General features: G+C 34.9%; 3 protein-coding genes across 6 annotated transcripts; all 3 read left to right on the top strand.

Annotated features, from left to right (window-relative positions):
- The first annotated feature begins 4406 nt into the window (after positions 1 to 4406).
- LOC142240776 (uncharacterized) lies at positions 4407 to 30699 on the top strand. Of its 4 annotated transcripts, none has more exons than XM_075312497.1 (5): positions 4407 to 4518; positions 6145 to 6638; positions 16565 to 17001; positions 29211 to 29340; positions 29523 to 30699. In XM_075312497.1, exons 2-5 carry the CDS (start codon positions 6357 to 6359, stop codon positions 30045 to 30047), a joined length of 1374 nt encoding a protein of 457 aa, XP_075168612.1. In that variant the 5' UTR covers positions 4407 to 4518; positions 6145 to 6356; the 3' UTR covers positions 30048 to 30699. The 4 variants fall into 4 exon arrangements, with proteins under 4 accessions (XP_075168612.1, XP_075168613.1, XP_075168611.1 ...); XM_075312498.1 differs by having other exon boundaries at positions 4419 to 4553; positions 6099 to 6638; XM_075312496.1 differs by having other exon boundaries at positions 4419 to 4555.
- Positions 30700 to 41110: 10411 nt separating this feature from the next.
- On the top strand, positions 41111 to 44504 carry LOC142238994 (uncharacterized). The gene is made up of 3 exons (XM_075310757.1): positions 41111 to 41284; positions 41414 to 41592; positions 43847 to 44504. The coding sequence occupies exons 1-3, from the start codon at positions 41224 to 41226 to the stop codon at positions 44120 to 44122; spliced, it is 516 nt and encodes a 171-aa protein (XP_075166872.1). The 5' UTR covers positions 41111 to 41223; the 3' UTR covers positions 44123 to 44504.
- Positions 44505 to 50234: 5730 nt separating this feature from the next.
- LOC142241319 (uncharacterized) lies at positions 50235 to 53090 on the top strand. Its single transcript, XM_075313083.1, has 4 exons — positions 50235 to 51437; positions 51501 to 51784; positions 51836 to 52068; positions 52126 to 53090. The coding sequence occupies exons 1-4, from the start codon at positions 50252 to 50254 to the stop codon at positions 53024 to 53026; spliced, it is 2604 nt and encodes an 867-aa protein (XP_075169198.1). The 5' UTR covers positions 50235 to 50251; the 3' UTR covers positions 53027 to 53090.
- Positions 53091 to 121896: the final 68806 nt, after the last annotated feature.

Below are 121896 nucleotides of genomic sequence, written 5' to 3'. Positions count from 1 at the left end.
AATTCGGATTTGGAAAAGCGAAAGCCTAACTGAATATTTTTCCTGAATTTTATACTAATTGAACTTGAAAAAGAAATTTAATTTGATTTTTTAAATAAACGATTTCACCGATTTACACGCGTTTTCCCTTGACCAAATTTTGACCGTATCACCCTTTAATTGAGATAATGTGTGTTTCAAAGTTTCATATGCAGTACGACAGGCATTTCAGAAGCCTCAAAAGATTGGTTAGGTTAGGTATATTAGCAGTCCAATATTTCAGGCTCACTTGGACTATTCAGTCCAATGTGATACCACAGTGGTGAACTTCTCTCTTATCACTGAGTGCTGCCCGGTTCTATGTTAAGCTCAATGACAAGTGATCTCCTTTTTATAGCCGAGTCAGAACGGCATTCCACGTTGCAGTGAAACCACTTAGATAAGCTTTGAACCCTCAGAAATGTAACCATCATTACTGAGGTGGGATAATCCATCGCAGAAAAACTTTTTGGTGTTTGGTCGAAACTGGGTTTGAACCCACGACCTGTGTATGCAATGCGGGCATGTTAACCATTGCACCACGGTGGCTCCCCAGCAGGGATCCGGAGCGGTCCATTTTTTTCGCTCCGCTCCGCTCCCGCTCCGGAGAAAAAAAAACCGCTCCGCTCCTCTTCGAGAAAATTATAGTACAAACATTGTATTATTTGTTCAATTGAGTTTTATTTTATTTAGAAAAATCGGGCGGTACATATATGGGAGCTATAGCTAAATTTGAACCGATTTCGATGATTTATTGCACATATAGTTAGTGCTATAGAAGATTACATTTAGCCAACTTTGAGTAAGATCAGTTGATAAATAAGGGTTTTATGACCTAATTTGACAAAATCGGGCGATACATATATATGGGACCTATATCTAAATCTGAACCGATTTCGATTAAATTTTCAGACTTAAAGGGTGATACAGAAGATTATTTTGTGCTAAATTTGACGACGATCGGTTAGTAAAAAAAGTGCAACGTGACCCCATTTGTCGAAATCGGGCAATACATATATATGGGAGCTATATCTAAATTTGATCCGATTTCTTCCAAATTCAATAACGTTCGTCCTTGTGCCCAAAAAAAACTCCCTGTACCAAATTTCATCAAAAGCGGTTAATAATTGCGACCGAAATCCTGTGAACAACAAATACATGGACAGACGGACGGATGGACGGACGGACACCAAGCGCTAGATCGACTCAGGAGGTGATTCTGAGTCGATCGGTATATATTTTATGGGGTCTAAAATCAATATTTCTTGTAGGCACATTTTTTGGCAGATCAAACTTATTATACCCTAACCACTATGTGGTTTAGGGTATAATGACTTAAAAACAATGTGTTGAAATATTTTATTAATTTTGAAGATTTTTTTCAGAAATATTAAATCCATTTTGACTTCATTAAAACGAAATTTGCATTCATGTTAGGATACACATTTTTATGTCGAATCACTTAGACAAGGAAAAACTTTTTTTCAGAGAAATACGTCTTCTATTCTAAGCAAAATTCGTATTCGTATTTTAAGCATGTGAAATATTTGGCCTCCCGACAATATTCTTTGCGGTGCACCATCTACTATTTAATATGTGATAGAAACCAAATTTATGAAAATGGACCAAATTCTGTTTGGTCTGACCATCGGACCAAATTTAAAAATTAGAAATCTTTTTGACCAATTTTGGTCCGATCGGACCAAAACGGCAACGATGATTGGAATTGAAAGTCTATACACAGAGTAGAAGTAACTAGTCTCCGAAAGTTTTTTTTTTGTTTTGCAACAGACGTAGAGAAGAGGTTTTGTTATATTTGTAATGTGTGTGTATGTTTATGTTTGCAACAACCTCCATCGACATCAGTCCGTGGTATACCTACGAATATTCTTACTCAGATCTAGTGTTACCTAATTTCGCTTTTTTCCCCTTTATTGTATAATAAATGTATATGCGCACATTTTTCAACCAAAATTGAAACTATCCATAATTATAATTAAATTTTCGAGAACTAATATCAGAAATAAGAGAATGCTAGGATATAGTACAATATGAATGTCCTTACACTGAAAAAAAGCATGCCCGGTTCCAAAGATTTTGTCTTTACTTTAACAGTTTGGGTATTAATTCCGAGCCAAAGAAGCGGAGAATACAATTAAGGATACTTTAAAGACGTAATTCTCTTTTAAATTTGGGGGTTATGTAATTGCTTCTAGGAAGCAAATGTTAATTTTTCATTTTTTTAGATTTTTTTCGTCAGTTGTTATCAAAATCCTTTAAAAACGAGTTAACGAGTTATTTTTTTTTCATATTAAGACTCGACTTCCAGTAGAAATTATGCTATGTTTCAAGTAAAAAGCGTCTTTGAAATAAAGTGTTGAAAAACATGTCTTATTTTTTAACGATTTTTTGCTTTGTAGGCAAGATGCAAAAAGGAAACAAATTTAAAGACAATTTTATTAATTTTAAAGAATTTTTCTTAATTATTAAAGTCACGTTGACCTTACCTCAAAAATTTTATCTTTCATGTTATGATACACATTTTTAAGTAAAATCACTTAATTATAAGGACATTACAACTTCATTCAAAAGTTTATTGCCTTTTGGACAAGAAAGAAAAACTTTATTTTAGAGAAATGCGTCTTCCATGTTAAGCAAAATTTGCATTCTTATTCTAAGGACATGGAATCTTTGACTTCACGACAATATTTTTATCAGTGTAGAAAACTAAAAAATTAAATATAAATAAGATCGTTTAATTGCATTTATTTGACGGTCATTACAAACATCTTTGTAGTAATACGGGATGAAATTGATCGAAAGTACTGTTGTTACTGTTACAACACATACTAGAGATATATTTTGACATTTGCCGTTTTTGAAAACAATTACTAAAAAAACACTTTCTGTTTTCCCCAATGTACGTACGTACAAAAATACATATCGTACATTTTAAACGTTTACTCACACTACGCTAAGTACTAGCTAAATTTGAAATTACCTACACAGTGTAATTTCAAAGTTACACATTTCATTCAAGTAATATTTTATTCGGAGCGGAGCGGTTTTTCATTTGGAAACCGCTCCGCTCCGGATTTTAGAAATGCCGCTCCCGCTCCGGCAAAAAAAGGGCTTGCTCCGCTCCGCTCCACGCTCCGCTCCAGATCCCTGCTCCCCAGTCAGCCTCAGAAGATTGAAGGTCCGCATATTATTGTATTCATTTCTTCGAAATGTTCCTATATTAAATGATGACCCTCATATTGGCGGTGTGAAAATGAGCCCCAAAAGTAAAATAAAACAGCGCCACAAAAGTGGGATGACGCCTCATAATAAATATGGACCCCAACACAATGTATTTGAAGCATGAAAATGGACCTTAAAATAATATAAGGGCGTATTTTCACATTTCATTTAAAAGACCGTATTAAATAAACCCTAATTGATGGAAAAATAAAATAAATAAATATGTTTTACTAGGTACAAATATCATGGGAATCGGGTTCTGTCCACAGGAGAAAGTCTTAAGCCCCGGCCGAAGGACAGCCACGTAAAAAGTAGACCTAATGCGATACACTAATATTCGGAACAATAAAAACATGTGTGGTTTCTCACATCGTAAAATCCCAGATAGCGAAAATAGGCTCCACTTGAAAACGAAGAAAAATTGGGGTTAATTATACCATGCGCCACACTGTTGAACAGGGTATTAACAAAGGAAATTTTCGTTACAGGTGCATACCGGGCTTTACAAACAACCCAACACTTGTATGATAATTGTACAATGTGGCGTATGGCTCATCTAGCGGTTGACAATGTTACGTATACGAACGCACAAAGCTCAATTTATTAACAAATTGAGATTTGAACACATTAAACTTGTATGAAGAGCATAATGTTACTTCTTCACATGGAACATTTTGTGTCGCCAAACAGATAGATAATCTGTATAAACATGTTACATGTTTCCATAAAAAAGTATTTGGAACATTTTTTAGGTGATCATATTCCTTCTCTAGGTGTGCTTTCTAGAGTATCAAGATTTCCAAATACAATAATAAGAAATATCACAGACTACAAGACCACCTTAGTCGACCACTTCCTCTCTACTTGCAACAACAACAAAAATGAACATCCAACTTCAGCATCCTTTTTCGAGCTAATATTTTGTATGAATCATCCCCCCCACACAGAGAAACACACTAACGAAGATGCTAAGAGATTTTCTCCCCTCAACAACCAAACTACTACACATACACTGAGGCAGAACTAGAACGTTTTGTACTCTCGTTCACGTAAATGAGAACACACAATGGAGAGCCGAGTCGAGCCGAGTATAAAGTAAAGATTTAAGTGAAAATAATTGTCACACGCACAATATTCGATATTCAGGCAGGCAACGATTCAGTCGTCCTTAGGCCAGAGTGAACGTAACACACAACACAAAAAGCGCCACGGATATCGGGATAATAAAACGGAACGGACGGGCTCTGAACTTTGATTGTCAGTAGATAGCGAGACAAATCGTCCAAAGAGTCGTGTGTGATTTTTGGTCTAAAGGAATTTTTCTTGGGTTTTTGGATTTTGAGTGTTTTTGCATGTTTTGATATATGTGGGAGAGTGTTTGTGTGTGTGTGTGTGTGAGAACTTCGATAACGGCTTGACAGCGAAAGTAAAAGCAAAACCAACAAAAACAACAACAACGACAATGGCAATAATAATGTTACAGTGGGTGGATAAACATCAATGAGACCCATCTCAATGATGGTCGATGGAGGGCCGAGTGCGGAGGGGAGGGCATTTGAAAAATGACATCAAAGAGAAGGAGATTTATGAGTTTGAAATATTAAAAGTATCACAAATTTTACCTTGTCCACATTGTTGTTGTTGTTGTTGGCAATTCGGATGTTGTTGTTTTATGGGAATGAATGAATCTTTGTGTGTGTGTGTGCATATTTGATTTCCCCATGGTATTGATAACAAACAATTGGCCACAAAATAGAACATATGCTACGATTAAAGGGTCAACCACAACAAAATATGGTCAAGAGGATAACCGCTCCTCTCTGTTACGATGGCTTTGAAATGAAAACAAAAAAAAAACACAAAATTTTACGAATTTCCCATGGAATGTTGACAAAAGTTTGTTATGAAAACGACAACGTACACAAATTTTAAATTTATTTCTGTTATGCTTAAATGATTTCACTTACGGTGACGATGACAACGACGATAACAGCAGCAACATGGATGTCGTCAATTTTGGCCATACTCCGACGTCATCAAGTCTGTCATACCTCCTACTCTGTCAGCGACCAGAGTCAGAGAGAACGACAATATTTTTGTGTACTTGCCTCAATATAAAGATAAGCGGGTGTGTGTGTGTGTGCGCGCGCTTGTATGAATGAATCTATGCGTGTGTGGTTGTGTGTTTGTTTTGCCAATCTGGCGTCTGTCTTTCTGTCAGTTCTTTCGGTTGTTTGTTGGCCTGTCTGTCTATTGTTGGCCTATCTGTTTGCCAACATTCCACATTGCGAGTTAAAAGATTGTGATGGCCTTGTGAGCGCATTATCACCCAGCTCCATATGAATTTGCCTACAGTTTCTGCTTCCGTTGGCAATTTCTAACTATGCCTATTCCACTGTTCCCCTCATATCCACATCCCATAGCCTCTGGCTTGGCATTGGAGGAGGAAACTATAACAAGACGTTTGTGTTTTTTTTTATATTTTCGTTGTCTCTGTGTGTGTGTGTTTTGTTTTGTATCGTTCCCATAGACAATTCGTTAAAGGATCATAAAAAAGCAATTTTTGCCAATGGTAAATAAGACAAATCATCGAGAGTAACATCATCCTTTTACAACATCAATGAAAGAGAATGTATATGGGTGCATATCTATGTGTGTGTGTGTGTGTTTATGTGCATGTTTGCTTAGCAGAGTATAAGAGCTTTTGTGAATAAATCTTAGAATCCCTAGAGCGTTTTCTGGGAAAACGATTTTACGGTCCCTGCCCTAAAATCTTAAAACTCATACCTAATACCCAAGACACTGTGATTCAAGAACAAGAAAGTAATCCTTTACAGTTTGTTTATACCCCCATCAATCCCCTTTTTGTAACCCCTAATCTAGAGTTCGACATATTCCCAACATACAATGTGAACAAATGGAAAAAACCATAAATTACTTTCCTCTCGAATGAAATCAAACCAAGTCAAGTCAATGTGAAATCGGGCCAAGCCAGGCCAAACGGAAACGAGAACGCGAGAACAATACGCGAATAATCCACTTTTGTTTAAACAAAACCAGCAGCTGGCCATTGGCAGACCAAGACCAAACAAATAATGGCCAACACGGTTTTCAAATATCATCAGCAACCCCATCATCATCATCAGCATCAGCACCAACAGCAGCATCAGCCTCAACATTATCACCATCACTATACTCCACCGTATCCTCATAACCAACAACCGCATCTGCAACACAATCACAATTATCCACATCATGGCCATGGTAGCGGGAACAGCAACAACAATACCAGCAGTATAGCCACCATTGATGGCAACAACCACAATCAAAACAATAGCAATCAAAATTCAATATTCGTTTTAAATGCTGAAACAAAAGTAAGTTTTCCATTGCCACAATACCTAGTAGAGAGTAGAAAATATAGAGCATGTTTTTGTTTCCACGGGGATGGCTTGAGGAGGGGCTGAAACAATGGAGCACATCTGAACGCACACACGCACACACTCGAAGCAGTTAGACGGCTTCTCCATAGATAAATAAAAGCCAACAAATGAAAGGGTGAAAGGATAAATACGAGTGCTTGGCTCTGGTGGTGAATGAATGAATGCCAATTGAAATGGAAATTGTTAACCTTCAGCTGTTTTCCTTTTCTATACAAATTAGGGTTTGCATTATTCAAAAAGAGAAAAGAGGAATAATTAGATGGGATTACACAGAGAGAGAGAGAGAGAAAATTAGTAACTATTTTGAGAAATGAACTTGTGGTTATTATGATTAGTTAGGTTATGCATTTGGGATGCTGGATAGAAAAAAAGGTTTGATTCAATAACGAAAATAATTGATTCCATTAATTTTTTTAATAAAACTTCTTCATTCACGATAATAATAGTATCAATAATCAATTTGATGTAAAAAATATTAAAAAAAAAATAAATATTAAATAATTAATATATTTTTGTTGAAGGGTTTGACCTTTGAATTACAAATTTAATTGTTAATAATTAAATTCTAAAATAATTTTTCAAAATACCAAAATTAGTCGAATTAATTAATTTTCATTAGTTTTTTATTTTAATTTTTATTTATTTTGGTCGACCTTTTTGTTACAATAATAAATTCATGAAGAAACGATTCAATATCATAATTGCGAAATATAAATAAAATATTAAAAAAAAACTCGAGCTTGAAAAACATGAATTTGTTATATTAATTAATTTTCTTTTACATTCAATAGTAAGCTTGTGAGCGTACATACGATTCAGCGCTTTATTTTGTGGTTTTTGATATAGTTTTTAAACATTTTTGATTCTTCCTTGGATTTGCGTCAAAATTTAATGAGCCAATGAATAAATTAGTGTTATGTACACAGAGATTAATATCACCCAAATATTTTCATTTAAAAAGTTGATTGAACTTGAAATTTTAATCAATTAAAAGATTAATTTATCCAATTGACTTAATAATCAAATTAAATTATTTCAATTACCATTTTAATTAAAAAAAAAAAAACATATATCCAATTTAAAATTTAATTTGAATTTAAACGAGTTTGTTTGGAAATAATTAGTTCCTATATACATGATCATCATTGGTTCATTAAATTCATTTATAATTTAATCCGAAAATTTATAAGAAAATAGAAACTCCCAAAAATTTCCAATAAAATTTATTAAAATAGTTATGAATAAAAAAATGTAAAATGTAATTTCCATAAGAAATTAGCATATAAGACCCAAATTGAATCATCCCACCCAGCCAGATCTTGCTAGAGACTATGGAAATGTGGATTAGCCAACACTGAAACATATGTATAGTCAGGCTTGTAAGATGGGTATCTGGCATATTCTTTTCAATAGCATAACAATACCAATTCCTTAATCTTCATGTCCAATAAGCTCGCATTTAAAATTGTAATTAAAAAAATAATTAGTTTTTAATTTGATTTTTGATCGACGTTTTGGTTAGAATAATAAATTCATGTTTTTTCAAGCTCGTGGTCTTTTTTTTTAAATATTTTATTTATTTTTCCCAGTATTTCGCGATTACGATACTTGTAAAATGAGATTAAGATATGTCTGTCTGATTTTTGTACAATTATATTATTTTATAATATTACAACATTATTAACTAAAAGTAATTAATATTTAGATTTATTTAAATTATAAAATGTTTATTACTGTGATATTTATGAAGTGTTATTTCTTTAAATCAATTGTAGACCCCTGAGGAAGCGATTCGAAATATTGGGAAAAATAAATAAAACATTTAATAAAAAGACCTCTAGCTTGCAAAAACATGAATTTATTATTAATAAAAATATTAAATATTAAAAATAATATTAAAAATATTCCAAACAAGTGCGATTTTTAGCACTTTTTAGAAAATTTCTTCTATTTTTCGCATGACCATGTTTTGTGGTTGTTTGCAGTCTTCAGCAAAGATGTAGCCCTTGATTCGGTCAACAAAAATGCTGAATATATTAAGTCGGAAAAATTTCACATTCATGCTCAAAACCAAAAAATTGTCGAAAAATTACAAAATTTTTCACTGATTTTATTTACATACGCATTTGTTTTGTTGTTTAGTATATAAAACATGAAAAAACTAAAATTGCAAAACTGATTGTCAAAGAGTTCGTTTGGAATTGGTATGTACAAAAACTTGTTCATAATTGTATTCCTGTAGTTCAAGAGCTGTAGTCGAAAATCCGACAAAACGGTGAAAAAAATGGGTCATTTTATCACAGTGTAATTAATGTTGTATTATATTGTCAATTAGAAAACTACTTGAGATATGCGACCAAAATAAATTAAATTTTTAATTTAACAAATTAAAAAATTAATTGAAAGTGTCGAAGAAATAAATTGTTTGCTCAAGTGTTTATTTTTTATTTCTAATAATTTCGGCAATTGATCTAATACTTTCAGTTTCTGTTAAAAAAAAATTCTGTGCGGTTAAGCAATTGATTGAAAACTGTTCCTTTTTTTTAATAAAATATAAATTATTTCAATAAACATTTTAATAAAATTAAAAAAAAAAATTTTTTCAACTAACAAAATTTTGTTCGGAATGTATATTAGAACACTTTACTGCATTTAGTTTCACAACATTAGCTACTTTATTATTTGCTGCAGGCCACTGACAGCCAATCAGACAGATGGACAAAGCCAGCTTCGATATGGACGAAAAGCTAGCTTTCGATATAGAGTGGTTTGTAGCCACCCATCTGTTGGATATGTGGTTTGGGGATATAACATATAAAAGTAATGTCGTAGCTAAATTTAAATCTGAACCCAAACAGAAAGAAAATATTTCGTTCAGGACGTCATTTTAGAAATTTCCCTTTAATTATAATGCATTTTTCTTAAGAGCATATAAACCCCAAATTGTGATACGCAATACAACGTTTGTCTTTACTTTTTTTTATTGTTTTTTGTTCAGAAAATTTTGTGGCATCAAACGAATATTCCCAATTTCAAAAATTCAAATTCTTTCAGTGCATACACGCAAAACGTATTTCATAAATGGTTAGCTTTAATCATATTTGCAATAAAATTATCAAAAAATATAATAATAAAAACAAATGGAATAAAAATTACTACCTCTACTAGGGAACAACCATTAGACAGTCCTCCATTAACCCTAGGATAGGCGATAAGCTTTCGATCACTAAGCGCTCAAAGTCAAATTTGGTCTGGCCAGACCAAGTATTCTATCCTAGGGTTAAATAGATCATTCGTAGTTGACCAGTGCATCTAATGACAAATCTTGAGCCTTTGCCACATTTGGAATTAGAACTCTTATCACAAAAAAATGGAATAATAATTGCGGCCTCAAAGGAGGTCAGTCATTGCTTTTTCCTCTACAGAGGTGATCCGGATTCGACCACTGTATTTAATGAGGAATCCTAAATTTATTTCAGTTATGCTTAAATGATTTCACTTGTGGTGACGATAGCAACGACGATACGGATGTCGCCTATTTCGCCCATACACCGACATTATTAAGGCTGTCATACCTCCTACTTTGTCACGACCAGAGACATAGAAAATATATTTGTATACTTGTGGACTGTAGGAAGGACTGGAAGTCATGGCTATATCAACAAAGGAGGTGATTTGGATTTAATGAAGAATCTTGAGCCAGAATTTTTGGAGTCAGTAAATGTACACAGAAAAAAATATCACCAAAATATTTCCAATTAAAAAGTTAATTGAAGTTGAACATTTTTTCAATTAATAAATTAATTGATACAATTACTTTTTAATAATGATAGATACATTAAGTTAATTATGTCAATGATTGAAAATTTTAACATTTTTAATTAAAAAAATAATAAAAATAAATTTGCTTATGAAATCAATTAAATGTTTAATCAAGAATTTTTCTATACCCAATTAAAACTGTGATTGATACTATCATTTTCGTGATTGAACACATTTCAATGAAAAAATTAATTGGATCAATTAATTTCGTGATTGAATCAGAAAAAAAATTTTTGTGTGTACTCTACCCATATAGAGTACATACGTTTCTGTGCATCTTTCATGAGTAGAATAAATGCTTCCATATATTTGAGAGGATTCATATTAGTTTGGTATATTGGAATATAGGAATGTCATTCGCCTTTTAAATTTTCTATTTGTTGAAAAATAATCTTTATGACGATGTTGTGCACAATCCAAATTTTGGATAATTGGCTCAACTGAGGGTAAAATTTTCAGAAAATTTCGATTCATCCACTACTTTTTTCAAAAAATCGAAGTCAACTTTTGTTAATCTTTAAAGTCGGATAATGGACTTAATATATACTTCAAAGACTTATTCTAAATGAGTTATTGTCTTAGCAAAAAGCTATTAATAGATTTTTTATTTTGACCAAAGCGGCTTTTAATCCTAGAAAGCTTAACCTACTGAAAGTCACGGATAACATAAACATACGTCTGTAGGACGTATCTTAGTTTGCCATCACACTGAAAAAAAGCATGTCCGGTTCCAAAGATTTTGTCTTTACTTTAACAAATTTGGTATTGATTCCGAGCCAAAGAAGCGGAGAATACAAGTAAGGATACTTTTAAGACTCAATTCTCTTTTAAATTTGGGTTTTGTGTACTTGCTTCTAGGAAGCAAATTTTAATTTTTCGCTTTTTCAGCTTTTTTTCTTCATATGCTATTAAAGTCCTTTAAAAACGAGTTAACGACAACTTTATTTTCCAAATTAAGACTCGACTTCCACTAGAAATTATGCTATGTATCAAGTAAAAAACGTCTTTAAAATAAAGTTTTGAAAAACATGTCCTATATTTGAACGATTTTTTGCTTTGTACTCAAGATTCAAAAAGACAATAAATTTAATGACAATTTCATTATATTTAAAGAATTTTTCTGAATTATTTTAGTCAAGTTGACCTTAGCCCAAACATTTTTTCTTTCATGTTATGATACCCATTTTTAAGTGAAATAACTTAATTATAAGGATGATACGACTTCATTGAAAAGTTTATCGACTTTTGGACAAGGAAAAAAACTCTATATTGGAGAAATGCGTCTTCTATGCTAAGATAAATTTGCATTCGTATTTTAAAGACATGAAATCTTTGACCTCACGGCAATATTTTTTTCAGTGCATGTGGACAAAATTTGTGGATTTTTGTTTTATAACAAAAACATCACACATTTTCATGAGGGATAGCGAAAAACTAAAAAACGCATACGTCTCTCAGACGTTGATAAGCTGTCTAGGGTTAAATAAAAAATCAAAAAGTGGAATAAACAGGATTCAGGTTCTTATTAGAATCGAAAAATTCACTATTTCTATTTTTTGTAATTACGTAAATAATCGATTTTTGCGGTTAGGAATCATATTAGAAAAATAGTAATTAATAAAACTATCGACTTTTGCGGTTAAGTAAAAATATAGAAATCGATTTTCACTAATCTTCCAAATGTAACTAATCTACTTTTAATGTTTGCGATTCTTAGAGTTTTACTGCCTTGGATGTCAATTGGTGGATTATTACGAATATTAAATATTGCTTTTTTTTTTGCTAACATGAAAAGGCGAAACGACAGTTTTGAAAATCCTTCAACATCGGAGACATTGAAGACTTTTTCACATTTTGGTGAAAAATTCGAAATTTCGGTACTTAACAATTTTACCAATACAGTTTTACTTCAACCGCACTGAAAAAAATATTGTCGCGAGATCAAAGATTTCGTGTCTTTAAAATACGAATGCAAATTTTGCTTAGCATGGAAGACGCATTTCTCTAATATAAAGTTTTTTTCCTTGTCCAAAAGTCGATAAACTTTTCAGTGAAGTCGTATTGTCCTTATAATTAAGTGATTTGACTTAAAAATGGGTATCATAACATGAAAGAAAAAATGTTTGGGCTAAGGTCAACTTGACTTTAATAATTCAGAAAAATTCTTTAAATTTAATGAAATTGTCTTTAAATTTGTTGTCTTTTTGCATCCTTACTACAAAGCAAAAAATAGTTCAAATATAGGACATGTTTTTCAACACTTTATTTTAAAGAAGCTTTTTACTTGCAAAATAGCATAATTTCTACTGGAAGTCGAGTCTTAATTTGGAAAATAAAGTTGTCGTTAACTCGTTTTTAAAGGACTTTGATAGCATATGAAGAAAAAAAGCAGAGAAAGCGAAAAATTAAAATTTGCTTCCTAGAAGCAAGTACACAAAACCCAAATTTAAAAGAGAATTGTGTCTTAAAAGTATCTTTACTTGTATTCTCCGCTTCTTTGGCTCGGAATCAATACCAAATTTTTTAAAGTAAAGACAAAATCTTTGGAACCGGGCACGCTTTTTTTTCAGTGCGAATCGTTTTTCAAACCTCTCCAAATTTTTTCTTTATTTCAAATGAATTTTTTGCAATTGAAACAATTGAATTTTTATGCTGGCAAAATAGGGGTTTAAAGAAGTAATCGAAAGCTTTGAGTAGGAACGAGGAGGATCAGAAAAGTCCATATTTATTCCCTTCACCACTACTGTTGTACAGGGTATGTAACGCCAAGAAGGAAAAGTCTCAGACCCATCGTTTAGTATACCGATCGTCTTAGAATTACATTCTGAGTCGATTTAGCGATGTCCATCTGTCTGTCTGTCCGTCCGTCCGTCCGTCTGTCTGTATATGTAATTTTGTGTGTAAAATACAGCTCGCAGTTTATGTCCGATCGTCCTCAAATTTGGCACAGAGTTTTACTTTGGCTCAAAGACAATCGCTATTGATTTTGAAACGGTTCAGATTTAGATATAGCTGCCATATATATTTATCACCGATCTGATCATAATTGACGTATTTATCAACGTATTTTCTTAAAATTTCGTACAGCAAAATGGTTTACGGTTCTCGTAAAATGTGCAAAATATCAGCCAAATCGGTTCAGATTTAGATATAGCTCCCATATATATCTTTCGTCCGATTTGCACTTATATGGCCACAAAAGCCAGAGTTTTGCCCTGATTTGCTTAAAATTTTACACAAGGAGTATTTTTAATAGTATCGTTAATTGTGCCAAATTTAGTTGAAATCGGTTCAGATTTAGATTTAGCTCCCATATAGAGTTTTGTCCTGATTTGCTTCAAATTTTGCACAAGGAGTACGTTTAATAGTATTGTTAATTTTGCTAAATTTGGTTGAAATCGGTTCAGAGTTAGATATAGCTCCCATATATACCTTTCGTCCGATTTCGACTAATATGGCCTCAAAAGCCAGAGTTTTGCCCTGATTTGCTTAAAATTTTGCACAAGGAGTACGTTTAAGAGTATAATTCAGTGTGCTAAATTTGGTTAAAACCAGTTCAGATTTAGATATAGCTCCCATATATATCTTTCGCCCGATTTAGACTCGTATGGCCTCAAAAGCAAGAGGTTTGCCATGATTTGCTTCAAATTGTGCACAAGGAGTACGTATGAGTAATATCGTTAAGCGTGCTAATTTTGGTGGAATAGCTTCCATATATATCTTTCGGCCGATTTACACCCATATGACCACGGAGGCCAAAATTATTCACCCATTTATGTTTTTTGCTGAAATAGCAGGATTATTATTCTAACTATGCATGTCAAATTTGGTCAAAATCGGTTTATACTTAGATATAGCTCTCATATATATGTACACCAGAGTAGGGGAAATATGGTAGACTATTTCATATTTTAGACCCATTTTCAATGGGAGTTTCCTCCAATTGATTCAATAGTTTCCACATAGAATACATTTAATATGCTATTTAAGTGTGTCATCTTGATCTAATATGGTTTCCCTATATCGTAGTCATATCCTACACACTGTAATGCCAAACTTTCAACAGAATGGTCGAATTTTCAATAAACCGCCGACTTGTGGAAATATCGCCCGAATTGCCCAAATAATATATAACAACCCACAATTTACCACATATCTTGGCGAGATTTAACCAATATCCTTGTAAAATCGCAACTGCTGGGTAGCAAAAATTGTAAATATTACTCAAATTGTCCCATATCTCAAATACATATGTATCGCCCGATAAATCATAAATGCTATTTTGTACAATTGCATCAAAATTGCTCTAGCTTTATATTTCCCATATTTTTTTACTAACATTGTGTTTCATCCCAGGGTATTAGCCGATTTAATTTTTAATTCTAGCGATTTTGTAGTAGTACAAAAAATTGTCTCCAAATCTTTTAAGATAGAAATCAGATATGGTAACACAAATATTGGTCTACATAATTGTGAAGGGTATAATATAGTCGGCCCCGCCCGACTTTAGACTTTACTTACTTGTTTATTTTGGTAACATGAAAAGGCGAAACGCCAGTTTTGAAAATCCTTCAACATCGGAAGTTTTGGTGAAAAATTCCAAATTTCGGTACTTAACAATTTTACCAATACAGTTTCACTTCAACCGAATCGTTTTTCAAACCTATTCAAAATTTTTCTTTATTTCAAATGAAATTTTTCCAATTGAAACAAATGAATTTTTATGCTGGCAAAATAAGGTTTTAAAGAAGTAATCGAAAGTTTGAGTAGGAACGAGGAGGGTCAGAAAATTCCATATATTTTTTTTGGTTGTGACTAGACTAGTCTAAAGGCCGTAAAAAGCTTCGAGTTTTACGGCCTTAGAAATCAATTAGTAAATTTTGGCGAAGATGAAAATTGTTTTTTTTCTAACATGAAAAGTCCGAACGACAATTTTGAATTTTCCATATGAAATGAAACTTCTAATAATTTTTTAAATAAAATTTTGTATTTTTTTCTAATGTTGGTAGTTTTACCTGATACTGAATACTGCAATTCATTTCAACACTCTAAAATCCCACCTCAGTAATGCTGGTGACATTTCTGGGGGTTTCAAAGCTTCTCTCAGTGGTTTCACTGCAATGTGGAACGCCGTTCGGTCTCGGCTATAAAAAGGAGGTCCCTTGTCATTGAGCTTAACATGGAATCGGGCAGCACTCAGTGATAAGAGAGTAGTTCACCAATGTGGTATCACAATGGACTGAATAGTCTAAGTGAGCCTTAAATATCGGGCTGCCACCTAACCTAACACTACAACAATTTGAATGAAAAATAAAAAACATAAAAATTAAAAAAAAAAATAATAATAATTTTAATTCGTTTCGAAAATGGATTCTTGGCTTTGTAAGAGGTTTTATTTCGTTTAAAAAAGGTGTCATGTAAAATGTAAAAGGTCTTGCTTGAAGTGAAAATGACAGGTAAAATTCCTTTAATAAACATAGACCAATATTATAATACTCTACACCCAGTAGCGTAAATGGAAACCTGAAGAGACTGAGATCAAAGACTAGAAGCATTGTCACTGTTAAAAGCAAGAAGATAAATGTGATTATGAGCGAAATTTGTTACCAAAACCAAGTTGCCTGTGTAATAATTATTCTTGGTTTTGTGTCTATAATCAGTTTTTACAAAACCCACAGATTTTCTTTTTCACATTGTATTTATGTGATTTACATTTAGAATCATTTAAGCTGAAAATAATGGTAATTTGAGAAAAAATCTCTTATTTTTAATTCCAAGCAAAGGAAGTTACTTGGAAATGGAAACCCTAATTTTGCCTTCATTGTTTCGGCTTTATTAAGTTTACAGAACGTGTTTGTGTGTGTGTGTGTTAGCGTTTGTGCGAATTGTGCGAATTGTGGATGCTCGAAGGCATTTAAAGTCAGCCTGTGTACTAATATTTTCTTTGTGTCTCTTGTTTTTTTTTTGTTTCTTCTCGAATTCTTTTTCCCTACTCTGGCCCTCACTCTACGCTTTCTCTGGGGATTTTGGATTTGTAGATTTCACCAAATAGTTGTAGGAAATTCTATTTAGATTTTAACGATAACCCCATGGATGCATGCGCTGCTACCCTTACACAACAATCGGCCTTGATGGCCGCTGGTACCAATGGACTTAATGGCATCTCTGCCTCATCGGTTTGGTCATCGGCTTCATCCACCATGTGTTCACCTGCTGCCCATGCCATACAGAAGCTGTTCAACTGTAGCAGTGGTGGCGGAGGCGGCGGAGGTAATAGCGGTCATGGCAGCAGTTCCACATCGAAACATCATGGAAATTATAGCGCGGGAATTGATTCCAAGTCATCGTTTAAGACTTCATCCAAATCCGAGTTATTAAAAAAGAAATCAAAGTTCTGGCAATATCTGGAGGGTGAGACAGCGGCCTCAAATGGTTACGAGGGAATTGAGCAGAGCAGCAATAAGATGGGTAAAAGGTAATTATCATCATCCAGCTGTGAAGAGAGCCCTCGGGTTGGGGCTGAATAGCCTAAAAATTAAGCAAGCTGCTTTTATGGCCTTTTTGGGTTGTTGCGAAAGGGTATTACTGGGCTGTTTTTTTTTTTTTTGGCTTTTGTCAAAAGTAATTACCTTAACCTCCACCATCAGCATTTTTGGAATGTGCTCAAAGGTGTCCAGGGTTACGGCTATTCATTTAATCGCATTTACAGTTTCTATGCGCACAACAATACTCATTAACTATGCTCAAAATACGATTGGTTTAATTGCAAATTTATATTTAGAATTTTTAAATTGGCAATTTATATAATCCTTAATGGCAAGGTATTATTTCATTTTACATTTTGACATTTAATATGACTACGTGTTGTCCAATCCAATATAAACAAAATATGTAGGATGGATACACTAAACGAAATTTATAGTATTTTTTATTTAATTTTATATTTGTGGTTTTCTTTTAATTTATTTTTATTTAGTTTTTTTTTTACAATTAAAATAATTATTAAAGGAAAGCTTTTCAAATATTTTCTATATATTTCAATCTGAAAATTGTTTCTATTAAGTTAATGAAGAATTTATAAGCAAAAAAAAAAAAAATTAAATTGGAAATTCATCTTGTGATCCGGATATTGCGTAAAGTTGGATCATCTATGTATTTTATAGGGGCTTGTCATAAAACGGAAGTACCCTGTTTCTACTTCCGTTTTATTTATTTCTGAGCTATGTCATGAAATTGCATTTTAATGGAAGAATTATACATTTTTTTTAGCGAAATATTTTACAAGCAATTTGGCCAATCAATTTGTAACACACCGAAATATCGATTTCCGAGCCGATAATAAATAATATTTTCTTACATGCAAAACAAAAATGTTTAATTGGATCCAAAGATTTTTGCCTTCCCTGAAGTACTTGTGTATTCTAAGACAATTTTGATACAGCCCTTAATCGGAGAATTTAGTTAAAATTAGTTTTTGACTATCGGCAAATCAAGTTTGAATATGGACTAAGAGGGACCATTTTCTGGGATAGACCCAGATCTTCCGAATTGACTTTTTGAGAAATTCGATAGCATATTTTTAATCGGATTTGAGTATTTTTTAGAGTATCGGACCATAGAATGATCTCCCGATTTTAATACTGGAACACCTAAACATCGCAATTGCTTTGCCTGCTATTTACAATGTGGAATTATTTTGGTAAATAGAGGTTCAAAATATTTTGTGAAAGCCCATATTTCGATACTACTGTGTGCAAAAATTGTTTTATATTCGTGCGGAATTCATTCGTTGTATTTTGTTTGTTTACATTGCTATTACCATGACAATTTCGATTTGCCTGAATAAATAAAGAGCTTATTGGTTATATAAACCGTTCTTCAGACTTTCTTTCTTGAGTGAAAAAAAACGGAAATTTTCATTAAATTTGCTTTAGAGTAAAATGTGGTAGATTGTTGCGATCAATCTGAAACATTGAGCTACCAAAAATGAAGAATTTTTCTCATCTCCATGAATGCTGCCCGATTCGATACTAAGTCCAATGATAAGGGAGGTTTCCATTTATTGTAGCCTGAAAGACGTGTCACTCTTACAAAATGTCACCAGATTGTTTTCCAGGCGAAATACAAAGTGGGCATGTTAATTATTGGATCAAGGAGAATCTCTGCCTGATTCAATGTATTGTGTTTAATATGGTTCCTGATTTGATATAGCCCCCGTATATACCACTCTTCCAATATTATTGCATGAGAACATAGAAGGATTTTTTACATATTGTGAATCATTCGATTTGCCGGATTTTTGTTGTTGTAAGTTCCAAGAGGAATACGCCAAATATTCTGATGTTTGACAAATAAACCGATTTTCCTATGTATAGATTAAAATAGTAGCAATTTTCATCTTATGCACATGGTTTATATAGGTCCAGTTTTTTATAGACCCCAGACAGACCGATCTTCGATGTGACTACTCAGAAATATAAGGTTACTATTGTTCCATTTCCAATATTGTCATATAAAGGATAAAATGACTAACAGGAGAGATTTTTCATTAGACTTTTTAGAAGGCTTTGAAATTTAAAATTTCCTCTGGAATACAAACAAAAATGACCCAAGATCTAGATCTAATAGCCATCGTGGCGCCGTGGTTAGCATGCCCGCCTTGCATACACAAGGTTATGGGTTCGATTGCTGCTTCGACCGAACACCTACCTCAGTAATGCTGGTGGCATTTCTGAGTGTTTCAAAGCTTCTCTAAGTGGTTTCATTGCAATGTGGAACGCCGTTCGGACTCGGCTATAAAAAGGAGGTCCCTTGTCATAGAGCTTAACATGAAATCGGGCAGCACTCAGTGATAAAAGAGAAGTTCACCAATGTGGTATCACAATGGACTGAATAGTCTAAGTAAGCCTGATATATCGGGCTGCTACCTAACCTAACCTAACCAAACCTAACCAAAGGTATTGCCGTAGGGTGGTAATTTCAGATTTACTTTCGGCAGCCATACTAGGTTAGGTTAGGTTCGATTATGGAGAATGACACGAATCCGTGCTAAATTGATCCATTGCGGATCTTCAAGCTCCTTTTCTCATCATCTTCGTGTCTGTCCCACTCCCGCCGAGTTAATCTCGTGATATGAGAAAAAAAGTCCTTCAGATCTGCCTATGATCTCCACCCAGAAGCCTTGATGAAAGCGAGAATACTTCTCAGGTTGCATTCTCGTAAGTCGGTTATAGTCTGAAGGAAGTGAGAACCCAGTATCTTGTTTCTTCTGGAAGATAATACTGGACACTGGCACAGAAAATGGAATGAATCTTCCGTAGCCTCAGGGTCCAGACACCATCTACAAATATCATCATTCGCTAGACCGATCCTCATCATGTATTTTTTCCAGCGTATTGCGTCCTGTTATGATACTTATTAGCGACTTCATCTCCTCTCTTTGCACCGACATTCCAATTTCAGAGTTCCTACTATTTTTCTCGTCCCATATCAGTTTCGTTTGCTCGCAGACCTTAGAAGAGGCCCACCATAAGTCGTCCTAGTTGTCATTGATTATGTAAAACAATAAAGAAAGCGGAGGAAAAAAGTCCGAAATGACATTATTTGTGCCGCTTGCGGCTTCCTTAGCCAATACATCTGCCTCTTCATTTCCTGTTATGTTATAATGTCCAAGTACCCAGCACAGAGTTACAATATGCTGTTCTGTGAGAACCGTAAGCTCTTTGCGATAGCGCCTGACTACCTTGGACCTTATGTTTGTATTTCCCGGAGCCTTTATAACAGGTTGGCTGATAAGTCCCCGGTCTAACAAAGAAAAACACTTTTTTTGTCAAAATTCGTTTTTATTATTCAACATAGTTCCCTTCAAGAGCGATACAACGATTATAACGACCTTCCAATTTTTTGATACCATTTTGGTAGTACTCCTTCGGTTTTCCCTCAAAATAGGCCTCAGTTTCGGCGATCACCTCTTCAATGCAGCCAAATTTTTTCCCTGCGAGCATTCTTTTGAGGTCTGAGAACAAGAAAAAGTCGCTGGGGCCAGATCTGGAGAATATGGTGGGTGGGGAAGCAATTCGAAGCCCAATTCATGAATTGTTGCCATCGTTCTCAATGACTTGTGGCACGGTGCGTTGTCTTGGCGGAACAACACTTTTTTCTTCATATGGGGCCGTTTTGCCTACCTGTAGATGAAATGCTACGCATCTAAATAACGGCCTCATCGATAGAAATTCTGCAGATTTTGCAATAGTAAAAATCTCCGTCTGAATATGCTGCATTCCTCATCCAACTTAAAGGATTCCTTAATTTCAAACTCCATGCAGTATATTCCGCTGTCTGTACCCTCGGCCATAGGCATAGGCTATAAGTTCAGTATATCTGCCCATGTTCTCTACTGAGATCACGTCTGATTAGTATGACCTCCGCAGTTTTCCTAATATGCAGGTCCAGGGGGCATATCCCCTGATATCAATGCAGGCTGGTTTTAACATACGATGAATTTGGGAAGATTAATCTCGTATAGTATTTCTGGATCGCATATGAGTCATCACTCCCGTCAGATCTATAATAAGGACTATGGAAATTCGCCCTAGGCAGCGATGACACATGTTTACCTAGGATTGTGTAGAGTGGTATCTGTCATTTTTTTTTCAATAACTTAATAATACCAATTCCCTCATCTCCTTGGGCAAAAAAATCGCCTATAGATGTAATAATTTGTAGTAATTATTTTTCTCATTTCTATTCTATACTCTAGTGTGTACCACTGTCCTTAGGTCAATTGAATTACTAATGGTCAGTTGCAAATTTCTTCAGTAATAAATTCAAACTTTTCCATATCTTTTCAAATGAAAGGACAAAGTTTTACACAACAAATTGTCAAACATTACTCATACTTATTCTTTGCGTAGAAGAATCTTATTTCCGAATTTTTTGGCATTTCATTATCCTGCTTTAATTTTTAATTATCCTGTAATTTTGCTCTTTCGCCCCATCCTCGAATTTATTATCAAATTCTATAGAATAATTAACAAACAAAAGAAAAACGCAAATGGGAAAAAAAACGAGCATATTTCTTGGTGTTCATAATGTACACAAACGTTTCAATTTCAATTAAATCTGGCTAAATGTATTCAAAGGATTTGCAATTATAATTATGTGCATGAATAATTCATCAAATACCACTTGGTCGCATTAAATTGCAATGAAATATTTAAAAAGGTTTGGCCCATTCCACTACCCATTCTTTATGCCGCCATGGCTTAGCCATCAAATTTGAGATGGCTTTGGGAATCGGGATTGAAGAGATTTACACTAGGTCATCAAATACCAGACTGCAATGGGCCATTGGACCATTCATTCACATCAATCACAACCATTCAGAGATGATGGGAGAACAAATCGATTTATGATTCATATGACCCCCTATCCAGGGCTACTTGAGTGACTATTTAGCTTTGCTCTTCTGTGAAAACATTCATTTTGTTTGGAGTAGTTCTCATGTGAGTTTTTCCTCATTTTTTTGATTTTTTTTATCCTGGTATAAAAATTTGCCATACATATGTTGTATGCCAATTGGTTTTTCACAAAAGAATGATTTCTATAAATGGCACTTTACGACTTGTATTTACATCTCAATGAATGAAAGGCCACGGCAACGAGAATAAAAGCCTTTGCTTCCCATTTTTTGTTGTTGTTGTTTGCATAGCAAGGACATGGAGATAAAAACACATCAACTCTACCTCTCTGTCTCCCTCACTTACACAATCACCCATTCATCTACAGACCTTGTCTGTGTTTATATTTTGGGTAATCAAAAAAATCATTAACTTTATATCCAACGGAAAAATTAATTATGAGCATCCTCCTTCATCTTCTTGGAATATCGATGAGTAGTAGGGTAAAAATTTTGTGTCATTTTTTTACTCCTCAATTTTGTCTCCTTAAATAAATTAATTTTAGATGAGCGAACTCTTGCTGGATCATTCACTAATTATATATCCTGTTTAGTTAATCAAAAGAGCAGTGGAGATGTTTGAGGGGTAGAGAGTTTCTTCAATAACGAACGAATCTTATCAAAAAGTAATTTGGGGAATATCCTTTATTCATTTTGCGTTTTTTCGCCATTTTTTGTTTGTCGGTTTGTATGATGTACACAAAATGTTGCTTTCTTTTTATTTTGAAAATGACAAAACCACTCAGTGGCATTGAAGTCATCTAAGGATTTAATTACTCTTAAAAAGTCATGGCTGTTTATGCATGCAGAAAAGCATATTTCATGGTTTTCATTAAAGCCAACTAAAAAATGTGAATGTTGTTTTTTTTTTTTTGTGAAATGGAATGAAACCGATTATGTTTTGTTTCTCTACATTTCATTTTGACTGAAAATTATTCTGGGATTAGCGGGCACTTATGTGTGAAATATGTGTTCAAGCGAGTGTATCAAATATTAAATATGGAGAAATCATACAACAGCATTATAATGCAAATACGAAAATGATGGATGTGTAGCTTAAAGTCAAAATCAACAGAGCCCACGATTGTCCCTCAATGAAGCTTTTGGTATTTTTCATACACTTTTTAATTCAAAAATATCTCATTTAAAAAAATCCAAAAGAGGCATATGGCAAAGTCGACTTTTCCAAACTTTTAAAAAGTCAAAACATCATTTTTTCTGATTCTGACTATAACCAACCAAGCACTAACCCTCGTATTCGGGGAATAATTGTGCGATGTGGCGTATGATTCATATGACAATTGGTAGTGTTACGTATACGTACTCACGTACGAGTGCAAAGGAAGTACTGCATAGAAAACGGAGTTGCTTTTGAGGTAACACAGTTGCCACTCGTGCCAAAACTAAGCTACCAAAATTTGACGAAAATTTTACCAAAAACCTTCAAAATTTAAAAACAAAAATCTTATTTTGAAGTTGTTAATCATTTTTGTGGTTAGTATGAAAAATAAAATGTTTTTTCGAAAGAAATGTTTTATTTTTTATACCCTGCGCCACACTGTGGAACAGGGTATTATAAGTTAGTGCATATGTTTGCAACACCCAGAAGGAGACGAGATAGACACATGGTGTCTTTGGCAAAAATACTCAGGGTGGGCTCCTGAGTCGATATAGCGATGTCCGTCTGTCCGCGAACACATTTTTGTAATCAAAGTCTAGGTCGCCGTTTTAGTCCAATCGACTTCAAATTTGGCACAAGTATGTCTTTTGGCCCAGAATAGAACCATATAGATTTTGGAAGAAATCGGTTCAGATTTAGATATAGCTCCCATATATATATTTCGCCCGATATGGCCCCAGAAGCCGGAGTTTTACCCTAATTTGCTTAAAATTTTGCACAAGAAGAACAATTAGTACTATAGTCAAGTGTGCCAAATTTTATTGAAATCGGTTCAGATTTCGATATAGCTCGCATATATATCTTTCGCCCGATATGGACTAATACGGTCCCATAAGCCAGAGTTTTACCCCAATTTGGTTGAAATTTTGCACTACGAGTACAATTAGTAGTGTAGTCAAGTGTGCCAAGTTTTATTGAAATCGGTTCAGATTTGGATATAGCTTCCATATATATCGTTCGCCCGATTTACATATGGCCAATCTTTTACTCCGATTCTATTGAAATTTTGCACAGGGAGTAGAATTAGCATTGTAGATATGCGTGACAAATTTGCTTGAAATCGGTTGAGATTTAGATGTATCTCCCATATATAGCTTTCGCCCGATTTACACTCATATGACCACAGAGGCCAATTTTTAACTCCGATTTAGTTGAGATTTTTGCACAGGGAGTAGAATTAGCATTGTAGCTATGCGTGCCAAATTTGGTTGAAATCGGCTCAGATTTAGATATAGCTCCCATATATATGTTTCTTTGATTTCGACAAAAATGGTCAAAATACCAACATTTTCCTTGTGATATGGTATCGAAAATTTAGACCTACAAAGTGGGGCAGGGTATAATATTGTCGGCCCGCTCGACTTTAGACTTTCCTTACTTGTTTTTTTTTATTTTTTTTATAATATATTTTGACCTCTCTTCTCTTTCTGTAGAAGATTTCCTCAAAATTTTACTTCTATAGAATTTTTTTCTCATAATTTTATTTATGTATAAAACTTTTCTCAAAATTTTATTTCTACTTATTTCTCAAAATTTTATTTTTGTAAAAAACATTTCTTAAAATTTTATTTCTATAAAAAATTATCTCAAAATTTTATTTCTATAGAAAAATTTCTCAAAGTTTTATTTCTGTAGAAAACATTTCTCAAAATTTTATTTCTATAGAAAATTTTCTCAAAATTTTATTTCTGTAGAAAATTTTCTCAAAATTCTATTTCTGTAGAAAACTTTTCTTAAAATTTTATTTCTATATAACAATTTCTCAAAATTTTATTTTTATAGAAAATTTTCTGAAAATCTTATTTCTGTAGAAAAATTTCTCAAATTTTCATTTCTGTAGAAAATTTTCTCAAATTTCTGTTTCTATAGAAAATGTTCTCAAAATTTTATTTCTGTAGAAAACTTTTCTCAAAATTTTATTTCTGTAAAAAATTTTCTCAAAATTTTATTTCTATACAAAATTATCTCAAAATTTTATTATCTCAAACTAGTAAAAATTTTTTCAAAATTTATAGCAAATTTTCTCAAACTTTTATTTTTATAAGAAGAAATATTTATCATGTAGTTTGATCTCTCCATTGAATTTTGTAAAAATTTTATTTCTGTACAAGATTTCCTCAAAATTTTACTTCTATAGAAAATGTTGTCATAACTTTATTTCTGTAGAAAAGTTTTCTCAAAATTTTATTTCTATTTATTTCTCAAATTTTAGTTTTTGTAGAAAACTTTTCGTAAAATTTTATTTCTATCGAACAATTTCTCAAAATTTTATTTCTGTAGAAAACCTTTTTCAAAATTTTATTTCTGTAAAAAATGTTCTCAGATATTTATTACTATAAAAAATTTTCTCAAAATTTTATTTCTATAGAAAATTTTCTCAAAATTTTATTTGTATAGAAAATTTTCTCAAAATTTTATTTCTGTAAAAAAAAACTTTTCTCAAAATTTTATTTTTTTTTCGAAAATTTTCTTAAAATTTTTATATTTATAAGAATAAATGTTTTATTTTAGTTTTTTTTTGAATTTTTTATCACATATTTTGATCTCTCCATTGAAATTTGTAAAAATTTTGTTTCTGTAGAAGATTTCCTCAAAATTTTACTTCTATAGAATATTTTCTCAAATTTTTATTTCTGTAGAAAATATTTCTCTAAATTTTATATCTATAGAAAATTTTCTCAAAATTTTATTTTTATAGAAAAATTTCTCAAAATGTTATTTCTGTAGAAAACATTTCTCAAAATGTTATTTCTATAGAAAATTTTCTCAAATTTTTCTGTAGAAAATTTTCTCAAAATTTTATTTCTATAGAAAATTTTCTCAAATTTTTATTTCTGTAGAAAATTTTCCCCAAATTTTATTTCTATTATTTCGGTAGAAAAATTTCTCAAAATTTTATTTCTGTAGAAAAATTTCTAAAATTTTTATTTCTATACAAAATTTTATTTTTTTCTCGAAATTTTTCTCAAAAGTGTGTTTTATAGCAAGTTTTCTCAATATTTTATTTTTATAGAAAATTTTCTCAAAATTTTATTTTTATTTATTTTCTATAGAAAATGGAAGTACCTCTTAGTTTGAGAGGAATATTTTGCAAAATCTACCAAAACTTTAAGAATTCTAGCAATCTAGCAAACAGTAAAAAATCTAAAATTTTTGGTAGAATTGCACCAACTGTGGCAACCGTGTGAGGTACTCTGGCGTCATGCGGTGAGGCTAACCACCTTCGTATGTGGTATGCAATCGATGCAACCAATATTTTCGGTCACTCTTCCTCTGTTTTTCAACATTCAGATAAAATTTGATGTTTTTATATATTTTCTGATATTTTCCTCATATATCCTTCAATTCGGTATGCAACGATGTTTAAAGCCTTCCAAATAGTGTAGTTCGTTCATAGCCCATATAAACCGATCTAACAATTTTATATATGTAATGTTGTATGGTTCAAAGTTAAGGGTGATACGGTCAAAATTTGGTCAATATAAACGTGACGTATTTCTTTCAATTTTGCATTTAAACCTTAACACCCCTCATTTTGAAGGTGTGTGTGTGTGTGTAGAATGTTGCTCCTATTTTGATTTTGGAATTCACTCTTCAGTTGTCAAAATGCCGTCCAAGCAAGAAGAGCAGCGTATCAAAATTTTGCTCGCGCATCGCGAAAATCCGAGCTACTCGCACGCAAAGCTGGCAAAATCGCTAAAAGTTGCCAAATCAACCGTTACAAATGTAATTAAAGTGTTTGGGGAACGTTTGTCGACAGCCAGGAAGACTGGATAGGGGGGAAATCAAAAACCGGAAGCCGCTGAGACGACAAAGAGAGTTGTCGGTAGTTTCAAGCGAAACCCTAACCTCTCTCTCCGAGATGCCGAAAATAAGCTGGGTGTATCGTCTACAACCGTGCATCGAGCCAAAAAACGAGCCGGACTATCGACTTACAAGAAGGTAGTGACTCCAAATCGCGATGATAAACAAAATACGACGGCCAAAGCGTGATCCCGGAGGCTGTACATGACGATGCTGACGAAGTTTGATTGCGTGGTAATGGACGACGAAGCCTACGTCAAAGCCGACTACAAGCAGCTTCCGGGACCGGAGTTTTATACGGCAAAAGGAAGAGGAAAGGTAGCAGATATTTTCAAGCACATAAAACTGTCAAAGTTCGCAAAGAAATATCTGGTTTGGCAAGCCATCCGTACCTGTGGCTTGAAAAGCAGCATTTCCATAGCTTTCGGGACTGTCAACCAAGAAATTTACGTGAAAGAGTGTTTGAATAAACGTCTGCTGCCTTTCCTGAAGAAACACGGTTGTTCCGTACTGTTTTGGCCGGATTTGGAATCTTGCCATTATGGTAAAAAGGCCATGGAGTGGTAAGCCGCCAACAACGTGCAGGTGGTTCCCAAGGACAAGAACCCTCCCAACACGCCAGAGCTCCGCCCAATTGAGAAATACTGGGATATTGTCAAGCGGAACCTAAAGAAGACCAAAAAAAAACTTCTAAGGACGAGCAGCAGTTCAAGGCAAACTGGCTTTCTGCGGCGAAGAAGGTGGACAAGGTGGCTGTAGAAAATCTGATGGCAGGTGTCAAGCGTGAGGCCCGGCAATTCGGATTTGGAAAAGCGAAAGCCTAACTGAATATTTTTCCTGAATTTTATACTAATTGAACTTGAAAAAGAAATTTAATTTGATTTTTTAAATAAACGATTTCACCGATTTACACGCGTTTTCCCTTGGCCAAATTTTGACCGTATCACCCTTTATGGTTAATGTCGATACATCCCTCATATAGGACGATTATCGTGTTCCTTCCATGAGTGCATATGAGTTATTTTTTTAATTGGGAAAGCTAACATCTATAATGGATTTCCAATAGGATGGCAATATTTTGGTATTCAGAGAAAATATTCATTTTTTTAATTACCCAATATTTATAAGTAAGAAAAGGATAGACGTTAGTAATGAAAAACAATATCCACTAAATGATCCTCCCTACTGAAACAAATTCTTTTTATGAAATTTTGCTCAACGAAATTTTATTTTCTCTTTGCTGAGAAAATAAAATTTTTGCAGTAAAAATGTCCCACGTTCCAAAAATAACATTATGTTCTAGGAGGTGATCATATTCCTTTTCTGCGTATAAGAAATTTTAAATTACACATTTTGTTGGAAATATGCAAAATTTGACATAAATCAATATATTTTTTTATTTAGTCTCCATATAGACAATTCGCTTGATTTTTTTTTTCGTATGATCAAAAGAATATGTAAAAACTTGGGCATGTTGACTGGGAAAAATTTGGGCTAGATCGAGGGCACAGGGAATCAGAGTTCAATACTCTGACTCACCAATGTGTTATCACAATGGACTGAATAGTCTAAGTGAGCCTGATACAACGGGCTGCCACCTAACCTAACCTAACCTAATACTCTGACTCCTATTCACGGTTCGCCAGATTGTTCTTCAGGAGCAACTGGACGACGGTATTTTCACCCGACTTTCCTAAAGCTTAGGCAATTTGTCGTCCCCCTAAATTATAAGATTTTTAAAAAATTATATCTCGAGTGAACTCCCACATCTAGATTGATATTACTTACCTGTTGAGAGATATCAAAGTGTTTGGGGATAATAGCATTATAGATGAAGATGCCTTTGCTTGAAGGAATTAAATTTAAAATTTAATTTGATTTTATTTTCGCTTTTAGATTCTTTTATTTTCAACTCCCTTTCAGTTTCTTTTACTAATGCAAGGATATAAAATTTAAAAGAATTTTTTTTTGTCTACCTACACCAAATAGTTTTCACTGATCCCATTGTTCTGTACTGATTCGCTCAACTCAAAGAAAAAAAGGTCTTTAAAGCTTTACATATTTGCTTAATGCTGTAGGATATTGGACAAAGCATACCAAAAAAAGGGTACTCTTAGGCAAAATACTTGAACCGAAATTCCTAAACATTTCGATGCGTTGTGTCCTTTCATCTAAGAAAGTTTCATTGTAAATGTCTTATGTCTCTTCCCGTTTGCTATTTGAACTTCTTGCCGCATTACAGCCGGAAACATAAATCAAAATATTGGCCAAAATCCAATGCAAACGATAATCAAAACAGTCACAACGACTTATCCGAGTTACTGGAGTATTCGTGTAGTTTGTGCGACAACTGCCGCTGTATGGACTGCCAGGTAAGTTTGGGTCCTCACCATTTCTATTATAATAATTTGCCCATTATCATCCATCATTCGTTTCCTGTTTCCTTGATTTCATCTCAACCTTGCCTATGGCCATCCTCCATGTATCCCTTCTCCTCACCTGTGCTATTCTTTCTCCCTATACCTCTTCAATATTTTATTGGGATTTTTTGCAGATTGGCTATTTTGACTGTGACAATTCGGATGACAGTAACTCAGAATATTCGTTTCACATGAATGCCTATGACGAGGATGATGATGAGGAGGAATTGAAGGCGACCATAACAGCAAGCGAACTAACAGCCCAAGCAACAACGGCAGCAGGGGTCTCATCGACATCAACACCATCGTCACCATCATCAACACTCTGCGGAGATGGCGGTGGGGAGGGCTTTATCATCGACCAGTTTCCAATGCAAAATTCTTTAGGCTGCAATAAAATGGACAATAAAAATACCATCCAGCAATTAGAATTTGAGAACTCCAATAGCCGCAACAATGGAAATCATGCCATGGCCAAACATCTCGATGTCAACGAATGTTGTCATCAATGTTATGGCTTAGAGGTGGAGTCGCAACAAAAACAACAGCAACAGCAGCAACATCATTGTCTGGACTTTCATCAAATCTACACTGAGGCTCCTGATGATGGCGATGGAGGGGGAGGAGAAAGCGGCGAACAACGACATCATCACCACTAACAATCAAAGGATGGATGATGACATTATGTAGACCATGGTCGCGTAGGATATTTTGTGCTTAAATAAAATGAAGAGAAATCGAACAAAATAGAAATCTAAAAAAAAAAATAGAAAATCGTGCCAAAAATTTCAACATTTTTAAATGACTTAAACATAAAATGCTCAAAATAAACACAAAAACAAAGCTAAGGTTATACAAAATAAATTACTCTCTCTCTCTCCCTCTCTTTATCTCTCTCATACATTAAAGCCGAATCAAACCAAAAGGAAAAAACCAGAAGAAGAAGAAGAAGCAAAAATTTATTAAAAAGTCGATAATGCGATAACCAAATACAATATTTAAAGTATTCAACAAGTGCTATTAAATTCCCAAAAAAAAGTAAATAAATAAAAGAAGAGAATAAAGAAAACAAACAAACAAATATCTAAAATAATTGAAATTGTCATTGATTTTATTTAAGATGATAAAATCAATAATGATAGAAATAAACATAAAAAAATAAACGATTTGAGTTTATCCCCACATTGATGTTTGATTGATGTATAAAGGGGTGGGGGTGATATGGTAAATTGGCCCCCCTTTGAATGAATTTATTATTAAGATCTTAATGAAAGAATTTAGATTAAAATAAGTGACCCAGTCTAAAATGAATCATTAATATGTTATAAAAGTCTTTCTGTGTATGGTATAAGTGCTTCCAATGGACTTTTCAAACATTTCTTGGGCCAAAATTTACTTCAAAAATTAAAATTTATAAATTTAAAAAATGTATTTTTATGAAAAAAAAAAATAACAGGAATCGGGTTTAATATAAGGGGATTTGGTATTGGCTTGTTTTCCATTGTTAATGAACGTACTTGCATTTTGAGCAACAAATAATCCTTACTGGGCGGGGCCGACTATATTATACCCTGCACCACTTTGTATATCCACATTTTCGATACTATATCAAATCCGTCAAATGTGCTGGGTGCTATATATAGAAGTCCCAAATACATACATTTAAATCTCACTCCATCTGAACAAAATTTATAATCTATAGACTTAAAATTTAAGTCGGATAATGCCCTGGGATGGTACACTACGTATGTTAGTAAAAAAATATGGGATACATTTTCATCTGAACCAATTTTAAGGCAACTTCGCAACAGTGTATTTATGATTTATCGGTCGATAGATATGTATTAGAAATAAAGGAAAATTTCAGTCACTTTTACAAATTTTCGACTTAGCAGTGGCGATTTTATAAGACAAAGGTGGGTATTTTGGCCATTTATGCCCAAATCGGAAAAACGTATATATTGAAGCTATATAGAAATCTGAACCGATTTCAACTAAATTTGACATGCATACTTAATATTTTAATTCTATTCCCTCTGCAAAATTTCACGTAAATCGGACTACAAATTTGACCTCTGTGGTCATATGATGGAAAATCGGGCGAACGATATATATGGGAGCTATATCTAAATCTGAACCAATTTCAATAAAATTTTGCACACTTGACTACACTATTAATTGTACTCCTAGTGCAAAATTTCAACCAAATTGGGATAAAACTCTGGCTTCTGGGACCGTATTAGTCCATATCGGGCGAAAGATATATATGGGAGCTATATCTAAATCTGAACCGATTTCAATCAAATTTGGCACACCTGACTATAATACTTATTGTTCTCCTGGTCCAAAATTTCAAGCAAATTAGGGTAAAACTCTGGCTTCTGGGGCCATATAAGTTCAAATCGCGCGAAAGATATATATGGGAGCTATATCTAAATCTGAACCGATTTCAATCAAATTTTGCACACTTGACTATACGACCACGTGTTATGTTTGCGCAAAATTTCAAGCAAATCAGTGAAAAACTCTGGCTTCTAAATCCATATAAGTGCACATCGGACGAAAGATAACAGGTTGGCTGATAAGTCCCCGGTCTAACAAAGAAAAACACATTTTTTTTGTCAAAATTCGTTTTTATTATTCAAAATAGTTCCCTTCAAGAGCGATACAACGATTATAACGACCTTCCAATTTTTTGATACCATTTTGGTAGTACTCCTTCGGTTTTGCCTCAAAATAGGCCTAAGTTTCGGCGATCACCTCTTCATTGCAGCCAAATTTTTTCCCTGCGAGCATCCTTTTGAGGTCTGAGAACAAGAAAAAGTCGCTGGGTGCCAGATCTGGAGAATATGGTGGGTGGGAAAGCAATTCGAAGCCCAATTCATGAATTTTTGCAATCGTTCTCAATGACTTGTGGCACGGTGCGTTGTCTTGGTGGAACAACACTTTTTTCTTCTTCATATGGGGCCGTTTTACCGCGATTTCGACCTTCAAACGCACCAATAACGCCATATAATAGTCACTGTTGATGATGTTTCCCTCCTCAAGATAATCGATAAAAATTATTCCATGCGCATCCCAAAAAACAGAAGCCATTACTTTGCCAGCGGACTTTTGAGTCTTTCCACGCTTCGGAGACGGTTCACCGGTCGCTGTCCAATCAGCCGACTGTCGATTGGACTCAGGAGTGTAGTGATGGAGCCATGTTTCATCCATTGTCACATATCATCAACACGTTGTTATTTTTGGTCAAATGTGAGCTCGCGCGGCACCCATTTTGCACAGAGCTTCCGCATATCCAAATATTGATGAATGATATGACCAACACGTTCCTTTGATATCTTTAAGGCCTCTATCTCGATCAACTTCATTTTAGCATCTCGATCAACTTCATTTTACGGTCATTCAAAATCATTTTGTGGATTTTTTTGATGCTTTCGTCGGTAACAACCTCTTTCGGGCGTCCACTGCGTTCACCGTCCTCCGTGCTCATTTCACCACGCTTGAATTTTGCATACCAATCAATTATTGTTGATTTCCCTGGGGCAGAGTCCGGAAACTCATTATCAAGCCAAGTTTTTGCTTCCACCGTATTTTTCCACTTCAGAATTTTTTTTTTCACAATAACAAAAGTTGCTTCAGAAAAGACGCTCTATCTCACAAACTAATTGACTTACAGACGTCAAATTTTGAGACGAATCATTTGAAGGTTGGTACTATATAAAAATAATATGCATTTAATACTAGCGATGCCATCTATGTGTCAGACCGGGAACTTATCAGCCAACCTGTTATATATGGGAGCTATATCTAAAACTGAACTGAAATTAATAGGGTTCTTTCTGATCCAAAACAGGAACTTGTGCCAAATTTGAAGGCGATTGAATTTAAAATGCCACCTAGACTTTGATCACAAAAATGTGTTCACAGACAGACGGACATGACTAGATCGACTCAGGGACCCACCCTGAGCATTATTGCCAAAGACACCATGTGTCTATTTCGTCTCCTTCTGGGTGTTGCAAACATATGCACTAACTTATAATACCCTGTTCCACAGTGTGGCGCAGGGTATAATGATCGATTAGGAAGCGATATTTAATGCCACAAAATTAAATTAATATGCTGTAAAATGGGACGAATCTGACTTTAGGTTAGGTAAAGAGGCAGCCCGATGTGTTTGGCTCACTTATTTCATTTTCTATTTTGATACCACAGACGCTGACCTTCTCCCTTATCATTGTGTGCTGTCCGATTCTATGTTTAGTTCACTGACAAGAGATCTTCTTTTTGTAGGCAAGCCCGAACGGTGTGCCACACAAGACTATTCGACTATTTAAATGAGATTTGAAACACTCTGGAATGTCACCATATCTGATAAAAGATAAGCCACCACTGAAAAACTTTTTATTGTTCGGCCGAAACTTTGATTGAAACCACGATCTTTGTTTGCACGGCCAGCAAGCTAAGCACTGCACTAATATGGCTCTCTATACCCTCTGGCTATATCATACACTACTTTTGTCAATAATTATGTTTTCAAAACAGAACTTTTAAATGCTTGGTTAAGAGCTCGACCGAAGAATCGAATTCAGAATTTAGCCAAATAATATAATCGGCCATGAATAGGCCAGCACCATTGAATGATGATGGGCGTGTAATAAGTTTGTCATGCCGTTTATAACACATTGAAATATCGATTTCCGACTACATAAAATATATAGGGTATGTATATTCTTGATTAGCGAGAAATTCTAAGACGATATAGCCATGTCCGACTGGCTATCTGTCTGTCTGTTGTAATCATGCTATAGTTCAATAACGAAGCTATAGTGCTGAAATTTTGTATAAACTCATATTTTGTCTGCAGGCAGGTCAAGTTTAAAGATGGGCTATATCGGTCCAGATATTGCTAAAGCTCCCTTTTTGAGCCTCTAAACATCCCAATTTTTATCCAATTTGCCTGAATTTCAAAATCTATAGATATTTTGAATGCACAAATAAGTGTACCGAATATGGTGTGATTCGGTCCCTATTTTGATATAGCCCAAAGGTCTAAACAGTCTATGTGAGCCGGAAAAGGCAATTTTTATGCGATTTGTTGAAATTGAAAATCTAGTGGTATTGTAGTTCCACACATAAGTCATCCAAAAGATGGTGGTAACATTAGAACATGTTTTGGTATTTCCCTCATATAGACCGATCTACCGATTTAAACTATTGAGCGTCTAGACATCTCAATTTATAAAGGGTGATTCTTTTGAGGTTAGGATTTTCATGCGTTAGTATTTGACAGATCACGTGGGATTTCAGACATGGTGTCAAAGAGAAAGATGCTCAGTATGCTTTGACATTTCATCATGAATAGACTTACGATCTGCCACAACGTCGAATTTTCAGTGAATGGGCCCTAGAAAAGTTGGCAGAAAATCCGCTTTTTTATCGACAAATTTTGTTCAGCGATGAGGCTCATTTCTGGTTGAATGGCTACGTAAATAAGCGAAATTGCCGCATTTGGAGTGAAGAGCAACCAGAAGCCGTTCAAGAACTGCCCATGCATCCCGAAAAATGCACTGTTTGGTGTGGTTTGTACGCTGGTGGAATCATTGGACCGTATTTTTTCAAAGATGCTGTTGGACGCAACGTTACGGTGAATGGCGATCGCTATCGTTCGATGCTAACAAACTTTTTGTTGCCAAAAATGGAAGAACTGAACTTGGTTGACATGTGGTTTCATCAAGATGGCGCTACATGCCACACAGCTCGCGATTCTATGGCCATTTTGAGGGAAAACTTCGGAGAACAATTCATCTCAAGAAATGGACCGGTAAGTTGGCCACCAAGATCATGCGATTTGACGCCTTTAGACTATTTTTTGTGGGGCTACGTCAAGTCTAAAGTCTACAGAAATAAGCCAGCAACTATTCCAGCTTTGGAAGACAACATTTCCGAAGAAATTCGGGCTATTCCGGCCGAAATGCTCGAAAAAGTTGCCCAAAATTGGACTTTCCGAATGGACCACCTAAGACGCAGCCGCGGTCAACATTTAAATGAAATTATCTTCAAAAAGTAAATGTCATGGACCAATCTAACGTTTCAAATAAAGAACCGATGAGATTTTGCAAATTTTATGCGTTTTTTTTTTTTTAAAGTTATCAAGCTCTTAACAAATCACCCTTTATATGATTTGAATCAAATTCAAAATCTAGAGTTATTTCGGGTCCACATAGAGCTACGCCGAATATGAGGCGTATCTATTCATATTTTGATATACCTCCATACAAGGCCGTAGCCAGGATTTTAATTCGGGGGGTGGGTTCAACTTTAAAAAAATATTCATATAATCTCATGTGTAAAAAATTTTATTTATGCATAGGTATGTATACAATATTTTTATAATATTAAATTGAGCCGACGGGCTTTTTGGGCAGCAAATAAATCAATGACTTCTTCAGTCGGCACATTTATTCGGCGATGAACCGACATTAATGCCAATCCATTGAGTCTCCTCTCGCTAGTCGAATTTCTAAGATACGTCTTTAAACTCTTCATTGTTGAAAATGAACGTTCGGATTAGCACGTAGTAACTGCAGGGATGGAAAATGCAGTACTACAGTACTTTTTTCAATACTTTTTCACCCCGGTCAGTACCGTAGTACCCCCGCGAAGGATTTAGTACCTTTTGTGTAGACATTTTTGAGTCGATATCAGATTTATGGTACAATAGCTTTGACAAAATATTTTAATATTTTGAGAAAGTCTTTATCAACCTTATTTGCTAATAGTCTTTTACAAATATGGCAAAACAGACATGTTCATGTGGGAAGAAAATCTCGATTTTGTAAGACATAGTCAAAAACAGGATTTTATTGAACTTCAAGAATGTTTTAGTCGAAAAAAGAATGCGATTCTATATTATCGATTTTTTATTTCGGTAGAAAATGTAAAAATTTTATTTCTATATAGAATTTTTGCAAAATTTTGTTTTTATGGAAAATTTTGTCAAAATGTTATTTCAATTGAAAATTTTGTAAAAATTTTATTTCTTATTTTATTTTATTTTATTTCTATAGAAAAAATTTTGCAATTTTTTTTTTTTCTGTAGAATTTTTTTTGCAAAATTTTATTTATATAGAAAATGTTTGCAAAATTTTATTTATATAGAAAATTTTGTCAAAATTTTATTTTATTTAAAATTCAGTCTCTTGACAATAATCTTCCAGTAAATTTTTTGTTGAAATTTAGTAAAAAGTACCTTTCCGCTCAAAAAATACCGTTTTTGTACTTTCTTAAAAATTGTATTTTCCATCCCTGAGTAACTGGAAAAGTGACCAAAATTTTTAAAAGAATATGCACGTTTGGAAATATCTCTTTAAATAAATATCTCTTTATATCTCTTTAAAAACAATTTGTTTTTTTCGACCGTCGTTTGACGGACTTTTCAACTAGTATTCTATGAATTGTGCAAGAGAGAGAAGTGATGCAAATTTCATCCGATCCGGCTGAAATTTGGTACATAGTGTTAGTATATGGTCTCTAACAACCATGCAAAAATTCGTCCATATCGGTCCACTTTTACGTATAGCCCCCATATAAACGGACCCCCAAATTTGGCTTGCGATTGCTCTAAGAGAAGGAAATTTCATCCGATCCGGCTGAAATTTGGTACATGGTCTTAGTATATGGTCTCTAACAACCATGCAAAAATTGGTCCATATCAGTCCATAATCATATATAGCCCCCATATAAACCGATCCCTAAATTTGGTTTGGAGCCTCTTGGAGGAGCAAATTTCATCCGAGTCGGCTGAAATTTGGTACATTGTGCTAGTATGTTATATGGCCGTTAACAACCATGCCTAACTAGGTCCATATCGGTCTATAGTTATATATAGCCCTCAGATAAATAGACCCCAATCACACAAAAATTGGTCCATATCAAGTTCATAATTCTATACAGCCCCCATATAAACGACCCCCATATTTCAATTCTGGCTCTCTACGTACCGTGCAAAAGTCCATATCGATGAGTAATTATTTGTAGACTTACCTATAAATACCTTTTTTTGTCTAATATATAAAGGGTGATTTGTTAAGAGCTTGATAACTTTTTTTAAAAAAAAAACGCATAAAATTTGCAAAATCTCATCGGTTCTTTATTTGAAACGTTAGATTGGTCCATGACATTTACTTTTTGAAGATAATTTCATTTAAATGTTGACCGCGGCTGCGTCTTAGGTGGTCCATTCGGAAAGTCCAATTTTGGGCAACTTTTTCGAGCATTTCGGCCGGAATAGCCCGAATTTCTTCGGAAATGTTGTCTTCCAAAGCTGGAATAGTTGCTGGCTTATTTCTGTAGACTTTAGACTTGACGTAGCCCCACAAAAAATAGTCTAAAGGCGTCCAAATCGCATGATCTTGGTGGCCAACTTACCGGTCCATTTCTTGAGATGAATTGTTCTCCGAAGTTTTCCCTCAAAATGGCCATAGAATCGCGAGCTGTGTGGCATGTAGCGCCATCTTGTTGAAACCACATGTCAACCAAGTTCAGTTCTTCCATTTTTGGCAACAAAAAGTTTGTTAGCATCGAACGATAGCGATCGCCATTCACCGTAACGTTGCGTCCAACAGCATCTTTTAAAAAGTACGGTCCAATGATTCCACCAGCGTACAAACCACACCAAACAGTGCATTTTTCGGGATGCATGGGCAGTTCTTGAACGGCTTCTGGTTGCTCTTCACTCCAAATGCGGCAATTTTGCTTATTTACGTAGCCATTCAACCAGAAATTAGCCTCATCGCTGAACAAAATTTGTCGATAAAAAGCGGATTTTCTGCCAACTTTTCTAGGGCCCATTCACTGAAAATTCGACGTTGTGGCAGATCGTTCGGCTTCAGTTCTTGCACGAGCTGTATTTTATACGGTTTAACACCAAGATCTTTGCGTAAAATCTTCCATGTGGTCGGATAACACAAACCCAATTGCTGCGAACGGCGACGAATCGACATTTCACGGTCTTCAGCAACACTCTCAGAAACAGACGCAATATTCTCTTCTGTACGCACTGTACGCATTCGTGTGGTTGGTTTAATGTCCAATAAAGTAAACTGAGTGCGAAACTTGGTCACAATCGCATTAATTGTTTGCTCATTTGGTCGACTATGTAGACCATAAATCGGACGTAAAGCGCGAAACACATTTCGAACCGAACACTGATTTTGGTAATAAAATTCAATGATTTGCAAGCGTTGCTCGTTAGTAAGTCTATTCATGATGAAAATGTCAAAGCATACTGAGCATCTTTCTCTTTGACACCATGTCTGAAATCCCACGTGATCTGTCGAATACTAATGCATGAAAATTCTAACCTCAAAAGAATCACCCTTTATATATATATATATATATATATATATATATATATATATTATATATATATATATATATATATATATATATATATATATATATATATATATAATATTATATATATATATATAATATATATATATATATATATATATATATATATATATATATATATATATATATATATATATATATATATATATATGTATATATATGTATATATATATATATAATATATATATATATATATATATATATATATATATATATATATATATATATATATATATATATATATATATATATATATATATATATATATATATATATTATATATATATTATATATATATTTCTCTTATAAAAACTTTTTTCCTTTTCCAAATGCCGATAAAGACGTTTTGTCCTTATAGTTAAGTGATTCAATTTAAAAATGGGTATATTTACATGAACGAAGGCTAGGGTCAATTCTAAAAAAATCTTAAAATTGAAGAAAAAGTCTTTAAATTTGTGGAGTTTTTGTATGTTATCTTGATCACAAACCAAAAAAACGTTCAAAAATAGTAGATGTTTTCAACACTTTATTTTAAAAATGTATACATCGAATAATTTCTACTTGAAGTCGAGTCTGAATTTGGAAATTTTAAATTGTTGTTAGCGTTTTTAAAGCTCTTTGATAGCTCATGAAGAAAAAGCTGAAAAAACGAATAAATTCCAATTCGGAATCAATACCAAAATCATTAGTGTACAAAATCTTTGGAATCGGACATGCTTTTTTTCAATATATGTAAGAAAAAAATTGGGGCATTAGAGGGTTAATGGAATGGATTTACTTTTACGAAAATTGGAAACAATAGGTTTGTTTAGGTAATTTTCCAATAAAAGTTATTCAGTATAAACTTGCAAGATAGTAAGAATGGGTTTTATTATCTTGGGTAAAATTAGTAGAAGTGTACATGTTCATGAATTTATCATTAATTCAGCGGTTTTAAACCAATTAAATTGTCAGTGAGCTTAACATCGAATCGAGCAGCACTCAGTGATAAGAGAGAAGTTCACCAATGTGGTATCACAATGGACTGAATAGTCTAAGTGAGCCTGATACTTCGGGCTGCCACCTAACCTAACCTAACCTAAACCAATTAAAACGAAAGATATTTATATTTTCTAATTCTAGTGCAATTGGATTTGTTGATGATTAACCAGCTAATAATTGCAAGTTTTTACTGGGAAAAATGTTATTACTTTGAAATGAAGGACTACCAGTAAAAATTTGTGATAGTAATCAAAATGTATCGAGTACGCAAACAGAGCTAATATGATTTATATATTGTTATAGACTCACAGAAGTAGAATTAAAATGCATACAATTAAAATAGTATGTATTTTATGTGAAATATAGCCTTTAAGTTTGCTAAATTTACATCCAAAATGTAACTTTTGATCCAAAAAAATTAGCTTTTTTTTTAGAAATTTTTAGCTTTTTTAAGCTTTTTTGGGCTAATCTAGCGGTTTTTGGTGAAACAATTCTGGCAACGCTGGTACTATTGGACGTCCAATGTATATTGAATTCTATTTTTGGGGGTAATGCCTCTATTTTATTTGTGGAATTGAATATTCAACAAGTATTTTTAGGGCATTTAGATTTTTTATTTTATTTATTTATTTATTAAAAATTTAAAACTAACATAAATTATGATATTAAATGGGCGAAGCCCAAACAACAAAGGTATTCGACCTACATTTAAATTTTTAGTCGCCTTTATAGCACCCCAATAAACACAAGCATTGGAGAAATGCTTATATTCAATACGCATTCAAAAATTTTTTTCAAATAATTAGATTAGAATTCAATTTGAGAAATTGTTGAGAAAATCGCGTTCTCAACAAAAAACAGACATTACCCTCAACACTGGAATTCAAGACGTTGACAACATTTTCTCAAAATATTAGCAACAACTTTTCAAACTAAATTTCATTTTAATGCTTCAAACCTATTGGAAAATTTGTTGAAAGCAAGCAATGTGCAAGGCCATTTGAATTAATGTTGAAGATGGGATTCTCTATCAAATTGATATGAAAAATGCTCATCCTTGTGTTTGTTGGGACTATTTGTGTCATAGGATTTGGTAAATGTCTGTGCTATATTACCTAAAAAGTTTCTGAAAGTTTAGCAAAGCCAACATCTAAAGTTATTGATTTGCGTCTAAGCTACATAGGGTTGTGTCTATGCTAGAAACTATATTAAAGCTTTTCACCCCCTTTTTTTAATTTTAGCTTGACAACTTCCTTTTCAATTTCCTTATCACGTTTAGAGCGCATGTCCTCGCATCATTTCCTTTGGGATGACATTCATTGTACATAATGTGTTCCTTCGAAACAGATTCAAGCATTTCAACTAAAGCAATAACAAAAAAGTGAATTATTTTATTTTTTTACAATAAAAGTACTTTTGTTTTTTAGTTTTAAGATGTTCACTCACATTGTTCTACAGATTTTATGGATTTTGTTAAACTTTTACCAATGCACCAGTGAGTTAACATTGCCACCGTGACAGAGAAAACAAATCTTGACTCATTTCCCTATTTTGTGTATGTGTGTATGTCTTCCCTTTTCCTATATTGTGTGTACCCGGTGTGGATGGATGGATGGAATTTTAGTGGCAGGACAATCCCTAACCACTGCTATACATCGTACCCAAGCTGCCCAGGAACGTATCAATGACCTTAAATGCTATAAATGTGATACCATGGACGATGGTGACCTCTGTGTGGATGTGATCAATTCCAATGCTAGCAATTTCATACACAAATGTGAGGGTGAAGAGTTCATATGTATGGTAAGGATATAAATGGGATTGTGTACATACATACATATAGATATAGATATAGACTTACTCGTTCATTGATACATTAAGGTGGGGTGTAAACAAATACAATGTAGTTAATGCCTTCCTATAGGTGAGAGTGTGTATAAAAGCAAATTTAGAGCATAATGAAACTATTTGTGACAAAAAATTAAACAATTCTGGAATGTCTTCTTAAAACTCCATTTCTCAATCTTATCAAAAAGTCGTTCATATTAAAATTTTAAAAGTTTTGAAAATCGGAAGTCGGAAAATCTATATCCAAAATTTTCAATAAGTAAAATATTGTCCAAATTTGGAAAAAGTTCAAACCCCCAATGTTTTATGCTAAATACATAGTTCAACACCTAATTGATGGGTAGTAAATAGTATTTACACTATTTTCCTCCAGAGGTGCTATAGGTATTTTTTTGGAAGAAAATGTTAAGTCGATTCAAGCGAATTTTTTAAAAGTCTATTTTTTGGATTTTTTATACAACCCCTATTTGTTGGTATTTTCCTCTACAGATCTTCACCACTTACGTTAGGTGAGGTATAGTGACAATCTGTTAACAGGTTGGCTGATAAGTCCTCGGTCTATAAAAAGAAAAACATATTTTTTTTGTCAAAATTCGTTTTTATTATTCAACATAGTTCCCTTCAAGAGCGATACAACGATTATAACGACCTTCAAATTTTTTGATACAATTTTGGTAGTACTCCTCAAAATAGGCCTCAAAATAGGCCTCAAAATAGGCCTCAGTTTCGGAGATTACCTCTTCATTGCAGCCAATTTTTTTTCCCTGAGAGCATCCTTTTGAGGTCTGAGAACAAGAAAAAGTCGCTGGGGCCAGATCTGGAGAATACGGTGGGTGGGGAAGCAATTTGAAGCCCAATTCAAGAATTTTCGCCGTCGTTCTCAATAACTTGTGGCACCATGCGTAAGACAACGGTGGAACAACACGTTTTTCTTCTTCATATGGGGCCCTTTTGCCGCGATTTCGACCTTCAAACACTCCAATAACGCCATATAATATTCACCGTTCCCTTCTCAAGATAATCGATAAAAATTATTTCATGCACATCCCAAAAAAACAGAGGCCATTACTTTGCCAGCGGACTTTTGGGTCTTTCCACGCTTCGGAGACGGTTCACCGGTCGCTGTCCACTCAGCCGACTATCGATTGGATTCAGGAGTGTAGTGATGGAGCCATGTTTCATCCATTGTCACATATCGACGGAAAAACTCGAGTGTATTACGCGTTAACAGCTGCAAACACCGCTCAGAATCATCAACACGTTGTTGTTTTTGGTCAAATGTGAGCTCGCGTGGCACCCATTTTGCACAGAGCTTCCGCATTTCCAAATATTGATGAATGATATGATCAACACGTTCCTTTGATATCTGTAAGGCCTCTGCTATCTCGATCAACTTCATTTTACGGTCATTCAAAATCATTTTGTGGATTTTTTTTATGTTTTCGTCGGTAACCACCTCTTTCGGGCGTCCACTGCGTTCACCGTCCTCCGTGCTCATTTCACCACGCTTGAATTTTGCATACCAATCAATTATTGTTGATTTCCCTGGGGCAGAGTCCGGAAAATCATTATCAAGCCAAGTTTTTGCTTCCACCGTATTTTTTCCCTTCAGAAAACAGTATTTTATCAAAACACGAAATTCCTTGTTTTCCATTTTTTTTCACAATAACAAAAGTTGCTTCAAACTAATTGACTTACAGACGTCAAATTTTGACACGAATCATTTGAATGTTGGTACTATATAAAAATAATATGCATTTAATACTAGCGACGCCATCTATGTGTCAGACCGGGGACTTATCAGCCAACCTATTATTTCGGGCTCTTTTACTATTGTGATATTACAGTGGTGAACTTCTCTCTCTCTCTCTCTCTTGTCACTGAGTGCTACCCGACTCCGTGTTTAGCTCAATGACAAGAGTCTTCAAAATTGCGATTAAACCCGTCACCCTTGGTATGCAAGGCGGGCATGGTAGCCATGCTCCATCACTACTGCAATGTAGCTGTCCTTAAGCTGAGCTTAAGTAGCTGACTTAATACGCGGCGTCGACCCGTCGAAAACTCGTTGAGGTCGGCTTCCACTCTGGTTCTGGTGTATTTGTGCACTTGTATAAGTAGTAACGTTAATTTGTCATATCAACCATAACAAACTGCAAATCTCTCTATGAAAGAACCTTACTAATTTGTCTTATTTCCCTCTCATCTACAGGTCAAACGTTTCTCCTATACCACCAGTAATGAAAACTCCACCAGCTCCCCGAAAATGTGGTCTCTAGATCGACGTTGTGCAGTCACTTGTGAACCCGGTTGTATTGTCATCGGTGAGCGTACCAAACTTTATGCCTGCACCTCCTGTTGTGAGACTTCGATGTGTAACACAGGCAAAGGATCAGCCTCTTCTGTTCTTTATCGTCGGATCGAAACGGGTATTGGCACATTATTGGGTTTGACAATAGTCAAGTGCTTCCTCAGCTACATATCTTAAAGCATGAAGCCCAGCTTTTGGCTTTCCTTAGAGTGTAACAAATGAAAATTCCACCCGCTGAGAAGAGACCGCCCCCCCGCAAAAGACAAAAAGGAAAGAGGACCAGTGCCAAGATGATGTCTATTTTTTTTTCGAATCTATTTTACTCTTGAAAATCTCGTAGAATTTATTGAAGACTTCCCTCTATGTAGTTGACATTTATTGTAATAAATACTAATATTTATTGTTTAAATTGAAAACAAAGAAGAACTTAGCATAGCAATAGGACACTATCCCTCATATACAAAAGAAAAACCCAAAGAAAAGTCGACTTTTACCATAGAAATTCCTTCGATAAACTGGGAATAAATTATAGTGCATATGGGCGTATAAAGATAGTTGAGACACAGTAGTTTTTTTTACCACATTTATCTGCATTATGAAATATTTCGACTAATGCAGCCATTTTAAAGAAGCAAGTCTACTAGATGCACTCCACTCTTTCGACTGTTCCTTGAACTTCGATGTGTGCCAATAGTCCTACATTTGGTCAACTGTCAAGAAGGGTTGAAAATCACAAATAGATATCCAATATATGAAAAATTATTCCACATATACAGGAAATTACGCCCCAATATTTTTACACGCAAAAATAATTCTTTCCTCCCAAACGAAATTTTGGACAAACAAAGTTCGTTTCTCATTTGCTTTTCGCTGTAAGGGAGTGTATTTGGAAGAAAAGTATATACTTTTTGTGATAAACGTTTATTCTTTTCCAGGATGTAAAAACAATTTCATAAAGACTAACTAAAAAAAAAAACAATGTTTTCTTGCTAATTGCATTTTCCCTCATATCTTTCTCACATCCACGAGGTGTTTTAGTTCTTAACACCTTTTCCTGTAATACCAACAATGTAGAAGAAATACGATTTTATAAATTTTAAAATTTTTTTACCTTTCGCCTGGACGGAGAATCGAACCGCGGACCATGCAATTTGTAAGCCAACACACTATCCACTGAGCTATGTAGCCGTTATTGTCATCAATAGACAATTACCCATATAAGTTATATTTATATAGCATAGCTTGCGGCGCCCACGAACCGAATAAACAAAGTTTATTTAACAGAAACAAACATTTAGTATGGCACCGTGGAGCAGTGGTTGCTACGTCCGACTTGCATGCCAAGGGTCGTGGGTTCGATCCCTGTTTCGACCAAAGTTTTTATACCCTGCTCCACACTGTGGAACAGGGTATTATAAGTTAGTGCATATGTTTGCAACACCCAGAAGGAGACGAGATAGACACATGGTGTCTTTGGTAAAAATGCTCAGGGTGGGCTCGTGAGTCGATATAGCGATGTCCGTCTGTCCGTGAACACATTTTTGTAATCAAAGTCTAGGTCGCAGTTTTAGTCCAATCGACTTCAAATTTGGCACAAGTATGTGTTTTGGCTCAGAATAGATCCCTATTGATTTTGGAAGAAATCGGTTCAGATTTAGATATAGCTCCCATATATATATATTTCTCCCGATATGGACTTATATGGCCCCAGAAGCCAGAGTTTTACCCTAATTTGCTTAAAATTTTGCACAAGAAGAACAATTAGTACTATAGTCAAGGGTGAAAAATTTTATTGAAATCGGTTCAGATTTAGATATAGCTCCCATATATATCTTTCGCCCGATATGGACTAATACGGTCCCAGAAGCCAGAGTTTTACCCCAATTTAGTTGAAATTTTGCACGGGGAGTAGAATTAGCATTGTAGCTATGCGTGCCAAATTTGGTTGAAATCGGTTCAGATTTAGATATAGCTCCCATATATATCTTTCGCCCGATATGGACTAATACGGTCCCAGAAGCCAGAGTTTTACCCCAATTTAGTTGAAATTTTGCACGGGGAGTAGAATTAGCATTGTAGCTATGCGTGCCAAATTTGGTTGAAATCGGTTCAGATTTAGATATAGCTCCCATATATATCGTTCGCCCGATTTACACTCATATGACCACAGTGGCCGATCTTTTACTCCGATTTAATTGAAATTTTGCACAGGGAGTAGAATTAGCATTGTAGCTATGGGTGTCGAATTTGGTTGAAATCGGTTCAGATTTAGATATAGCTCCCATATATAGCTTTCGCCCGATTTACACTCATATGACCACAGAGGCCAATTTTTAACTCCGATTTAGTTGAAATTTTGCACAGGAAGTAGAATTAGCATTGTTGCTATGCGTGCCAAATTTGGTTGAAATCGGTTTAGATTTAGATATAGCTCCCATATACATGTTTTTCTGATTTCGACAAAAATGGTCAAAATACCAACATTTTCCTTGTAAAATCGCCACTGCTTAGTCGAAAAGTTGTAAAAATGAGTCTAATTTTCCTAAACTTCTAATACATATATATCGAGCGATAAATCATAAATAAACTTTTTCGAAGTTTCCTTAAAATTGCTTCTGATTTAAACGTTTCCCATAATTTATACCTTGCGCCACACTGTTTGGGACAAACCTTTATATATAGCCCCCATTTGACGGATGTGATATGATACCGAAAACTTAGATCTACAAAGTGGTGCAGGCTATAATATAGTCGGCCCCGCCCGACTTTCCTTACTTGTTTTTTGTTGTTTTTTTTTTACATATATTTCAGATATGTTTGGTAGATTCCGAAAAAATGTTCAACATTACATTGTACTATATTAAATTTTGAACTGTAAAATGTGTCTTATTAAAGAGCTAAAGTCAGAAAAGAACAGTGTTTGATATAAACGAAATGGACTGTGTTGTTGTTTCAAAAATAACTTTTTTTATTGAAAAAAATAAACATTTTGTAACAAACGAATTTTTTTTGGAGATAAAATTTTACAATTTTCGAAGCAATTCAAAAAACTCTAACAAAAGAAAAACGTTTTCGGTACACGTTTTCCAAACGTTTTTTTTTTCTTTGCGTGTAGTGGGAGCAGCGTAAAATTGTTGTAATTTTCTATTAATTGAAAATTTTAATGATGTTATTGCATTAAAAATTAGAATCTTTATTTTAAATATGAAAAGATACCCCAAAAATCTGACAAAATCCAAAAGTATGCTGTTTGTACTCCCTATATAAGCATTTGGGCCTTATTTAATTTCTCCTTTGGTGGGGATGTTATTTTATGGATCCATCGCACGAGCTATCAACTACCTGGCTATAAATCCCAGATTATTTTATCCTCAGTGGTTGCCGTTTTCGGGACGTTGTTCAAAAAAAAAAAGAAAAAACAAGTATATACGGCCGTAAGTTCGGCCAGGCCGAAGTTACGGTAACGCTTGCCGATGGCTAGGTATCTTAAAACTTCCTAACACAAAATTTTCTATAGAAATAACATTTTGACACAATTTTCTATAGAAATGAAATTTTGACAAAATTTTCCATAGAAATGACATTTTAACAAAATTTTCTATAGAAATAACATTTTGGTAGATTATTTTCGGCTCGAGTGGCAACCATGATTATGAACCGATGTGGACCAATTTTTTGTGATTGGAGATGGGCTATATATAACTATAGACCGATATGGACCACTTTTGGCATGGTTGTTCCAAATTTGAACCGGATCGATGAATTTTGCTCCTCCAAGAGGCTCCGGAGGTCAAATCTGGAGAACGGTTTATATGGGGGCTATATATAATTATGGACCGATATGGACCAATTCTGGCACGGTTGTTAGAGACTGTATACTAACACCATGATCCAAATTTCAACCGGATCGGATGAAATTTGCTTCTCTTAGAGGCTCCGCAAGCCAAATCTGAGGATCAGTTTATATGGGGGATTTATATAATTGTGAACCGACGTGGACCAATTTTTGCATGGATGTTAGAGACCTTATACCAAAAGCATGTACCAAATTTCAGCCGGATCGGGTGAAATTTGCTTCTCTTTGAGGCTCCGTAAGCCAAATCTGGGGATCGGTTTATATGGGGGCTATATATAATTATGGACCGATGTGGGCCAATTTTTGCATGGTTGTTAGAGACCATATACCAACACCTTGTACCAAATTTCAGGATCATCCGGATCGGATGAAATATGCTTCTCTTATAGGTTCTGCAAGCCAAATCTGAGGGTCCGTTTATATAGGGGCTATACGTAAAAGTGGTACGATATGACCCATTTGCAATACCATCCGACCTACATCAATAACAACTACTTGTGCCAAGTTTTAAGTCGATAGTTTGTTTCGTTCGGAAGTTAGCGTGATTTCAACAGACGGACGGACGGACGGGCATGCTTAGATCGACTCAGAATTTCCCCACGACCAAGAGCAATATTTCGATGTGTTACAAACGGAATGACAAAGTTAATATACCCCACATCCTATAGTGGAACCCCATTGACATGGTGGAACCCTCATTGAATAACTAAGTATTGAATGTAGTAAAAGAACCAAAGGCTGGATGCAGGATTTACTTTTTAAGACTAAAAATTTGCCGTTTTCATTCGGTTAATAAAGGAGGCCAACATTATTACCTTGGACAAATTCTACACCGAAAAAAAAGTGAACTGTTTTATAGAAAGAATGAACTACCACGCACGAAAATTGAACTAATTTTTACTCCACATTTTGAGATTTCCACAAAGCGTTGTTAAAACCAGGAAATTTTAATGCCCTGTTGTACTTTTTAACTGCAGCTCACGAAATTACATCATCTCATGGAAGAAAAAATTAACTAAAAGTAAAGAAGAAAATCATTGGCGCCAAATCATGGCCATTTTAACCATACTGTAGTTCATTCTTACTATTTTTGGGAATCGTACGAAAATTTCTATTTGTTTTAGTTCATATTGAACTTATGTATACGGTCATTGAACTTTATACTCACGTTTAGTTCATAAAATTTTTGAAAAATACTTAAAAAAAGCAAGATTTCATTAAGCTGTGGAAAATTTCGATAAAAATGATAAAATTTAACTACAAGCAAATAATTTTTTTGCCAATAAAAACAAGTTTAATTTAGTGTTAGTTTAACTACGGAAATTTTTTTCTGTGTATCGGGATCGGTCCATAACATCGATCTCTGTGTTATCAGACCCAAACCCATAATCAGAGCACAATTCACCCATAATCAGAGCACAATTCAATTCACAATTCACAATTCAGGAAGTAATTTTGAGTTGAAAGGAGATTATGGGCTCTAGAGCCCTTGAACCCTAAGATATCAAAAGTATGTAAGTCTTTTAATTTTAAGAGGGCAAGAAAACATGACTCAACTTGTTTCGGATATAAAATACGTTTAGATATCGATTTTCAGCTAAATAGGGTATGACACTTCGGTTTCTAGAAGCCCAAGAAGTCAAATCAGAAGATCTATCCACATGGGGACTATACCAAAACAGGGACTGATTGATATACACCATGTTGGGCACAACTATTTGTGGTCTGAAAATACCAGGATAGATATCCAGTTTCAGGCAAATCTGATAGTTAGCTTAGATATAGTTACGGCCCGATACTTAAGGCTCACTTAGACCATTCAGTCCATTGTGATATCACAGTGATGAACTTCTCTCTTATCTCTGAGCACTGCCTGATTCTATGTTTGGTTCAATGACAAGGGACCTTTTTTTTATAGCCGAGTCCACATTGCGGTGAAACCACTTAGAGAAGCTTTGAAACACTCAGAAATGTCACCAACATTGCTGAGAGGCGGTAATCCACCGCTGAAAAAGTTTGTGATGTTTGGTCGAAACGGGAAAATTGAACTCATGACGCTGTGTATGCAGGGCAGGCATGCTAACCATTGTACCACGGTGATTCCCAGCTAAATCTGATAAAAACTAAAACTTCAAACTTTCTCAACATGGACCGATAAAGCCCATCTGTCTGCAAACAAAAAACGAGTCAGTTCCTAACTTCATTACAACGATCTAACATCACTATTGAAGGCTGTAGCATGATTACAGCAGATAGACGGACATGGTTATATGGTCTTAGAATTTCTCATTGATCAATATCTCAGAATGATAAACTTTTTATACCCCCATCACCATTCCATGATGGTGGGTATAAAAATAATATTTTACCTTGGATCTCAATACCATCCCTCCGACTTTGCCTTTCATTTATAAGTCAAACTAATATCTATGAAAAATTCCCATCGAGAAATGTCTCGAAACGGTAAAAAGCTAATAGATATTTCCCAAAATAATTATGTGGATCGGCGAAAGTCAGAAAATGAGAACATTTCTGAATTGGCAGTACAACTGAAAAATATAGAGAGTATGCTTCTACTCTTAGATTCGGAAGAGGATACGGTATTGATCAACATTCTAAAACATCTTATGGACTTTGGACGAAAAAATAATGAAAATATCAAGCATCTACGGAAAACTAAACTATTGGACATAATACTAAGGAAGAAATGTTATCGCCTTTCTCCCAACGTAAATGTACGAAGATTCTCTCTTGGTCTAATGAGCGAAATGGTAGAGAGTATGGATATTTTGAAGGATTTGCAAACTGAAAAAACCTTAGAACTCTTGAATATGGTCTTGGAATGCTATGTGTCAGAGGAAGATGAAATTTGTATGGAGTACTTGAGTGTAATCATCAATAAGTGTTTGGATGATCCTCAGCTGGCGCGACGAACTATGGAGGCAGCTTTATTTAGAGAAAAACTCTTTCATATCATGGCTATATCAAGTGATCCAGATGTGATATTCAATTCTTTGGAGATATTGGAGAACATTTTAAAAATTCTGGCTACACAAGAATTACAGGAGATGCTTTCCTGCCCACTATTTCCCATGAGTAGGATAATATGCGAATTAACCTCTGAATATATGGAAATGAGCAGAGCGGCTTTAAAAGTTCTGCGTTTATTAGTATTGGATGTAAGCTCATCCAATCACCCAAGAATGGGACCACGAATACAAATTTACATGTGGGAGCAGTTGATGAAATTGTTTTGTGAAAGTCCTATGGAGAAAGAATCCAAACTGGTTGTGGATGTAATGTCAGCTGCTCTGCGTAATGAAGCCATGGCTCAAATATTTTTCCAGAAAAATCATTTCGAACGCTATTGGGAGCGCATGGCTGAAGTTCCTTCTGATCAGTATGATTTTTGCTATGCTCTGGCAGTTGTAAATGAAGCAGCAGCTTATGACAGATTTTTACCACTCTTGGTTGAGGCCAAGGTTACCCAGAAGTTGTTAAATTGTTTGCTGATCCCCAGCGAGGCTATACCAGCAACTCATATTCTGCAAGGGCTGAATAGAATGACAAAAAATTCTCAAGCTTTGAGACAAATGGTAGAAGCTTTTGAAGAAGGTTTTTTGGAAAAACTATTGGGTACATTTTGATCTTCTAACCTAAGGATAGGGTTTGATCATTCTCTTTTGTGTCTCTTTTCAGCCCTGTTCATGAATTCTGATATCAATATAGAAACTCGGGAACAAGGCGTAGATCTAGTGTTAAATCTATTGAAATATGCATTTCAAAAAACTGCCGCGATACTTAGGGATCTGAAAATATCTCGTGTGTTGGCTATGGTATATGGCCAAAATTCTAAATTCCAATCGACAGATTTACTTTTGTCGTTACTGAATTTAACAGAGTGTTTGGCTGTCAATGCAGATTATAGAGAAGAACTTTGCAAAGACGACTCCTTGATAAAAAATTTAGCAATATTACTGAGTGTAAGCAAGGACGATCACTAGAATTCTTATTATCAAATTTATTTTTTCCAGAATTCATTTTCTACGACCACTTTGGTGAACAATATTTTCTGTTGCCTATGCTCTTTGGTCGATGAAGAGTCGGCGCGTCAAGCTTTACTTCAATGCTACATATCGTCATCGATCAAACGAGCTTTGAAGTCTTCATCAATTCTTGTAAAAACATCAGTAACAAATTTCATTATGCAAACCACAAGATTTCCTGAATTCCTCGAGGAATATATTGACCGTGGGGTTTTGGAAGTGTAAGTCCACAGATGAACACTATCGAGCCGTAAACAATAGTCTATAATCCCTCGTAGGTTAATTTTTAATCAGAAATATGCATACACGGTACCAACTTGGAGTACAGCCATCGAAAGTGTGCTCTCCAAGAGTCCAACATTGAAGTTTTGTATTCGCAATCATTTGGACTTTACCGATACCACTGTGGGTCGCGATTTCTATGTCTCTAAAAAGAAATTTGAAGATTATCGCATATTTCAAGCTATCCTAAAAGAGGATGTATCTCCCTTGCATCCTGTATTGGTGGTTAATTTTGATCGAGCCATTGCCCCGGAAGAGAGTGTCATAAGGATTGCGGTTTCCGAAGATCATGGTCATACGACAGATTGCGAAGAATGGTGCTATTGTCGCACACCCGGTGATCCAACTTTACCGCTTTACTTGCGGGAAGTTAATGCCAAACTCCAGGAATGTGAGATGAGTTCATTGTCGAAGCAAAAACATCAATCAGTGGATTTCACCAATATAGCCAATCGTGTTAAGGTTATAGCTGAAGTTGTTGCTCGAGTCTTGGGAAAAGATTTGAAGTTGATAGATCTAAATTCCCCGGAAGAATGTTCACAACACATTGTCGAATGTCATCTCAAACAATTGGCCAAAGGATTGCATTGTACTTTTATCCCTTTGGGTCTCATCACCAGTGGTTGTCATTTTGAGAGATCTATTCTCTTCAAGGCTTTGGCCGATCAAGTTGGCTTGCCTTGTACTCTGCAGCGTAGTGTTGATGGTCGCCTATTATTCAATGAGGTTCCTTTACCCTTGGACATGAATACTGATGTCCACTGTGACCCTCATACTTTGAAATATATGCCCTGGCGTATGCTACGACCAACTCATATTGTGGATCTTATGTACGATGTGGGTGCATTGTATCCTTTACAAAGTCGCCAAGCCTTGCAATATATGCGATTGCTTTAGGGGATATTATGGCATTATTGAAGTTGTTACATTTGTTAATTAATAAATTTTATTATTTTTACTACTTCTGTTCACTTTTAATTTTATATCTCTTCGTGATGGCACACCCAAAGAAAAACTACTTTAGGTTAGGTGGTAGCCCGATGTATCAGGCTCACTTAGACTATGCAGTCCATTGTGATACCACATTGGTGAATTTCTCTCTTATCACTGAGTACTGCCCGATTCCATGTTAAGCTCAATGACAAGGGACCTCCTTTTTATAGCCGAGTCCGAACGACGTTCCACATTGCAGTGAAACCACTTAGATAAGCTTTGAAACCCTCAGAAATGTCTCCATTTTTCCTGGAGGTAACCTAGTATAAAATTGGTAAGTGATTACTTTTAAATGTCTTGATTACTGGCACAAGGAGGACCTAGGCGCATCCGAAGGACACATTATCATAGAATGGACTAATTCCGGCCGGAGCGAGACAGACACGAAGAGGTGTCTCCTCCATAACCTAACCTACTTTCACAAGGGCAGGTCCTATAAGGAAAGTACTTCAAGCCTTCATATGTCATTTAAACAATGGGATTTGGTTGGCTGTTCAATCCCTGAGGTTTTAAGTTAGGTTATAACTTAAATCCCAAAACAGCTACCGAACATGAGGCCACTAACGAATACACAGCTAATACTAAACTAAAAGTTATTGCCCTACACATCTTGGTGATGACTTCCAGTCTTCACTTGTAGTTTAAGCAATGAGCTTCGTTTGCCAGTTCAATGCCTGAGATGATAAGTTTGGGCATAATCTAAATCCCAAACAGGTACCGAGATTGAAGCCTATTTAGATATGTATCTGGAACAATGAGCAAATGTTTAAAATATAATAGAAAAGGAAAAAAATACTCTGATCATATAGTGTTTCGGATTTTGGAGCATATACGGAGACTGGTAGATCAACATCAGGTATTGTAGCTACTTATGCTGGATCTGCTATCTCAACTAATACATCCCACAAAACCACTGACGAATACACAGTTTCTAATAAAAGTGTATTACCATACACAGCTTCACGATGAACCAAAAGCAAGGTCCAGTTATCCCAAAAACTACTACAAAGAGTACAAACTGAAATATTTAGTATCTTCCATTGGGAGACTACCAATTGGAGGCGCTCAGGTTGGCTGATAAGTCCCCGGTCTAATAATGAAAAACACATTTTTTTGTTGTCAAAATTCGTTTTTATTATTCAACATAGTTCCCTTCAAGAGCGATGCAACGATTATAACGACCTTCCAATTTTTTGATACCATTTTGGTAGTACTCCTTCGGTTTTGCCTCAAAATAGGCCTCAGTTTCGGCGATCACCTCTTCATTGCAGTCAAATTTTTTCCCAGCGAGCATCCTTTTGAGGTCTGATAACAAGAAAAAGTCGATGGGGGCCAGATCTGGAGAATACGGTGGGTGGGGAAGCAATTTGAAGCCGAATTCATGAATTTTTGCCATCGTTCTCAATGACTTGTGGCACCATGCGTAAGACAACGGTGGAACAACACTTTTTTCTTCTTCATATGGGGCCCTTTTGCCGCGATTTCGACCTTCAAACACTCCACTAACGCCATATAATAGTCACCGTTGATGGTTTTTCCCTTCTCAAGATAATCGATAAAAATTATTCCATGCGCATCCCAAAAAACAGAGGCCATTACTTTGCCAGCGGGCTTTTGACTCTTTCCACGCTTCGGAGACGGTTCACCGGTCGCTGTCCACTCAGCCGACTGTCGATTGGACTCAGTAGTGTAGTGATGGAGCCATGTTTCATCCATTGTCACATATCGACGGTATCTTTAAGGCCTCTGCTATCTCGATCAACTTCATTTTACGGTCATTCAAAATCATATTGTGGATTTTTTTGATGTTTTCGTCGGTAACCACCTCTCTCGGGCGTCCACTGCGTTCACCGTCCTCCGTGCTCATTTCACCACGCTTGAATTTTGCATAACAATCAATTAGTGTTGTTTTCCCTGGGGCAGAGTCCGGAAACTCATTATCAAGCCAAGTTTTTGCTTCCATCGTATTTTTCCCCTTCAGAAAACAGTATTTTATCAAAACACGAAATTCCTTTTTTTCCACAAACTAATTGACTTACAGACGTCAAATTTTGACACGAATCATTTGAAGGTTGGTACTAAATAAAAATAATATGCATTTAATACTAGCGACGCCATCTATGTGACAGACCTGGGACTTAGCAGCCAACCTGTTATGATACCATAGGTAGTGAACTTCTTTCGTATCAATGGGTGCTGCCTGAATCTAAGTTTAGCTCAATGCCTAGGGGCCTTCTTTTTATAGCATGGTCACAACGACGTCTCACACTGTGAAGCTTTGAAACTCTACGAAATGGCACCAACATTATCACAATGGACTGAATAGTCTATGTGAGCCTAAAAATAAATCATGCTGCCACTTGAACCTCAACATTACTGAGAATAAATCACTGCTGAACTACTCAACAATTATCTATTTTTTACCCGAATTTTTGTAAAAAAGACATGACATATGTTTATAGGTACCATACACATTTATAGGTACTATACAATTTAAACAAAATATTTCTAAATAAATAATATGGAATTTTGATAAATCGCTCGGCCGAACCTACCTATATTGATTACCCCGAGATAAGAATACTATAACTAAAGAAACTACTGGGAGACAAGCTTTGATTCATTAAATTGGAGGTTGTATTCAAAGTCAATCGAATAACAAGAAGTGAAACTAATCTAATTTAAACCTAGAAATACTAGAATTTGGGTCAGATATTATAATGGCTACAGCTCAGCAAAAAATACTTCAGCAGTAAGAGTTTTTTTTGGTATACAATAAAGTAGGCAGTGCATCCACACTGCATGAATCGGTGGCCATAATGTAAACGAGTAATCAAATTCGTTTATGATCATTCGTTTACGTTATTGCAACTGTTTTCCTTCATGCTAACAATGCTACACTCAAGATTATCCCCCATGTTCTGGTTTACGAATTCGCAAAACGCAAAATTTTCCTTAACCTCTATTTTCCGAACTAAAAAGATATATAACACGAAATTTCAACACACTATTCTTATGGATAAGGAAATTTATTGGAAGAATTTTTTTTTGGCAAAATATGGAATGGTTCAGAAGTTATTGACAATCCAAAATTTTGCGTTTTGCGAATTCGTAAACCAGAACATAGGGGTATATATCACTTCTGAGCAATATTTCTATTAAAATGAGCAATTATGTTATATCCGCGCTATAGAGAAGCTGCTCTAAATCGGGACAACCCCCACAAAAATCAGCGCTGATTCGGTTGTTTTGTAAGCAGTTGGTACTGCCTCTCTCCCTTACAATCCTGCTGAAATAACATAGTGCTCCATTTTTTGCTGGGGGCAGTCGAAGGATATAAGTACGAGGCATTGAAAGAGAAGCTTATTTCCGCCTTCAGAGAATCAGTTCAGAAGAAACTTAGACGTTTTCTATTAGGAAATACCATTGGGGTTAATTACTTAACCAAACATCTCCCATGTTTTCCACAATTTTTATCTCCTACCATCACCATATGATTAGAGCCATTACCTGCACTTCATGAATATCATTCGAAAATCATTTGATACACTTGTTATGTGCTTAGTTCACTACTAAATTATCCGAAATAATTGAATAGAAACCAAAAACAAAAAAAACAAATATCGTAGGATATCAAGAGCAACAACCTTCTGATTCATCTCGTGACTGTCATTCACCTCTTGTATCGTTAATGGCTCTGATAACAACTCCTATGCATTTAATTTGTGAAAATATATATGTATGGATTCGTATAGTTGTGTGGGTGTGTATGTGTGATTATCTGAGGCAATCAATTTTGTTAACTATTTCCAAAAACTCATATGTGTATCCTTTTAACGAAAACAGTAGCAATTTACGCTCCCCTACAATAATAGCTGCAGCAACAATTGATTGTTTGAGGGCAATAGATTTGATGGCTAGCTGACTGAATGAATAGTGAATGGATGGATCCATGGATGGATAGATGGTTGGATGGTTATTAACAAATACTTTTGTGTGTGTGTATGTGTGTCTGTTTCGGAGGCAACAAATTTACATTGGTATGTCTTCATTAGTTTGACCCAAATCACTTTTCATTCTGCCATCAAGTTTCATTCGAATATTGGATCCCATGATTATAGAATAAACTCTACACTCACCGTTATTTTACACTGAAAAAAAATATTTTTTCTTTTGTTTCTATTTTCGTTATTCTACATGGAGCTGAAATATAGCTGCATTAAAACATGACTTGAAAAGTCGATTTAGAGAATCTGTCACAGACTCTCAGTCAAAGATACAACATTTGTGTTAGTTTTAATAGAGATTTTTCCCACTTAATTGATTTATATTTTCTTCTTTATAAACAAATTAATTTTAGAGTCACTACACTTTCAGTACAAATGTTAGCAATGAGAAAATTCTAATTTTGAATGGGGAACATGTCACACATGGTTGCGACTTTTAGAGTATACTGAAAATAATAATATTATAATGCGAGAACAATTCGGCTTCCGAAAGGAGCATTCTACAGTTCACCAGGTAAAACGGATCACAAATATTATTGACAAGAATAAAAGAAATAGGAGAAGTACGGGTGTAGTCCTTTTGGATATTGAGAAGGCTTTTGTTGCTATAAGGCACAATGGATTGATGTTCAAGCTAAATGAAGTAGGTTTACCACTCTATCTTCAAAGAATGATAAAAAGCCTTTTAAGTGAAAGCAAAATAGTCGTGGACATTGGGGGCGAAGATTCAAATGAAAGATTAGTACCAGCCGGTGTTCCCCAAGCATCGGTATTGTCACATGTATTGTATGCAATATTTGTATCAGATTTTAAAGTATTGTAGATTGTGATAAGGCCTTATACGCAGATGACACGGCAATTATTCCAAGTGGAAAATTGTCAAATGCAATCATAAAAAAATGAAAAAAAAAACTCTACTCCATGCGGAGAAATATTTTAATAAATGGAAAATTAAAGTCAATGAAGGCAAAACCCAATTCATCATCTTTCCATTCAATAATTCAATAAAAAGAAATCCAACAATACGCTTAGTCATCCAGGGACATGAAATCCCAATCTAAAATAGTGTCAAATACCTCGGAATAGTCTTGGACAAAAATGCTCATTTAAGGAACATATCAATGTTATATGCCTCAAAACAATACGATGTGGGAGCGCGCTCTATCCTCTATTATGCCGAAAATCTTCTTTAAATACATAAAACAAACTTTTATTATACAAATCATGTATCAGACCGATTATGACTGGACAAACTTCATAGTTTGCCAAACATTTTTATGAATTTTTATGACTTGCATATCTTGAATTGTTATGATTTTGAATTGTATAATAATGAATTTGATTATATTGTAATTATCGAGTTTTATGAATTTCTCTATTTTGAATTGCTATTACTAAAAAGTCGCTGAATTGATATCGATAACGCCTATTGTGAATATTAGCTTTATAAAATTTAGTACAATAAGCTATCCATTCCTTAAAATCCTTACTTTCTTTCACTTCTGCATCAACTACACAACGGTGAGCATCATACTTCTTCTCTTCTCTATCACCTTCCCTATAATTAATTATCTAATAAATAAAATATTAATTTTGTAAATTCAAAACTGAAACCTCCACTTTTTTATTTGTACTCCTTTTCCGGGTGGGTTTCACGTCATCAACATTTTGCTTATTATTTCTCATTATTTGGAGAAATAATAAAACAAAATACATATACAACCTTATACAGTCCACTCATCTCATACAGGGGATCCCATCTATCACATTGGTTCTCAACTGTCATTTTGCAATCCCCCCATGCACCTGTGCAATGACATACGGCCGCCAAATTTGGTACACAAAGGCCCACAACACTATTAAGAAAAAACTCCAGATTATACAAAATAAAAAATTGAAAAGAAGAAACCTTCCATAATGTAATCAGTCATCTTATAAAAAGCTTTGAAGATCGCAACAGATGATCAAATTACGAATTGATGAAGAATATACAGATGTAATAATCTTTCAAACCGTCTGGCAGAAGATGAAAAAAGTTATTCACAATCATCATCTCCTTAAAATATCTTTGGTTTTTACTATTTTTCCCCCCCTAAAACTGTAGCTTTCTCATAAACAAGGTTGGAATTCATTTGTTGCAATACTTATGTATGCAATGGTTGCTACAAACTTATTACAAGTTCACCGCCTTAAAATAAACTTTTTGCTCTTTGAGGTTATCATATTCCTTCTCTATGTGTAGTTAACCAATCAATCTTTCGTCTTAAAGCAATATTTTTTTACAGTGTGTATATATTGCTCCTTGATATTGATGTATCACTCATCAAATGTAGTTGTTTAACCACCTGTCTCCCTGGTTCTTACTACCAATTTGATTGGAGTATTGATTTCCAGAGGTTGATTGGGGGGAAGATTTTGTGGCCATAAATATATTTTGCCTGCCTCGAGAAAACTTATTTTTAAGATGTGTTAGAAAAGGTGAGATATCGTGTGGCCAAATTGTATTAACGAGGAAGGCGTTTGAAAGATGAATCGTAACATTTGCAAAACATGTGTTTTTGTGGTAATATTAGTCAAAATATCTGTCCACCCTTTTAAAACTGCAACATAAACCGATCTCTCGATGTTAATTATCGAGAGCATTTTATATAGTGATATTATGACAATGTCATCAATATTTTATAGCCAATTGCCATTTTCATTTTTGCTGACATTATCATAAAGGTTGAATTACTCACCATGCGTCAATCCGTGCGTTGATGGAAGGGTTGATTTTTTCGGTCTGCGGCAGACTATTCGAGCTTTTGATTTCAAAGAGAAATTTCAACTCTTCAATCATCGGACGCATTGTAAGCATTGAACGCATGGTATGTAATTCTACCATAGACCAAGAAAATATAGAGACATACCTTGATAATGCACCATGGTTTGTTTATTTGCAGTGCGCAGTCATTCCACACAATTGCGCAGTCAAGTGACCCAATTTCTTTTTGGAAAACGAGAATTACAGTACAAATCAGCCTATTTGTATTACGAAAAAGGTGTGGATGGATAGAATTTTATATGCTTTTTCAGTATTTGGTGTTTCCTCAAAAAAACAAAGGAAAGAAAACACAAATAAAGCCAAATTAAAAAATCACTCATTTGCAGACGAAAAAGAGCCACCTACGGTGTGCAGACAAACTACAGTGCTGTGAATTCACTTTCCTTGTCTATACCTTCCTTGGTCTATGATTTTACTTTAAGATTCACATTTTAATAGAATGGAAAACATATGTGATTGATAGCTTTGATATTTTGATCGAAAAACAATTGGTCCAACAAATTTTTAATGTTTAAATTTGGTCCATTGTCATCAAATTGGATAAGTTTTTCGATTTTTTTTTCTAGTATTTTACTTCTTTTATATTCATTAGTTTTGTCAAGGCTATATTTTGTGTTACTAATTTCAATCATCGACATGGAATATTTGAAAAATACTTAAATTCTCAGTGTCTTCACAGATTTAAAAAGTTTTTTCTTTCACAATACTCTGTCATGCTTTCTTGTCGTATTTTTATACCCAGCACCATTACTATGGTACAGTGTATAATGGTTAGGTTAGGTGGCAGCCCGATATATCAGGCTCACTTAGACTATTCAGTCCATTGTGATACCACATTGGTGAACTTCTCCCTTATCACTGAATATTCAAAAAAGGGGGGCCACCGTGGTGCAATGGTTAGCATGCCCGCCTTGCATACACAAGGTCGTGGGTTCGATTCCTGCTTCGACCGAACACCAAAAAAGTTTTTCAGCGGTGGATTATCCCACCTCAGTACTGCTGGTGACATTTCTGAGGGTTTCAAAGCTTCTCTAAGTGGTTTCACTGCAATGTGGAACGCCGTTCGGACTCGGCTATAAAAAGGAGGTCCCTTGTCATTGAGCTTAACATGGAATCGGGCAGCACTCATTGATAAGAGAGAAGTTCACCAATGTGGTATCACAATGGACAGAATAGTCTAAGTGAGCCTGATACATCGGGCTGCCACCTAACCTAACCTATCACTGAGTTCTGCCCGATTCCATGTTAAGCTCAATGACAAGGGACCTCCTTTTTATAGCCGAGTCCGAACGGCGTTCCACATTGCAGTGAAACCACTTAGAGAAGCTTTGAAACCCTCAGAAATGTCACCAGCAGTACTGAGGTGGGATAATCCACCGCTGAAAAACTTTTTTGGTGTTCGGTCGAAGCAGGAATCGAACCCACGACCTTGTGTATGCAAGGCGGGCATGCTAACCATTGCACCACGGTGGCTCCCTACAGTGTATAATGAGTTTATGCATTTGTATGTAACGCCAAAAAGGAGCAGTCTGAGACCCATCGTTTAGAATACCGATCGTCTTGGAATTAAATTTTAAGGCGATTTAGTGATGTCCGTCCGTCTGTCTGTCTGTCTATGTATTTAGTTTTGTGTGCAAAGTACAAGTCGCTGTTTAAGTCCGATTGTCCTCAAATTTGGCGTAGTATCTTTCTTCGGGTTAAAAACAATCGCTATTTGGCCAAATTTATAACTGATTTGATCATGATTGAAATGTTTATGAATCGATCTTCCTCATATTTTCTACATCTGAATATACCAAATTTGGTTGAAATCTTAAGAACACGTAGACCAAAGTTTTACTTTGATTTACGAGAAATGTTTTTTTTTTTTGGAATTGGAAAAATGGTCCGCTGCACAGTGGTTCCAAATTTCTTTTTTTTATACCCTGCTCCACACTGTGGTTGAAATCGGTTCAGATTTAGATATAGCTCCCATATATAGCTTTCGCCCGATTTACACTCATATGACCACAGAGGCCAATTTTTAAGTTGAAATTTTGCAAAGGGAGTAGAATTAGCATTGTTGCTATGCGTGCTAAATTTGGTTGAAATCGGTTCAGATTTAGATATAGCTCCCATATATATGTTTTTCTGATTTCGACAAAAATGGTCAAAATACCAACATTTTCCTTGTAAAATCGCCACTGCTTAGTCGAAAAGTTGTAAAAATGACTCTAATTTTCCTAAACTTCTGATACATATATATCGAGCGATAAATCATAAACTTTTTCGAAGTTTCCTTAAAATTGCTTCAGATTTAAACGTTTCCCATATTTTTTTTTACTAACATTGTGTTCCACCCTAGTTCATTAGCCGACTTAACCCTTCGTTGCCTGACATTGCATATATGCAATGTTAGTTTCTTGCCTGTCTAGCTCCTATTCTTTTACATATTTTACCATAATTTTTTTTTTGTTATTCACATTTTGGAAGCCGTAGATTATATTTGATAAGGATTTTGTCCAGTATCGTAACAATTTCATTTAAATAAAGCGAAATTAAAATAAGCATTTTGAGTACCTCGAAAAATTTAACTTATTTGTTTTAATATTATGAAACTTTCTTAAAATTTTTTTAAATGTAAATATAAAATGAAAAGTTTAATCTATTCTAAACGCTACGTATATAGTTTTATAATACAAATTATATTTACAAGTGCTCTACAATGAATGATATCATATCTGCAATTTCATGCGTTTGAGCCGATATGAACTGTCATATATATGCCATATAATTGCATATGTGCAATGTCATGCATTCAATCAATTTTTATTATTACCAGGACGAGTAGTTTGTTGATGATGGAGATTTAAACACCGAGTTTGATATAAATCGAGGTCGTAGAAGAAGATTCGAGTTGATCCTTGCCCTACATCGTTGGAGAATCATATAACATACAAGCTGCTGGGTTGTAATTGTTACACGTATATCATCGTGATAGATAGGTTAAATGGGTTCAACATTTTTTTGCGGTGGTCTATCCCCTGTCAATATGTTGGTGACAATTTTAGGTGTTTAAAAGCTTCCTCATGGTGGAAGACCGTTCGAACTCGGAACTATAGAGCTTAATATTGAATCGAACTACACTCAGTGATAAACAGAAGGTCAATATTGTGGTATCATAATTAACTGAAAAGTCGCCATTATATCTACCCTAAGTAAAAACGAGGGTCCAGATTTCCGTGTATCATATAAGCTGGTATATACCAAAACCAGTTTTCAGCATGTTACGCTCCAACTTTCGTCGCCCATCCGACCATTGCACGGTTCTACGTGGAACAGTGCAATGGTAAACGGCAAACGGTCTCGCATCTATGGGATTGCGTTCTCCAAGTTCACATCCCTTTGTGTTAAATGCAAAACTGGGGAATTCTGTGCATCAAAAAAGGCAGAAATTGTTTAGAATCCCAAGAGTTTAACTTTTAATATTGCACCCCGAGAAGGAATATGATAACCTCAAACATGTTTCAGAAGTAAAATGTTAGTTTTCGATGGGGAACATGTAACATGTTTGACGCAACCATGCTATCTGATTTTGGCAAACATTTTATGTTTGGCGAGAAAACAATTATTTTTTAGTAAAAATGTTCCATTTTCCCCATCCAGCAATAAAATTTTTCACTTAAAACATTTTTTATCTCATCACTTTTCTCCTCTACCTGTGATATATAGAGATAACAACGTGGACTAAAGAAATTGATTATCTGCATGAAATTGCATATATGCAATGTTACGTAACTTTTGCTTTAGTGATCAGAATCGAACGAAAATTGGTTTACGGTATCATAACTCCATATACAACAATTCTAACATACTAAATAATTTTTATCCTTGCTCAAATTAAATCATGCAACGAAGGGTTAAATTTTGAGTCTATAGATTTTGTAGAAGTCTATCAAATTCTTCCAGATCGAGTGATATTTAAATGTATGTATTTGGGAAAAATCTTTATATATAGCCCCCAACATATTTGACGGATGTGATATGGTATCGAAAATTTAGATCTACAAAGTGGTGCAGGGTATAATATAGTCGGCCCCGCCCGATTTTAGACTTTCCTTACTTGTTTTTAAATAATTCTGCAACTTGTGAACGGATAAAGATATCAAAAACATTTGTATGCAAGCTGAGGTGTTTTCCTCCTTACATCCTTGCAAATTTGTGGATCCCTGGTGGATGGGTCCACGGGCTAACCTGTAGGCGTTGAAAGTTGTCAACTCCGCAATTTTCAACCGATTTCGATGATTTTTTCTTTGCTTATAGAACTTGTAAAGTTCTCGTGCATGTGCGTTTAGATTTTACTGTTCGCAAGATATGGGCCCCACAATTTATTTTTGTGCAAAATTTTGGCAAAGTGGGGTCAGTATTTTGAATCTAGAAATTCCGTTTTTGTGTGGATTCCTAATTCCCTACAAAATTCTACCAATTTACGAAGAAAAAAATGTGTATATGTCGATATCTTTATCCGTTGCAGAATTATTTCCAAAAATGAGAATTGGAACCACTGTGCGATGGTGAACATTTTGGTCCTAATATAGAAAATGTTTGGTCCATAAAAAGGCGGTGCGGCATCGGTAGTGATATTGTTATATAGGGGGCTCTGTCAGATTTTTACTCTATCTTTATTTCTTTGTTTTTTTTTTTTAATGTGTCAATGCATAAAGGCCTTCAAGATAAAAATCCCATAGTATTACACTCTCTATGGTCTAGGTTGTTGTATGAGTTGTGTATGGGTATGTAGCATAGAAATCAGTTTCCAAGTAATGGATAACAATTACTTTGTGTTATTGTGGTGGTATCCAAGGTAGTCAAGCTGGCGATAAGAGTTCTCTGAGGCATGGCATGAATGTGAAGAGGGCGACCATTGCTGGGAGTGTGTTGTTATATGGAAATACCATCAATAGCACTGTTACAGGTACTTGTACTGTTGCTATCGTATCGTGTTGTTGTTGTTGTTGTTGTTGTTGCTGTTACTATTCACAATGTTGAGTAGATTGGCAAATATAGATTTGATTTTCGATTTCATATCATAAACATACGGCGCTTTGCAAAGTAAACTTCAGACCTCAGACGCACGAACATATACACTTGATTATACGTCCACACAAACACATACACAGCAAAGTTCATAACTCCAATATACCACCTTCGCACACACATATTAATTTGTAAACCTTTACACATACACTCAAAATCTATATAAACGAGAATGTTTACCACATGCCAAAATGAACATGGCTGTGTGAAGGGTGTTCGAAGAATGCTATGCGAGTGCATATGTGTGTGTAATTATTGTGCATATGGATGATTTATTTTGTAAATTTGCTTTGATTTCAAATTAACAGAGTTTTCCAGCTCTTTCAAATTTTTGATCAAAGTCACAACAACAGTCAAAAAAACCAATAGCAACAACAACAACAACATCATCACCATCATCTCTTTCATTATTTGTGAACAATTTGAAAACATTATAAATTGAGTTTATGGCATGCTTTCACATTCTTGTTTCGATTATCTAAAAAATCCATCAAAGGAAAAAAGCTACTCTAGTTGCTCTTTAAATAATTCAAAAATGAAAATTGTTTTATATAAGTGAGAATTCCAACTTATTTGTGGGATATTCTGTTTAAATTTTTGGCCAAATGGGGGAAGTAAGTTTTTAATTTTTTTTTTTTGAAGTACATAGTTTTAAAGTCTCATAAACATTTTTTTTAACTAAACACTTTGTTTGGAATGTTATGAATATAAAGGGCAAATTTCGTTTGCTCCATTATTATGAATAAAACTTAAATGTATAATTTCTATACGAAGTGAGTTCTTGAATTTTTAGATTAATGTGGGAAGTAAGAAAATATACTTCGATCAGTCTCTATGAAAGGGCATTAAAGTCGGTCACCGATGCCCTAAAATTTATACAAAAATACTTAAGTGAAGAGCAATATATTTGGATATAAATCAAAAAATGAAAAAAAATCCCATTAGATCAATATTATATTCTAAGTACAGAATCGCAAATAAGATGTTGGCTGCCTTATGGCGTTTTCTTTTCTTGTAAAAAATGTGCACTTTTTTGCATTTTGCCCGGAAAATGTACTTTTTAGGTTCTTTTCTAAAAAAAAAACAGGCAAAAGTGCGAAAAGGCTTCGAATTCTGTTGTGAAAATAGTGCCACGCATAGAGACAAATTACGGGCATTTTCAGCACTGCCAACAAACGAGAGTGCTGCGATTGCCCTGTTTCCTTCTTTGAATTCTTTTCTGCCCGCTGAAATGATAGCATTTTTTTTTGTAGGTTGCTGGTAACATTTTAAAAATGCGCATTCTGTACAGACAAAATGACGGCAAAGCACTTTTTTCAGAAAAGAAAACACCATTAGCTTCGTGTTTCCATTTTTTTTACCACAACTCTTAGTCTCAAAAATATATACGGTGAAACCTCTCAGAAGTGGACAGCCACGGACGTTTCAATTTTGTCCTCATTTGGGAGGTGTCCACATATGAAAGTTTAATTTTAATGTGATGATATAGCAAATTATCCACTTTTGCGAGGTGTCCGCATTTCAGAGTGTCCAAGTTTGATAGGTTTAATGGAAGCTTTAAAAGGTTTAGTAAACTTATATATAAAACCCGGCCCGCTTCGCTGCGCCTCCCAAAGTATACTTTCGTTAACTTAGTCGACTATATCCATCGATCTGAAAACAAATTCGAAAAGATTTGAACTCTTTTGAAGAGTAGGGTCAGAGGAAGTCTGGCACAAGGGAGCCACCGTGGTGCAATGGTTAGCATGTCCGCCTTGCATACACGAGGTCGTGGGTTCGATTCCTGCTACGACCGAACACCAAAAAGTTTTTCAGCGGTGGATTATCCCACCTCAGTAATGCTGGTGACATTTCTGAGGGTTTTCAAAGCTTCTCTAAGTGGTTTCACTGCAATGTGGAACGCCGTTTGGACTCGGCTATAAAAAGGAGGTCCCTTGTCATTGAGCTTAACATGGAATCGGGCAGCACTCAGTGATAAGAGAGAAGTTCACCACTGTGGTATCACAATGAACTGAATAGTCTAATTGAGCCTGATACATCGGGCTGCCAACTAACCTACCCTAACCTAAAAGTCCTTTAAAAATGTGTTAACGAAAACTTAAACTTCCAAACTCAGACTTAACTTTAAGTAGAATTTATGCTATGTTGAAATACGTGTCCTATTTATGGACGCTTTTTTGCTTTGTAGTGAAGATGAAAACAGAAAACAAATTTAAAGACAATTTAATTAATTTTGAAGAATTTTTCACAATTATTAAAGCCAAGTTGACCTTAGTCAACAAATTTTTGTACCCTGAGCCACACTGTGGAACAGGGTATTATAAGTTAGTGCATATGTTTGTAACACCCAGAAGGAGACGAGATAGACACATGGTGTCTTTGGCAATAATGCTCAGGATGGGTCCCTGAGTCGACCAACCATGTCTAACCATGTCTGTCCGTCCGTCTGTCTGTGAACACATTTTTGTGATCAAAGTCTAGCTCGCAATTTAAGTCCAATCGCCTTCAAATTTGGCACATGTTCCTAATTTGGGTCAGAATATAACCCTATTGATTTTGGAAGAAATCGGTTCAGATTTAGATATGCCTCCCATATATATATATTTCGCCCGATATGGACTAATACGGTCCTAGAAGCCAGAGTTTTACCCCAATTTGGTTGAAATTTAGCACAAGAAGAATAATTAGTACTATAGTCAAGTGTGCCAAATTTTATTGAAATCGGTTCAGATTTCGATATAGCTCCCATATATATCGTTCGCCCGATTTACACTCATATGACCACAGAGGCCAATTTTTACTCCGATTTAGTTGAAATTTTGCACAGGGAGTAGAATTAGCATTGTAGCTATGCGTGCCCAATTTGGTTGAAATCGGTTCAGATTTAGATATAGCTCCCATATATATGTTTTTCTGATTTCGACAAAAATGGTCAAAATACCAACATTTTCCCTTTTAAAATCGCTTCTGCTTAGTCGAAAACTTGTAAAAAGGACTGTAATTTTCCTTATCATCAAATACATATATATCGAGCGATAATCATAAAAAAACTTTTGCGAAGTTTTCTTAAAATTGCTTCAGATTTAAATGTTTCCCATATTTATACCCTGCGCCACACTGTGGAACAGGGCATTATAAGTTAGTGCATATGTTTGTAACACCCAAACATATGCACTAGATATATGGTGTCTTTGGCAATAATGCTCAGGGTTGTCGCAATATAAGTCCAATATCAATAATTAAGAGCATAAACAATAAATAGAAATAAAATGTTAATATTGTTTGATTTTATTCTTAATAATTAGTGAAATTTTGTTTATTGCCTAATTTATAAACCAAGTGTATAGATTTTATAGAAGTCTAGCAAATTTTGCCCAGATCGGAAAATGTGGATCTACAAGGTGGTGCAGGGTATAATATAATCGGTCCCGCCCGACTTTAGATTTTCCTTACTTGTTCTTTCATGTAAAAATAGCCATTTTTAGGTCGAATCACTTAATTGTAAGGAAAAAACCGGTTGATTGAAAAGTTTGCCGACTTTTGGCCACGGAAAAACACTTTAGTTCAAAGAAATGCGCCTTCTGTGGTAAGAAAAGTTCGCATTCGTATTTAAGGACATAAAATCTTTGGACTCAAGACAATATGTTGTTCAGTGTATAGTTTCTCGAATCCCCACGACTTTTGAAATAAAATTCGTCTGAAATTACCTGGGATCTCCGAAAATTCCTATTGATGCAAAACTTTTTGTTGGTATCAGTTGTAGTATACCCCGTCTGCATAAAAATGAAAGATTTGATATAACTAAAATTTCCTTATGGGCCTAAAACATTTAAATAAGACGTACACCGAAAAAAAGTGAACTGTTTTATAGGAAGAATGAACTACCTCGCACGAAAATTTAACTAAAATTTACTCCACATTTTGAGATTTCCACAAAGCGTTGTTAAACCCAGGGAATTTTAATGCCCTGTTGTACTTTTTAACTGCAGTTCACGAAACTACATCATCTCATAGAAGAAAAAATTAACTAAAAGTAAAGAAGAAAATCATTGGCGCCAAATCATTTTAACCATATAGTAGTTCATTCTTACTATTTTTGGGAATCGTACGAAAAATTTCTTTTGCTTTAGTTCATATTGGACTTATGTGTACGATCATTGAACTTTATACTCACGTTTAGTTCATACAATTTTTGAGACATTCTTTAAAAAAGTAAGATTTCATTAAGCTGTGGAAAATGTCGATAAAAATAATAAAATTTAACTACAAGCAAATAAATTTTTTCCGATAAAAACAAGTTAAATGTAGCGTTAGTTTAACTACGGATTTTTTTCTGTGTACCAATGATTGTTTTAAATAATTTTCAGTTTTCCATGAAATTTCATTTTGTTCCTCAATCACAATTTCTTTAATCACCAGTTGATACGATTAATTGTAATTGATTTAAGTTTTAGTTAAAAAAGTTAAATTTTAATTTAAAATATTTTTTTAAATATCATTTAAAATTTGGATTGGAAAATTGTGGTGATTTTTTCTGTTTGTCGAAAAGAAAATATTTGCTATGATGTACCAAAAAAATTAAGTTGAGTCATATCTTTTGGAGAATATTATCTATAAAAAAATATAATCATTGAGACCATTTCCAATTTAGTAAAACTCTTAGTTATTTCTATTTGTTTTCCTGTGATAACTCTATTGTCACATCTTTCAAATTATGAATCAACTTAATTTTCTTTTTCGATTGTTTACATTGATAAATTATTACTCAACAATGTTTGTATTGTCTCGTTTTGTGTCTGCATGTGTGTGTGTGTGCTGAAAGTCTATTAGATTTTTAACAAAATTGCCAAACAAAAGAGCAGTAACTGCATCTACTGAGTGAGTGTATTGAAGAAATGTCACACCCAATACACAATAACATTTTTGTGTTTACGGGGTTGTATTGCCTCAGTCCAGTCGTTTGTGCCATCATCTGACGATGGCGAACTCCTTGGCCTGCTCCATTTGTATGACATTGTGTGGCAAAATGCATAATTGGCACTTATGGGTTGTTTTCTTCATTTTTTTTAAAGAGGGGTTGTCTTCCTCTTTGTTGTTGTTGTATTCATTTTTTTGTTATCGAGTCTATGCAAAGGACAAAAATGTCTTGCATTACCCAGTGAATAATTTCGCTTGAGCCTTGTTGTTCCAAATGGTAGATGATCTTACATCAAAGACAAAATAGTTCGATTCAAAAGGGAAAACGTTGCGTCGTATATTCCAAAAAATGATCTGTTTACTTAAGCGAGCACATTTACTAGAATTTGAATCTACGACCGAGGTAATTTTGATGGAATGGTCAGATGGTTTGGAGTTGAGGTCTCGTAATAGTTACTTGTAAATGCTTAAAAATTCATGTTTCGATGGAATTTTATTTTTCAGTCATATTAGAAAACGAGCTAAGGATTAAGAAATATGCTCTCGATGCAGTGTAAATATCATTGTACCACTTTAATGGCAAATTTGCCAATGTTTTCATGCGTTGACACTTTTGTACCACTTTTTATTGTGCCATAAAATTGTGCCATAATGAATTCCATTTCTATAGCAATAGGGTTTGTTCTTCTTGATCTCCGATCAGTTTAAAATTATGGATGCGATCAGCGCCTTAAGGCCGTTATTAAGTTCGCATTATCACAAAAACAGCCCTTATTCACAGTTATTTTTTATACCCTGCGCCACACTGTGGAACAGGGTATTATAAGTTAGTGCATATGTTTGTAACACCCAGAAGGAGACGAGATAGACACATGGTGTCTTTGGCAATAATGCTCAGGGTGGGTCCTTGAGTCGATATAACCATGTCCGTCTGTCCGTCCGTCCGACTGTCTGTGAACACATTTTTGTGATCAAAGTCTAGGTCGCAATTTAAGTCCAATCGCCTTCAAATTTGGCACATGTTTCTAATTTGGGTCAGAATAGAACTCTATTAATTTTGGAAGAAAGCGGTTCAGATTTAGATATAGCTCCCATATATATCTTTCTCCCGATATGGACTAATATGAACCCAGCAGCCAGAGTTTTATACCGATTTGCTTTAAATTTTGTACAAACATAACACTTAGTCGTATAGTCAAGTGTGCAAAATTTGGTTGAAATCGGCTCAGATTTAGATATAGCTCCCACATATATCTTTCGCCCGATATGGACTTATATGGCCCTAGAAGCCAGATTTTTGGACGAATTTGGTTGAAATTTTGCACTAGGAGTACAATTAGTAGTATAGTCAAGTGTGCAAAATTTGATTGAAATCGGTTCAGATTTAGATATAGCTCCCATATATATCTTTCTCCCGATATGGACTAATATGGTCCTAAAAGCCAGTGTTTTGGCCCAATTTGGTTGAAATTTTGCACAGGGAGTAGATTTAGCATTGTAGCTATGCGTGCCAAATTTTGTTGAAATCGATTCAGATTTAGATATAGCTCCCATATATATCTTTCGCCCGATATGGACTAATATGGTCCTAAAAGCCAGAGTTTTGGCCCAATTTGGTTGAAATTTTCCACAGAGAGTAGATTTAGCATTGTAACTTTGCGTGCCAAATTTGGTTTAAATCGATTCAGATTTAGATATAGCTTACATATATATCTTTCGCCCGATTTACACCCATATGGACCCAGAAGCCAGAGTTTAATCCTGATTAGCTTGAAATTTTGTACAAGGAGTACAATTGGTAGTATAGTCATGTGTGCCAAATTTGATTGAAATCGGTTCAGATTTAGATATAGCTTCCAGATATATTTTTCTCCCGATATGGACTTATATGGCCTCAGAAGCCAGAGTTTTGGTCCAATTTGGTTGACATTTTGCACTAGGAGTACAATTAGTAATATAGTCATGTGTGCCAAATTTGATTGAAATCGGTTCAGATCTAGATATAGCTCCCATATATATGTTTTTCTGATTTCGACAAAAATGGTCAAAATACCAACATTTTCCTTTTTAAAATCGCCTCTACTTAGTCGAAAACTTGTAAAAAGGACTGTAATTTTCCTTATCATCAAATACATATATATCGAGCGATAATCATAAAAAAACTTTTGCGAAGTTTTCTTAAAATTGCTTCAGATTTAAATGTTTCCCATATTTTTTTTACTAAAATTGTGTTCCACCCTGATATTTAAATGTATGTATTTGAGACAAACCTTTATATATAGCACCCAACACATTTGACGGATGTGATATGGTATCGAAAATTTAAATCTACAAAGTGGTGCAGGGTATAATATAGTCGGCTCCGCCCGACTTTAGACTTTCCTTACTTGTTCTTGCATAATTTATTTTAAAGAAAATACAATTTTTGACTTGTTGCATTGAATTATTTCTAAAACTTGCCATAAAAGGTTGTAACTTTATCTTGGTTTTTTTATATTAGCGGCTAAACTTGAAAATTTTATTAAAATTGAGCGAATGAAATTTTTTCATTGACTTAACCCTCTAATGCCCCAATTTGTTTGCCAGCTGATTAACTGTTTAATGTTAACGACACAAAAGTAAGAAAACGAAACAAGAAAAATTAATGCGGTAAAATTCAATATATGCTGCAAAGCCTCTTGAACAGATTTTACTAAGTTTTCTTTTTATTTTACCCATTTTTGTTGTCTTAAGGTGGGTTTTACTAAAATCTTACTGATTTTACGAAGACCGCCTAAAGGCGGGATTGGGCATTAGAGGGTTAATGAAAAACGACGCCTGAAGATATGCAAATAAATTTGTCTGTGGTAGGTTAGTCGGATTCTCTCTGAACTGTTAATTTGATAGATTGATTTTGAATGATGTGGAAGTGAATATGATTGTTGGATTTATTTTGATTTAATTAAAAAAAGTAACTTAAATTTTGTAGAAAAAAAATTTAAAAAAAAAATCCATTGAATTCGTATTATTTCTGTGCGGAAATTTGTGTGCACTTTTTTTTTTATAGCAAGTGACACTTTCCAATTTTTTGAAAATCTCAACTATAACACTGCCTCGATATATTATCGAACGAGTTGTGAAATAAAGTTCCCTATCTATTCCACAGACATTGTAAATGAAGAATATATTCTTCCTCATTATACCACTATGTTGACTGGGATATCCTTTTACCCATACAAGTGTCATTATTCCCTTTATGTCCATCAGTGTGAATACTTTTATTTGTGCACTTATGGTGTTTTTCTCTTTTATTTTGGAATGGCTTCATGTCAGCGGTATGGGTATGAAAACCCTTACCTATATTGTGCATTCACTGAATATGGGGAAGGGGGGGTGGGTCGGCGTATAAATGAACTTTATTACATTTTTATTATCTCTTCCTGACAACACATCATTTGTCATATAAATTGTATGCAATCCGAGATAAGCTGTAATACAAACACCAACAACCACTCAATCTATTTCGTATATACACGCACTCGTTTACACTCTACAACACAGTCACATACTCACATACTCACACACACCATACGGCCATTCTCTCGTACTCAAAGCAAATTGCTTTCATTTACTGATGACTGTCGTCGTCTGTTGTCTCTCGATTGCATAGCATGAGAGGGATGAACGAGTGAACAAATGAATCCTTCCTAAATATGCTCGTGTCCTTTCTCATATCAATTGATTGGCAATATTTTTAATTTCTTTGTGTGCTCTTCTGTCTCGACAATTCATTTGGTTGGCCTGTGTGTTTGTGTTGCCATGAACAAATACTGTTTCATATGATATCGCTTGCATTGGATGATGTCCTTTTTTCTGTTTTTTTTTTTGTGCTTGGCTTACTCTTCCATTTGTATAAATCATAAAACAATTTCAAATATTTTAATAAAAAATCTTTCAGAGATATTATTTGCTTTTTGTCGAAAGAGGCATAAGGGAGTTTGGTTGATTATTTCATCCGTAATGCTAGAAGACCATATCCAAATAGACTTTTCCCAAGTCTTTTGTACTCACATTTAATACTTGGTATATATTTGCACGCAAAAAAAAAAGAGGAAAGAAAAGAAGACGAGTATTTTAATATTTTATTAGCATTTGTCTCGCTATACACTCAATGAAAGAGGTCTGTTTCAAAATTCTTAAGGAAGTCCTGAAATGGACGAGATGGAGATGAATATATGATTTGCCAAATCAATCAAAGCGAATTAGTTATCTTTTGTTATTTGGAGAGGTCTTAAATAAAGTCGTAGTCGTGCCAAATTATATCGATATACATAGATTTGAACATCATCCATGTGGTAATGGAGCCTTTGGGCACTAAAATATATCTCAAGCATCTTGGCCGATTACCATGCTACACAAACTACCATTCCAATTGAATTTACTCATTCGATAGTTGCGTGACGCGGGGTGTGAGCATGGTTGCCACCGTTAGTAGAATTCTACTAAAAAATGTTTACTGTTTGATAGACTGGTAGAATTCTTGATGTTTTGGTAGATTTTGCAAAATATTCCTCTCCAAACAAGAGGTACTTAAATTTTCTATAGAAATAAAATGTTGACCAAATTTTCTATATAAATAAAATTTTGAGAAAATTTTCTATAAAAATAAATTTTTGAGAAAATGTTATATAATAATAAAATTTTAAGAATATTTTCAATTAAAAAAATTGAGAAAATTTTATATAAAAATAATTTTTTTACCAAATTTTCTATAGATATAATATTTTGACCAAATTTTTAAAATTTTGAAAAAATTTTCTATAAACTAAATATCTCTTATTTCATAAAGAAAAAATTTTTGCTGTTCATTCGAAAAAAAAACATATTTTTCATACTAACCACAAAAATTTGATCGAAATTTTCAAAATAAGATTTTTTAAATTTGATAGATTTGTGTTAAAATTGTGTCCAAAGTTTGGTAGGTTATTTTTTGCGCGAGTGACAACCGTGGGTGTGAGACGTTTGGTTAGCGATAGCTACGGCCCAGAATTTCGGATTACGTCAAATAAGCACGCAGGGTAGAAACATGATTGTCACAATCATATTCGAAGAGCAAAATAATATGATAGGAGCTATTTTTGCGGCGACCATGTAACATGTTCAACCATGTTTGCACAGTGAACATGGTTCTAAGAAAAACAAGTAAGGAAAGTCTAAAGTCGGGCGGGACCGACTATATTATACCCTGCACCACTTTGTAGATCTAAATTTTCGATAACATATCACATCCGTCAAATGTGTTGGGTGCTATATATAAAGGTTTGTTCCAAATACATACATTTAAATATCACTCGATCTGGACAGAATTTGATAGACTTCTACAAAATCTATAGACTCAAAATTTTAGTCGGCTAATGCACTAGGGTAGGAAATATGGGAAACATTTAAATTTGAAGCAATTTTAAGGAAATTTCGCAAAAGTTTATTTATGATTTATCGCTCGATATATATGTATTAGAAGTTTAGGAAAATTAGAGTTAGTTTTATAACTTTTCTACCAAGCAGTGGCGATTTTACAAGGAAAATGTTGGTATTTTGACCATTTTTGTCGAAATCAGAAAAACATATATATGGGAGCTATATCTAAATCTGAACCGATTTGACACGCATAGTTACAATGCTAATTCTACTCTCTGTGCAAAATTTCAACTAAATCGGAGTTTCAAATTGGCCTCTGTGGTCATATGAGTGTAAATCGGGCGAAAGCTATATATGGGTGCTATATCTAAATCTGAACCGATTTGAATAAAATTTGGCACACTTGAGTACACTACCAATTGTACTCCTAGTAGTAATTTTCAACCAAATTGGGGTAAAACTCTGGCTTCTGGGACCGTATTAGTCCATATCGGGCGAAAGATATATATGGAAGATATATCTAAATCTGAACCGATTTAAATAAAATTTGACACACTTGACTATAGTACTAATTGTTCTTCTTGTGCAAACTTTTAAGTAAATTAGGGTAAAACTCTGGCTTCTGGGGCCATATAAGTCTATATCGGGCGAAATATATATATGGGAGCTATATCTAAATCTGAACTGATTTCTTCCAAAATCAATAGGGTTCTATTCTGAGCCAAAACACATACTTGTGCCAAATTTGAAGTCGATGGGACTAAAACTGCGACCTAGACTTTGATTAAAAAAATGTGTTCACGGATAGACGGACAGACGGACATGGCTATATCGACTCAGGAGCCCACCCTAAGCATTTTTGCCAAAGACACCATGTGTCTATCTCGTCTCCTTCTGGGAAACACATGCACTAACTTATAATACCCTGTTCCACAGTGTGGCTCAGGGTATAGTAAAATTGTACTCATCCAATCCGGCTGAAATTTGGTACATGGTGTTAGTATAGGGTCTATAACAACCAAGCTAAAATTGGTCCATATCGGTCCATAATTATATATAGCCCCCATATAAACCCATACCCAGATTTGACCACCGGAGCCTCTTGGAGGAACAAATTTCATCCGATTCAGTTGAAGTTTCGTGTAACTATATTAACACTAACAACCATGCAAAAATTAGTCCATATCGATCCACAATTATATATAGCCCCCACACCCAGAGAAGGAATATGATCACCTCAAACATGTTTTAAGAGCAAAATGTTATTTTTGGATGGCGACCATGTAACATGGTTTTCGCAACCATGTTATTTTCTCGGAAATCATGTATCTGATTTCGGCAAGCAGGTTATATTTGACGAGAAAATAACATTTTAGTGACAAACATGTTACATGGTCACCATACAAAAATAACATTTTGCTCTTGAAACATGTTTGAGGTGATCATATTCCTTCTCTGCGTGCATATAAACTGGTCTCTACATTTGACCTCCGGAGCCTTTTGGAGAAGCAAAATTTATCCGATCCGGTTGAAACTTGGTACGCGGTGTTAGTATATGGTCTTTAACAACCATGCCAAACTACGTCCATATATATGCCTCAGATAAATCGATGTCCAATCACACAAAAATTGGTCCATATCGGTTCATAATTGTATATAGCCCCCATGAAAAGCGACCCCCATATTTCAATTCTTGCTCTCTAATTACCGCGCAAAAGTCGATATCGATTCGTAATTATTTGTAGACTTACTTATATATCCCTTTTGTGTCCAATATATACCACGTATGAACTAACTTACAATTTAGAAGACGATGTTAAGAAGTTTTAAGATACCTTGCCATCGGTATTTCCACAACCCAAGTTATTCGATTGTGGATAACAGTCTTTCGTAGAAGTTTCTACGCAATCCATGGTGGAGGGTCAGAGTTGGCCTGTCACAAACTGTGACTTTTGCGACATACATTTGCGACGGTATAATACGTATGTCGCAAAAGTCGTAAACCTACTGTAGAAAACCTAATTTTGAATAGAAGAAATCCTGAACATTTTTTAATTTAGTTTGACAGCATTCGCCGTGAGTTTCTGCAGAAATTTGTGAAAGTTTTTCCACGGTCAAGCCTATTTTCGTAGGTGGAATCGAAATTCCCGTTTGTGGGTGTGCAAAATACTTTGGGGTTATATTGGACAGGAGACTGAACTTACTGCTAAGAAAGGACTGTACTCGTGCAAAATGAAATAGGGAAAATGTGGGGACTAAAACCGAAAATTGTGAACATTCCTAAAAATTGAAACTTCTCGCACATACCATCATCTTGGATATAATCGAATTCGCTGCCTAGCTGATGCGACTAAAGTATTTTGAGTTTGTGACTTTTGTTACTTTTTCTACATTTACGATGCGTATGTGACGTTTACGACGTTTACAACTTTGCGACAGTCGCGAACCTAAAAAACTTTGATACAGACCATCTCTGTGGAGGGTACATAAGATGCGGTCTGGCCGAACTTACGGCCGTATATACTTATTTTATAATTCATACTGTCTCAGGTGTCTCGCAAACCTTCAATTGGCGGTCTACCAATACAAGATAATGGATTTTTGTAAATTTATTCTCCTTGGTAGACGTCTTTGGGGAACCAGGGAATGGCTCGTCAAAAATCAATTCGTGATAAAATAAACTTCGCTAAAGCAATTTTTGTTGCGCGTCAGAATTAATCCACAAAGCATTTGATTTCTGAGCGAGACTGGTATTGATCTAGAATTCCCAGACTTTCCAGCTAAAACTACGATCAATTCTTAAATAGGAGTCCCATCTGTTGGGAACAGTTATTTAAGAAAATATATATTTTTTCCCTCGATTTCATTCCACTTGGGAATGAGAATATAGGGCATTTACAAGTAAAATTCCATTATCTTTTATTGTGAAGTCTGGTTCCTTGGGGCTTCCAATCCGGAGCTCTCCTTGAAATAATGCCGGTATATTTGCGTAGTGTGTCCTAAGCATTTCCATTTTCGTCTGGTTATCTATTTTTTTATGTGTTTTTCATGTGTTCTATTCCATAATTCCTCCGATTCACATTATTGAACGCTCCACTCAATACTATATAATCGTACATCGTCAGATAGTGAACCTTCAGTAAAGCTGACTAGTTCTTGTCATAAAGTTCAGAAGACCAGTTTTCATGCCGTTTTCAGAGTAATATTAACTCAATATTAGATCTACGAAAGATATCGCCGCAGAGTCATTGGTATATGGTGATCATAAATAACAATCGTGGAATTATTTAAAATTCGAAAGTGACAAATTCCGCGACAGTCTTCTTTGTAAAATTTTCAACTGTGGGCCCTCGTTTGTTGTGATTATATTAAGATTTAATGAAACACTGAATATTAATCCTATTTTGGGTCTTCTGTCTCTCCCTTGAATTTCTTTAAAATACACTTTAGAAAACCACCCCTAACCTTATTTATTTGGGGGAACGTACAATAAATTCTTGACTTATAAAACGACCCCATTTTTTGTGTAGTCCTGGGGCAATTAAAGCTAACTAAGTACCCGATGATATACAAGTCATTTCTCAGCAAAAACAAATCTATGCAAAGCGATAACCTCTCGAGTGTATAATTTCAATTCGTATTCCTTACGTTTTCCATCTTCGAATGCTAAATAGAATCACTTGATTCTTAATCTCATAAAATTTAATGCTTTTCTTCTTTGGTTAGACTATGGCGACGGCGATGATGATGATGTGTTGGTTCTTTTTTTTTGTTTTATCTTCAAAATCCTTGGTAGCTTGACTGTGTGTAACATAGAAAATCTCAGAGTTTCAAAGTCATACTGCCAGGACTTGAAAACCTCCACTTTACTTTTCACTCGACCGACGGCAGTCACAAAGGCTTGGGAATAAAATGCTTAAAAGCCAATAACATAAAAAAATGTTAAAGTACTCAGACACACAAACCGACTGGCAGACAGACAAACAATCCTTAATGTTTCCTTCCCCTGAAGGTGGCTGGCTGGCTGGCTGGGTGAAGACGGCATCATAGTTGAGGTAGTCCAGAATTTGCCAACACTGCTGGCATGCAGTTGGTGGCAGTAGCAGGGCTCAAGCGGAAAGAAACTTACATTTTTGCCATTTGACTTTCTGGTTGCCCTGAATGAAAGCAAACTAGCATTTAGGCCAATAGTCGTCATTTTTATTTGGGGAAAACAGTTGAAAAAGTGAACTTTAGCTGTTTTTTCGTTGTTCACTCACTAAACGAAAACAGCTTTAATTCGAATAACTCTTCTTCTCTTGATTCGCATAAAAAAGCATCGTCATCTTCAAACAGAGAAGCAAAAAAAAGCAAATTCCTTTTAGTTCAACTGCTACTGCTTAATTTAACCATATTTTCAGTGGGAGTATTGGCCATGGTGGATGGACTTTAAGGATCTTTGGCAATTGAGTTTATTATTCACAAAGTACCACGGGTATTAAATGGAAAATCAAATGGATCCAAATGGGGATAAAATACAGAAACAAACCAAGGAGCCTGCCCATAACAGAAACAGAAACAGCCAGCATAAGTTAACGATAACTGGGTAATCTGGCATTAGCGTCGAACAAATGAAATTGCTGAAGGGGAAAGGATTAAGGAAAGGAGCACCATTGTAATCGAGGAGACTACATAATAACCAAAAGAGGAAATCCCTTCAGAATGATGATATTCTCTTAAGACCAAGTGGATTGTTGTGACCTAATAAAATATGCCGCTTTGAATTGTATCTAATTCTCGTTTTCAAGTTGGATGATCTCATGACAATGTTTATGTTTCACGGAATTAAAAAAATGTTTTGTTTTGAGATGATGTCATATGGTTAGAGTTAAGTTGGCATATTCATTTCCGATAATTTTTACAAAAGAAGAAAAAACAACAGAAACGAAATGTAATAAGGATTTTGTAACGACCAGAAGGACATTTTTCTGCATAAGTATCTTCTGAAATGATCTCTGTTATAAATCGTTTTTATACCCTCCACCATAAGATGGGGGTATATTAACTTTGTCATTCCGTTTGTAACACATCGAAATATTGCTCTAAGATCCCATAAAGTATATATATTCTGGGTCGTGGTGAAATTCTGAGTCGATCTGAGGATGTCCGACCGTCCGTCAGTCTGTTGAAATCACGCTAACTTCCGAACGAAACAAGCTATCGACTTGAAACTTGGTACAAGTAGTTGTTATTGATGTAGGTCGGATGGTATTGCAAATGGGCCATATCGGTCCACTTTTACGTATAGCCCCCATATAAACGGACCCCCAAATTTGGCTTGCGATTGCTCTAAGAGAAGCAAATTTCATCCGATCCGGCTGAAATTTGGTACATGGTGTTAGTATATGGTCTCTAATAACCATGCAAAAATTGGTCCATATCGGTCCATAATTATATATAGCCCCCATATAAAACAACCATGCAAAAATTGGTCCATATCGGTCCATAATTTTATATAGCCCCCATATAAACCGATCCCCACATTTAAACTCCGGAGCCTCTTAGAGGAGCAAAATTCATCCGATCCGAATGAAATTTGGTACGTGGTGTTAGTATATGGTCTCTAACAACCATGCAAAAATTGGTCCATATCGGTCCATAATTATATATAGCCCCCATATAAACCGATTCCCAGATTTGGTTTGCGGATCCTCTAAGAGAAGCAAATTTCATCCGATCCGGCTGAAATTTGGTACACGGTATTAGTATATAGTCTCTAAGAGCCATTCAAAAATTGGTCCATATCAGTCTATAATTATATATAGCCCCTATATAAACCGATCCCCAGATTTGAGCTCCGGAGCCACTTGGACGAGCAAAATTCATCCGATCCGGTTGAAATTTGCAACGTGGTGTTAATATATGGCCAAAATTTTATTTCTACAGAAAATTTTATTCCTATAGAAAATTTTGTCTAATTTTATTTCTATAGAAAATTTTGGCAAAATTTTATTTCTATAGAAAATGTTGTCAAAATTTATTTCTATAGAGAATGTAGTCAAAATTTTAAATCTTTTGAAAATTTTGTAAAAATTTTATTTCTATAGAAAATTTTGTCAAAATTTTATTTCTATAGAAAATTTTGTCAAAATTTTATTTCTATAGAAAAATTTGTCACACTTAATTATATACGTATTTAATCGGCCATTTTAAGTTTAATATATACCACGTATGGACTACGTGGTATATATTACGGTATTAGGAAGTTTTAAGATACCTTGTCATCGGCAAAAGTTACCGCAACCAAAATAATTCGATTGTGGATGACAGTTTTCAGTAGAAGTTCCTACGCAATCCATGGTGGAGGGTACGTAAGCTTCGGCCTGGCCGAACTTACGGCCGTATATATTTGTTTAAGTTCAAATTAATTTGTCCAGCGTGTAAGGAGATCGAATCAATTAATTGCAATAGCTGAATCAGCAATTGGATCGTGCCGAGGATTGAAGTATTCTCCGGCACTTTATGGTGCCACCTTGCTTCTCCAAGTAGAGCCTTTTATGTTTTAATTCACGATATGCCAATTGCTTCAGCTATTATACATCCCTTCAATCTGTAGCCTGCCAATATGAGATCGTGACTTTTTATCACTTTATGGCATGTAAGAGCCCTTTTTTAGGTCATCTGAATGTGACTCATCAAGAATTAACGTGCAACCACATTTAAAGTAATCAAAGAAGAGTCCTCGCATCCAAATTCCCAAACTGCCCAAAAACATTAATCGAATCACCAGCCTCTTTTTCCGTAATCTAGGATCGAAGAAACAATTCATTATTGTTTTGATTTCAACTTAAAATCATTTGTTGGCTTAACTAAAACATTAGCTTGACCAATAAAGGGAAATTAGGTTTGTCACATTGATTCGGGTAACCTCTTTAGACTCCAAGACGGTTAGATGAACGATAATTTTGGAACTAACACATTTGTCATCAGCATTCTCTACATGCAGCGAACGTATTAACCAATTATCAGAATAAATTCGAGAATGGATTTAATTTTGCCTGGTCCGTATTTTTCTGGATCACACAAATCAAGTGGTTTCAATTTTTATAAAAACGGTAACGAGAGGACAGTCCCAAATCTGACTGATATGTTTACTGTGCTACAGTAAACTTAACAGTCAGATAAAGGGTGATACGATCAAAATTTGGTCAAGGGAAATCGCGTGTAAACCGGTGAAATCGTTTATTTAAAAAATCAAATTAAATTTCTTTTTCAAGTTCAATTAGTATAAAATTCAGGAAAAATATTCAGTTAGACTTTCGCTTTTCCAAATCCGAATTGCCGGGCCTCACGCTTGACACCTGCCATCAGATTTTGTACAGCCACCTTGTCCACCTTCTTCGCCGCAGAAAGCCAGTTTGCCTTGAACTGCTGCTCGTCTTTAGCAGTTTTTTTTTAGTCTTCTTTAGGTTCCGCTTGACAATAGCCCAGTATTTCTCAATTGGGCGGAGTTCTGGCGTGTTGGGAGGGTTCTTGTCCTTGGGAACCACCTGCACGTTGTTGGCGGCGTACCACTCCATGGCCTTTTTACCGTAATGGCAAGATGCCAAATCCAGCCAAAACAGTACGGAACAATCATGTTTCTTCAGGAAAGGCAGCAGACGTTTATTCAAACACTCTTTAATGTACATTTCTTGGTTGACAGTCCCGGAAGCTATGAAAATGCTGCTTTTCAAGCCACAGGTACAGATGGCTTGCCAAACCAGATATTTCTTTGCGAACTTTGACAGTTTTATGTGCTTTAAAATATCTGCTACCTTTCCCCTTCCTTTAGCCGTATAAACCTCCTGTTCCGAAAGCTGCTTGTAGTCGGCTTTGACGTAGGTTTCGTCGTCCATTACCACGCAGTCAAACTTCGTCAGCATCGTCGTGTACAGCCTCCGGGATCGCGCTTTGGCCGTCGTATTTTGTTTATCATCGCGATTTGGAGTCACTACCTTCTTGTAAGTCGATAGTCCGGCTGGATTTTTGGCTCGATGCACGGTTGTAGACGATACACCCAGCTTATTTGCGGCATCTCGGAGGGAGAGGTTAGGGTTTCGCTTGAAACTGCCGGCAACTCTCTTTGCCGTCTCAGCGGCTTCCGGTTTTCGATTTCCCCCAATCCAGACTTCCTGGCTGTCGACAAACGTTCCCCAAACACTTTCATTACATTTGTAACGGTAGATGTGGCAACTTTTAGCGATTTTGCCAGCTTTGCGTGCGAGTAGCTCGGATTTTCGCGATGCGCGAACAAAATTTTGATACGCTGCTCTTCTTGCTTGGACGGCATTTTGACAACTGAAGAGTGAATTCCAAAATCAAAATAGGAGCAACATTCTACACACACACACACCTTCAAAATGAGGGGTGTTCAGGTTGAAAATTGTAAGTTTATATTGACCAAATTTTGACCATATCACCCTTTAGAAGACGTATTTTTTAGTAAACTAGGACAAGCTTATAATCGTACAGTGATTTGCTGATATTCGGAAAGCGAAAGAGAATTCAAATGCTTTGGACATTGTCTACTCGACGAAAAGTTTTGCCCCTCGGTTTTTGATGTGTCACTGAAAACGGTTACTGCGAACGATAAAGTGACAAAAAAGATTATAACTTTAATCTAAAATCTTTTTTCTATGAAAACATCTGCAAAAGCACCCTGAACATATTCATTTGCTCATCAGTGTTTCTTTTTTAAATTATAAATTAAAATAGAACATATTTCATTAGTCAAAACGCATTGAAATTATAATCATTTGTACAGCTTTATTACTTTCCCTTGTAGTTCTAGTCGAGCACTCACATAAACTTCGGTGTGAGTTCAATTTGTTTGCAAGAGCTCATAATTACAATGAAACCATGCAGGTACGGCAAGTCGTACTCTCACCAAGGTTATGATTTCAAGCAAATGTCAAGGGTGATTGAAGTTAATGGTATTTAACCACCACCCTTAATTGCTTGAGTTGCATTAGGAAACCCTTCAAGTTGAACAATTGGCTTGTAATCATTATGCATGCATGGCTATTGAATAAGAAAGCCATAAAACGTATTACGAAAAACTATTGGTGGGGTTTTCTAATTGAAAGTTGATAGATTGATTGTCTTTTGTTGTAACACGCGAATGGAGATTATAACAATTAAGAGGTTTCCAAAGCAAAGAAAAACCACATAGTATGAAGTTCGATATTATAAAGTAGCTCATTGTGGACATATTTCATTTTAGGCAGGTATAAAGAGTAGAGAGGGATACGCGTGACATGAAATTATCGTAAGACACTGGAGAGTGATGTAGGTTGTGAATAAAATTCAAAAATTGTTCGGGGAATATGCGTGGTTGGGACTGAAATAAATACGTACGTAGTGAGAGAGCGTGAGAGCAAAATAAAATCCGTTTGTGAATGAGCGTAAATACATTTTCTGCCCACGATCAAACTCACACTCACGCTCAGGATTAAGTTCATGTTCATATGACAAAGACGTCACTTACTTGTATAATTCAACACTTTTCAACTAATCGTTATGTTCGTGACCGGGTAAGTGTATTTTTCCGTAGTCTAAGGAAGAGATTATTTTCGTGACTCACACACGACGTTTATTTCACGCTCACGTACACTCATCAAGGATGCAAAAGTTGGTACAATTATACTAAATTTGATACATCCCACTTCCCAAAAGTACAATTGTACTATAATTAACTACTTGGTACCATTTGAAATATTCAGCTCGACTTTGAAATGCTCTGATGTCCTAGCAGAAATTTATAATAATTATTTTGTCCAATATAAGTTATCGTCTTCACATATTTTATGTAATGACTAAATTACGGTCAAATGGGATGTGTAGGGCATCGACAAAAATTTTCTGATATCCACCATCTAAAGGTAAAATAGAACAAAGATTAAATGTTTTAATACATAAATACTACACCCTGAGGTGAATTAAAAGAAAATATTTTTCTCGAATATAAGGATGGTGGGAATTTCTCTCATGTCAAGCCATGTTATAGCCAAAGTGTCAGCCAGAGAGATGCACCCTGATTGTGAAGTTTTCCAACTTAAATACTAAAAAATATTGGTAGAAAGTGTTACTAAGGACAATTCTACGACTTGTTTTTGGTCTCTACCAGTTTCTATTCTTTTGACAAGCTTATTAATATTTTTTTTTATACCCTGCGCCACACTGTGGAACAGGGTATTATAAGTTAGTGCATATGTTTGCAACACCCAGAAGGAAACGAGATAGACACATGGTGTCTTTGGCAATAATGCTCAGGGTGGGTCCCTGAGTCGATATAACCATGTCCGTCCGTCCGTGTGTCTGTGAACACATTTTTGTGATCAAAGTCTAGGTCACAATTTAAGTCCAATCGCCTTCAAATTTGGCACATGTTCTTAATTTGGGTCAGAATAGAACCCTATTGATTTTGGAAGAAATCGGTTCAAATTTAGATATAGCTCCCATATATATCTTTCGCCCAATATGCACTAATATGGACCCAGCAGCCAGAGTTTTATACCGATTTGCTTGAAATTTTGTACAAACATAACACTTAGTCGTATAGTCAAATGTGCAAAATTTGATTGATCAGATTTAGATATAGCTCCCATATATATCTTTCGCCCTATATGGACTTATATGGCCCCAGAAGCCAGATTTTTGACCGAATTTGGTTGAAATTTTGCACTAGGAGTACAATTAGTAGTATAGTCAAGTGTGCAAAATTTGATTGAAATCGATTCAGATTTAGATATAGCTCCCATATATATCTTTCGCCCGATATGGACTAATATGGTCCTAAAAGCCAGAGTTTTGGCCCAATTGGGTTGAAATTTTGCACAGGGAGTAGATTTAGCATTGTAACTTTGCGTGCCAAATTTGGTTGAAATCGATTCAGATTTAGATATAGCTCCCATATATATCTTTCGCCCGATATGCACTTATATGGACCCAGAAGCCAGAGTTTTATCCCGATTAGCTTGAAATTTTTCACAAGGAGTACAATTGGTAGTATAGTCATGTGTGCCAAATTTGATTGAAATCGGTTCAGATTTAGATATAGCTCCCATATATATGTTTTTCTGATTTCAACAAAACTGGTCAAAATACCAACATTTTCCTTATTAAATCGCCACTGCTTAGTCGAAAAGTTGTAAAAATGACTCTAATTTTCCTAAACTTCTAATACATATATATCGAGCGATAAATCATAAATAAATTCCTTAAAATTGCTTCAGATCTAAATGTTTCCCATATTTTTTTACTAGCATTGGGTTCCACCCTTGTGCATTAGCCGACTTAAATTTTGAGTCTATAGATTTTGTAGAAGTCTATCAAATTCTGTCCAGATCGAGTGATATTTAAATGTATGTATTTGGGACAAACCTTTATATATAGACCCCAACACATTTGACGGATGTGATATGGAATCGAAAATTTATATCTACAAAGTGGTGCAGGGTATAATATAGTCGGCCCCATCCGACTTTAGACTTTCCTTACTTGTTTTTTGGTTACTGTATTCCAATCGAATATTTTTGAAATTTGGTACAATTTGAATCCAAAAAGTATACTTTTTTATTTTCGTTGGTACCATTTAAAAATTTGATTTTTCATCCCTGACACTCTTACAGTTGTCATCATCGTGGCTCATGACTCATAAAAGAGTCGAAATTGGTTGATTAAAATATAGTCAATTTCAAAAACTCAAACCCTTATTTGATCAGGATATAAAATGTTTGTTCTAAAGGAAAATGTGACTAGCAGGATAGTCTCTTATTACCATATTATTGCACCAGCGTGGTGCAATAGTTAGAATGCCCGCTTTGCATACACAATGGACTGAATAGTCTAAGTGAGCCTGATACATCGGGCTGCCATCTAACCGAAACCTATTACTGATTGACGAAGAATCCATTTTGGACAAATGAAAATTTCGTTTGATTTAATGATTTTTCATCTAAAATTTTAGTTGTGATCATGATGTCCCATTCACACTACATCTTTGAATATATTTGCCTTAATTAAACTTCCGAATGCAGCACCAATGCAGAGGATTTATTGCCAAGATTTCTTTATCCGCCTTTTTTATGTCCACTAATCATTTGACCTGACCTGAAGTGGAGAATACAATAAAAACTAAGGCGCAAAAGTAAAACTCCTGTCCAACTCTGTTACACCTGATAAAACTTATAAATATGCAGTCCTTGGCATTGTCCATTCAGAGTCACCCTTCCATATGGTCGTTGGGACAAAGTAAGTGTATACATTGACCGCAATAAACCTCCAATCTACTCTGGCTTTTATTTGTTGTCCTCTATTTTTCTACTCAATGTGGTTGTAGCTAAAGATTACAATTATTCCTCTTAAATGACCATAAAGATAAAGTGGTAGAAAAACAAAGGGTGGTGAATAAAGAGAATGCAAGGTGGTGAACAAATGGAAGGCATTTCGTTTGTAAGGGCCTTTATTGGTAAATACATAAGAATTTGAAAGTATATTCTGCAGATTCTAGCCATTTTTTTGGAAAAGATTTATGGGTAAAAGTATCACATATTGTTCCCAAAAGTATTTGGCATTCTTAAGATTATGTTATAAATTGGAATAAGAAATTTATGCTACATATTAGAGGTGTACGCGTGACTGCAATTTCACGCACACTCACGCACATTCACGAAGCAAAGTGTTTTTTCACGCACGCTCACGCACGATACGTGTGGTAGCCTATCACACTCACGCACATTCACGAAATGAAAACCAGTACACACGCACGCTCACGCACGATTCAAGATAAATGCACGACATTTTCCAAACGGAAATCAGCAAAGGTAACAAAATTCAAAAATAGAATATAGTTCGAGAGCTAAATTAATTTAAGTTAACGAGTATGAATTAAATCTTGATTTTTTTTTCATGAGCGTGATTTTGCAGAAAATTTATTCACACACATTCACGAACCGATTTTATTTCTCACGCATCACGTACGACATATTTATTTTAGTCCCATTCACGCACATTCACGAGAGTTGCTTTGGATTTTGTTCACGACTCACTCGATTCACGCGTGAATCACGTGTCTCACGAGCATTTCGTGTCACGCGCACACCTGTACTACATGTAGTATTAAGCCAAAAACAAAAAACCACAACAACAAAGGCCAACTTTTGATAAAATATCTTAACCCGGGCTGTACTAGCGTGACCATATGGTCACACACATTAGACCGTCACTAAATCTTCTCGTGTTGATCACGGATAAAGATACCATTGACATTTCATAATTCGAAAAAAATAATTACAACACAATTCGGGTTAAAGTAAAAAAATTGAGCTTTGTAAATATCAAAAGGCGAATTCTTCATATTTTCAATCTCATTACAATCTCGGGAATGGACTCCATTGATTTTTTACTATCTCCTTGAAATCTAGCTTTTATGTCGATGAGAATGACATACGCTTGGATAAGTTACTACCAGTCTCATAATCGCAGAGACCGTTTCTATTCACCTTCTATAAAAATATTTTGTTCTATGGCATTTCGACCGATTTCGCCGCAAAAATTGTTGTCATGTCTTGGCATATGATGTCAGCATTACGATAGGTGCTTAACCTTACCTTGCTAACGTATAGTGTATCCTCGAAAGATCGCGTGGGTTACATCCACACCCAATAATTTGGGGGGCCTGAGGAATTTGTTCTGAGATGGATAACGTGTTTCTTCACCCCCGACAATATGACTAACCTTGGCTTTAGCCAATCACAGTTTCTGATTCGCAGCTGGAAAAAATCTCCACAAGGGAGTGGTGCCTCAAGTGTCTTGGCTACTGGCGAGAGGAGGGAAATCGGTCTGTACGATTCTCCTTAATTCCAGGCAATGCCTGGCTTCGGTAGTGGAATCACCCTAACCATTTTCCAGACATCGGGTAAAATACGTGATTCCAAGGACAAATGGACGAGTCTGGTCAAGTACTCAACTCCCAGTATTTCCAGATGCTTCAGCATTGGCATAGCTAATGGCCCAGCGCCTTGGATGGTTACGCGCTGTTGATGCTATTGGTAACTTCAGCTGTGGAAAATTGTGATGTATTGCTGGTTGGGAGATCAGGAATGTGACAAATGGCCCTCCTTTTCACTGTCGCTTAAAAAATCCCGCGCACCTCTACGGATCAGTCACTATCACATCTCCGAAGGTAACTGAAATCCCATCATCCCTTGTAGCGAGATTCGAGGGGGCTCTCACTGCTAACAACAACTTACGTGTTCAGTTATTACGTGCCTCAGTTACATTACTCCAGGTGCTCTAACTACCCTAAGGAAAATGGTACAACCACAGGACCGGTACAGGACTTGTCCCTGGTATGTATGGACCAGTCCCAGTTCTGGTCAAAATGTATGGAAGGGACCGATCACTTTAACATGGGTTTGTCATTGACGGGGTAAATTTAAACATTAGGACACGTCTTGGACTCATTCCAAAGGACATGTCCTGGGACACTCCATAGACAGGTCCTCAAGACCCACACTCGGACAAACTCTTAGAAAACGGTTTCAGTTTGGGCATCCCAATCGCATCCGAACATTTGAAAACATTTGAAATGTGTCGAACTATAGGTTATTCTGATAATTTTGTTTCACCAAATGTGTAGATCCAACAAGATTTTAATATCAAGCGAGTACGGAAATCAATAAATTACGACTATTTAAAAATTGCAACTAACTGGAGCACCGGTACCAGTTCTGTGATGAGTCCTTCAGTGGCAATTTGCACCATTTTCCCGTAGGGTATGTACTCCGTTTGTGCTCGTCGACTATATTACTAATCTCTAGATTCAGTTCCCTGATTCTAGAATAAGCAGTACTAGCACGACGACATTCATCACGATCGTCTGTGAGTCCCGCTTCTGCTGGGAAGTTGGACCTCACTTGGGCAATTAGACCAGCGGGTATAAAGCGAATGGGTGCTGTGTTGATGATGTCCCGGAATATTCTCTGGGCAACATGAACATGGGAGGGGGATGGGAGCTCACTGAAGCGGTGATTTGTGTTCAGAGGTTATGAAATCGATCGATCAATGGTGAGAATTATGGGGAGATGGTCTAATCGCGGTGAAATGACGGGTTACCAAGATACGTCATTCATTAGATCAGGTGACGTTAAAGATATACATCTGGCGAATTGCTGCAATCACCTATAGTTCTCATGGAGGCCCCTTCGGGCACCGTGCAAAATTTGGAGTCATATATAGGCTCTGTTAGAGCTATGCTTCTCTGGTCATTACGCAAGAGAGAATGCCACAGTTCATGGTGGCCATTAAAGTCTCCTAGTACCAATCGGTTATGCTCACACAACAGCCACTCAATGTTTGGGCTGTAACCTGGAGCAGGGCTTCCAATCGGCGGTATATACACGTAGTATATCTCTATGTCGGCAGCTCCAGGCTTGACTGCTACACTCCATGTAGGAGTCACTACACTAATAGAAAAAATTACGTTCCATAGTCGTGAACGGACGGTGACAAAATGAAACGAAAACGTTCACAAAAAATCAAAACGGAATGTTCACAATTTCGTCCACGGGCGTTCACGATTTCATGAACGGCGTTCGTTTTTCTTTGGCCATGAAAAGTCTTAAAATAACCGTTAGACGTTATTATGGCAACTCCCACAGGTTCGAGTCACGGTAGCGGAGAGACTTTTTTTTACTTTTGGTAATTAATTCGTAACCACAACGTTTTCAGATCGTGAACGCTGGTTGTTATTTCGACATGGTGTCATTTTATCGTTGTCAGATTGACACCGCCTGTTCCCCGTTGACACCACATGTGTGTTGATTCACTTTCATGAACGAATCGTTTCGAAATGAGCACGCCGTGCATGATTTTTTCTATGAGTGTAGTGTCTGGCCCATGTGGGATATGTCTATACTGAACGGAATGGTTCTACCTTAATGTGAAACGCCGTTCGCAATCGGCTGTAAAAAGAGGTCCCTTTTCATAGAGCTGATTGATAAGAGAGAAGTTCACCACTTGTGTTATCACTATAGACTGATTAGTCTAAGTGAGTCTAAAAATAACGGACTGTCATTATACCTAACCTATGACGTTCTGTTTGCTAGGAGGTTAACTGTTCATCGATAACCATGGACCAAATCAAGCCCATATAAAACACAGTCTCTTAACTCCTTAAGGCCTTAATGGCTCTCGCCCACAAAATCCTTCGAAAGACTCCTTTTAATAGTGACCACCACCACCACAAAGACCAACATACCACTGAATGGGTGCAACATAAACCGAAATTATTGTCACAGGCCAATGGTTTTGCATAAATCCCACACAAAGTAAGGGATGAGAAGATTGCAAACAAATGCAAAGCTCTCTATGCACCTTAGAGTTGGAGACGATTCGTTTGGTATGAGTTCGCTTGTGAAAAACTGCGGCTGGCCGACCAACGAGTAAAGACTTTGTCATTGAATTTGTATTGATATGAACCACATTTTTTTGCGCCTTCGCCAGCTTTCCAGAGGGTGGGTATTGGGAAATTGGCGAACAAAGCGAAGAACATAATTTCAAATGTTAAGACCAACAAAATACACCAAAGAAGACAGATGGGAAAAATTCCCACGAGGACAAGGACTTGAGAGAAGAGCTATTGACACACACACACACACCGAGCCATACAAAGGTATGCAGGCATGTACAACAGCCATGATGTACCTTTGCATTGATAAGCGGGCCATGTTTTAGAGCAGCTACAAGAGACCCGATGAACAAAACGAGTAGAAGGAATTGTGAGTGAGTTGAACAGGATTGATTTTAAGTAGTTCGATGTTTTGTCAGGACTTTTTGTGGCGCTGTGTATACTGGCATGAGTTCTTAACACCCATCTACCTTTGTACAAATGTGCCAGTCAGGACCTTGTAGTTGTGTGTGTGTGTGTTCTTATGATGTTTTACGATGTATAGTCAATTGTGTAGATGTGTGTGTGTGCCAATTTACATTCAATTTAATCTCAATACCTTTGGCAAATATTTTGTATTGCACTTAACCGTTCGCGTCCTCCGTTTGCCACGAACCTCGGTCGTATTCCATAAAATTGTTGCATGGTTGATTTCCTTTGGTTTGGGTTGTATTGCGATTTTATTCTCTAGAAGTTTTTTTTTTTATATAAAAATGAAATAATATTGGCTGAATGTTAGCTATTGTGTTTTCGCATTGGTGCTTCCTTTCTTTTTCTTCTTTTGCTGAAACGGGTGATGTTATGCGGTGGTGCGGTGCTGTTGCCATTCAATGTTGTGTCTCTAATTTTTCAGGTGGCTTTTTTCGCACATGCATTTCCTTTGTTTTTCGCTGTAGTTTGCTTTTTGAAATTGCTCCGCTATTTAGGATATTCCTATGGTCGTAGTAGGGTATACTGAAATCAGAATTTTTCAAACATTTCAACGCACAAAGAAAATTTTATTAAAATTGGGCCAACGAAAATTTGTCATTGATATAACGAAAGATGTTCATTAATACAATGAAAATATTCGTTAATAGTACGAAACGTTACGTTGAGTAACAGAAAATTCGTTAAAAAAATAATGGAAAAATTTGTTGTATTAACGAATTTGTTTCATTGGCTCAGTTTTAATGACACATTTCGTTAATATAACGAAACTTTTTCTACCAGTGAACTTACTTAGTTTCGTTTTCGGATCTGTAGGGAAATAATTGTGGTAGATGGAGTAGGCTAAAAAGCACATAATTCTCCTGATAGGAGCCAGGGCTACTATTTTTTTCAGAACATTTTTATATATTTATAATGAACCTTATTGGGCCTACCACGTATCATTTTGGTGACCATCCTTTCCGCTAGAGACATTATTCTATCAGTGTAAAACGCTTGTGGTTCCTCGGCGAAAAACTGGGACAGTTATTTTCCACAGGCTTCTCTTGAAGCTAATTTTACTCCTTTAAGAGGGTTCTGTATTGGTAGAAACCAATGGGAGTCTGACCGTGCAGCTCTTGGACTGTATGGTGGATGTATCAAAAATTCCCAGCCAAGTTCTACCAGTTTTTTTTCCTACACACAGAGAAGGAATATGATCGAATCCTAGAGCAAAATTTAATTTTTTTGAGGGGGAACGTGGAACATTTTAACACCAAAAATTTTGTTTTCTCGCCAAACATAAAATGGTCGTCGAAATCAGATACATATTTTCTAAGAAAATAACATGGTTGCGACAAATATGTTAGATGTTCACAGCATAAAAACAACATTTTGTTCTAGAATGCGATCATATTCCTTATCTGGCTCACTTTGACTATTCAGCCAATTGTGATACGAAAGTCGTAATTATCTCTCAGAAGACTTGCCCGATTCTATGTTTGGCACAATGGTTACATTAGGTTAGGTTAGGTGGCAGCCCGATGTATCAGGTAGAGGTGTGCACGTGGGAAATATTTTGCTCACGCACACTCACGACGGAAAAATCTTACTCACGCACACTCACGCACGATATTGTTTGGTAGGACTCACGCTCACGCACACTCACGAAAAGAAAATTTGTACTCACGCATACTCACGCACCAAAATGTCATGACTCACTAAAAATACCGTGACTCACGAAAAATATCGTGACTCACGAAAAATGTCGTGACTCACGAACAATTTTTGGAGTAATTTACCTTAGCGACGTGTCTGAAAATATGAACATTATTAAAATCGAGAGCGTTATTACACTCTTAACATCCCAGGTGTCACTAAAATTGTAAATGAATTGACCTCTTAAGCGTTTTACGTTGGTGAGCGGGATTATTTTCGTGAGCGTAAATCTTTACTCACGCACACTCACGAAGATACTATTTTCGTGACTCACGCTCACGCACGACATTTTGGTTTGTTGCCATGAGCGTGACTCACGACTCACGCGTGAGTCACGAACATTTTCGTGAGTCACTACAATTTCGCGTCACGTGCACACCTCTAGTATCAGGCTCACTTAGACTATTCAGTCCATTGTGATACCACATTGGTGAACTTCTCTCTTATCACTGAGTGCTGCCCGATTCCATGTTAAGCTCAATGACAAGGGACCTCCCTGTTTGTCACAATGACAAGTGATCTCTCTTTTATAGCCAAGTCCGATCGGTGTTCCATATTATGGGTAAACCACTAGAAAATCTTTGAAACATCAAGATATCTCACGCACAATCCACCGAAGAAAAAGTGGTATGCGGTCGAAGTTGATGATGAACGTTTAGTTTTTAGGCGATGTCATGACTGCTTCCGCTGTTTTCGATAGTTTCATCGATTTTTTCACAGACAGTTCGCTTAGAGTGAGTTGCATATTTGACATGGAAACTTCGACAATGAGCTTTGTTGTGCTAAACGAACTGATACAGAATCGACTCATTTGTGGCTTGAGTTCATTGTTATCGATGATCCATTTTATTGCAAATTTGCCACTTTTTTCAAAAGTTGATACATTTGTGCCACCTTTTTGTAACGAGTGCCACTTTTGCATTAATTTCTTTTTACTATAATATATTTGGTAAAGTTTTTCTCTTTGCATAGCACAGTGTTTTCAAGGGGACACAATCACCGCCTAAACCTATGCAACGAAAATTACCTATAGTTGTTAAATAGTTTTACCCACCTGAACCGTTAAATTCATGTGGGTTTTGCGATGAAATCGAAATAAAATTAAAGGATAGGATAATTTAAACTTAATTTAAAAAAGGGATTTCACAATTCTATTTAGAAAAACTGATATAAAGGGTGGTTAAATTGTAAGGGCCGATGTTGAATGTGAACCACACCTAAACGCCAAGTTTTTTTTGCGAATTTTATTTGACATTTCTCTATTTCAGACTTACTCAATTTGAACCATGGAGAGATACACAATCCAACAACGTGTTAAATGGTTCCAAGAAAAGGCAACAGTGGATGATCAATTTTCGAAGAAAATCATCTTCAGTGATGAGGCACATTTTCACCTCAGTGGATTCGTCAATAAACAGAATTGCCGTATTTGGGCGAATGAGAATCCAAGAGTGATTGTCGAAAAACCAATGCACCTACAAAGAGTGACTGTTTGGTGCGGTTTATGGGCTGGCGGCATCATCGGGCCGTATTTTTTTCAAAATGAGGCCGGTTAGGCAGTTACTGTGAATGGTGTTCGCTATCGTGAGATGATAACGAACTTTTTATGGGCCGAATTGGAAGATATGGATGTGGACGATATGTGGTTTCAGCAGGACGGACACTTGCCACACAGCTAACGAAACAACAATTCAAGAGCTAAAGGATGAGATAATTCGGCACATTAACGGCATAGAACCTCCATTATGCCTCAGCGTCATCGAAAATTTGGACCATCGGATGAAGGTGTGCCACCGAGGTCGCGGCGCCCATTTGGCCGATATTTTGTTCCATACATAATTGAGTAATACCAATATATCATAATAAAATAAAATTTCAATAATTTCCTAAATAGTTTGTGTTTTATTCAAAATCAACATCGGCCCTTGAAATTTTAACCACCCTTTAAATACGTTTAATTTGTATTTTTTTCTTTGCTACTTTTTATGCCACCTTTTTTTTAAATGATTGGACCACCTTTTATTGCAAGTGGCACGTTTTCAGATACTTTTTAGAAACGGTTACAATGCTTGAGGTGCTTTTTACCTTTTTTATGAGAAAAATTTCAAAATGCAGCAAATTTTTTGCAATATTCTCACTCATTTCAACGAATTTAACTTTTTTTGGTAAAATTAAGCATAAAATGTCACCATTCAAAACCCATATGGTATGGCACAATGTATTGGATAAAACTGGCTGGATAGATCACTCCAACGACAAATACAAAATTTTTCTCTAATTTCTCTACATTTCAATTTATTTAAAATTATTGATTTCGGTACACCCCTTGGTACACAGGTATCCAATCGATTGAAATTCGTTTTATTCATTGTCATGTTATTGTTGCCCTGGTATCTGTATTGTCATAATTTGAAGAATGTTTATTTATGATATTTAGGAACTCGAACTCATGCCAAAGCATGAAAACAAACGATGGTCCCAATTAGTATGCATTCTAATGAATAGTGTAGAGTGCATAATAAAATTTTTTGCAATTACCGTACTGTAATTGTAGGATATTTCTACTATCCTTCTGTTGTATGTGATTTGATTACATAGGTAATTGAAGTTTTTTTCCGAGATATATATAAAATTATATTGTAAAATATACACACATCTGTGTTTACTTATTATATAAAAATATCGTATTTAAATAAACGTTTGCTATCTGATGGTTAAAATGGGATTTTTTTGTTATTTTCTAGTAGCTGTAGGTGTTCGAGAGTTCATGTTATTCTTTGAGATATTTTCAATAACTGTCATATATGACCCAAGGTAACATAAATCTGGTAAAATTAAAAAAAAAAAAAAAAAAACAATTATATACGGCCGTAAGTTCGGCCAGGCCGAAGCTTATGGACCCTCCACCATGGATTGCGTAGAAACTTCTACTGAAGACTGTCATCCACAATCTAATTACTTGGGTTGCGGTAACACTTGCCGATGGCAAGATATCTTAAAACTTCCTAACACCGTACTATATACCATATAGTCCATACGTGGTATATATTAAACTAAACAAGGCCGATTAAATGCGTATATAATTAAGTTTAAAGTTTCTATAGAAATAAAATTTTGACAACATTTTCTATAGAAGTAAAATTTGGAAAAAATTTTCTATAGAAATAAAATTTGGTAAAAAATTTCCTATAGAAATAAAATTTTGACAAAGTTTTCTATAGAAATAAAATTTTGACAAAGTTTTCTATAGAAATAAAATTTTGACAAAATTTTCTATAGAAATAAAATTGTGACAAAATTTTCTATAGAAATAAAATTTTGACAAAATTTTCTATAGAAATAAAATTTTGACAAAACTTTCTTTAGAAATAAAATTTTGATAAAATTTTCTATAGAAATAACATTTTGACAATGTTTTCTATAAAAATAAAATTGTGATTATGTGTGATTGGGGTCGGCTATATATAACTATAGACCGATATGGACCAATTTTGGCATGGTTATTAGCGGCCTAATGCTAACACCACGTACCAAATTTCAACCGGATCGGATGACTTTTGCTCCTCTAAGAAGCTCCGGATGTTAAATCTGGGGATCGGTTTATATGGGGGCTATATATAATTATGGGCCGATGTGGACCAATTTTTGCATGGTCATTAGAGAACATATACCAACACCATGTACCAAATTTCAGCCGGGTCGGATGAAATTTGCTTCACTTAGAGGATCGGCAAGCCAAATCGGAGGATCGGTTTATATGGGGGCTATATATAATTATGGACCGATGTGGACCAATTTTTGCATGGTTGTTAGAGACCATATACTAACACCATGTATCAAATTTCAGCCGGATCGGATGAAATTTGGTTCTCTTAGAGGCTCCACAAGCCAAATCGGGGGATCGGTTTATATGGGGGCTATATGTAATTGTGGACCGATATGGACCAATTTTTGCATGGTTGTTAGAGACCATATACCAATACCATGTACCAAATTTCAGCCGGATGAAATTTGCTTCTCTTAGAGCAATCGCAAGCCAAATTTGGGGGTCCGTTTATATGGGGGCTATACGTAAAAGTGGACCGATATGGCCCATTTGCAATACCATCTGACCTACATTAATAACAACTACTTGTGCCAAGTTTCATGTCGATAGCTTGTTTCGTTCGGAAGTTAGTGTGATTTCAACAGACGGACGGACATGCTCAGATCGTCTCAGAATTTCACCACGACCCAGAATATATATACTTTATGGGGTCTTAGAGCAATATTACGATGTGTTACAAACGGAATGACAAAGTTAATATACCCCCATCCTATGGTGGAGGGTATAAAAATGTTTTTAATATTTTTGTTTTAGTTTTAATTTTTTTATTTATTAAAAATGTGTAACATATATGAATATGCACCCAGAGAAGGAATATGATCACCTCAAACATGTTATTTTTGGATGGTGACCATGTAACATGGTTTTCGCAACTATGTTATTTTCTCGGAAATCATGTATCTGATTTCGGCAAGCAGGTTATATTTGACGAGAAAATAACATTTTAGTGACAAACATGTTACATGGTCACCATTTTGCTCTTGAAACATGTTTGAGGTGATCATATTCCTTCTCTGCGTGTGGGTTAACAATGTCCCATTTAATAAAAATATATATGCTTTTTGATTTTGATTTTAAGTTTAATTTTTTTTCCTTTTTGAGGCTTCTGAAGTTAAATCTTGTGGTGTCGGTTTATATAATTATGGACTTATATGCATTAATTTTTGCATGGTTGTAAGAGGGCATATACTAACATCACGTACTAAATTTCAAGCGGATTTGGATGAAATTTGCTTCTCCAAGAGGTTATGATTATGAAGCTATTGAATAGAAAACGTCAGGTACCAATCCACAAGCCTAGAATCTAAAAAAATCGGAATTTATATTCTTGGTGGAGGTCTTATGAGCTTCAATCAGATATGTTCGGCTGGTTTATGAGTTTTCCCCATGTCACTTATATCTACATTTTCATTATCATCTAAGCTTCAGTATTTACATAATAGTACACTTGTCATTCATTTAGCATTTTTATCAACATAAATAAAATTCGTTAAACTCGCTCTCCCACTCTACCTTGACGTGGCAGTGACTTTGCAAAAAAAAAAAACATAAAAGCTTTCAATTTGCCCATGTGTTACCAACACTGGTATCGTGCATCACACACACAGGATCCCCAGGAAATGGTGATGATATTTAATCGAATTAATTTCAGTCGTTTCAATAGTAAATTTATGCAAAAAATAGGAAGCAGGTTGGGTATAAATCCCTTTCCGAAAAATAAACCCCCCAAAAGCAGACTGTCACAATGAGATATGGTCTGGAATGGTTGATTCATTCCTCCATTCATTGAGTCACTAGCTCGTTACAGAGTAACTCATTTCGCCATTATTCAGTCATTCAGCCATTCATTCGCACATTTCACACTTCCTACTTCAGGCTGAACATTGAGCGACAGGGAGAGAGAGAAGGATGAGGTGTGAAAATTTAATAATAAAATGAATAGTCCTTTAACAACTTCACTCTATTAAACAGACAGCTTGGTTGGTTTTATACACATAAGTTTCGTAGCTTTTTTCCCTCCTATTCCCTTGCCTGCGTTCTTGGTTTTTTACAGTTGCCACATTTTTTCGCATAGTTGCAATGCCAAAGATGTACTTTGACGTGAAAATGAACTCTAGCAATGATGAATAAGCGAAGTGTAGCAAGGCTAGGAAAAGAAAGAAGAATGGTTAGAAATTAAATTTTTCAAATGCGGAAATGAAAATTGTGGAAAACGAGGCGGCAAGAGTCGTTTGAACGCATTATATACACACACACACACATACAACTTTCAACTGTGTGTAAAGTGTAAAGTTTTTCCTGCATTGTAAAGACGTATTTAACAAAGTTGATTTAGGGATGTCAAAAGCTTCCCTACGGAGTAAGGAAAGGTGGCTAAACACACTCACCCATTTTCCAGGGCAGGTTAGTAGCAATGTGAAAAAGAAAACTCACACATCCTCCCAATCACACGAACACAAACACACCCACTTACTCACAGTATGAAGTGAATGAAAAATGAAAGCGTGTCAAAAGAAACGATTGCTCAAGGACGAGGTGAGATCTCTTGCAAAAGGTGTGCGAATGTTTGCTTCTTGAGTCGAGCACATAATCTATCTGCCCTCCTTGTTTGATATGAGAAATTCTCAAAATCCATTGAACCCCAAAGGGCAATTTTCGTTTACACAAAAAATGTCTTTGTTAAATTTCCATTTTGTTTTCACAAAATAGCTTTTGTTTATTTGTCTCGATTTCTACATGCCTCTGATGTGGTCAATGTCCAGATTTACTTAATTCCTAAGGCAACCCAAAATTTTCAAGAATGGGTCACAGCAAACCCCGTTTACCCTCTTATTTGTTCATTCAACTACAGGCCAGACATGAAAATCTCAACAAATCCTACTTACAAAGAAAAAAATCACAAAATAAATTTACCAGGCAATATGCCAGTAATTTTTGAAATTTATTTCTCTGAAATAGTATTTGAGAAAGATCATAAATGCTTTGGGAGATTGATGTTGGACAATTTTTGGATTACAAATGACATTTTTCTTGATTCGATTCGAAGAAAAGCCAAAAGTGGGAAATGGAAACTTAATTATTAAATTGTCCCATAATCCAATATCTAATTGGAGTAAACTTTCATTCACTCAGCTTGAGGATTGAAAATTGCTACTGTACTCCCGTCGTGGTAAGTATCCAAATTTGCACACATGAAAAATATAGAGCAAAAAGATTTATTGTCATAAATAGACATAAGACAAAGTCCTTACCAGCTTAAACTTTAAAAGGGATCTTTAGACAAACAATTTCACTCAATTAAAGTAAACTTGTCTTCAAAAAAATAAACTAAAAATGGGTATGTTATCATGAAAAAAGAAAAAAAAAAACAAGTGTATACGGCCGTAAGTTAGGCCAGGCCGAAACTTAGGTACCCTCCACCATGGATTGCGTAGAAACTTCTACGAAAGACTGTCATCCACAATCGAATTACTTGGGTTGTGGTATCTTAAAACTTCTTAACATCGTTTTCTAAATTGTGAGTTAGTCCATACGTTGTATATATGCATTACAAAAAAGGTATGTATAGGTACGTCTACAATTAATTACGAATAGATATGGACATTTGCACGGTACGTAGAGAGCCAGAATTGAAATATAGGGAGCTATATACAATTATGAACTTGATATGGACCAATTTTTGTGTGATTGGGGATCGATTTATCTGAGGGCTATATATAAATATAGACCGATATGGACCTAGTTAGGCATGGTTGTTAACGGCTATATACTAGCATAATGTACCAAATTTCAACTGACTCGGATGAAATTTGCTCCTCCAAGAGGCTCCAAATCCAAATCTCGGGATCGGTTTATATGGGGGCTATATATGATTATGGACTGATATGGACCACTTTTGACATGGTTGATAAATATCATATTCTACCAAAACGTACCAAATTTCAACCAGATCGGATGAATTTTGCTTCTTCAAAAGGCACCGGAGGTTAAATCTGGGGATCGGTTTATATGGGAGCTATATATAATTATGGACTGATATGAACCAATTCCTGAATCGGATGAATTTTGCTCTTCCAAGGGGCTCTGGAGGTCAAATCTGGGGATCGGTTTATATGGGGCTATATATAATTATGGACCGATTTCGACCAATTTTTGCATGTGCGTTTGAGACCATATATTAACACCACGTACCAAATTTCAACTGAATCAGATGAATTTTGGTCTTCCAAGAGGCTCCGGAGGTCAAATCTGGTGATCGGTTTATATTGGGACTCTATATAATTATGGAGCGATGTGGACCAATTTTTGCATGGTCATTAGAGACTATATACTTACATCATGAATCAAATTTCAGCCGGATCGGATGAAACTTTCTTCTCTTAGAGGCTCCGCAAGCCAAATCTGGGGATCGGTTTATATGGGAGGCTATAAATGATTATGGATCGATGTGAACCAATTTTTACATGGTTGTTAGAGACCATATACTTGCACCATGTACCAAATTTCAGCCGGATCGTATGAAATTTGCTTCTCTTAGCGGGTCTGCAAGACAAATTTGGGGATCCGTTTATATGGGGGCTATACGTAAAAGTGGACCGATATGGCCCATTTGCAATACCATCCGACCTACATCAATAACAACTACTTGTGCCAAGTTTGAAGTCGATAGCTTGTTCCGTTCGGAAGTGTGATTTCAACAGACGGATGGGCGGACGGTTGGACGGACATGCTCAGATCGACTCAGAATTTCACCACGACCCAGAATATATATACTTTATGGGGTCTTAGAGCAATATTTTGATATATAACAAACGGAATGAAAAAGTTAATATACCCCATGCTATGGTGGAGGGTATAGCAAATACGTTTGACTAAGGTCAACTTGGCTTTAATAATTCTGAAAAAAAAAATCTTAATTAAATCGACCTTAAATTAGTTCAAAGCAAAAAAGCGTTCAAAAGTAGGAGATTTTTCTCTATACTTTATTTTAAAGATTTTTTTCTTTGAAACATAGCATGACTTCTACTTGGATTGGAAATTAAAGTTGCCTTTAAACGTTTCTAAAAGACATTGATAGCACATGAAATTAAAATTTGTTTCCTAGAGTCAAGTACGCAAAACTCAAATTTAGAAGAGAATTGTGTCTTAAAGGTGCACTGAAAAAAAAGCATGCTCGTTTCTGAAGATTTTGTCTTTACTTTAAAAATGTTGGCATTGATTCCGAGCCAAAGAAGCGGAGAATACAAGTAAGGATACTTTAAAGACACAATTCTCTTTTAAATTTCGGTTTTGTGTACTTGCTTGTAGGAAGCAAATTTTAATTGTTCGCTTTTTCAGCTTTTATGCTATCAAAGTCCTTTAAAAACGAGTTAACGACAACTTTATTTTCCAAATTAAGACTCAACTTCCAGTAGAAATTATGCTATGTTTCAAGTAAAAAACGGCTTTATAATAAAGTGTTGAAAAACATGTCCTATATTTGAAGAATTTTTTGCTTTGTAGACAAGATGCAAAAAGACAAACAATTTAAAGACAATTTCACTAAATTTAAAAAATTTTTCTGAATTATTAAAGTCAAGTTGACCTTAGCCCAGGCATTTTTTCTTTCATGTTATGATACCCATTTTTAAGTGAAATCACTTAATTATAAGGATAATACGACTTCATTGAAAAGTTTATCGACTTTTGGACAAGAATCAAAAATGAATTGAAATGAACAGAGAAATGCGTCTTCTATGCTAACCAAATTTGCATTCGTATTTTAAAGACATGAAATCTTTGACATGACAACAATATTTTTTTCAGTGTATCATTACTGTGTAAAGACAAAATGTTTGGAACCGGACATGTTTTTTTTTCAAATGCGGCCAACAAAGCCATCCTGCACGCAAAAAAAGTTCTTTCCTCTAAAACGAAATTTTATTTCGTGTCCCATTTGTTTTTCGCAACGCAACGCAAACAGTCAAGCAGTTATATTTAGATATCTTAATTTTCAGCGCCCACGAGCCGATTAAGGAATCTTTTTTAACAAAAACATATAATTAGTTGGCCACCTTGTTTTTTCAGACTAACTTTTTTTTGTGAATCGGTGAGCTTTTTGCACTGTTTGAAACTTCAATGGCTTTAGTCCACGATCATTTTTCAATATGTGTTGGATCGGTTATCGCGATATATTTAGGTCACCAACTACCACTGGAGCGTGGATTTCGCTCGATTCTGTCCTTCATTTTTTTCGGATAATTTCTGGTGTTGTTACCTGTTTCTCACTTTTCAGATGCGATGTCAGCCGTGAGATTTAGAAATGATAGCAACCTGAAGTTGGTTGCAATACACATCATCCACCCTGTGTATTTATTGATCGACTTCGAGGATGGTCCGAAAAGTACTTGCCATAAGTGCATGATACATCGCTTCTGTAACATATACTCCCAAACAAATTCTGCTCAAGCATATATATTTTCTGGATTGGTCCAAACAAAATATTGTTGGTATTGTTCAAACATATTATGCTTCAACTTTTAATGAAGTTTTCTTTGTGTGTGTATATGTTTAAGACGCCAATTGCAACACACGTTATGAATCTTACCAATGGAACAATCTTTGCCTTTTTCGGTGTATACCAAAGGAGTTGGAATGCAATGCGTCAGAAATTTGCTCTGGAATTGTCTCACGGTTGCATTTGTTTGTTAGCAAAGAATGCACCTATCGCACTGACATCTTTTTTACCATCCACAATATTTCGTATAGGATATGACCTAGGTGATCTTTTGAAATATTGACTATCCGAACACACCTCCAATCGGTGGCCGAGATCTATATTTCTTCGGAAATGACTCATATACAGTAATAATTTGAAAATATTTGTGTGGCAGTGTTATATATATATATGGATGGGAATGTATGTGTGATGGTGTGATGATTGTTTGGCGTTGCAGTTTGTTTTTATTGTTAGTGTTGTTGTTGTTTTTTTTTTTACAACCAAACAAATGTTGCAGAAAAATATGGCGTCAGTCAAGAGTCACCGCAACAACTGTAATGCAAACGACAGCAAATAAATTGCATTTTGTAAATATCCAACTGCGTGAGAACCAACATCAAAATGAAGAGAATGCCAAAGAAGAAAACAAAAACAAACGTCAAACACTGAGAGCAAAGAGCAGCAGAAACCACTTTAGCAGCATTTAAAGCGAGGCATCACAGGACGCACACTGTTAGAAAAATATGTTTATCATATGTTCCGATATAAACAAAATGTGTTTCGGGCACAATTTTAAAACACAATATATTTAAGTGCAAACATGTAATGTTCCTAAACTAACACTAAATGTTTGGGACATCTATGTTAATATGTTAGAATATATTATGTTTGGGGCATGAATGTTTCATAAAAATCATATGTGTGAATGCAAACATATATACATTTACAAATTTCGACTAAACATACATATGTTGTGATATTTTATTCAAAGCGTCAGAGAGAGTACACACGCAGAGAAGGAATATGATCACCTCAATCATGTTTCAAGAGCAAAATGTTATTTTTGTATGGTGACCATGTAACATGTTTGTCACTAAAATGTTATTTTCTAGTCAAATATAACCTGCTTGCCGAAATCAGATACATGATTTCCAAGAAAATAACATGGTTGCGAAAACCATGTTACATGGTCACCACCCAAAAATAACATTTTGCTCTTAAAACATGTTTGAGGTGATCATATTCCTTCTCTGGGTGTAGAGAAAGAAATAGAGATGGAAACCGGGAGAATTGACAAAAGATATTAACATAACACAGCGAAAGAATCAAAAGAGAACAATTTCTGCGAAACCGCTTCTATGTTGTTTCGGAAAACTGTTTGATGATAAGGCCAAAAATTTGATATGCTTAAGTCTAAATATTATTTAATTTGAATAAAGAGAATAGACATTCGGAACCAAGAGAATAGACATTTGAAAAACAAACAGCATATGTTTTCGCCTTGAGAGCAGCATTTTATGTATGTGTTGACATGTGTTTTGTCTACCATTTTGGCATTATGGGCACAATTTTTTTCTTGGTTCGTTAAAAGGAATCAGGGGATTTCATAAAAACAACGAAAGGGCATTATACTCTTTTTAGAGTTGGGACAGTAAAATGAAAAAAGGAGGAAATAGTGAAAAATTACACAGTAAACTGTATAAAAACAAAGTTTAGTTCCTCTTTATTACGAGGAGTTGACGGACACCTTCAAATATAAAAGCGGGCATTAAGTTCGAGTTTTGCAGCTAAAACAATTTAAAAAATTTATTTTCTTTAAAATGAATTATTAAAGAAAAATAAAAGGCATTTTGGAGCGATGGTGTTAAAACTGTTCACGTCTAAATAAATTTATGTTTATATAATAAAATTATATATGTATGTTTATACTCGACTCCACGTTCCTCTTTTATTAGAGTTTTTGAATTCCTTCCAAATTTTAAAGTTTTGTACCAAAAAAATTTTTTTGGTACAAAATTGTTATTTTTGCAATAAAAAAATAATATTTTATTCAAAAATCAGTCAATTGTTTTTATATCAAGCACTTTTACTGACTATAAATCTTTAATAACCCACATTTCGAAGTTTCATTATAAAAATTTAATATAGTATAAATATAAATGTGTAAATTAAAAAAAAAAAGTGTTCGGTCGGAGCAGGGATTGAACCCACGACCCTTTGCATGCAAGGCAGACATGCTAACCACTGCTCCACGTGGCAAACAATTGTATGTTTCTGTTAAATAATGTTATGTTTGCATGGGCTCGTGGGCGCTGCAAACTATGCTATATAAATGTAACTTATAACGATATTTATCTGCTGGTGACTATAACAGCTACGTAGCCCAGTGGATAGTGTGTTGGCTTACAAACTGTATGGTCCTCGGTTCGATTCTCCGTGCAGGCGAAAGGTAAAATTTAAAAAATTTGTAAAAGTGAATAATTTCTTCAACATTATTTGTATTACAGAAAAAGGTGCCAAGAACTAAAATATTTCGTGGAAGTGAAAATTACGAGTATGTTAGGGAATGAGCACAATCGTCTTTGGGAAAAATTCTTCCAAGCATATAATATTTTTGGGCTCAAATTGCTTCCAAACATATAATATGTTCGCATAAAACAAACATATTAATGTTTCGGCAGTATCCAATAATATATGTGCTTCCTGCAAAATATGTTTGGAACATATGTTAAAGAAGCGATTTTTTTTGAGGGTGCACAAAACAAATACGCAGCTTGCATAAACCAACAATCAAGCGATAATCATTACGTATTAGGTAACGAGCAAACATTTCGCAGTTCACATACCAACAAACTCGTTTGAATTAATTTCCTTTTGTAGTTATACGCTCATTTAAGCCAAATTTCCCTCATGTTATTTTTATTCCATTGCCATCACCACATGACAATGCAGGTTCAAAAGTTAACACTGGGTTAAACTGTATTGCTGCTGCAGATGATTAAACCAATAATTTGTGGAATGTAATTGAAAATACTATTTACTTCTAAAATATTAAATTAAATAATAAAGTCTTGTTTACTTCCATAAAACGGACCGTAATAATAATAATTCGAATACTACGTAATAATAATAATTCGAATACTATTATAACAGAAAAGCCCATGACCGAGTCGGAGACCATGACCCAAAAAGAGACCCATACATATATGATGATGAATTTGCCAATAATTAATCTTGTCGGGACCAAACAATGATTTCTTAATGTGGAAACTTCCTGGGAGCACTCCACTATCAACATTGTCAAAACCACAGGTTTCAAGCCGTTTCCGTTTATAACTTAATCGTCCGTCCCATCAAAAAATCTCGTAACCAAATAATCTTGGAAATAACAAAATTGATAACGAATGAGTATTGAGTGGGAATCTGATTTACTTCTCCAAGGCCATGTCTTATAAGGAAAGAAGGAACCTATCGTACTTCATTGCAGCAGATCTAAATTGTACGCATGGACGAAATATGAACTTAAAAATCAGTTTGCTAAAAATTAACAACAAATGTATTTGCTACTTAGTTGTAATTATGAAAATCTGATATACGGTAATCGAAATCTTCCAGTGATGGTAAGTCATTATTCTCAAGCATACATTATTGTTGGAGGTATGGTATAAATTATCTTGCTAAGTAAATTTTTACCTCAACTTCTTAACCAGTTTTTGCTGGGACATTCTCCATATTTGAGCATTATGCTTTGTTTTTTAAAATAAGGAAGATTTCACACCTTCTTCATCCTTACTCAGCCAAAACCCTCAACACCTAATAATCTTCAAGTTTTCCATTCAAAATGTACATTAAATGGAAAACTTGGTTAATTTGCCATGGACATGTCCTATGGGAAAAGTACTTCTCTGCAGCAATACAAAGAGCTAAATTCTAAGCGGGAATGAGATTTGAGCAAACATTGTTGTTTGCGAGAAATAAAACAAACAAGTATATACGTCCGTAAGTTCGGCCAGGCCAAATCTTATGTACCTTTCACCATGGATTGCGTAGAAACTTCTACGAAAGACTGTCATCCACAATCGAATTAATTGGGTTGTGTTATCTCAAAGCTTCTTAACATCGTTTTCTAAATTGTGAGTTAGTCCATTCGTGGTACATATATTAGACAAAAAAGGTATGTATAGGTAAGTCTACAAATAATTACGAATCGATATGGACTTTTGCACGGTATGTAGAGAGCCAGAATTGTGGGCTATATACAATTGTGAACTTGATATGGACCAATTTTTGTGTGATTGGGGATCTATTTATCTGAGGGCTATATATAACTATAGACCGATATGGATCTAGTTAGACATGGTTGTTAACGGCCATATACTAGCACAATGTACCAAATTTCAACAGACTCGGATGAAATTTGCTCCTCCAAGGGGCTCCTAAGATAAACCTCGGGATCGGTTTGTATGGGGGCTATATATGTTTATGGACGGATATGGACCACTTTTGGCATGGTTGTTAAATATCATATACTAACATCACGTACCAAATTTCAACCGAATCGGATGAATTTTGCTCTTCAAAGGGGCTCAGAAGGTCAAATCTGGGGATCGGTTTATATGGGTGCTATATATAATTATGGACCGATTTCGACCAATTTTTGCATGGTTGTTAGAGATCATATGCTGACACCATGTACCTAATTTCAACTGGATCGGATGACATTTGCTTCTCTTAGAGGCTCGGCAAGCCAAATCGGGGGATCGCTTTATATGGGGGCTATATATAATTATGGACCGATGTGGACCAATTTCTGCATGGTTGGTAGAGACCATATACTAACACCATGTACCAAATTTCAGCCGGATCGGATGAAATTTGCTTCTCTTAGAGGCCTCGCAAGCCAAATTTTGGGTACGTTTATATGGGGGTTATACGTAAAAGTGGACCGATATAGCCCATTTGCAATACCATCCGACCTACATCAATAATTATTAGATGTTATTTCGATGTGTTACAAACGGAATGACAAAGTTAATATACCCCCATCCTATGGTGGAGGGTACAAAAATGTATTGGCTACGGCGTCAAAGTCTTGTGTATAGGTACCATCTGCACTGAAAAAAATATTGTCGTGAGGTCAAAGATTTCATGTCTTTAAAATACGAATACAAATTTTGCTTAACATAGAAGACGCATTTCTGTAAAATAAAGTTATTTTCCTTGTCCAAAAGTCGATAAACTTTTCAATGAAGTCATATTGTCCTTATAATTAAGTGATTTGACTTAAAAATGGGTATCTTAACATGAAAGAAAAAATTTATAGGCTAAGGTCAACTTGACTTTAATAATTCAGAAAAATTCTTTAAATTTTAGGAAATTGTCTTTAAATTTGTTGTCTTTTTGCATCTTGACTACAAAGCAAAAAATCGTTCAAATATAGGACATGTTTTTCAAAACTTTATTTTAAAGAAGTTTTTTACTTCAAACATAGCAAAATTTCTACTGGAAGTCGAGTCCTAATTTGGAAAATAAAGTTGCCGTTAACTCGTTTTTAAAGAACTTTGATAGCATATGAAGAAAAAAAGCTGAGAAAGCGAAAAATTAAAATTTGCTTCCTAGAAGCAAGTACACAAAACCTAAATTTAAAAGAGAATTGTGTCTTAAAAGTATCCTTACTTGTATTCTCCGCTTCTTTGGCTCGGAATCAATACCAATTTTTTTTAAGTAAAGACAAAATCTTTGGAACCGAGTATGCTTTTTTTTCAGTGTGGTTATTTTCTATCTTATCTGTCTGAAGCTATGTTCAGATTTAGATTATTTAGATGCAATGTCAAGGGACCTCATTTTTATAGTCGAGTCCGAACAGCGTTCCTCATTGGGGTGGAACCACTTGGAAACACTCAGAAATGTCGCCATCATTACTGAGAACTTTTTTGCGTTTCTTCGAAACTGGGCAATCCCAAACGATGACCTGTTGGTAAAGAATCTGAATTTTCCGAGGTGCGACTTGTATTCCATTCCACAATAGGTATAGCGCTCCGAGAATGACCAAGTAACAAGAAGAGCTATCTGTCGGGACTCTAAAATACTATGGAATCGCAAGCATCTGACCTGACTCCTCATCTTGCCTCTGAACTCACACATCATACTCAGTGTAAATTGGTTCTTCTATTGAAACCACAAAAAAGACTAAAAAACCGATCTCCCTTCATTCGCCAAAATAATTTTCATTAACATGGACGAAAAAGACTATTTTTCATATGTTTGGGTGTAAAAAAAAATTATATGTTTGGAACTCAAATTTTTTAATACAATATTTTTAAGTGCGCGCATATAATGTTCATAAACTCGCATAGCATGTTTGGGATAATATATGTTAGAACATATTATATTTGGGACATAAAATGTTTTTAAATATAATATGTTTAGATGCAAACATACATTAATTTGGAAATAGCCTATAAACATATATGTGTTTAGAAAGAGAGACCTAGAGAGTATGTTGCAAGTAAAATAATGGAAGCTACCAATTGGCGCCTTAAAAATATATCCACACAAAGAAAATTTCATTAAAATTTTTTACTGCCAGTGTATGCCCTAAGTTGAAACATTATATGTTTGAACAATATTTTGTTTGGACCAATCCTGAAAATATATATGCTTGAAGCAAAATGTGTTTTGGGGTACATGTTACAGAAGCGATATTTTTTGTGGGTGTAGTAGCCAACAGAGATTCCACAAATTATGCAGCATAACAAGCGTTTAGTACACAGACGCCTAGTGAAATCTTGAAGATGTGGTCTAAATTTGGTCCACTTATGAGAGGCTAGTTTTAATTTGATACTGAAAACGACTCATGATCCGAGTGTCCAAGGTTTTAGAGGTTTCAATAGATATGTACGTCTCCAGCTTTTAATTGCATTATATTCCCATTTTCAATTACATCCGGTCAATAGTGGGGATTCTTTATTTCATCGTATAAAAATTATTCGAAAATAAATTCTAGAGCCAGCGTTTCTATTGTGAAGGATATGAATAATTGTTGTCGTTTTAACCCCATTGTGTTTTTGTTAAAACATTTTTCATAGGAAAGGGTAAACATTAAGGTCCTTCCTTGACTGCACCTTCCATTTTGAGATTGCATCTCTTTGACGGTGAAAATGACATCAAAGGATGCCAAAATTGCTAAGGAAAGAAATGGAAAGTGGGTGGAAAAAATGAAGAAAGGAAAATGACTGTTGGACATTATTAATGTTTTTGTTTCTTTTTGCCTTTTCGCCTAGCTGCCACAAAGTCAGGTAAACGCGTCATACTAAAATGAGGTTGAGTTTTTTGTTGTTGTTTAAAATGAAGATGCTGCTTTGGCTGTCACTGTCTGTCTATGTGGAAGTCGACCATTGTGTCTTTATTTCGAAATGCAAATTTCTTTCTTTACCCATACTAAGGCAATAGACTTTCTCTCATGAAGAAAAACACAAACCAAGTCATCTACATGCACCCATATAAATGAACGAACCAGTCTTGGTTGCTGTTGATGACTAAGATGATGCTGCCGCAACTGTTTGTGATCTATGTGGAAAGCGACAAAATATTCATACGTGGCAGTTCTCCAAAATTACCTGGGGGATAAAATGATTGCAGTCACATTTCCATATTACTTTAATGGAGATATCCTTTTTCCACATTTTTGTCTTTTGCCAGGTAGAAAAACTTCATCAGTTTTTCTTGTGTACATTTTCAAATGATAATCCTGTAGTTATGAGTGACTATGTATTCAGGAAGGAGACCAAAGACTTGCAAAGAATTTAAATTAAGCTGAAATATAGGACAATTGCATTTCATGCTTGTTGTCAAAGAAAAGTAAAAGGATTTGATGAGAGGCAACATTGTTGATGAATCGAATTTTTTCTCAAGTGTGTTTACGAAGGTTGTTTTTTAATGGATATATATCTAAAGGATGGATTTATTATGATGAAAAAAAAAAACACAAAACAAATATATAAATGAGTTTCTTTTTTTTTATTAAAATGCAGTATTGAAGATCTTCGGAATAAAACCAAGTGAAAAATGCTTTTAAAGGGTGATACGGTCAAAATTTTGTCAAGGGAAAACGCGTGTAATTCGGTGAAGTCGTTTATTTAAAAAATCAAATTAGATTTCTTTTTCAAGTTCAATTAGTATAAAATTCAGGAAAAATATTCAGTTAGGCTTTCGCTTTTCCAAATCCGAATTGCCGGGCCTCACGCTTGACACCTGCCATCAGATTTTGTACAGCCACCTTGTCCACCTTCTTCGCCGCAGAAAGCCTTGAACTGCTGCTCGTCCTTAGCAGTTTTTTTGGTCTTATTTAGATTCCGCTTGACAATAGCCCAGTATTTCTCAATTGGGCGGAACTCTGGAGTGTTGGGAGGGTTCTTGTCCTTGGGAACCACCTGCACGTTGTTGGCGGCGTACCACTCCATGGCCTTTTTACCGTAATGGCAAGATGCCAAATCCGGCCAAAACAGTACGGAACAACCGTGTTTCTTCAGGAAAGGCAGCAGACGTTTATTCAAACACTCTTTCACGTAAATTTCTTGGTTGACTGTCCCGGAAGCTATGAAAATGCTGCTTTTCAAGCCACAGGTACAGATGGCTTGCCAAACCAGATATTTCTTTGCGAACTTTGACAGTTTTATGTGCTTCAAAATATCTGCTACCTTTCCCCTTCCTTTTGCCGTATAAAACCTCTGTCCCGGAAGCTGCTTGTAGTCGGCTTTGACGTAGGTTTCGTCGTCCATTACCACGCAGTCAAACTTCGTCAGCATCGTCGTGTACAGCCTCCGGGATCGCGCTTTGGCCGTCGTATTTTGTTTATCATCGCGATTTGGAGTCACTACCTTCTTGTAAGTCGATAGTCCGGCTCGTTTTTTGGCTCGATGCACGGTTGTAGACGATACACCCAGCTTATTTGCGGCATCTCGGAGAGAGGTTAGGGTTTCGCTTGAAACTACCGGCAACTCTCTTTGTCGTCTCAGCGGCTTCCGGTTTTCGATTTCCCCCCGATCCAGACTTCCTGGCTGTCGACAAACGTTCCCCAAACACTTTAATTACATTTGTAACGGTTGATTTGGCAACTTTTAGCGATTTTGCCAGCTGTGCGTGCGAGTAGCTCGGATTTTCGCGATGCGCGAGCAAAATTTTGATACGCTGCTCTTCTTGCTTGGACGGCATTTTGACAACTGAAGAGTGAATTCCAAAATCAAAATAGGAGCAACATTCTACACACACCTTCAAAATGAGGGGTGTTCAGGTTTTTTAAATGCAAAATTGAAAGAAATACGTCAAGTTTATATTGACAAAATTTTGACCGTATCACCCTTTACGTGCATAAGCGTAGTAAGGCCTCTGGGGGAGGGCTTAGCCCCCTCCAGAAAACAATTAGCCCCCCTAGAACGTGTAAACCTATATATGATTTTCCATTATATATTGTTACTGTAGTATAGATAGGGGGGGCTATAGCCCCCCTAGTTAAAAATGTCTAGATACGGCAATGTATACGTGTGACATATTGGGTGCACAAATTAGTAATTCGGAATTGCAAAACAGATGGCGTAGTTCGGGATATATGCATCAGACAATATTGATATTCAGATTATAACCTCCTAAAATTTTGTTGGAGGAGCCTAAGTCCTCCAACCACAGGTCTTTCTACACTAATGGCCAAGACAATGCTCCTTCTTGACTACCATTTGTACCAATAGTGGTGACTAGCCACTATTGGTACAAATGGTACCGTACCAATCGTACCATTTGTTCGTTTGAATAGATTCGCGTACTAAGTCAAACGACCCTCTTTACAGAACCGACTTCGGGCTAGGAACTTTTTTTCTAATATTGAAAATTCTAAGTCGATTTTTTCTAATCTTTAAAATCGACTAATTGACTTTTGAATTTGTTGGAAAATCGAGACACTCACACAACTTTATGTGATGGTGAAAATTAATAATCGATTTTTAAAGCGATTAAGAAAATTTTAATGAAAAAGCCGAATTTGAAATGGGAATTATACGTAGATCTTTTTAAGCTTAAAACTCATCAAAGAGCCGTAAGTCGAAATTGAGTTTCCAAATCAGAAAAATTAAATCGCATAAAACATTGGACAACAAATACTCACCAAGTAAAATCGGGGGGTCCGCCTATATGGGGGTATATAAAAAATTTGGCGGTTATATCGACCATATTGAAGAAATCTTCGGAGCCACCGTGGTGGAATGGTTAGCATGCCTACATAGGGTCGTGGGTTCAACTCCAGTTTCGACCGAACACCAAAAAGTTTTTTTTCAGCGGTGGATTATCCCCTCTCAGTTATGCTGGTGCCATTTCTGAGTTTGTCAATGCTTCTCGAATTCATCTCATTGTAATGTGAAACGCCGTTCACACTGAAAAAACAAAAGCATGCCCGGTTCCAAAGATTTTGTCTTTATACTAATGATTTTGGTATTTGGATTCCGAGCCAAAGAAGCGGAGAATTGAAGTAAGACAGAATTGTCTTTTAAATTTAAGTTTTGCGTACTTGATTCTAGGCAGAAAATTTTAATTTATTCGTTTCTTCTGTTTTTTTTTTCATGCGCAATTATAGTTCTTTACACTGAAAAACAGCGAACCCACCAGGAAGAAAAATTTCGGTTAATTTTAGAAAATTTTGAATATTTTTAGAAAATTTTAACTAAACAGTATTACAAAACTTGCATCACGCCGATGTCATTAAAATAAGTAAATATTTTTCGACAAATTCAAGAAAATTTATTAGACATAATTAAGTTTTTTTACTTGTTAAAGAAAAATTTGTAGTTTCAAGGAAAAATTTGGAGTTCAAAATTGCAAGAATGTCTTTAGTGACATATGTAGTTCATGATGAACGCATTTGTAGTAAAATTTGCAAATTTAAAGAAATACTGAACTATTTTGTAGAAGACACGAATTTAGTTAAGCTTTATGCTGCATTTGTGCATATTTTTTTTTTGCGATTTTAGTTAATTTAACTAACGTACGCAAAAAATTATTAGAGTAAAGAAAACTTTCTCCAAACATAATAATTCCATGAACTGAAATAAAGTTAAATTAGCTTTAGTGAAATAGAGAGTTCACTTTTTTTTGAGTGTAAAAACATGTTAACGACAACTTAAATTTTCAAATTCAGACTCGAGTTCAAGTAGAAATTATGCTATGTTTCAAGTAAAACTCGTCTTTGAAATAAAGTTTTGAAAAACTTCTCCCACTTTTAAACGCTTTTTTGCTTTCTTGTCAAGATGCAAAAAGACAAAAATTTTAAAGACAATTTCTTTAATTTTAAACAATTTTCCCCAATTATTAAAGATAAGTCGACTTTAGTCAATCAAAATTTTCTTTCATTCTAAGATACCCATTTTTAATTTCAATCACTTAATTATAAGGAAAAAACGCGTTTGTATTTTAAGGACATGACATCTTTGGTCTCACGACAATATTATTTTCAGTGTAGACTCGGCTATAAAAAAAGGTAAATTGAGCTAAACATTTAAGCGGGCTGCAATCTTTGATAAGGTCGATTCTGCAATCTTTGATAAGGTCGAAACTGTTTGCCAAGTTTAAACCCCTTTAGGATTACACTATAAATTGGGAATTAAAAAAATTAGGGAAAAAGTAGAGCAACTCCGCGGTTACACCTTTTCAGAGAACTTCACCTACGTGAGCCTGATGTAACGGGCTGTCACCAATCTTAACCCAACCTCTTCATGGGATGGGAAAAAATAGTGTCTTTTCCAAAATAAATTCTCAGACATTTGAAATTGAATTTCTCGCATTTTGAATTTGCACTCGCAACACATAAATAAAATCTGGACAACTACACCCTCACAAAAAATCGCTTCTGTAACATATACTCCCAAACATATTTTGCTTCAAGCATATAGATTTTTGGGTATTGCCCAAACATTTATATGTTTGATCTCTAACAATATATAATATGTTTGTAAGCATATTGGTCTAAACAATATAAGTTTGGGTAGTCTAAGTTCCAAACATTTTGTATTTTTGCATCCAAATTCAATAATGTTGTCTTCCAAAAAACAATATGTTATTATGTGACCATATAATATGTTTGGAAGCATTTTGCACCCAAAAATATTATATGCTTAAAAAAAATTCTCCCAAACAATATTGTGCTCAAAATTTTATTTATTTATTTATATATTTACAATCATAATGAATTATGAAAATAAACAGGTAATATAGGTGCTAACAACATAGGTTTTCGACCTGAATGCTCAAAATTTTGTTTCTGCCCAATTGTATATTCCCCGACATCTTTCTCACTTCCACGAGATTTTCTAGTTCTTAGCACCTTTTTCTGTAATACAAACATTGTAGAAGAAATTATTCAATTTTATGATTTTTTTTTATTTTAATTTTACCTTTTGCCGGACGGGAATTCGAACAGCGGACCACACAGTTTGTGAGGATCAAAGAAGTAGCTGATCAATTGCTCAAGGAAAAATAAAATGTTAATTTTGTAATAACAAGCAACAACCACCAACTTAATTCAATATCGCTCCCTGTTAAATAGCGCTCCAAGCTACTAAACACGTATATGTTTATAGGCTATTTCTAAATTAATATATGTTTGCATCCAAGCATATTATATTTACAAACATTTTATGTCCCAAACATAATATGTTCTAACATATTAACATATATGTCCCAAACATGTTATGCTAGTTTATGAACATTATATGCTTGCACTCAAAAATATTGTGTTTAAAAATTTGTGTTCCAAACATATAATGTTTATAGCCAAACATATGAAAAACAGTCTTTTTCAACCGTGTAAGGACCTCTTTATTGTACCGACATCAAATAATCGGTTTACTATAGTGATCAGCCGAAAATTCAAATTTAAAGGGGAATTTTATAAATGTCAAATTCTTATGCTTATAATTCACCAAAAAGCCAAAAGTCGTTAAGCCGAAATTGATTTTTCAATATCAGAAAAATCGGTTCTAAAGATTTTGTCTTCACACGAATGATTTTGGTATTGATTCCGAGACAAAGAAGCGGAGAATTGAAGTAAGGATATATTTAAGACACAAATCACGTTTAAATTTGAGTTTTGCGAACTTGATTATAGGAAAAAAAATATTTAATTTTTGCAGATTTTTCTTCAAGTTGTATGAAAGTCTTTCAAAAACATAAATATCTGAATTCAGGCAGGGATTCAAGTAGATATTATGCTATATTTCAAGTAAAAAAGTCTTCAAAATAAAGTGCTGAAAACATATCCTATTTGTGCTTTATAGTCATGATACGAAAAGTCAACAAATTTAAAAACTATTTCATTAATTTTGAAGAATTTTTCAGAGTTATTAAAGCCAAATTGACCTTAGGCAAACGGAATTTTCTTTTATGTTAGGATACCCATACTCACTTAAATATAAGGACAGTTTATCGGCTTTTGGACAAGGCAAAAAACTTTATATAAGAGAAAAGTGTCCTTTATGTTAAGCAAAATTCTCATTCATATTTTAGGGACATGAAATCATTGGCCCCACGACAATATTTTTTCCAGTGCAAAAATTTTGCCCTTATATTGACCCTTATCAGACGATCTGTATATAAGTCTAAAATAACGCCAAATAATTTATTAAATTAAATTTCGTTTAATGTTGTGTTCATCATGGCAATATACTGAAAAAAATATTTACGTGATATTAAAGATTACACAACCTCAATTTTAGGATGCGCAATTTACAGACTGTTAGGACAAATTTCTTTAAAATAATGAAATTTTAATTAAAAGAAAGTTTATAATCTTTGCTTCAAATATTTTTTTCATTGAATTTAGGACACAAATTTTGCAAATTTACGTCCCTCCGTTAAAGTCGCATATCTTTGAACTAAGACAAATTTTCTTTAAAGTAAAGAAACACATTTTTCATTTAAAGAAATCGTCCTTAAATTAACTGAAATATTGAATCTTTAGATTTAAGATAAAAACGTTTCATATATAGGCTAAGACTTATTTTGAGGATTTAGCATCTTTGGTTTAAAATTTTTTTGGAACTAAGAAAACATTTTTTACTTTGAAATATCCGTTATATTTTGTATTTTTAAAATTATATTTATTTGTATGTGAATAGCTTTATCAATATATCGCGAAAAGAGAATGGAAATCAGTGTTGCCAGGTTAGGGGTTTTCCCCCAAATTAAGGGTATTTTTCACGTTTAGGGGGATTTTTAGGGGTAAAATTTATTTAGGGGGATTTTTGGGGGTAAAAAAATCTTAGACCTTATAAAGTGGACCAATTCTCATGAAAATTCGGAACAATTCTGGCGTGAATTATGAGAAAAAAGATGAGGGAAGTCAACAAGAAGATCCAAAATACAAACAAGTATGCAATAGCATTATTTTCGTTATCTTTTTTTGAACGCTTCTGTTGAAAGGACATTTTTAATATTTGACACAATTAAAAACAATCTTATTTTAACTTAGCAGCAGAAAGCATTTTAAGAGTAAGCCTGCTTTTTAAATTGATATATTGTATTATTACATCCAAAGAAAAAAATATTTCTTCAGGGACGAAATTTTAAACAAACGAAATTGTCTTATTATAAAGTATTTTCTTAAAGAGCAAATTTTATTTTTTATTTACTTCAAAAGAACATTTTTTAGCATCAAACGAAAACTTAGTTTGTCTAAAATTTCGTTTCTCAGAAAAGAAAACTCTTCGTTCAGTATATATATTTGTGTTAAATTTAATTTTTAAAGTGTATCACTATAAGATTTTTTCACGAAATTTGGGACCCTTCTTGTATTTTCTTCTTCATTCTTAAAATTTTTGGGGGTTTTTGAAAAAAGCCCAGACCAATTTAGGGGTTTGTTTTCTTAAGATTTGGGGGGAAGAATCAAAAATCGCCTGGCAACACTGATGGAAATTCGATAAATTAGATCTATATCATAATTTTCATTTTATTGATCCTAAATTTAAAGCGGGATAGGTCGCTGAAAAATGTCTTTATTTTAAAGAAGTAGCATCTTTGGCTGGGAATCAATACCAAAATACCTAAAGGAAGCTTAAAATCTTTGAATCCAAGTAAACTTTTTTTTGAGTGTACTAATGTCAATCATAGAAAATTAAAAAAATAATTAATCAAATTAAATATGTCCTTATTAAAACTAATATATGAACACTTTATTTATTTATATGGGAAAAATTAAGTTTAAAGTTTTATGTATTGCTTTTAGATTTTAATTAGAAAAATGTACACTGAAAAAAATATTGACCTAATATGGAAGACTATGCAACTTAAATTTTAGGACTCGAAATTTACGCAATGCTAAGGACAAAATTCTTTATAATAATGACATTTTAATTAAAGGAAAGTTTATAATCATTGCTTCAAAAATTTTATTCATTAAATTTAGGACACAAATCTTGAAATTTTGCGTCCATCTGTGTAAGTTGTATATCTTTGAAGTAAGGCAAATGTTCCTTATAATAAAGAAAAACCTTTTTAATTTAAAGAAATCGTCTTTAACTCAACAGACACATTGAATTTTTAAATTTAAGATAAAAATGCTTCAAATATAGGCTAAGACTTATTTAAAGGATTTGCATATTTGGTTTAAAGTTTTTTCTTTTAGCATTAAGAAAACAGTTTTTACTTTGAAGTACTGGGCCTAATTTGGATTTTGAAATTGGAATTTGTTTGTAAATGAATACCTTTATTAATATATCGCAAACAGAGAATAACAATTCGATGAATGAGATCTGTATCCAATTTTAATTTTATCGATCCTAGATTTAAAGCCAGGGAGGTCCCTAAAAATGTCTTTATTTTAAAGAAGCCGCATCTTTGGCTCGGAATCAATAGGTCAAAATCTTTGGATCCAAGTAAAATTTAAAAAGTTTATTTTCTTTAAAATGAATTATTAAAGAAAAATAAAAGGAATTTTAGAGCGATGGTGTTAAATGCTAGTAAAAAACTGTTCACTCCTAAATAAATTTATGTTTATATTATAAAATTATGTATGTATGTTTATACTCGACTCCACGTTCTTCTTTTGTTAGTTTTTGAATTCCTTCCAAATTTTAAAGTTTTGTACAAAAACAGTTTTTTATTACAAGATTGTTATTTTTGCAAAAAAATAATATTTTATCCAAAAATCAGTCAATTTCGTTTATATCAAGCACTGTTACTGACTATAAATCTTTAATAACGCACATTTCGAAGTTTCATTTAAAAAAAAAAAATAATATAGTATAAATATAAATGTAAAATAAAAAAAAAAAAAAACAAAAAAATGTTCGGTCGGAGCAGGGATTGAACCCACGACCCTTTGCATGCAAGGCAGACATGCTAACCACTGCTCCACGTGGCAAACAAATGTATGTTTCTGTTAAATAATGTTATGTTTGCATAGGCTCGTGGGCGCTGCAAACTATGCTATATAAATGTAACTTAAAACGATAATTATCTACTGGTGACTATAACAGCTACGTAGCCCAGTGGATAGTGTGTTGGCTTACAAACTGTATGGTCCTCGGTTCGATTCTCCGTGCAGGCGAAAGGTAAAATTTAAAAAATTTATAAAAGTGAATAATTTCTTCAACATTATTTGTATTACAGAGAAAGGTGCCAATAACTAAAAAATTTCGTGGAAGTGAAAATTACGAGTATGTTAGGGAATGAGCACAATCGTGTTTGGGAAAAAGTCTTCCAAGCATATAATATTTTTGGCTTAAAATGCTTCCAAACATATAATATGTTCACATAAAACAAACATATTAATGTTTCGGCAGTATGCAATAATATATGTGCTTCCTGCAAAATATGTTTGGAACATATGTTAAAGAAGCGATTTTTTTTTGAGGGTGTAGGTGTAATTTGTGTCTTTAGGTGAGTTGACATATCAATTTGCTTTAAATTTTTAAAAGTAAATAAATTTGTAATAAAGCCTACGAATATATGAATAAAAAATATAAATGGTATTTTTCCAAATTTTCTTATATCATGATAGCAGCATAAGAGAAAGTGTGTCAAAGTTTAGGTAAGGTCAACAATAAAAATTAGTTAAATGCAAATTAATTGTCTTTTTATGTAGCTCTCTAATTTAAATATCCCATTTTCAATGCCCAGTGATTGATCCGGGGGACATTGAGCGTCGGCATCAGGGATGATAAATAGCATAGTTGAAATGCTACTAAATTCGCGTCGAAAAAGTACCTTTCTAAGGAAAAACGTACTTTTTCATTTTAGTGAAAGCATGCGATCTCTTAAAATAAATTCTTTTTTGATTGCAAAAGAGAGTGAGTATTATAAATTGGTGGTACAGTGGCTTATCGACTGAAAATAATGAGAAAATCTGAAGGAATCGACTGTCTGATTCCATAATACGTTCTTTTACCAAAAAAAAAAAAAAAACGAAGTAATATTAAACTACATGGAGGTTGTAACATGAAATATCTTAAAAACATCAAAAATGGAACGACGGATACTAAAATAAACATCTAACAAGGAACAAAAGATACGCAACCTAAATATGACGTTGTGCTTACTACGAATTTTCTCATCCGATTGAAATATATACATTTTTGGTCCTGATAATTGCGATGTTGTATACTCTCTTCATAGACTATCAGCTAAAACAGACAGTAATTTTTCTTTTTTTTTAAATTAGATCTAAGCAAATCTAACAATAACTTGATCTCCATTTCAAAATCTCTTCTTAAAATGAACAGCTTGGGATATGAGTCGGTTTTCCTACTACATAGAACGTTTTCTTTGCATACTTTTACTTATTACTTTTGGGAAAATAATGTATAAGAGCGGAAAAGTTTTAACAAATATGG

This window comes from Haematobia irritans, chromosome 5 (genome assembly GCF_050003625.1).
Source record: "Haematobia irritans isolate KBUSLIRL chromosome 5, ASM5000362v1, whole genome shotgun sequence".
Taxonomy (NCBI): Eukaryota; Metazoa; Arthropoda; class Insecta; order Diptera; family Muscidae; genus Haematobia; species Haematobia irritans.
Note: the sequence above shows the minus strand (reverse complement) of the source record. Positions and strands in the feature narration are given on the sequence as shown.

What these genes read in the sequence shown, in the direction of transcription:
- LOC142240776 (XM_075312497.1), top strand. Translation starts at nt 6,357, where the DNA reads ATGGCCAACACGGTTTTCAAATATCATCAGCAACCCCATCATCATCAT. An exon ending in TTTTAAATGCTGAAACAAAA is followed by an intron (nt 6,639 to 16,564) that starts GTAAGTTTTCCA and finishes TTGGATTTGTAG; the next exon opens with ATTTCACCAAATAGTTGTAG. An exon ending in GCCGCTGTATGGACTGCCAG is followed by an intron (nt 29,341 to 29,522) that starts GTAAGTTTGGGT and finishes GATTTTTTGCAG; the next exon opens with ATTGGCTATTTTGACTGTGA.
- LOC142238994 (XM_075310757.1), top strand. Translation starts at nt 41,224, where the DNA reads ATGTTCACTCACATTGTTCTACAGATTTTATGGATTTTGTTAAACTTT. An exon ending in AAACTTTTACCAATGCACCA is followed by an intron (nt 41,285 to 41,413) that starts GTGAGTTAACAT and finishes ATGGAATTTTAG; the next exon opens with TGGCAGGACAATCCCTAACC. An exon ending in GTGAAGAGTTCATATGTATG is followed by an intron (nt 41,593 to 43,846) that starts GTAAGGATATAA and finishes TCTCATCTACAG; the next exon opens with GTCAAACGTTTCTCCTATAC.
- LOC142241319 (XM_075313083.1), top strand. Translation starts at nt 50,252, where the DNA reads ATGTCTCGAAACGGTAAAAAGCTAATAGATATTTCCCAAAATAATTAT. An exon ending in ATTTAGCAATATTACTGAGT is followed by an intron (nt 51,785 to 51,835) that starts GTAAGCAAGGAC and finishes TATTTTTTCCAG; the next exon opens with AATTCATTTTCTACGACCAC. An exon ending in GACCGTGGGGTTTTGGAAGT is followed by an intron (nt 52,069 to 52,125) that starts GTAAGTCCACAG and finishes AATCCCTCGTAG; the next exon opens with GTTAATTTTTAATCAGAAAT.